This window comes from Pristiophorus japonicus, chromosome 24, assembly GCF_044704955.1.
Source record: "Pristiophorus japonicus isolate sPriJap1 chromosome 24, sPriJap1.hap1, whole genome shotgun sequence".
NCBI classification, from domain to species: domain Eukaryota; kingdom Metazoa; phylum Chordata; class Chondrichthyes; family Pristiophoridae; genus Pristiophorus; species Pristiophorus japonicus.
In genome coordinates, this window is record NC_092000.1 from 12,641,592 (window position 1) to 12,781,068 (window position 139,477).

Sequence of the window (139,477 nt, forward strand, 5' to 3'; positions counted from 1 at the left end):
GGCACAGACCACATAGCTTACTGTCAGCTGCCCTCTGTTATCATACAAGTTTTTGGTGAACGCCATAAACATTGTTTCAGTGTTTTCAAGATTTCCCAACACAGAGGAGGTCACATAGCAATTTTTAAGAAGCTACAAACACGTCTCCCATGAGTAATTTAAAAAAAAAACGGGATTAAAATTACCGTGGGCCACTGTCACTTTCAGGTGAGATTACTAAACTTACTTTGTATTAAAGGGGAATTCAATCCTATTGGGGAAAATAAATAGTTTAACTCACAGACACAATACCCAAGTGTTCTGAAACCATGCTGCTACGCTGTGGGAAAATCCACTTTGCCCCTCTGCAAATTTTCTCCAGATGGGTCAGCAGCGCCGCTCCTTCTTGCAGTGTGCGGCGACTCAGGAACAGAATAAGTCGCAGCAAGGACAGCACTTTTTTTTTAAGCATCGAATTACAAAATACTAGGTCCTGCCAATAAGATCGCAGGACAATAGTTTAGGCACCCAACTAGTCTTAACCATGCATCCAGGCTGGGGGCCTATTTTAACTTCTGTTGAAAGGGACTTTCTCGGCAGGCACTGCAAGAAGGAGGAGGGATGTATAATCGGCTGTGCACGGTTGCAAAGTTACCAACTGGGTGTGCTTCTCACTCACACACACACACACACACACAGAACACTCGGCAGAGAGGTTTGTGAGTAAATTAGTAAAGACTGTTGAAAATTAATTTACAGTAATGCACTTTAGTGTTTGACAGAGCCCAGCCTATTTTGCTATTCAGTATTGCACATTTTTTTGTTGTTGTTTGATCTTAGTTAATAAAACCGTGGAAGGAACAAGAAAAAGAGAAAAAAAAGGTCAATTAATTGTGAGCTGCAATTCATAAATATTCCCCTTTAAAAGATTTGTTTTTTTATATATATATCAATTGCAACCACACGACACTTCTGAAAACGGTCTTAGCGAAAATGTTCTAAGTTTTCCAGCTTTCTATTCTGCCCATCATTACAAGAGATAATCACCTTCAAAGAAGGTAGTTATAAGTATTATTATTAATATTAGGCTGGGTTAAAAACCCCCTGCGTTTTATATGTATTATATTCATATAATAAGAGCTATGAAAAAAGTATTCAAAGTTGTTTATGAAATTGCTTCCTCGTTAATCGTTGTAAGATGTCCTGTATCAATATAACGCTAACACTGGCTCCTCAAAAAAGTCTGTTTTTTTTTCTCTGTAAGCCCAGGTATATTAATGGATATTTTTTGTTTTTTTTTTGTTCTGTTGCTGTGTGTGTTTTGGTGACGTATTGATTACTTTGCTTTACTTTTTTTTGTTGTTTTTTTTTTTTGTTGTTGTTGCGGAGGGGTGCTTTCTGTTTTTTTTTTCCTCTCTCTGTCGCTCGCTCGGGGCGGAGCGCCTTCACGACTTGTGCGTCTTGCTGGTCTTGAAGGACACCTGCAGGACCCGGTCGCCCAGGCGATAGCCGTTCAGGCTGGCGATGGCCATGGCTGCCTCGTCGTAGTTGGTCATAGTGACAAAGCCGAAGCCCTTGCACTTGTTGGTGTTGAAATCGCGGATGACCTTGACGTTGGTGACCGCCCCGAAGGGCCCGAACAGCTGCCACAGCACGCTCTCGTCCGCCTCGGGGGAGAGGTTGTACACGAAGATGCACCAGCCAGTGCCCGTGGGGCCCGAGAGGTTGACCCCGGCCAGACTCGTCATCCCTTCTATTGTGATCGGAGAGAACCTGGTGGACAGAGAGAGAGGGCTGCTTGGGTGTGAATCAGATTTTCAACCACTTCATGTTTTTAAAAAAAAACAAACATTTTCAAAGTTTTTTTTTCCAGTTATAAACCTCCCCTGGCATTGCTCATCGGAAGTCAGGATCAAGTGAATCTCCCTCCGAGTGCGGGTATCGCTATGGTGCTGCAAGATTCTGAAGCTCCATCTGGTGGTAGAAGTGTGCAGCTGCAGCAGTGACACACAAAACAACAGCGTCCATTCTAGACAACTGTTACTTGAATTTGTTGAGATCGATTTTTGGACTCTCGGGATATGGGGATCAGGCTGGAATTTATATTAAATTTATTCGTTCACGGGATGTGGGCGTCGCTGGCGAGGCCGGCATTTATTGCCCGTCCCTCATTGCCCCTTGAGAAGGTGGTGGTGAGCTGCCGCCTTGAACCGCTGCAGTCCCGTGTGGTGAAGGTGCTCCCACACAGTGCTGACTTTGTCGCAACAGTTTGGTATCACTGAGTGTCTCGCTGGGCCATTTCAGAGGGGCAGTTAAGAGTCAACCACATTGCTGTGGGTCTGGAGTCAGATCTAGGCCCAGACCGGGTAAGGGCGGCAGATTGCCTTCCCTGAAGAACATTAGTGAACCCGATGGGTTTTTCCGACAATCCGGCAGTTTCATGGTCACCATTACTGACAATAACTTTTTAATTCCAGATTTATTTAATTAACATGATGAGATTTGAACTCCTGTCTCATGGGTTACTAGTCCAAAAACATAACCACTATGCTACTGTACCTCTTAAGTGGAGTTGAGGTCGAAGATCAGCCATGGTCTTTTTGAATGGCAGAGCAGGCTCGAAGGGCCGAATGTCTGACTCTTGCTCCTAATTCCTAATATTGTCCAACCTTTGCTCGTGTCTACATCCCTTGTACTTGTTGACATTTTTCTCCCATTCATTGATTGTCGTGTCTACAGGAAGCTTTGCTAATATTGCAGATGCTCAACAGCCTCTAGTACCGGCACAGCAGGTACCAAAGCTTGTCGGGAAATGTTATACTTGACATGGCCAAAGCAGGTCTCCTGTAGGAGAAGGCACCAAACAGCATTCCTTGCTGTTGCATTTGGTGTTGAGGTCATGTTTGAGTTTGTTGATTAATTAGTGGATCACCTCTTAGATGATTGGACAAAGACATTGACTTACATCGACATTGTAGCACAGAAACAGGCCATTTGGCCCAACTGGTCTATCCTGGTGTTTAAGCTCCACACCAACCTCCTCCCACCCTAATTCAACTCACCCTATCAACATATCCTTCTATTCCATTCTCCATCATCTACTTATCTAGCTTCCCTTTAAAGGCATCTCTACTATTCGCCTGAACCATCATTTTTCAATCCTCTCTGGCGACAGGTGTGATGGACATCGACAGGCAGTGAGTTTCACATTCGCTGGGCAAAGAACTTCGTCCTGAATTCCCCATTGGATTTATTAGTGACTATTTTGTACTTCTGGCCCCAGAATTGATGTGCGGCAGCACCATGTACACAGGATTACGTCGGACATATGGCACAGAAACGGGCCATTCGGCCCAACCAGTCCATGCCGACGTTTATGCTGCACTCGGACCTCATCCGATTCAAGTGGGCAGCATCAGGCACTGCATCGATATACCATATTGGAAGGTCAACATGTGGTGCCATAGAATGTCTGGCCTTGACGACTCCCCTCTCTAAGCACTGATCTAATACCAGAGAGGGGAGCCTCAGGCCTTGTCCCTTCGAGCAGCTAGTTCAGAGTGGGAGTGGACTGGGAGCAAATCACCTGCAGAAGGACACCAGTGCAGAAAAGAAAGAAAGACTTGCATTTATATAGCACCTTTCACAACCTCTGGACATTCCAAAGCGCTTTACAGCCAATGAAATACTTTTTGAAATATAGTCACTGTTGTAATGTGGGAAACGCGGCAGCCAATCGGCGCACAGCAAGCTCCCACAAGCAGCAATGTGGTTATGACTAGATAATTAAAAAAAAAATTTGTTCTCAGGATGTGAGCGACGCATGCATTTATTGACCATCCCTAATTGCCCTCGAGAAGGTGGTGGTGAGCCGCCTTCTTATATATAACTGAATATCTCGCTGGGCCATTTCAGAAAGCAGTTAAGAATCAACCACATTGCTGTGGGTCTGGAGTCACATATAGGCCCAGACCGGGTAAGGACGGCAGATTTCCTTCCCTAAAGTGCCCAGAAGATGTTTTTTAACGATAATTCAGTAGTTTCATGGTGCTAGCCTTTGATTCCAGATTTATTTAATTAAATTGCCGTGGTGGGATTTAAACTCATGTCTCCAGATCATTAGTCCAGGATTACTAATCTAGTAACACTGTTACAGTTTAGTGATCTTGATTCAGGAATAAATATTGGCTAGGAAACCGGAAATAACCCCGCTGCTCTTCAAAATATTGCCGTGGGGTCTTTTACGTCCAACCGAGAGAGCAGAGGGGACCTGGGTTTAACGTCTCATCCGAAAGATGGCAGCTCCGACAATGCAGCACTCCCTCAGCACTGCACTGGGGTGTCAGCCTGGATTTTTGTGCTCAAGTCCCTGGAGCGAGACTATGAACCCACAACCTTTTGACTCAGAGGTGCGCGTGCTGCCCACCAAGCCACGGTTGACACTCAAACAAACGTAAGTCCCCCACAAACACTTTAAATGGGTGCAGGTGAAACCTCCCTTATCCAGAGCTCCATTATCCGGAACCACCCCTCGTCCAGAACCATTCCCGGCCACCGGGTGGCGCATGCGCAGAACTCCGAGATGAACAAATTGGACAAATTGAAGTCCTTCCTCGCTGCCGACTCCCGCAATCGCTGGCCTGACCCCGCCAGCCACAGCCCCCCCACACCCATGATCTCTCTGCCGCACTCCCAGCCCCAAGCCAGCCAGCCCCGATATCCCCTTGCTCAGTACCTGTACCATGCAATTTAACGTGACCACCCCTCATCCGGATAAAATCCTTCATCCAGAACAGGCCCAGTCCCGAGGGTTCCTGATAAGGGAGGTTCAACCTGTACTGCCGTCTGGGAGGCCAGTTGAGTGGATAAAACACACTTCCTGGAACCATTGGGAAAAGCCGATGCTTTAATGTCCAGGTACATAGTCATACAATCCCAGCCCAGCAGCCCAGGCATCACATGTTCCGCTTCCACCGTGACCAGCAGTGACATTGAATTCGATAAGGTCTGGCAATAAGTGGGCTGCCACCAGAACTGACAGTAAAATCGGCTGGGGGGTTGTCAGTAAAGCTAGCATGTCCCTTAGCGCCCGACCTATACCTGGCTCCAGTTTCACACCAGAGTGTTGACTGGGAGAGAGTTGCATCGTTTGTGCCCCGGGGGGGGGGGGGCGCGCGCAAACGATTTCTCGCCCGGGGCACGAGGCCGCTCACGTCTCCCGCGAAATTCCGCGGGTGTTAGCCGAGGCGCAAACTGGCAGCAAGCGCACCGGTTTTTGCCCCCGGGACGGAACTTCGGCAGTGTCCCGCCAGGCCACCGCGGACGATGTCCGTGCCCGCCGCCAACCGGGCTCCTCTCCGCTGGAGGGGGCGCAATTGAAAGGGAGGAGGAGCCATTTTAATTTTTTTTCCCCCCCGTGGCCGACTTACCGATGGCGGCCTGGCCTTGACGCATCGGCGGGGTCCGTGCCGCCGTGTTGCAGCTCACGGTGCCCCCCCCCCCGGCACCCCGCATCCCCGGTGGCAAAGTGCAGGCCCCTTCGCCCCCACTGCAGAGTGCGCAAGCGTGGCCCCGCCCCTTTAACGGGAAGGGGAGGATCCTGTGCTCCCGCCAGCAAAATACCCGCGCTTAGCGCCCCAGTCTTGCCCCCGCCCCTGAGAGGAAGTGGAGTGCCCGACATTGCAGTCCACTTCCTCTCGGGGGGAGCGAGAATTCCAATTTCGCCGACGGGGCAGGACCTCCGCTCCTGGCGCTAGAAATCGCTCCTCTCCTCGGTTACCGCCCCCCCCCCCAAACAGGACGCTACCAAATTTCGGCCCCCTCATGTCCTCCTAGCAAGCCGCTTGGTCACCATTCATGAAGAAGGACCTCCACCAACTTTCCAGGGAAACTCGGTATGGACAATAACTGCTGGTCTTGAGAGCAAATTAAATTAAAGGGCGCTACCATTATGCTGAAATATGTAGACTGCAGATAGAGAAATATTTGATTTGTCTCAGTGTAATCTCTTTCCTAATGATAGAGAACCACTCAGTTTAACAAACGAAGCTGCCTATCACAATTGGGTAGGGAAGGAAATCATTGTGGACAATGGGATGGATGTATAATGTATGTTGGTGCTAAAATGTGGTTAATCATTTGTGATTAATTGCCAGCAGTGGCTCAGTGGGCAGCACTCTCGCCTCTGAGTCAGAAGGTTGTGGGTTCAAGTCCCACTCCAGGCACTTGAGCACATAAATCTAGGCTGACACTCCCAGTGCAGTGCTGAGGGAGTGCAGTGCTGAGGGAGTGCCGCACTGCCGGAGGTGCCGTCTTTCAGACGAGACGTTAAACCGAGGTCTTGCCTCCCCTTTAAGGTCCCATGTCACTGTTTGGAAAGAAGAGCAAGGCGTCCTGGGGCCAATATTAATCCCTCGATCAACATCACTGAAACATTATCTGTTCATTATCACATTGCTGTTTGTGGGAGCTTGCTGTGCGCAAATCAGCTGCCGAGTTTCCTACGTTACAACAGCGACTACACTTCAAAAAGTACTTCATTGGCTGTGAAGCGCTTTGGGACGTCCTGAGGTCATGAAAGGCGCTATATAAATGCAAGGATAAGGGGTAAGCCATTTAGGACCGAGATGCGGAGGAACTTCTTCACCCAGAGAGTGGTGAACCTGTGGAATTCTCTACCACAGAAAGTTGTTGAGGCCAATTCACTAAATATATTCAAAAAGGAGTTAGATGAAGTCCTTACTACTCGGGGGATCAAGGGGTATGGCGAAAAAGCAGGAAGTGGGTACTGAAGTTGAATGTTCAGCCATGAACTCATTGAATGGCGGTGCAGGCTAGAAGGGCCGAATGGCCTACTCCTGCACCTATTTTCTATGTTTCTATGTAAGTCTTTCTATTAATTATTATTATTTATTTATATAGCACCTTTAACGTAGTAAAACATCCTATGGTGCCAATTGAACTGCTCAAGGTTTGAATAATCTTTTGGAGATTTGGTAGCAACTGCTCCCTCCAGCCACATCGGGCACATTTTCACTTGGGACACTGAGGTCTCACAGCCCATGGTTACTTTCAGCAGGTGAGGCCCAGTGGCACACCCACAAAACAGAAGGCGTTAGAAAGGTTTTCTCGGAAGTCGAGGGTTATGGGGAGAGCGGGCGGGGAAGTGGCGTTGAGGCCAAGATCAGATCAGTCGTGATCTTACTGAATGGTGGAGCAGGCTCGAGGGGCCGAATGGCCGACTCCTATTTCTTATGTTCTTATGTAAAAAGTGGTGCATAAAACTGATTAAAATAAAAAGGCGAGTCGGAATACAAAAAAAAAAGACATGCAAGAAAGCAATTCAAAATAGTGCGTCAATGTCACGGAAACTAGTTCAAGTTATTTGAACCGAAACAGCAGCTCTTTCATCAGGGAAACACATTCAAAGCCACAAGAGGTGAAAGGTTACCTCAGAGTTTGTACTTAGTCGTCAACTGCTTATTATCTGTGCGTTGCTCTTGTACACACAAACCGTAGAGCAGTGAGCTCTACCTCAGGTGTTTTATTTTATTTCCATTTTCCACACCAGCCAATGCTTACTGTGCCTCTTGCAATTTAAGGGGAAGGTTCATTTGACTACGTTTCAAATAAGTGGATGGAAAATCACGGGCTGAGCATGCGCGAATTCCCGATTTTGTACTTGCGGCACTGGCCTGGAAGCTGTGGCTCAGTGGGCAGCACTCTCGTCTCCGGGTCAGAAGGTTGAGTCCCACTCCAGGGACTTTAGCACCAAAATCTAGGCTGACACTCCCAGGGCAGTGCTGTGGGAGTGCCGCACTGTCGGAGGTGCCGTCTATCGGGATGAGACGTTAAACCGAGGCCTTGTCTGCTCTCTCAGGTGGAAGTAAAAGATCCCACGGCACTACTTGAAGAAGATTAGGGGACTTTCCCCCCCCCCCCCCCCCCCCCTGTATACTGGCCAATATTTATCCCTCAACCAACTGCTAAAGCAAATGATCTGGTCACTTATCTCCGTGCTGTTTGTGGGACCTTGCTGTGTACAAATCGGCTGCCACATTTTCAACATTACAACACTTCAAAAAAAAAAAAAGTGCTTTGTTGGATGTAAAGCTATTTGAGATGGCCTGAGGTTGTGATAGGTGCAATATAAATGCGTCTCTTTTTCCTTTTCTGGAAGGTCAAAATGGAGCTGAGTCCATGATCCGATCAGCCATGATCTTATTAGATGGCGGAGAAGGCTTGAGGGGCCGTATGGCCGACTCCTGCTCCTATTTCTTCTGTTCTTATGTTCTTAATGTCCATTAGCGGCAGATCACAAGCGGGGTTACACTGTGGGCCCACTAGAAACCACATTGGCTCTGTTAAAACTCACATCACGTGGATCCTTAGATCCAGCACAGCACAGAGACAATCACCCAGTCAGTCCCGCTCCCAGGAGGGAAGGAAAGACTCCTAACGCACCAACCGCATCCCCTCCAGTCAGGAATATCGAGCTGAAAACTCTGAGGAATAGCTATGGAGAGCTGAAGCAACGCTCTCAAAATCCGAGTGACCCCTGGATAGGTCTGATTGAATGATAAATTAGGAGCAGTCAAAATTCCAGCCTCAGGAGGCGCTATATATTCTCACTGAACGCACTGGGATCAATATGGAAATTGATCCGTTTACAATCATTAGAACTGGGAAGAGAAACTATGGAATGGCGGGCTACTGGGAATCTTCATATGTGGAATCTCCCGGATAAAGCGTAGTAATCCAGCCCTGGGATTGCAGCCTCTCTCTGAGCCCACTATCGTATTTGGCCCATGTTCAGTGACCAGCTGAGATTCCAATCACTCGGCAAAGAAACGTAGCCGTGTCTCAACTGGGCACCCAGGCCATCATGGGCCCACTGTTGGCGCAGTGCTGAGCACCTGCCTCTAGAGGTCACTGGTGCACCTATAGGTACGATGTGCACTGAATCACACCAAATACCTGGAGGGACACAGGTAAACAGGGCAGCCCATTGGTCCCGTGGCAAACCTTGTATTGCACGAACGTTTCCAATCTAATTTTTTTGGGACCTAAACTAATTTTTCATTGTGTCGAGACTACTCCACGGACACGTTGGGGATAATTTCACATCTAAATGCAAATCGTGGGCGAGATTAATTTGTTACATGTCCAAAAAGAAAATAAAGCATCCACTTGAATTGGCACAGTTAACTTTCCCTCAGATATTTATTCTAATCTGCGCCCCATGTTATGCACCATTATTTGAATCTAATCATTTAGACATTTCGATTCAGGAGGAAGGATACATTTATAGACCGTTTCATCGCGACTCACGATGTTCCAAAGCCTTCCACATCCAATGAGTTACTTTCCAAGTGCAGCATGACAACCAATTACAAACAGCAATTCGTGAAAGGACGAGGTCACCTGGTTTTGGTGGTATTAGTTGAGGGAGGAGTGTTGACCAGGATATTGGGAAACCTCCCTCTGGAAAGCCACATCAGATAAGAACATAAGAACATAAAAAATAGGAGCAGGAGTAGGCCATACGGCCCCTCGAGCCTGCTCCGCCATTCAATTAGATCATGGCTGATCTGATCATGGACTCAGCTCCACTTCCCTGCCCGCTCCCCATAACCCCTTATCCCCTTATCGGTTAAGAAACTCTATTTCTGTCTTAAATTTATTCAATGTCCCAGCTTCCACAGCTCCCTGAGGCAGTGAATTCCATAGACTTACAACCCTCCGAGGGAAGAAGTTCCTCCTCATCTCAGTTTTAAATGGGCGAACCGCTGCAGTCCGTGTGGTGAAGGTGCTCGCACAGTGCTGTCAGGGAGGGAGTTCCAGGATTTTGACCCAGCGACGATGAAGGAACAGACGATATATGCCCAAGTTAGGTGTGCAACTTGGAGGGGAATTTGGAAGTGATGGTGCTCCCATGTGGCTGCTGCCCTTGTCCTTCTGGGTGGCATAAGCTAAGTGCTTAGCACCTATCATATATTTCTGCTCTAGTTTTGGTCTCTTTTCTCCCCCCCCCCAATTTTAAGGTCCCCCCCCGCCCCCCTCCCTGTTCTGGACTGTCCCCCCACTAGAAGAAATAGTTCCTCTCTATCCACCTCAAACCATATAACAAAAAAAAAATGACCTGGTCATTATCACATTGCTGTTTGTGGGAGCTTGCTGTGCGCATATTGGCTGCTGCTTTCCAACATTACAACACTCCAAAAGTACTTCATTGGCTGTGAAACGCTTCAAGACGTCCGGAGAGAAAGCAGGAATGGGGTACTGAAGTTGCATGATCAGCCATGATCATATTGAATGGTGGTGCAGGCTCGAAGGGCCGAATGGCCTGCTCCTGCACCTATTTTCTATGTGGTCGTGAAAGGCATTACATAAATGCAAGGTGTTTCTTGGTGTACCTAGTGCAATGTCTTGCAAATTGAGGCTGACAACGCTGCCCCTTTAAGGATGAGCAAAGTGTGCAGTTGGAAATCCAACATAGCTCTAATTGGGCTGCTTTGTTTGCAGCTCGGATTCCGTGAGAAACTGCGGGGAAATTGTCAGTTCGACAAGAAAGCCACAGTGGTACCACGAACAACATTCGGAGCTGAGTCAGCATTGCACTCGGGGTTTCAAATGGTCACATCCAACCAAAGTCAATGTGCTAACAGAGGCTCATTCTGTCAGCCTCCGCAGAATGTGTACATACCTCGGGGCAACCCGTGTACATTCCCAGCAGTGGCAGAACCCTGCCAGTACTTTAGCCTCGTACCTAATTTCTGTCTCTCTCCAATAACAGCACATTTATGCTCGTAGCACAATGGGAAAAAAAAATGAGCTGCAGTTATTGAACTAAATGTTAAGCATCGACCGCTATATTGGTGTAGAAACATTGAAACATAGAAAATAGGTGCAGGAGTAGGCCATTCGGCCCTTCGAGCCTGCACCACCATTCAATATGATCATGGCTGATCATGCAACTTCAGTACCCCGTTCCTGCCTCCTCTCCATACCCCTTGATCCCTTTAGCCGTAAGGGCCACATCTAACTCCCTTTTGAATATATCTAACGAACTGGCCTCAACAACTTTCTGTGGTAGAGAATTCCACAGGTTCACAATTCTCTGAGTGAAGAAGTTTCTCCTCATCTCGCTCCTAAATGGCTTACCCCTTATCCTTATACTGTGACCCCCTGGTTCTGGACTTCCCCAACATCGGGAACATTCTTCCTGCATCTAACCTGTCTAATCCCGTCAGAATTTTATATGTTTCTATAAGATTCACTCTCATTCTTCTAAATTCCAGTGAATATAAGCCTAGTCGATCCAGGCTTCCTTCATACGTCAGTCCTGCCATCCCGGGAATCAGTCTGGTGAACCTTCGCTGCACTCCCTCAATAGCAAGAGTGTCCTTCCTCCGATTAGGTGACCAAAACTGCACACAATACTCAAGGTGTGGCCTCACCAAGGCCCTGTACAACTGCAGCAAGACCTCCCTGCTCCTGTACTCAAATCCCCTCGCTATGAAGGCCAACATGCCATTTGCCGCCTTCACCACCTGCTGTACCTCATGCCAACCTTCAATGACCGATGTACCATGAGACCCAGGTCTCGTTGCACCTCCCCTTTTCCTAATCTGTCACCATTCAGGTAATATTCGGCCCTCCTGTTTTAGGCTCTTTCCCTTTCTCACCCTCTTGCAACAGCTCCTGCCTGCTGGGCCTCCGTGCACACTGTGCTCTAACCGTGCACTACGAAGACAATGAAAGCCACTAGTTCAACCTCCACACTGCCCCTCCGCCTTTCCCGCCAAAAATGCCTAACTTCGTCTCCTTCCGGACGCAACATTGAGTTCAACAATTTCAGATCAGGGGGCACAGTCTCAGAATAAGGGGGTCGCCCATTTAAGACGGAGATGAGGAGGAATTTCTTTTCTGAGGGTTGTGAAACTTTGGAATTCTCTACCCCAGAGAGCTGTGGAGGCAGTTCAGAGAAGGTTCTCGCGGTTGATTCCGGAGATGAGGGAGTTGACTTATGAGGATACATTGAGCAAGTTGGGCCTATACACATTGGAGTTCAGAAGAATGAGACGTGATCTTAACGAAACTTATAAGATAATGAGGGGGCTCGACAAGGTGGATGCAGAGAGAATATTTCCACTCATAGGGGAAGCTAAAACATAGGGGGCATAGCCTCAGAATAAGGGGCTGCCCATTTAAACCTCTAATGAGGAGAAATTTCTTTTGAGGGTTGTAAATCTGTGGAATTCTCTGCCCCAGAGAGCTGTGGAGGCTGGGTCATTGAATATATTTAAGATAGAGATAGACAGATTTTTGAGCGAGGGTTATGGGGAGCGAGCAAGGAAGTGGAGTTGAGGTCAAGATCAGATCAGCCATGATCTCATTGAATGGTGGAGCAGGCTCGAGGAGCCGAGTGGCCTACTCCTATTTCTTATGTTCGTGCTCCCATTTTGTCAGGCGGCGGGTGCTGTTAATGGTTCTGCTGTTTAATTAATCTCTCCTGCCTTCCACCCTATCACAGACCTTCCCTTTTGTTCTTTCGTCCCCCATCACCTTTCCCTGCCTCTCAACTGGCTTAAAACCTGTTGCATCTCTAATGTTTTGCAGTTCTGATGAAAGGTCACCGGCCTGAAACGTTAACTCTCTTTTTTCTTTCTCTCTCTCTCTCTCTCTCTCTCTCTCTCTCTCTCCATGGGTACTTCCTGACCCGCTGAGTATTTCCAGCATTCTCGATTTATATCCCAACTTCCCCTCCCTTCGCTTCTGCCTCTCCGTCTTAACCCTGCTCTTGACCCCCGACCCCCGACCCCGTCCCAATGATCCAGGTGGAAAAGCTAGCTCCCGATATGAGGAATCTATTGCAAGACAGAATCTATACTTTACCCACTTCATACCACGTCGTATTAGCTACTCACACACACTGTACTGCTGGGCTGACGAATCAATAGTGTTCGAAAAAGAAATAAATAATAAATGATTTCATCTGATAAGCTGCCAAAAATTTACAATCACCTGCCAATCTTCAAGCTTCCTTTACTTCCAATTAACTTCCACTTGACCTCCAGTTGTCCCTATTTATAGCAATGATGGGGCAGTTTAGTGAATACCTATATAATCCATATTGTGTTTTAGGAGGCACCTGTATATGCTATATTATTGTGCAGTGAGTACCTGTGCAGACTAACTCTAGACTTGACTATTCCAACGCACTCCTGGCTAGCCTCCCACATTCTACCCAACGTAAACTTGAGGTCATCCAAAATTCGGCTGTCCATGTTCACCGATCTCCATTGGCTCCCGGTTTAGCAACGCCTCGATTTCAAAATTCTCATCCTTGTTTACAAATCCCTCCATGGCCCTCGCCCCTCCCTATCTCTGTAATCTCTTTCAGCCTCACAACCCCCCCCACCCCGAGATGTCTGCACTCCTCAAATTCTGCCCTCTTGAACATCCCTGATTATAATCGCTCAACCATCGGTGACCGTGCCTTCTGTTGGTGATCATGCCTTCAGCTGCCTGGGCCCTAAGCTCTGCAACTCCCTCTCTAAATCTCTCCGCCTCTCTACCCTCTCTTTCCTCCTTTTAAGACGCTCCTTAAAACCTACCTCTTTAACCAAGCTTTTGGTCACCTGCCGTAATTTCTTACGTGGCTCAGTGTCAAATTTATCTGTTTTGTCTTATAACACTGCTGTGAAGCACCCTGGGACATTTCACTACGTTAAAGGCACTATATAAATACAAGATGTTGTTGTTGTCTACATGGTAGTTTAGTGAATTCTTATATATTCTATGTGGCCGTTTAATGAATACATATTTATGATTGTTTAATGGGTACATGTATGTTATATATGGCATTTTATGAATACCTATATATTCTGTACAGTGCACTAATGAGTATTTATATATTCTTTGTTAGGTTAATGAGTATCTATATATATTCTATATGATTGTTTAGTGGCTATCTGTATTCTATGTGGTAGTTTAGTGAATATATTTTGGATGAGTCAGAAGGTTGTGGGTTCAAGTCCCACTCCAGAGACTTGAGCACATAAATCTAGGCTGACACTCGAGTACAGTGCTGAGGGAGCGCCGCACTGTCGGAGGTGCTGACTTTCGGATGAGATGTTAAACCGAAACCCCGTCTGCCCTCCCAGGACATCAGGCATAACTCCCCTTTCTTTGAAATAGTGATATGGGACCTTTTACATCCACCTGAGTGTCTCGCTGGGCCATTTCAGAGGAGTAGTTAAGAGTCAACCACATTGCTGTGGTCTGGAGTCACATATAGGCCCAGACCGGGTAAGGGCGGCAGATTATCTTCCCTGAAGGGCAGTAGTTTCATGGTCACCATTACTGACACTAGCTTTTTATTCTCGATTTATTTCATTAACTCTTGATTTTTCACAACATCAATACTGTTGCATTACTTGCCTCACTCAGTCTTTCCACCCCCTGCAACCTGCAGGCTCAAACCTTTCATGGGATACATTTTCTACCTGCGGTCGGAGTGTTGTGAATTAACCGTCTGTTATATGTCAGCCGTGGCTCAGTGGGCAGCACTTTCACCTCTGAGTCAGAAGGTTGTGGGTTCAAGTCCCACTCTGCCGTGGTTGGGTTTAGGACATAGAAACATAGAAAATAGGTGCAGGAGTAGGCCATTCGGCCCTTCTAGCCTGCACCGCCATTCAATGAGTTCATGGCTGAACATGCAACTTCAGTACCCCATTCCTGCTTTCTCACCATACCCCTTGATTCCCCTAGTAGTAAGGACTTCATCTAACTCCTTTTTGAATATATTTAGTGAATTGGCCTCAACAACTTTCTGTGGTAGAGAATTCCACAGGTTCACCACTCTCTGGGTGAAGAAATTCCTCCTCATCTCGGTCCTAAATGGCTTCCCCCTTATCCTTAGACTGTGTCCCCTGGTTCTGGACTTCCCCAACATTGGGAACATTCTTCCTGCATCTAACCTGTCTAAACCCGTCAGAATTTTAAACGTTTCTATGAGGTCCCCTCTCATTCTTCTGAACTCCAGTGAATACAAGCCCAGTTGATCCAGTCTTTCTTGATAGGTCAGTCCCGCCATCCCGGGAATCAGTCTGGTGAACCTTCGCTGCACTCCCTCAATAGCAAGAATGTCCTTCCTCAGGTTAGGAGACCAAAACTGTACACAATACTCCAGGTGTGGCCTCACCAAGGCCCTGTACAATTGTAGCAACACCTCCCTGCCCCTGTACTCAAATCCCCTCGCTATGAAGGCCAACATGCCATTTGCTTTCTTAACCGCCTGCTGTACCTGCATGCCAACCTTCAATGACTGATGTACCATGACACCCAGGTCTCTTTGCACCTCCCCTTTTCCTAATCTGTCACCATTCAGATAATAGTCTGTCTCTCTGTTTTTACCACCAAAGTGGATAACCTCACATTTATCCACATTATACTTCATCTGCCATGCATTTGCCCACTCACCTAACCTATCCAAGTCACTCTGCAGCCTCATAGCATCCTCCTCGCAGCTCACACTGCCACCCAACTTAGTGTCATCCGCAAATTTGGAGATACTACATTTAATCCCCTCGTCTAAATCATTAATGTACAGTGTAAACAGCTGGGGCCCCAGCACAGAACCTTGCGGTACCCCACTAGTCACTGCCTGCCATTCTGAAAAGTCCCCATTTACTCCTACTCTTTGCTTCCTGTCTGACAACCAGTTCTCAATCCACGTCAGCATACTACCCCCAATCCCATGTGCTTTAACTTTGCACATTAATGTCTTGTGTGGGACCTTGTCGAAAGCCTTCTGAAAGTCCAAATATACCACATCAACTGGTTCTCCCTTGTCCACTCTACTGGAAACATCCTCAAAAAATTCCAGAAGATTTGTCAAGCATGATTTCCCTTTCACAAATCCATGCTGACTTGGACCTATATTACCTCTTTCCAAATGCACTGCTATGACATCCTTAATAATTGATTCCATCATTTTACCCACTACCGATGTCAGGCTGACCGGTCTATAATTCCCTGTTTTCTCTCTTCCCTCCTTTTTTAAAAACTTGTGTCTCCAGATCATTACTCCAGGCCTCCGATTACGAGTCTAGCATAACCACCATGCTACGTACCGTGACAGGTCCACAGTGTAAACCAGGACAATGAAGAGTAGTGGCATATGGTTAAAGCTGGTGAAAGGGCACTTAAGGACAGATGCCATGCAAAGAGTGATGAACACTTGCAACAGTCTGCCAGATGGGGTAATGAAGGTAGAAACCTTAGATCCAGTGGGCAGCACATTTGCCTCCGAGTCAGAAGGTTGTGGGTTCAAGTCCCACTCCAGGAACTTGAGCACAAAAATCTAGGCTGACACACCCAGTGCAGTGCTGAGGGAACGCCGCACTGTGGGAGGTGCCGTCTTTCAGATGAGACGTTAAACCGAGGCCCCGTCTGCTCTCTCAAGTGGACGAAAAAGATCCCACGGCACTATTCCGAAGAAGAGCATCAGGGAGTTATCCCCGGTATCCTGGGGTCAATATTTATCCCTCAATCAACATCACTAAAAAACAGATTATCTGGTCATTATCACATTACTGCTTGTGGGAGCTTGCTGTGCGCAGATTGGCTGCTGCATTTCCCACATTACAACAGCGACTATATTCCAAAAGTACTTCATTGGCTGTAAAACGCTTTGAGACGTCCAGTGGTTGTGAAACATAGAAACATAGAAAATAGGTGCAGGATTAGGCCATTCGGTCCCTCGAGCCTGCACCACCATTCAATATGATCATGGCTGATCATGCAACTTCAGTACCCCATTCCTGCTTTCTCTCGATACCCCTTGATCCCTTTAGCCGTAAGGGCCACATCTAACTCCCTTTTGAATATATCTAACGAACTGGCCTCAACAACTTTCTGTGGTAGAGAATTCCACAGGTTCACAATTCTCTGAGTGAAGAAGTTTCTCCTCATCTCAGTCCTAAAATGGCTTACCCCTTATCCTTAGACTGTGACCCCTGGTTCTGGACTTCCCCAACATTGGGAACATTCTTCCTGCATCTAACCTGTGCAATCCTGTCAGAATTTTACATGTGAAAGGTACTATATAAATGAATGTATTTCTCTTTCATTGAGAGCTTCTGAGAGATGTGATAGGGTGTTCTACAAATGCAAGTGCTTTTTTTTTTTAAAAGAGAGATAGCAAGGCGAAAACTATTGCTAGATGAAGGAATATGGGTGAAACCATGACAGCTAATTGTAGTCGCTGCTGGTCAGACTTTTGGCACAGAAACAGACCATTCGGCCCAACCAGTCCATGCCGGCGTTTATGCTCCACTCGTGCCTTGATGGGCTTGTGTCTTTGAGGAACTGAAGGAAAGATTTTCATTGACACAATGAAGGGTGTAGAGAGGGTCAAGCTATGATCGGGCCATTTCAGTGAGAGAGAATCGGAGGCTCTGAGGCTTAAGGAGGTGAAATTCGCCCCGTAACGCCACCGTTAGCACCGGCGGTGCCCGGCAAATGGGCGGCAAAGGCTAACCGTCGACGGTAAGTGCCTTCAACGCCTCGTCCTAAATTCAGTCGGCTCTTTGGCAGCGGCACCAAGAGGCAATGCTGCGTCGGCTAATGCCACACGCGTGGTGATGTCATCCAGCGTACAACGCCTCTTTGGCGTCTCTGTTGCGATATGTGCTTTGGACGAAACAGGCGGCCGTACAGCTTGGAAAAAGTGGTGGTAACAGAGCGGATCTGTTAGTCATTTCTGCATGTTTCCATTAGTTTTAAGAGTGGGGGAGTGTGTGTGTGTGTGTGTGTGTGTGTGTGTGTGTGTGTGTGTGTGTGGATCGGAGAAGTTTGAGTTTAGTTTTTTTTTTCTTCCTGTTTTATCTAGCCTGGCGGCAGCCTCCCACAGGGAAATTCAGTCGGCCTCCTGAACTCCCACCCGAGAATGAGGGTGCAACGCCACATGTTAGCGCTGCTCTCTCATCTTTGGGCATGAAAACTGAATTCAGGACTTTGAGGCTGGAAAATTAAAATGCCAGACTAATTCAGTAGGAAGTGTACTTCTAAAATGAGTGTCAGCCAATGGCTCAGTGGGTAGCACCCTTGCCTTTAAGTCAGAAGGTTGTGGGTTCAGGTCCCACAGCCAAAAATCGAGGCTGGCACTCCCAGTGCAGTACTGAGGAAGTGTTGCACTGTCGGAGGTGCCGTCTTTCGGATGAGACGATAAACCGAGGCCCAGTCTGCCCTCTTAGGTGGATGCAAAAGATCTCACGGCACTATTTCGAAGAAGAGCAGGGGAATTAACCCTGGTGTCCTGCCCAATATTTATGTCCTCAATCAACATCACTGGTCATTACCACATTGCTGTTTGTGGGAGCTTGCTGTGCGCAAATTGGCTGCCGCGTTTCCGACATCACAACAGTGACTACACTCCAAAACGTACTTCATTGGCTGTAAAGCGCTTTGGGGCATCCGGTGGTCGTGAAAGGCGCTATATAAATGCAAGGCTTTTTTCTTTAAAATGAGAGATAAAGTGTATTATTGGGGCTCAGGATGGTTTGACCTTTACTCTGTATTTAACCTTAACTCTTAACCCATGCCAAACACGATTTGGGAGTACTTGATGCTGAGACCCAGTGAAGCTAATTGGAAAATGCAAATATAAAATTAATCAAATGGACATTATAAGCATGGAAAATATGCTGATAAGTTGTCGAATTTTGCTCCATTGATTTCAAACGCATGACACTATAATAATTCCATTATTTGTTGATAATTGCTAAGTCATCAGATGGAGGGTGAAAAACATGGCTAGGGACATTGACATCCCCAACTTAGATCTTTCCGCTCTCCCAAAGCTCGACTTCATGGATTGAGAAAAAAATGAAAGACTTGAATTTATATAGCGCCTTTCATGACCACAGGACATCCCAAAGCGCTGTACAGCCAATGAAATACTTTCAAACAGTAGTCACTGTTGTAATGTAGAAAACACAGCAGACAATTTGCGCACTGCAAGCTCCCACAAACAGCAATGTGACAATGACCAGATAATCTGTTTTAGTGATGTTGAATGAGGACCAGGACATCGGGGAGATGTCCACTCTTCTTCTTCGAAATAGTGCCGTGGGATCTTTTACTTTCAACCGAGAGAGCAGACTCGGCCTTCGTTCAACGTCTCATCCGACAGACGGCACCTCCGACAGTGGCAGCATCACACCAGATTTTGTGCTCAAGTCGCTGGAGTGGGACTTGGAACCCACAACCTCTGACTCAGAGGCGAGAGTGCTGCCCACTGAGCACTTGGATGGCCAAAAGAACTTGGGATAATACGGAACCTTATCTGTCAGCTGTGGCTCGGTGCATAGCACACTCGCCTCGGAGTCAGAAGGTTGTGGGTTCAAGCCCCACTCCAGGGACCTGAGCACATCAATCTAGGCTGACATTCCCAGTGCAGTGCTGAGGGAGCGCTGCACTGTCGGAGGGGCCGTCTTTCGGATGAGACGTTAAACCGAGGCCCCGTCTGCTCTCTCAGGGGTACTGAAGTTGCATGTTCAGCCATGAACTCATTGAATGGCGGTGCAGGCTAGAAGGGCCGAATGGCCTACTCCTGCACCTATTTTCTATGTTTCTATGTTTCTAAAAGATCCCGTGGCACTATTTCGAAGAGCAGGGGAGTTCGCCCGGGTGTTCTGGACAATATTTATCCCTCAATCAACATAACAAAACAAAGATTAGCTGGGTCATTATCACGTTGCTGTTTGTGGGAGCTTGCTGTGCACAAATTGGCTGCCGCGTTTCCCACATTACAACAGTGACTACGCTCCAAATGTACATCATTGGATGTAAAGCGCTTTGAGATGTGTGGTGGTCCGTAAAAGGCGCTATATAAATGCAAGTTTTTATCACATTCTCAGGATACCCAAAGTCCTGTACAACCAACAGATTAGTTAGTTAGTAAACACTGTCCTTATGTGAGGAAATGTATGTAACACACTACAGCCTGTGTGTGACACACACCAGCCTTTATATTGTGCTGTGTGTAACACATTAGAGCTCGTGCGTTATGCTATATATTCTAGGATCATACTGAAAAGTTGTAATAATCTGTTTGCATCCTCAGGGCTGCTAAAGCAGATATGACCCGGATCCTATCTTCCAAATTATGTCTGACAGTGGAATGCAATGGCATCTCAAGCAATGATATGCTGTATGTGTTCACCTGCTGGGGTAGGATCAGACCTAATAGTTCACCTTCCCACTTGAGGGGAGAGGAGGGAGTAAATTGGATGGATTAAGGGAGAAAAAGGAATTAAATAACAATATGTATCTTTATTTTCTTTAAAAATAATCTCGTTGTATACAACAGGACCCTGCCTTCCTGTCTACATTTATATATTTTATCCCTCCCCCGACACCACCCCCTCCTCTTGTCTCCTGAACATAAAACATAAGAAATAGGAGCAGGAGTAGGCCATAACGGCCCCTCGAACATGCTCCACCATTTAATAAGATCATGGCTGATCCGATCATGGACTCGGGTCCATTTCCCTGCCCGCTCTCCATAACCCCTTATTCCCTTATCGGTTAAGAAACTGTCTCTCTCTGTCTTAAATTTATTCAATGTTCCACAGCTCTCTGAGGCAGCGAATTCCACAGATTTACAACCCTCTGAGAGAAGAAATTCCTCCTCATCTCAGTTTTAAATGGGCGGCCCCTTATTCTAAGATCATGCCCCCTAGTTCTAGTCTCCCCTCTCAGTGGAAACATCCTCTCTGCATCCACCTTGTCGAGCCCCCTCATAATCTTATACATTTCGATAAGATCACCTCTCATTCTTCTGAATTCCAATGAGTAGAGGCCCAACCCGCTCAACCTTTCCTCATAAGTCAACCCCCTCATCTCCGGAATCAACCGAGTGAACCTTCTCTGAACTGCCTCCAAAGGAAATATATCTTTTCGTAAATATGGAAACCCAAACTACACGCAGTATTCCAGGTGTGGCCTCACCAATACCCTGTATAGCTGGAGCAAGACTTCCCTGCTTTTATACTCCATCCCCATTGCAATAAAGGCCAAGATTCCATTGGCCTTGGAGGACCATTGGCGCACATGGAACCTGTACCCCAGGAGATGGTCAGTGCCTTCAGTGTTTGCAGTTCCCTTTTTACAAGCCCCCACAGGTACAGCCAAGTGATCAGGAAGATTCCATTGGCCTTCCTGATCACTTGCTGTACCTGTGGGGGCTTGTAAAAAGGGAACTGCAAACACTGAAGGCACTGACCATCTCCTGGGGTACAGGTTCCATGGGCGCCAATGGTCCTCCGTGGGCCTGGACAGTCAGTTTCGGCGGGCTCTTCGACTGCAGGGGCATCGGAGCCCTGCCTACCTTGCAGCCAGAGCCACTGGGTAGACTGCCGGATGCCAAACTCAGTGACACTGAGGCTGGGCAGGTTGGGTTAAAATCGGGCCTGTTCATGACCAAACCCTTTCACAATTTTGGTGCACTTTTATTGCATCTCCCCCCTGCCTGAATCTCTCTTTGCTCCAGAGTAAACGGCTCTAGTTGTTCAAGTCTCTCCTTGTAATTATGCATCCCTACAACCCTGATCAATCTACATTTCGCCCTTTTCATTGCCCCAGTATTTTCACAATAGGGTTCCCCCCAAACTGCGTACATTGTTCCATCCGTGACCTAACCACCGGTGGATTTACCATTGGCTCCAAGCTTCTGTATTTAATATCGAGTCATTAAAAATAGAAAAATCCTTCATATGACAAGTGCAGCTCCAACAACACCCAAGAAGCTCGACACCATCCAGGACAAAGCAGCCCGCTTGATTAGCACCCCATCCCCCACCTTCAACATTCACTCCCTCCACCACCGGCGCCCCCTGGCTGCAGTGTGTACCATCTACAAGATGCACTGCAGCAACTCGCCAAGGCTTCTTCGGCAGCACCTCCCAAACCCGCGACCTCTGCCGGATGAGATGTTAAATTGAGACCCTTGCTCTCTCAGGTGGATATAAAAGATCCCACGGCACTATTTCGAAGACGAGCAGGGAAGTTATCCCTGGTGTCCTGGGTCCAATATTTATCAACATAGCAAAAACAGATTATCTGGTCATTATCACATTGCTGTTTGTGGGAGTTGCTGTGTGTAAATTGGCTGCTGTGTTTCTCACATTACAACAGTGACTGCACTTCAAAAAGTACTTCATTGGCAGTAAAGTGCTTTGAGATGTCCAGTGGTCGTGAAAGGCGCTATACAAATTCAAGTCTTTCTTTCTTCCTCCTACCACTTAGAAGGACAAGGGTAGCAAGCATATGGGAACACCAACACTTCCACGTTCCCCTCCAAGTTACACATATCATCCTGACATGGAAATATATCGGCCGTTCCTTCATCGTCGTTGGGTCAAAATCCTGGAACTCCCTCCCTAACACACTGTGGGAGCACCTTCACCACATGGGACTGCAGCGGTTCAAGAAACATAGAAATATAGAAAATAGGTGCAGGAGTAGGCCATTCGGCCCTTCGAGCCTGCACCACCATTCAATAAGATCATGGCTGATCATTCACCTCAGTACCCCTTTCCTGCTTTCTCTCCATACTCCTTGATCCCTTTAGCTGTAAGGGCCATATCTAACTCCCTCTTGAATATATCCAATGAACTGGCATCAACAACTTTCTGCGGTAGGGAATTCCACGGGTTAACAACTCTCTGGGTGAAGAAGTTTCTCCTCATCTCAGTCCTAAATGGCTTACCCCTTATCCTTAGACTGTGACCCCTGGTTCTGGACTTCCCCAACATCGGGAACATTCTTCCTGCATCTAATCTGTCCAATCCTGTCAGAATTTTATATGTTTCTATGAGATCCCCTCTCATTCTTCTAAACTCCAGTGAATACAGGCCCAGTCGATCCAGTCTCTCCTCATATGGCAGATGTGCGTCCAAGTCTCGCACTTTGTTCCAGCTGCAATTTACTACGTTAAACAAGAAAGAAAGCCAACTCGATTGGGTGGCAGCTTTGCAGAACACCTCCGTTCAGCCCGAGCTTCCGGTCGCCTGTCACTTTAATTCCCCACTCTGATATCACCACCCTCGGCCTCTTGCACTGTTCCAATGAAGCTCAACGTAAGTTCGAGGAACAGCTTTCGTTTAGGCACTTTACAGCCTTCTGGACTCGACATCGAGTTCAACAATTTCAGACCTTAACCTCTGCCCCTATTTTTTTTCTTTTTCTTCTGTTTTTTTCCCTCTTTCCCACACCAGCTGGTGATGACTCTGCAAACTCCATTCACACTCTATCTAGACTCAGCTTTTGTTTCTTAACTTGTCCCATTACCATCTCCTTTTGCCTCGCACCATCATCCCTTTTGTCTCTCTAATCTCTCCTGCCTTCCACCCTATTACAGACCTTCCTTTTTGTTCTTTACTCCCCTCCCCCATTTCCCTGCCCCTACACTCGCTTAAAAACCTGTTACATCTCGAACTTTTTCCAGTTCTGACGAAGGGTCATCGACCTGAAATGTTAACTCTCTTTCTCTCCCCACAGATGCTGCCTGACCTACTAAGTGTTTCCAGAATTTTCTGTTTTTATTTCAGATTCCAGCATCCGCTGTATTTTGCTTTTGTGTTGACAAAGAAAGCCAGTCGTTTCACTTCTGACCCGTATTCAAATTTTAACGTAGTTGCAATTACCCTCTGACTGACCTCGTGCAGCTGCAATGTCCCTAACCTTTGTCCAGTGCCGTAACCTCAGTTGCCTTGCATTGTTGCGCTCAGTAGGAGCTTCTAAGGAGCTCTTCCTTCATAGTAGCCCTCCCCCACGCAAATGCACCACTCAAAGCAAAACCGAAGGGGCATTTGCTTCGCGGCTTGTTTAGCTCAGATAGCGGGAGAGTGAAAACTGTGATCAAATCTGTTGAAAAAAAAATGGCTTCCGCACCCGGAAAACAGAAATCCGAGTTCGCTGAGTCATACTATGGGCTGGATTTTTGGCTCTTTGCTGCCTCTGTTTTCGCCCCAGAGGGGCGGCAATGATGGCGGTGAGCTTTTCCGGGCGGGCGGCCAGCCTCCAGTGCCCCGCCGGGACATTCGGTGCCGGTTTCGAGGGGGTGCGCCCGGAAGAGGTGAGCCGGTGTGCAACGCCTCTGGTGGTGACACCGGATTGAATTTTGGCCCCCGCCCGACCCGTAACGGTCCGTAGAGCGCCCCCTGGTGGGACGGCGGTCCGAGCTGTAGTGTACTTAAATAATATCGACTTCGGGTAAGTGTGGATTGCTTTTTATTTTTGTTTCTTTTGTGATTTATGTTGCGCCGTGAGGTATTTATTGGGAATATTTTTGGTGTTTTTTCAGTTTTTCTTCCCCCTCCCCAGCCCTTTCTCAGAGCGCTCCGAGGCCGGCTGTTTCGCTCGGGATCTTCCCATGCTCAGCCGGCCTAGCGCCCTGAGAGAGGTGTGCAACGCCCCCCTTAGCGCCCCATCCCACGCCCAGGGTCCAGCTGCCCAATTTTGCTGACCGAGGCGCAAACTATTCCCGGGCGCAAACTTTACCGCCCCATCACCATTACTGCCCCAAAATCAGCAAAGCCGAAAATCCAGGTCTATGTAGAGTCTGCTGCTGAGATACCTCCCTGTGATGGCAACTAAACAAACGCTGAAGGAACGTTTGGAGTTGCCGTCTTTTGGATGAGACGTTAAACCGAGGCCACGTCTGCCCTCTTAGGTGGACATAAAAGATCCCATGGCACTATTTCGAAGAAGAGCAGGGGGAGTTATCCCCGGTGTCCTGGGACCAATATTTATCCCTCAATCAACATCACTAAAACAGGTTATCTGGTCATTATCACGTTGCTGTTTGTGGGAGCTTGCTGTGCGCAAATTGGCTACAGCGTTTCCCACATTACAACAGTGACGACAACTCCAAAAGTACTTCATTGGCTGAAAAGCGCTTTGAGATGTCCGGTGTTCGTGAAAAGGCGCTATATAAATACAAATCTTTCTTTCTTTATAAGATGGTGATGGAGAGAGACTTCAGAAACCTGCTCTGCAGAGTGACCTAGTGGCCAGAGCCTGCAATTACGTTGTGACAGTTGACATAGCAAAATTGAATGGGAAATGTTGAGAGTAAAAAAGCGTGACTAAAACCTGTGACCACGGTTAGTAAGGCTTGTGCACAGGAAGTGCAGGCCTACGGCAGATTATTAATGATATATCGATATAGATATAGGAATACTGGTTGGTGCTTCTGTGGTAGAGCCAATGCCCGGAAATGAAGAGCTGGACTCCTGTGAAGGTGCAGAAAACCATGCCTTCTGAATTGGTTGCCAGTGCATCTTCAGGAGGCACAGGTCGGGACATCAACTCTTGTTGGCACTAAGGGTTATGGAACCAAGGCGGGTCAGATGGAGTTAAGAAGCAGATCAGCCGTGTTCTAACCAAATGGTGGAACAGGCTCGAGGGGCTGAATGGCCTGCTCCTGTTCCTATGTTCCTAGCATTTTTCCAAAAGCAAATAATTCATCCTCCCACCCTTCCCGGACAAAGTCATCACCACTCACAATTTGTTCGATTGCTGTGCTTGAAGGAAAATATTCAGTTACCATAATAGGAAGAGCTAGGTGTTCAGGATAAACCTGAACTAATTTATTAAAATGAAGTCTTAACCCGGGGCTGAAACTTTAACCTGTGTCCGCACTGTCACAATACAATTTGCCGACCGAGAAATTGGTCTCGGGCCTTGGCCCATAATGCGAGGTGTCAGGTCGACCGCCTGTTTTACGCATCGCCTGACAGACTGCGGTGAGACTGAATGTCAGGCGCTGCGTACAACGGGCGGCTGATCCGATTAGCGCCCGTTCCGTGCCTCCGCCCGAGACCGAATTTCCAGCCGTATTACAGTTTTTTTTTAAACAGTATGCAGCAGCAACAACAGCGACGGCAACTAAAAGTAGACGTGCATTAAGGGAACACTGCGGTATATGAAAACTTGCGAACGAGTAAATTAGCGGAATACACCCGTGCGCATGCCGAGGGTGAATGAGAGCTGGGGCCGTCAAGTAGCGGTCGGCAGTACAAACGAGGCAGTGAGAGCCTCGGGGGTGAAAGGAATATAGAAGGGCATACTTCTGAGACACCAGACATCGAAAACAGAAATAACAAACATGTTCCCGTGCTAGGAAAGAGAGAGTTAGTTCGAAAATAACATACAAGACATTTGGCTAGAATTGAACAGTAATCCAGTAATTCTTGTTGATCGCAACACAACGAAATGCTACATTGTCTCGGGTAAACAGTTGTTATGAGTACATTTATTATGAAATCAGTAATGCGGATCTTCAGGGAATCTGGCACGAATTTCTTTGGAGTGGAGAAGGTCGAGGGGAGATTGAATAGAGGTCCAAATTATCAGGAGTAAATGAAGGAGAAACCATTAGCTTTGGCAGGCAGCTTGGTAACCAGGGGACGCAGATTTGAGATAATCGGCAAAAGAACCGGAGGGGCTGACGAGGAGAATATTTTTATACGCTGCAAGTGGCTATGATCTGAAATGTGCTAGCCTGAAGCAGCAACTTTCTAAAGGGAATTGGATAAATATCTGAAAGAAAAATCTATAAGGCTACAAGGGAAAGAGCAGGAGGGAGTGGGACTAATTGGATCGTTCTTTCAAAGAGCAGGCACTGGCATGATGGGCCGAATGGCCTCCTTCTACGCCGTATTGATTTGTGAGTGTTTTGTGGTGGAGGAGCGGCGAGAGATCATGGTGGAGGTGCGGTGAATGTTTGCGGCGGAGGAGCGGCGAGAGATCATGGCGGAGGTGCGATGAATGTTTGTGGCGGAGGAGCGGCGAGAGATCATGGCGGAGGTGCGATGAATGTTTGTGGCGGAGGAGCGGTGAATGAGGGTACCGGGCCCAGAAGAGCCGAGGGCCCAGGGGCAGCACGGGCCCAGCCCACACTGTGCGATATGTGCGCGCACTGGGTCTGTGCAGCAGAGCAGGTCTCCAGTTGTCCTGGTTAACCCTTGCCACTGGACCAAGACCCAGCTCTGTCGAGCCCGTGTGGTGGCTGGTGTGCAACGGTCACCACACGTTAAAAAAATCCACGCACAGGCATCGTCCACCCCCTCAATTGGAGTTCAGGACCTGGAACATCGGGTCCTTCATTGAAACATCTGTGAACTCTTGTGGAAGCAAGTCATCCTCGTTCGAGGGACCGCATGTGATGATGATGATTTTTGAGGGTAAATACCGCTAGACTTCCCATCAGCGAGCGAGTCAGTAATGAATAGACACAGGAATTTCACGAGAAGAATGGAGGCAGCAATTTAGAAGACATTTTCTTCTTTTGCATAGCGAGTTATTAGAAGGGGAACTGCTTTGTCACAAGTGGCTATTGAGGGCGGGAACGTAACATTGTTTAAAAAAAAAAATGTGAACTGGATATGAAAATGAAGGCGAAAAGGTAGACTATAAACGGACGTGGGGAGGTGGAGTTGTGAGTAGATAGCTCCAATTAAGGAGCTAGCCCCGATAGGGGCATAGTGGGCCAAATGGCCTCTTTCTGTGCTTTAATCGCCCTAATTTTTGTGTATTTTGATTCACTGGCCACGGAAACTGGAAATTGATCACAGACCGCTGACAACGATGGGCAATTAAAATGTTCAGGGAGTTGAATTGCGAGTGATGGGCTTTGGGAGTTCAGAGCCCCATGGAATGCACTGGGCCTTTTAAAGGGACAGAGCCTACAACACGGTTGGGAAGACCTGTGCGCCATTTTGCTTGCAGCCGCTCCACTCACTATCGATGCGTTAAATGTTTTTTTCGCGATTCAGCGCTTGGGGAAACAGAAAAGCTTCTTCAAATTAAAGGATGGACCCAAAGAGGAAGAATCTGTCTATTTTAAAGAAGGACCCTGCTTCCTTCGCGCGAGTGTCACGTCTGCGCTCCCCCCACCCCCCCCCCCCCTCGCTCGTTGGAAAGAGCAGGTTAAGATCGGGACACGGCATGAAGGCAGCGGGATCAGAGTAGGGCAAGTGAGTGGCCTGATTTTAACTTCCACCCCTAGCCCCGGCCTGGTCTCCACCAGTCAAAGGGGGAGGTAAAAATCGGACCGACTGATTCACATGTCACACCGCCTGATGGGTTAAAATTTCAGCTTGGAGCAATTTTATGCATCGACAATTTAGAAACAAAAACTGGCACGATAATGCCGATCAAAAATGTGTCACGATGTGCTATTGTTTGATTTCCACCCCTTTTTTTGTGATCCTTTTCCTTTCTGAAGGACAGCACCCCAATGCCGCGCAGTGTTACAGAGGGCGTGCGGGGAGGGCAGTTAGTTCTCAACGCAAGAGTCGCTCAATTTGATTGTCCTCGCAGATGGCCCAAGCGTTCATCTCCTCCACCATTTAAACTGCCTCCAAGTAGCCCCACTTGCTCATTCGCTCCTCCACCAACCCTTCATTCTCCAAAAGCGCTCCCATATTTCCCCCCTCCCCACCGCCTCAGAAATCCGTGAATCCTGTCAAACAGCACGGCCAAAGAAATAGCTTTTCCAGCTAGAGTTCCGGGCGGCGCTTCACGAGAATCTCTCGTCGTTCCTTGAAGAGGAAGAACGGGTTCTCGGGCCACCCAGAGAGAGGCTCTCGCAGCACGGTGCCCGGTATAAACAGGGCGTTGGTGAGCACAGCGCCACTCCGCCATTGGAAGTCGGCCATTTTACCTCAACGGTCACCGTTTTCCTTGATCTGGTGATTGCTGTGGCAGTTTTTTGCGGAGGTTTGGGGAGAAACAGAAAGACCTGCGCCGAACTGATTTGACAAGGAGAAAAATTTCCAACAAAATTGGGCTCGAGCAGCTTGCAAGCAAAGTGCGAAGAGGCAGGAAGCGATGGTCTAAAAAGGGTCATCGACTCTGAAGATAGTTTCGAATTGAAGGGCGGATTTGATGGTGAACTGCAATGAACAGCAACAGAGATGGCACAAAAGTATAGCACAAAGCAAATCTATTCCTGGAGTAGTTAGGATTGGGAACGGACTGCCTAATGGGGTCAGTAGCCTTTAGAGGCAGTTCAGAGAAGGTTCACTCGGTTGATTCCTGAGATGAAAGGGTTGTCTTATGAAGAAAGGTTGGGCCTGTACTCACTGAAGTTTAGAAGAATGAGGTGTGATCTTATTGTAACGTATAAGATTCTGACGGGGCTGGGCAGGGTAGATGCAGAGAGGATGTTTCCCCTCGTGGGGGAATCTAGAACTAGGGGGCACAGTCTCAGTACAAGGGGTCGCCCATTTAAAATGGAGATGAGGAGGAATTTCTTCTCTCAGAGGGTCGTGAATCTTTGGAATTCTCTACCCCAGAGAGCTGTGGAGGCTGGGTCATTGAATGTATTGAAGGTGGAGATAGATAGATTTTTGAACGATAAGGGAAATAAAGGGTTATGGGGAACGGAGCAGGGAAGTGGAGTTGATGTCAAGATCAGATCAGCCATGATCTTATTGAATGGCGGAGCAGGCTCAAGGGGCCAAATGGCCGACTCCCGCTCTTATTTCTTAATGTTCAAAAGGGATTTGGATAAATACTCGAAGGGGAAAAGATTGCAGGGATATGGGGAAAGAGCGGGGGAGGGAATGGGACTAACTGGATTGTTCTTTGAAAGAGTGGCGCTGACTCAATTGGCCTAATGGCCTCCTGTGCTGTACTCTTCTATGATTCTATGATCAGTTTAGCATATGACAATTAAATTAACTGATAAGAATGATAGAGATGATATTGTGAGGGATATTGACTCCAATGAACAAAATGTTGAATCATTGTGGGTGGAGATTAGAGATAGTAAGGGGAAAAAGTCACTGGTCGGCGTAGTTTATAGGCCCCCAAATAATAACTTCATGGTGGGGCGGGCAATAATCAAGGGAATAATGGAGGCATGTGAAAAAGGAACGGCAGTAGTTATGGGGGATTTTAACCTACATATCGATTGGTCAAATCAAATCGCAGGGGGTAGCCTTGAGGAGGAATTCATAGAATGCATACGGGATTGTTTCTTAGAACAGTATGTTACAGAGCCTATAAGGGAGCAAGCCATTTTGGATCTGGTCCTGTGTAACAAGACAAGAAAAATAAACGATCTCCTCGTAAAAGATCCTCTCGGAATGAGTGATCACAATATTTGTAATACAGATTGAGGATGAGGAAGTTGTGTCAGAAACGAGCGTACTATGCTTAAACAAAGGGGACTACAGTGGGATGAGGGCAGAGTTGGCTAAAGTAGACTGGAAACAAGGACTAAACGGTGGCACAATTGAGGAACAGTGGAGGACTTTTAAGGAGCTCTTTCATAATGCGCAACAAAAATATATTCCAGTGAAAACGAAGGGCGGCAAGAGAAGAGATAACCAGCCGTGGATAACCAAGGAAATAAAGGAAAGTATCAAATCAAAGACCAATGCATATAAGGTGGTCAAGGTTAGTGGGAAACTAGAGGATTGGAAAGATTTTAAGCAACAGCAAAGAATGACTAAAAAAGCAATAAAGAAAGGGAAGATAGATTACGAAGGTCAACTTGCGCAAAACATAAAAACAGATAGTAAAAGCTTTTACAGATATATAAAACGGAAAAGAGTGACTAAAGTAAATGTTGGTCCCTTAGAAGATGAAAAGGGGGATTTAATAATGGGAAATGTGGAAATGGCTGAGACCTTAAACAATTATTTTGCTTCCGTCTTCACAGTGGAAGACGCAAAAACCATGCCAAAAATTGCTGGTCATAGGAATGTGGGAAGGGAGGACCTTGAGACTATCACTAGGGAGGTAGTGCTGGACAGGCTAATGGGACTGAAGGTAGACAAGTCCCCTGGTCCTGATGAAATGCATCCCAGGGTATTAAAAGAGATGGCGGAAGTTATAGCAGATGCATTTGTTATAATCTACCAAAATTCTCTGGACTCTGGGGAGGTACCAGCGGATTGGAGAGCAGCTAATGTAACGCCTCTGTTTAAAAAAGGGGGCAGGCAAAAGGCAGGTAACTATAGGCCGGTTAGTTTAACATCTGTAGTGGGGAAAATGCTTGAAACTATCATTAAGGAAGAAATAGCGGGACATCTGAATAGAAATAGTGCAATCAAGCAGACGCAGCATGGATTCATGAAAGGGAAATCATGTTTAACTAACTTACTGGAATTCTTTGAGGATATAACGAGCACCGATGGATGTGGTGTATTTAGATTTCCAAAAGGCATTCGATAAGGTGCCACACAAAAGGTTACTGCAGAAGATAAAGGTACGCGGAGTCAGAGGAAATGTATTAGCATGGATAGAGAATTGGCTGGCGAACAGAAAGCAGAGAGTCGGGATAAATGGGTCCTTTTCCGGTTGGAAATCAGTGGTTAGTGGTGTGCCACAGGGATCAGTGCTGGGACCACAACTGTTTACAATATACATAGATGACCTAGAGGAGGGGACAGAGTGTAGTGCAACAAAATTTGCAGATGACACTAAGATTAGTGGGAAAGAGGGTTGTGTAGAGGACACAGAGAGGCTATAAGGAGATTTGGATAAATTAAGCGAATGGGCTAAGGTTTGGCAGATGGAATACAATGTCGGAAAGTGTGAGGTCATCCACCTTGGGAAAAAAAACAGTAAAAGGAAATATTATTTGAATGGGGAGAAATTACAACATGCTGTTGTGCAGAGGGACCTGGGGGTCCTTGTGCATGAATCCCAAAAGGTTAGTTTGCAGGTGCAGCAGGTAATCAGGAAGGCAAATGGAATGTTGGCCTTCATTGCGAGAGGGATGGAGTACAAAAGCAGGGAGGTCTTGCTGCAACTGTATAAGGTATTGGTAAGGCCGCACCTAGAGTACTGCGTGCAGTTTTGGTCACCTTACTTAAGGAAGGATATACTAGCTTTGGAAGGGGTACAGAGACGATTCACTAGGCTGATTCGAGAAATGAGGGGTTTACCTTATGATGATAGATTGAGTAGACTGGGTCTTTACTCCTTGGAGTTCAGAAGGATGAGGGGTGATCTTATAGAAACATTTAAAATCATGAAAGGGATAGGCAAGATAGAGGCAGAGAGGTTGTTTCCACTGGTCGGGGAGACTAGAACTAGGGGGCACAGCCTCAAAATACGGAGGAGCCAATTTAAAACCGAGTTGAGAAGGAATTTCTTCTCCCAGAGGGTTGTGAATCTGTGGAATTCTCTGCCCAAGGAAGCAGTTGAGGCTAGCTCATTGAATGTTTTCAAGTCAAAGAGAGATAGATTTTTAATCAATAAGGGAATTAAGGGTTACGGGGAGAGGGCGGGTAAGTGGAGCTGAGTCCACGACCAGATCAGCCATGATCTTATTGAATGGCGGAGCGGGCTCGAGGGGCTAGATGGCCTACTCCTGTTCCTAATTCTTATGTTCTTATGAATAGCTAAAAAAAAGATGTCTGTTGCCTAACATTCAATTCTTCTTGGGCAGTCCCTCGAATCGAGGATGACTTGCTTCCACGCCAAAAAGGGATGAGTTCACAGGTGTTTCAATGAAGGACCTAATATTCCGGATCCTGAACCACATGTCGAAGGGTGGAAGATGCCTGTGCGTGGATTTTTTTTAGCATGTGGTGGCCGTTGCACACCAGCCACCACACAGGCTTGACAGAGCTAGGTCTTGGTCCAGTGGCAAGGATTACCCAAGATGACTGGAGACTTGCTCTGCAGCACGGACCTGGTGCGCACGTATCGCAGTGTGGACTGGCCCGTGCTGCCCCTGGGCCCTTGCCTCTTCTGGGCCCCGAACTCACGCCTCTCAACGCCAGCTACTATACCGAAGGTCAGTGGTGTAACCATTGACGGTTTAGCTCATTTAACTGGATTACTGGGGAGCATGTTGAATTCTAGCCCTTTGTCAGCATGGAGGCTTTGGAATATTAATTACCTCTTCACGCCGTAGGCCATGTTAAGTAAATTGTCCAGCCTGTGAAGGAAAGAGAGACGGAAGGAAGGGTGGATGTTAGTACCTATGAAACAGTAGCGTATTTATTTCAAGAGAGAGACAGACAGAGAGAGACAGAGAGACCAATAGCAGATACATGGCATCAGGTACCAACACATGTCAAAGCAGACCCTTTTCCTATTATGCCTGTGCCTGGGACAGAAACATGAGATTAACATGACTGCTGAATTAAGGAGGTGTGGAATGTCCGAAGGTGATTATGTGGGTTTGACACGATCACTAGATTGTAGCATTTGTTGGAAAAAGATTCATCAACAATAACCTGCTATATGATCTCTTGCCAATTGCATGTCAAAGTGTCTATTTGTATCTATTTTGTCACAAATCAAGTTTAATAAAACCCAATTGTTTGGTTTTGGATCAACTTGGGTTCAGTTTGCAGGAGTTGCAATATTAGAGTGTCACAGAAGCACGCATTTACATTCAATTGCATTGCAAGTCAAGAATTCAGTGTCTAACCCCCGATTTAAAGTATAGTGGTCTCCGGATAAAATATATGTCCAGTGCAGGTGTAAGATTCATATATATATGTTCCTTTAAATCCTGTGGAAAAACAGGATTGCAGTCTACCAGGCTTCTGACCTTTTATTCAGCATTATGTTTTTTCATCCCCGGGATGTGGGCGTCGCTGGCAAGGCCGGCATTTATTGCCCGTCCCTTGTGGTCCTTGAGACACGGCTTGATAGGGTAGATGCAGAGAGGATGTTTCCCCCGGGCTGGGGAGTCTAGAGTCTCAGACTAAGGGATCGGCCATTTAGGACTGAGATGAGGAGAAATGTCTTCACTCAGAGGGTGGTGAATCTTTGGAATTCTCTGCCCCAGAGGGCTGTGGAGGCTCAGTCGTTGAGTATATTCAAGGCAGAGATTGATGGATTTTTGAATATTAAGGGAATCGAGTGATTATGGGGACAGTGCAGGCAAGTGGAGTTGAGGCAGAAGATCAGCCATGATCTCATTGAATGGCGGAGGGGCCAAATGGCCGACTCCCGCTCCTAATTCTTATGTAAGGTGGTGGTGAGCCGCCGCCTTGAACAATTGAGTGACTTGAGAGGCTTCTTCAGAGGGTAGTTAAGATGTAGGATTGGAGTCACATATGGGCCAGACCGGGTAAGGACAGCAGGTTTCCTTCCCTGAAGGGCATCCGCGAACCAGTTGGGTTTTTAACGACAATTTGATATTTTCAGAGTCTCTGTAACTGATCCCTTCTTATTTCCAGATTGTTTTTAAATTGAATTCAAAATTCTCCAACTGCCATGGTGGGATTTGAACTCAATACACGGACGCCAATCTGTCACATCATTTCCCATTGGCTTCTGGCTACTCCCAATGCATCATGCCAGTTTAATCGCTTGATATCTCACCACTCTGTACGCTGACATTTTTCAGCTATCTTGCGTACACTAACAATACATGTTATGACTCACTCATGGCTGACGCACTGATTACACGGACCGACAGATTTCTGTAGCCATTTCTGTGCAAAAATAAAAATCCAATTTCCTCCTTGTCTCTCCTCAAGTCACCCACTCATCGCTGAAGGGTTGTGACATTCACAGAGCTGTTTGTCCGCCAGGGTAATGAAAGCGTGGAGGAGGTCACAGCTCATCCAATTCCTGCCCTAATCCAACACCACACTTGTACACTTTCCAACTAAAGTCCCTAGATAGTGCAGGAACATGGATGATTTAAAAAAAATATTCATTCTCCGGGAGGTTATGCTTGAACTGTACAAAACACTAGTAAGGCCACAGCTAGAGTAATGCGTGCAGTTCTGGTCACCACATTACAGGAAAGATGTGATTGCACTGGAGAGGGTACAGAGGAGACTTATGAGGATGTTGCCTGGACTGGAGAATTTTGGCTATGAGGATAGATTGGATAGGCTGGGTTTGTTTTCTTTGGAACAGAGGAGGCTGAGGGGAGACCTTATTGAGTTGTATAAAATTATGAGGGGCCCAGGTAGAGTGGATAGGAAGGACCTGTTTCCCTTAGCGGAGGGGTCAACAACCAGGGGGCATCGATTTAAAGTAATTGGGGGGAGGTTTAGAGGGAATTTGAGGGGAAATTTCTAGGGTGAACTCACTGCCTGAAAGGGTGGTAGAGGCAGAAACCCTCATCACATTTAAAGGGTACTTGAAGTGCCGTGACCTGCCCATCCCGAATTGCCCCTTGAACAACTGGGTGTCTCGCTTGGCCAATTCAGAGGGCAGTTAAGAGTCAACCATATCGCTGTGGCTTTGGAGTCACGTATCGGCCAGACCGGGTAAAGACGGCAGATTTCCTTCCCTAAAGGGGCATTAGTGAACCAGATGGGTTTTTTTATGATAATCTGGTAGTTTCATGGTCACACTAGCTTTTTCTTCCAAATTAATTTAAATTCCCCCTGCTGCCGTGGTGGGATTTGAACTTGTGTCTCCAGATCATTAATCTGGGCCTCTGGATTTTTTGTCCAGTAACATAATCACTAAATTACCATTCCCATATGTTCATTCGTGTCCAAGGTAATCTCAGTGACTTCAATAAAAGTGCAAGTGACTGGTAGAGATATCAAAAGCATGAATGTTAGTTCAATGGGTGCCATTGATGATGTAGCATTGGGTGGTAGTGATCCTAAACTCTTACCATTTCATAACCCACATTAGCACAACATTCATGATGTTGGATTTCTTATATTATTAGTCCTCTTGACTTCTATAGGAAAGGGACTATGTCATTAAATGTTCTTGGAGCTGAAGACTTGCATCAACAAATTCTTGTTCAAAATATCCAGATTGGGATCAAACATGGTTATAAAGTACTTTTTAATCCCCTCGGGCTTTTTTAAAAAAAAAAGTAATTTACACCAAGATATTTCAGTCAAGTTGTTGTTAAAATGCAAAGTCAGCCCTTCCAAGCTGTGAAGGCATGGATCTAAGCCTGCGTAGCCTCCAGTTAAACTGAGACAATTCAGCAGTCATGGGTCGCCATGTTGTACCTCAGCCACCCTGTTGGCCAGGTTCACCTGGCACAAATGCATCATGGGAATTCGGTTCGCCACACCAACTTGACCGAAAGGTGGAACTGGAGTCCCACAATGCACTGGGCCATCCCGGACACACCCGGCAACGACGGAGGAGGGCCCCCCCCATTGGTGGACGATGCGGCTAAGCTCACCTGAATCGCTGTGCCTGGTGGTGAAGGGGACCAGGATATCGGCGGCTAGTGGACTGATATAGCTGAGACAGCAGGGCCTGGCCAGTCTTTTGACTGGGGTTGTTAGCGAACTTCACTGTGATGGGCTCCGTCGCTCCGAGGGGTTTCTGCCCGTTCAACCCCTTAATCGCTTCCTCTGCCTCTATCCTCTTGTCAAATCGGATGAAGCCAACCCCTCGGGAGACACCTATTCGGGAAAAGGCAAAACGAGATAAGCTGCCTGCAGTTCTCCTGCCTCAAGGCGCGTGACTGTAATTTATTTATATAAAGCACAGTGTGAACACGTCTGCTGGTTTGTCTTCATCCCAATTTACTCGCCTCTTGACTCTCAGTGGGCAGCACTCTTGCCTCTGAGTCAGAAGGTTGTGGGTTCAAGTCCCACTCCAGGGATTTGAGCACAGAAATCTAGGCTGACACTCCCAGTGCAGTGCTGAGGGAGCCCTGCACTTGCCGGAGGTGCCGTCTGTCAGATGAGACGTTAAACCGAGGCCCTGTCTGCTCTCTCAGGTGGACGTAAAAGATCCCATGGCACTATTTCAAAGAAGAGCAGGGGGAGCTATCCCCGGTGTCCTTGCATTGGAAGCAGTTCAGGGAAGGTTCACTGGGTTGATTCCTGAGATGAAGGGGTTGTCTTATGAAGAAAGGTTGAGCAGGTTGGGCCTGTACTCATTGTTTACAAGAATGAGAGGTGATCTTATTGAAACGTATAAGATTCTGAGGTGGATTGACAGGGTAGATGCAAAGAGGATGTTTCCCCTCGTGGGGGAAATCTAGAACTAGGGGGCATAGTTTTAGAATAAGGGGTCGCCCATTTAAAACGGAAATGAGGAAGAATTTCTTCTCACAGAGGGTGAGGAACCTGTGGAATTCTCTGCCCCAGAGAGCTGTGGAGGCTGGGTCATTGAATATATTTAAGGTGCAGATAGACAGATTTTTGAATGATCAGGGACCGAAGGGTTATGGGGAGCGGGCGGGGAAGTGGAGTTGAGGCCAAGAGCAGATCAGCCGTGATACAGGTGCGATGTCCAAAATTCGGAATGTTTCGGAATCCGGACACTGTGGCTGATTCGTGGCGGGGTCGTCCGGAAACCGGAAAATATTCCGAAATCTGGACTCGACCACCTGACCTCCCCCCGCCTCGGCCCGACCTCCGGCGGCCCGACCTCCGGCGGCCCGACCTCCGGCGGCCCGACCTCCGGCGGCCTGACCTCCCCCGACCCGTGGGGTGCTTTCTGTGGGTCTCACTATGGTAGAATGATCCATCATTGAGAGTCAACATCTGGCACTGTCCTTCTCAGGGACATCTCATGTCTGACAATCATTGAGAAATTACCCTCCCCCAAACCATACTGCTCTATTGACGGAGTGAAACTGGCTGATACTCCAGGGCAGGAAGTGGAATAACAATTTTGGATAAAACAGTCAATCGTTTCAATATTATTGGTTGCTGAGCATCTTCAGTTAGGTCGGGCTAGTCAACCTTGAAAGGAGGTGGCATTGTTGGCAAGGCCAGCATTTATTGCCCATCCCCAATTGCCCTCGAGAAGGTGGTGGTGAGCCGCCTTCTTGAACCGCTGCAGTCCGTGTGGTGAAGGCGCTCCCACAGTGCTGTTAGGGAGGGAGTTCCAGGATTTGACCCAGCGACGATGAAAGAATGGCCGATACATTTCCAATTCGGGATGTTGTGTGGCTGGGAGGGGAACGTGGAGGTGGTGGTTTTCCCATGCACCTGTTGCCCTTGTCCTTCTAGGCGGTAGAGGTCGCGGGTTTGGGAGGTGCTGCTGAAGAAGCCTTGGCGAGTTGCTGCAGTGCATCTTGTAGATGGTACACACTGCAGCCAGGGGGCGCCGGTGGTGGAGGGAGTGAATGTTGAAGGTGGTGGATGGGGTGCGGATCAAGCAGGTTGCTTTGTCCTGGATGGTGTCGAGCTTCTTGAGTGTTGTTGGAGCTGCACTCATCTAGGCAAGTGGGGAGTGTTCCATCACAATCCTGACTTGTGCCTTGTGTAGATGGTGGAAAGGTTTTGGGGAGTCAGGAGGTGAGACACTCGCTGCAAAATACCCAGCCTCTGACCTGCATACCTGCAAAAGTCATGGAATAATTTAACAATGGGGCAGAACTATATGAGCAAGGATGGAGAAATGGCCTCTTCAACTCCACCTATTTTGTGATCCTCTGACTGTTGATAATAAGGTAGTTACCACGATGTTGTTCGTCTCGATGTAACTAGTTGCACTTGAGGAAGGAACAGCTCTTTAAACTGCACTATAAACAATTGGGAATGGTGGAATAAACATAATTCATATCTGATTGAATAGCAATATTAGCCGTAGATTTGGGATAGGGCTCCGTATTGAGGATAGACCAGCTTGATCTTTGGGTTCATCCATCTATCGAAACATACGAACAATGATGGACATGTAAAGACCACTTGGTCCAGCGAGCCTGTCCCACACAATGGCGATACGTTGTGTATCACAACATGTACGTTCCACCCCACCCTGTGACCATGTGATCTCCTGGGAGAGGCAAAAAAAAAAGATTAAAAAACCCAGGCCAATTTGGGAGAAAAAAATTCTGGGAAATTCCTCTCCGATCCATCTCGGCGATCGAAACTAGTCCAGGAGATCAGTCTGGCCATTAAATTCCCTGCAGTACCTACCTTCTGTAAGAGTTAATCTCCGCCGCAGGCAGAAAAAAATGCAGCTTTTGCTTGAAGGAGTTCAGTAAGTCTGCATCCACCACATGAGAGGGCAGTGTGTTCCAGAGGTCTACTATTCTCTCGAAAAAGGACCACCTCCTGACATTTAACCTAGATCAAGCCTTATACAACTTAAATTAGTGCCCCTTGGTCCTACCTAACCTATTTAATTCAAATAAACAGTCAGCTGGAACACTATCTATTCCCTTCATTATCTTATAAACCTCAACCATATCACCCCTAAGTCTACGCTGCTCTAAGGTCAAGAGTCTCATGAGAGAGCTATCACGCTGGCTGTCCTCAGTTATGGTCCACTCGCCCTCGGGCCTAGCCCACACTGTGCGATATGTGCGCGCACTAGGCCCGTGCGGCAGAGCTGGTCTCCAGTCGTCCTGGTTAACCCTTGCCACTGGACCAAGGCCTAGCTCGGTCAAGCCCGTGTGGTGGCTGTTGTGCAATGGGCCACCGCACGTTAACCAGGCATCTTCCACCCTTCAACCATGCAGTTCGGGACCTGGAATACCAGGTCCGTTATTGAAACACCTGTGAACCCATCGAGCTCATCCCCTTTTGGCGCGGAAGCAAGTCATCAAAGAAGCAGAAGGAGACTGACCCACGACAGGCAGCGGTAAGGACCTTGTGCCTTACCTGTAACTTGGTCAACAAGGATACGTGAGGTGATGATTCTGCCGTACTGTGAGAACAGTTGCTCCATCTCTTTCTGGCTCATGGTTTTGGGGAGCCCGCTCACGTACAGGTTCGCATCGCGGATGGAGGCGGAGCTGGGCCGAGCATAGGAAACCTGGAAATCAGAGATGGGTAGAAATAGCCGTACTCAAAATGTAGCTGATACAAATATTTTCAGTGAGGGAAGGGGAAGGATGGAACTTTTTGCACCCCCCTCCCCCCCCCCCCCATCCCCCGGTCTTTTATTGATTTCTGGGAGCGGGGGTGGGGGGGAGAATGGTGCCTTTGTTCTCTAAGTTACTGTGCCAGAATGTGAGTGTGCGCACATGGGTTATCACACAGTGCATACCCTGCTCCAATTATCCCTGTCTCTAACCCCACTTCCCCTGAAGAAGGGTCCCGCTCCCGGAGTCTGAAAGCTCACAGATGATCAACTCGCCTGACTTGTCCTTGTGTTTGAATATATTTAAGGTGGAGATAGGCAGATTTTTCAATGATAAGGGAGTCAAGGATTATGGGGAGCGGGCGGGGAAGTGGAGCTGAGCCCAGGATCAGATCAGCCACGATCTTATTGAATGGAAGAGCAGGCCCGAGGAGTCAAATCGCTGACTCCTGCCCCTATTTCTTATGTTTGAAGTTTTCGGGGATAAAAATTCGTTCTAGCCTGGTTTGAGACAGCTAACTTTAGTGCCGGGCGATATCTACCACCTCCAACTGGGATATTCCCTTTTAGCGCCCTAAGAGGGGGCAGTGGAGCACTATGGGAAGCATCCCACAATCCTCTTGGGGCGCTAAATGCCCAATCCAGGGGCGGTAGCGCGGGGGGTGCCAAGATAGCGTCATCCCAGCGCCTGAAGAGGAGGTGTGAAATTTGCCAAAAATTGGAATGTAGGCTCCCAACAGCCTTCCACAGGTCGGAGAGGGAAGTAAATGGCAGTGCGGCTGCTAAAGAAAGGATATACTAGCCCTAGAGGGAGTGCAGCAAAGGTTCACCAGACTGATTCCTGGGATGGGGGGATTGTCGTATGGGACAGATTGAGTCGACTAGGCCTGTATTCATCGGAGTTTAGAAGAATGAGAGGGGATCTCATTGAAACGTATAAAATTCTGACAGGATTGGACAGGCTGGATGTGGGGGAAGATGTTTCCCCAGGCTGGGAAGTCTAGAACAAGGGCTCACGGTCTCAGGATACGAGGTAGGAAAATTAGGACCGAGATGAGGAGAAATGTTTTCACTCATAGAGGATGGCGAACCTGTAGAATTCTCTACCACAGAAGGCTGTAGAGGCCAAGTCACTGAATATATTTAAGAGGGAGATAGATCGATTTCTAGACACAAAAGGCATCAAGGGGCATGGGGAGATGGCGGGAAGATGGTGTTGAGATAGAGGATCAGCCATGGTCATATTGAATGGCAGTGCAGGCTCAAAGGGCTGAATGGCCGACTCCTCCTCCTATTTTCTATGTTTCTACATTAAACCACCAGTGAGGTTCGCGGCAGGCTGTCACAGCCTGGCACTCGGGCGGTAGGTCCTTAGCGGCCTGTTAGTGCCCCTTTCGGGCGCCAATGGGTGGCGTGAAGCCAACAAATTTTTTGCCTTGGCTGTTTTAAAATTGAGATTTCATTAACCTGCTCTCCTCAACTTTGGCAGGGCCACCCACCATTTTGGGGACACGGATAGGTGAGGACCACCAGCTGAAGTGTGACAGTAGACGGAGGGACCACTCACGACCGATATCGGGAAGATCTTCCGCGAAAAATGATCAGCACTTGGACTCCTGCGCAGGTTAGTGGGAGACAACAGCGTTGTGTTACTTAAGGAACTGTTGAACGCTGCGTTGAGGTGGTGATCTGGTGTATGAGGATACGTTGAGTAGGTTGGGCCTCTACTCATTGGAATTAAGAAGAATGAGAGGTGATCTTATCGAAATGTATAAGATTATGAGGGGGCTTGACAAGGTGGATGCAGAGAGGATGTTTACACTGATGGGGGGAGACTAGAACTAGAGGGCATGATCTTAGAATAAGGGGCCGCCCATTTAAAACTGAGATGAGGAGAAATTTCTTCTCTGAGGGTTGTAAGTCTGTGGAATTCTCTGCCCCAGAGAGCTGTGGAGGCTGGGTCTTTGAATATATTTAAGGCAGAGATAGACAGATTTTTGAGCGATTAAAAGAGTAAAGGATTATAGGGAGCGGGCGGGGAAGTGGAGCTGAGTCCATGATCAGATCAGCCGTGATCTTATTGAATAGCGGAGCAGGCTCGAGGGGCCAAATGGCCGATTCCTGCTCCTATTTCTTATATTCTTAACATAGGAGCAGGAGTTGGCCATTCAGCCCCTCAAGCCTGTTCCTCCGTTCGATTAGATCACAGCTGATCTGTCTTATTTCTTACGTTCTTATGAGAAATGTCTTCACTCAGACGGTTGTGACCAACATTCCCGCTAACCTGTGCGGTCTGGAGGTCCCGCTCAAGGCTCTCACCGGCTTTTATATGGGAGAAACCGCGTATGCGTGAACATTTGAATGGGCCATGCAGCCAGTTAAAGGGACAGCGCACCAAAGAAAAAGAGAGAACATTGATTGTGAATCTTTGTAATTCTCTACCCCAGAGGGCTGTGAATGCTCAGCCGTTGAGTATATTCAAGACTGAGATCGCTAGATTTTTGGACTCTAAGGGAATCAAGGGCTACGAGGATCGGGCAGGAAAGTGGAGTTGAGGTCGAAGATCAGCCATGATTCTTATTGAATGGCGGAGCAGGCTCGAGAGGCCGTATAACTGACTCCTGCTCCCAATTCTCATGCTCTTACCTCAACTCTATTGGAAAGCTACATTAATAATTTTGGTTTTTAAATCGAACCAATTAAATATACAACCAACTGAAAACTGCTGAGGGTAAGTATTCCAACAACCCTTTCGATTTATAAAAAAAAAAACCTCGGCTAAATCAAAATGAAAGCCTAACACTCCAATATTACATAGTGGGGGGAAAAAAAAATAGGTTCGAATCTCTTTTTCAGCTGATGCTACTGATCCTGTTAAAACAAGCCATTAATTGCCTGTTACACTGAACAGATTGTGTCGTGGAGCTTTGCTGCAGTGACCTACCCATAATCCATCGCACATTCACTACCCAAGCCGCCTGCCTCCCAGGAGAATTCCCAAGCTAATTTCGCCATGGTTACACTGCAGTCTTTCCATCTGTCAGGCAAACTGGCTTTTAAAGAGATGCTCGTCTAATCCAATGCTCGCAAGTCAAGAAAAAGGCCCACATTATCAGCTAAGGCAGTCATTACCGCTGTACCCCCCCACCCCCCATGGGATGAGGTACAAAATGTTTCATAAATTAACCTTAAGGGAACTGTGTCTCCATGGCAACCTCCAACACATGAACATCTTTTTTTTGTCAAAGACTTGGCTTCCAAGTCTTTAAAAAATCAAATGAGGATGAAGCAGAATAATGTTGAAAACAATTTTTTTTTTTTCGGTGCGGGGGGAGGGGGGTGGGAGGGACGAGCTCATTAAAGGTGAAAGGTCACCTCACGAGCGACTTGTGCCATTTTGCTGAGTTTATGTTCTGCATCTACTGTAAGTTAAATCGGCTGTGCGTGTGAGCCTCACTCCCGTTCATCTGTGATTGCCTCGCGGGGCAGAGAGAGAGAAGAATCGGGAAGCTCTTTGGACCATCCGTGGTTTTATTCGCTTTGCTCCATGGCTCTTCTTGGGCAGCCCATTGTCAGCACGATAGCACAGTGTGGCTCCGATTTGCAAATGAACGAGGATTAAGATAAGTGATGAGCGCATAAGAAATAGCAGCAAGAGTTGGCCACATGGTCCCTCGAGCCTGCTCCGCCATTCAATGAGATCATGGCCGATCTTCTCCCTCAACTACACCTTCACACCCCATATCCCTTGGTTCCCTTATCTATCGCACTCTGTCTTGAATATACTCAGCGACGTGACATCTGTTATGTATGTAACTATGTAATACTTGCCACCAGAGGGCGCGACTGTTGGAGTCCCAATGGTCACCTGTACACAGGTGCAGGGCCAGTAAAAAAGGTTGGCTGCCATGTTGGTTAGACTCTGGTATTGTAATAAAGAAGACTAAGGTCGCACTAAGTTTAGCTCACAGTACTCAGCCTCGTGGAGTTCTTCTATACACAACAACATCCACATGATGTTCCATATTTCTTTATCTCTCAGCCCCGTTGCCTCATTCTGTTCATCTGGTATAATGCCGCACTTGACTTACAACAACAACTTGTATTTATATAGCGCCTTTAACGTAGTGAGACGTCCCAAGGCACCTCACAGGAGCATTATAAGATTAAAGAAATTGAAACCGAGCTGCACAAGTAATATTAGCGCAGGTGACCAAAAGCATGGTCAAAGAGGGAGATGTTAAGGAGCGTCTTGAAGGAGGAAAGAGAGGGAGAGAGGCGGAGATGATCAGCCATGATCTTATTGAATGGTGGTTCAGGCTCGAAGGGCCGAATGGCCTACTCCTGCACCTATTTTTCTATGTTTCTATGAGAGGTTTAGGCAGGGTGTTCCAGAGCTTGGGGCCCAGGCAACAGAAGGCACGGCCACCGATGGTTGAGCGATTATAATCAGCGATGGTCAAGAGGGCAGAATTAGAGGAGCGCAGACATCTCGGGGGGAGGGGGGGGGGGGCGTTTGTGGGGCTGGAGGAGATTACAGAGATAGGGAGGGGTGAGGCCATGGAGGGATTTGAAAACAAGGATGAGAATTTTGAAATTGAGAAGTGGCTTAACCAGAAGCCAATGTAGGTCAGCGAGCACAGGGGGTGATGGGTGAGCGGGACTTGGTGCGAGTTAGGACATGGGCAGCCAAGTTTTGAAAATCTTAAATGATCATCTCCAACACCCAGCCCTGTCTTCTGTTCCAAAAACAGCAAAATAAAATATCTCTTAGACTCTACTTTTCTGGCGCTCCTGACTCCTGTTAGCCAAACTTTCTCTCAAATCTCTCGCACCATTGTCATCTTTCCTGGCCTTGCTAATACAAGGGACATCATTCCCTCCAGATGTACTTGTCTGATTAGGATCAAACCCGGAATATACCGTCTCACGCACTTTTCTTCCTCTTAATCCTCGCAGCGAAGACTTATCACATGACCTCCCATGCCGTTTATTCTTTCTCAGGATCCCAACGAAAACAGAACCCCTCTCTCAGTTTTCCCTCCGTCTCACAGTCTGTAAAGGTGTCAACCGTGGCTCAGTGGATAGCACCCTCGTCTCTGGGGCACAAGGTTCAAGACCCACCCCAGGGACTTGAGCACACAAATCCAGGCTGACACTCCCAGTGCAGTACTGAGGGAGCGCCGCACTGTCGGAGGTGCCGTCTTTCAGATGAGATGTTAAACTAAGATGCCTGCTCTGTCAGGTGAATGCAAAAGATCACAAGAGCAGGGGACCCTGGCCAATATTTATCCCTCAAACAACACCTAAAAACAGATTATCGGTTCATTTATCTCATTGCTGCTGGTGGGAGCTTGCTGTGCATAAATTGGCCGTTGCGTTTTCTACATTATAATGGTGACTATTACAGTAGACACCTCAAAATGCTGGAGAATTAGCACCAGCGCTACCTCCGCAAGATCCTGCAAATCCACTGGGAAGATAGACGCACTGATGTCAGTGTTCTCGCTCAGGCCAACATCCCCAGCGTCGAAGCACTGACCACACTCGACCAGCTCCGTTGGGCGGGCCACATTGTCTGCATGCCCGACACGAGGCTCCCAAAGCGAGCGCTCTACTCTGAACTCCTACACGGCAAGCGAGTCCAAGGTGGGCAGAGGAAACGCTTCAAGGACACCCTCAAAGCCTCCTTGATAAAATGCAACATCCCCACCGACACCTGGGAGTCCCTGGCCAAAGAATAAGTGGAGGAAGAGCATCCGGGAGGGCGCTGAACACCTTGACTCTCGTCCCTGAGAGCATGCGGAAATCAAGCGCAAACAGCGGAAGGAGCGTGCGGCAAACCAGTCCCACCCTCCCTTTCCTTCAACCACTGTCTGCCCCACCTGTGACAGAGACTGTAATTGCCGCATTGGACTGTTCAGTCACCTGAGAACTCACTTTTAGAGTTCGAGGGACTGCCTATGGTGATGATAACGGTGACTGCACTTGGGGAAAAAAGTTCTTCATTTGCTGCAAAGCACTTTGGGACGTCTGGCAGTTGAGAAGGGCGCTATAGAAATGCAAGTGTTTGGGTAGGAAATTGCCCCTTTCAAGGCCCGTTACTGCCTCCGAGAGGTGGTAATGGAGCGGAATGCCCTTTTCGCCCCGGGGGTTGGTGGCGGGGCCGACCATCCGCAATTGCCCCCGGGCCGGGGTCGGCGGGAACAGGTTTCCACCGCGCCCCGTGTTTCCGCCCCCGCCCGGTGCGCCGATCCCTTACCGCCCAGTGGGGGATATTACCCCGCAGGGAGCTCAGCCGCCGCCAGACGATGCCCCTCCCCCCTTCCCCCCTCCCCCCCCCCCCCCCCGAAAGCCTCGCTTGGCGGGAAGCTGCCAGTGGCTGGGCGGGCGTGGTTACCCTTAAAGGGTCGGGCGCATCGGGCGCCCTTAAAGGGGCGGGCACACCGTCGTTTTGTTTTAATTGGCGGCCACCAGAACCCTCCCTGGTGGCCTGGTGGGCTCCACATCGGCCTCGTGGCGCCCCTCCCCTTTAAGAGACACCAGCGCTGACATCATCACCAGGTGGGCACCGCCACTACACTGCCTTCAGCAGCGCCCTAAAGCGCTGGGAGATGAATTTTCCCTCTGACTCCCGCCGGGCGCCGATGATGCGAATAATTATCCGCCCCAGATGGGGGCAGAGGCCAATTTCCATGCCTTTCTTTTTTAAATCAGCGCAAGCTGTTCTCCTCCCCCTCCCCCTCCCCTCTCCCCTCCACCCTCACAGCAAAGGTGCATTGTGTTTTGGTACAATATCTCCCAGGCCAAGGAGCCACAGTGCACAGTAAGGTCGGCTACCCATTTACGTGTGATTGTAATTAAGTGGCAGCCAGGAGTCCGGAACAGATTTGACGAGGGTCCCATCTGCTGCTCGGAGAAGCTAATTGCAAGGCCGACACCATGTGGGGGATGACGCCTTCACTGGGGAGTAAAGAAATGGGATTTGACACGCCTGGGGCGACTGAAACACATACCAGCCATTTAGAGACATTCATTATTGGGGGAATCTGTGGCTTGCTTTCTCACATGTGGGCAAGAACATATGTGAAATGGAGGACACTTAACAGCTCTCGGAGAACAATAGCTCTGCGCTGAAAAGCCCTTCTGTTCCAAATTGGCCGGGATCGTGCCAGGTTTTGGCTAATTCGTCAAATCAGGCCTGCCTCTTCGGGAATTAACCCCATCTGAACTGTGGCAGACCACTCAACGTGGCTAAAAGGAGAACGCTTATTTAACATGAAAGGAAGAAATAAATTCCATTCATAGAATCACAGAATGGTTACAGCACGGGAGGAGGCCATTCGGCCCGTCGAGCCCGTGCCGGCTCTCTGTAAGAGCACCTCAGCCAGTCCCACACCCCCCGCCCTTTCCCCGTAGCCCTGCAAGTTTTCTTCCTTCAGCTACTTATCCAACTTCCTTTCAAAAGCCGCGATTGAGTCTGCCTCCACCACCCTCTCAGGCAGCGTATTCCAGATCCTAACCACTCACTGCGTGAAAAAGTTTTCCCTCATGTCACCAGGTTTTGCCAATCGCCATAAATCTGTGTCCTCTGGTTCTCGACCCTTCCCCCAATGGGAACAGTTTCTCTCTCTCTCTCTACTCTGTCCAGGCCCCTCATGATTTTGAACACCTCGATCAAATCTCCTCTCAACCTTCTCTGCTCCAAGGAGAACAACCCCAGCTTCTCCAGTCTATCCACGTATCTGAAGTCCCTCATCCCTGGAACCATTCTCGTAAATCTTTTCTGCACCCTCTCTAAGGCCTTCATATCCTCCCTAAAGTATTTATAGACCACCTTTCATGACCTAAGTATGTCTCAAAGTACTTTTTGAAGTGCAGTCACTGTTGTAGTGTAGGAAAGGCAGCAGCCAATTTGCGCACAGCAAGCTCTCACAAACAGCAATGAGATAATGACCAGATAATTCGTTTTTTTAGTGATGTTGGTTAAGGGATAGCTATCTTTCTATCCAGCTCCCTGACCAGTCTGCTCCATATATTCACGACCGTTAGCAGGTGGTGAAGAAGGCAAATGGCATGTTGGCCTTCATAGCGAGAGGATTTGAGTATAGGAGCAGGGAGGTCTTACTACAGTTGTACAGGGCCTTGGTGAGACCACACCTTGAGTATTGTGTACAGTTTTGGTCTCCTAATCTGAGGAAGGACATTCTTGCTATTGAGGGAGTGCAACGAAGGTTCACCAGACTGATTCCCGGGATGGCAGGACTGACATATGAAGAAAGACTGGATCGACTGGGCCTTTATTCACTGGAATTTAGAAGAATGAGAGGGCATCTCATAGAAACATATAAAATTCTGACGGGACTGGACAGGTTAGATGCAGGAAGAATGTTCCCGATGTTGGGGAAGTCCAGAACCAGGGGTCACAGTCTAAGGATAAGAGGTAAGCCATTTAGGACCGAGATGAGGAGAAACTTCTTCACCCAGAGAGTGGTGAACCTGTGGAATTCTCTGCCACAGAAAGTTGTTGGGGCCAGTTTGTTAGATATATTCAAAAGGGAGTTAGATGTGGCCCTTATGGCTAAAGGGATCAAGGGGTATGGGGTACTGAAGTTGCGTGATCAGCCATGATCATATTGAATGGCGGTGCAGGCTCGAAGGGCCGAATGGCCTACTCCTGCACCTATTTCTATATTTCTATATTTCTATGTAAATCTAAAACTTCTCTTCCTCTTCCCTCTTCTCAGCCCGGCTTATACTGGGTTCCATGCTCCCCAGTGTTTCTCGAAGTGTCCATTCTTTGTGTGAGACCAGCGAGTGAGTGAACCTTTCTTAAACCTCCGCTCATCCATAACTTGTGCTGCCCGTATCCTAACTCGCACCTTCCCATTCACCCATCGCCCCTGTGCTCGCTGACCTATATTAACTCCTGATCCAGCAACACCTCGAATTTAAAATTCTCATTCTGGTGTTTAAAGCCCTCCATGGCCTCCAGCCCCACAACCCCCCCACCCCCCCCCCGAGATCTCTGTGTTCCTCCAATTTTAGCTTCTTACGTATCCCCGATTTTCCTTTACCCCTCCATTAGTGGCCGTGCCTTCAGCTGCCTGGGGCCCTGAGCTCTGGAACCCCCTCCCTAAACCTTCCTGCTTCCCTCGCCTCCTTTAAGATGCTCCTACCTCATTGACCAAGCTTTTGGTCACCTGCCCTAATATCTGCATGTGGCTCGGTGTCTGATAACATTACATAAGAACATAAGAAATAAGAGCAGGAGTCGGCCATTTGGCCTCTCGAGCCTGTTCTGCCATTCAATAAGACCATGGCTGATCTGATCATGGACTCAGCTCCACTTCCCTGCCCGCTCCCCATAACCCTTTACTCCCTTATCGCTCAAAAATCTGTCCATCTCCATCTTAAATATATTCAATGACCCAGCCTCCACAGCTCTCTGGGCAGAGAATTCCACAGATTTACAACCCTCTGAGAGAGGAAATTTCTCCTCATCTCAGTTTTAAATGGGCGGCCCTTTATTCTAAGACTATGGCCCCTAGTTTTAGTTTCCTCTATGAGTGGAAATATCCTCTCTGCATTTACCCTGTCGAGCCCCCTCATTATCTTATAAGTTTCGATAAGATCACCTCTCAATCTTCTGAATTCCAATGAGTAGAGGCCCAACCTACTCAACCTTTCCTCATAAGTCAACTCCCTCATCTCCGGAATCAACCGAGTGAACCTTCTCTGAACTGCCTCCAATGCAAGTATATCCCTCCGTAAATACCCGTGAAGCGCCTTGGGACATTTTACTAGGTTGAAGGCGCTGTATAAATACAAGCTGTTGTTGTTCTTGGTAGTTCACTTGACCACGGGATGATCGTACGAAAATCACAGGTGGGTTGAATTACAGACATTTGCTTTCCATCAGAGGTCATCGGACAGCGATGAGGAGCATCACCTCTGGCTGATTTTCTCTGCTCCCCCCCCCCACCACCCTGGCTCTTATCTAACCTGCACTGAGTGCTATTGTGACTCTAACCCAACACAGCCCAGCGATCGTACTTGGAATACTCCTTGTGAGAATGGTGCACTCCCACACTGAGCAGAACCTTCACCCCCTGCGCCATCGCATTAAAAATGTCTAAGCCGGCCACATTAACCCTTCGAAAACTGCACACTTTGACCTGCCACCTGCCCAATGTTCATTTGGGACAATCCAATCCTTTGAGCAGACTTTCTGGAAAATTCTGGAGTTTTCGTGTCTTGTACTGTGGCGTATTGAATGAATAAGGCCTCTAGTCGCTCACTGTCGCGATATTTTCTAGTCCCGTTTCCCAACAATCATCCCTCCTTGGGTCCGCTTTTCCATCTCCTCTCGCAGGAACATAAGAACTGGAGGAGGCCTTCAGCCCCCCTCGGGCCTGTTCCGCCATTTTATGAGATCTCGGCAGCTCTGTATCTTAACTCCATTGACCTGTGTTGGTTCTGTAACCCTTAATTACCCTTGCCTAAATATCTATCAATCTCAAGTTTTGAAATTTCAATTGTCCCTCCCCAGCCTCAACAGTGTTTTGAAGGAGGGAATTCCAGATTCCTTCTACCCTTTGTGTGAATAAGAATCACGCCTGACCGCCCTGGCTCTAATTTTAAGGTTATGTCCCCTTGATCTGGACTCCCCCACCCACCAGAGGAAATAGTTTCTGTCTATCTACCCAAACAAATCCTTCAATCATCTGAAACAGCTCCGTTGACCCAGTTCTGACGCAGGGTCATCAACCTGAAACATTAACTCTGCTTCCTCGCCACAGATGCTGCCTGGCCCGTTGAGATTTCCAGCATTTTCTGTTTTTTAATTCTGTTGTTCCAGAATCGGGTCGGTGTCTGCCACTATCACGCTCCCATGACCTCTGGGAAATACGCTCGTTATGCCTCTCGTGTTAGGCTTAGCTCAGTGGGCAGCACACTCGCCTCTGAGTCAGAAGGTCGTGGGTTCAAGCCCCACACCAGAGCCTCGAACACAAAAAAATCGAAGCTGACACTCCCAGTGCAGTGCGGAGGGAGCGCCGCACTGTCGGAGGTGCTCCCTTATGGATGAGATGTGAAACCGAGGCCCCCGTCCCTCCTCATCAGGAGGATGTAAAAGTTCACACAACCCCACTTGAACAAGAGCAGGGGAGTTATCTCCGGTGTATTGGAACGGCCATTTATCTCATTGTTGTTTGTGGGACCTTGCTGTGCACGAATTTGGCTGCTGTGTTTCTTATATACTTCATTAGCTGAGAAATGCTTTGGCATGTCCTGAGGATGTGATAGGCAGCTTATAAATGCATGTTCATTCTAAACCTCTCATCCTTCAAAAGCCCTCTCAAAAACCTACCTCCGCAAAAACGCCTGCAAACCTCTTGGTTTCCCATTCATCCCTGTGAAACACCTTGGGACAATTGTGTGTGGAAAAAGGCGCTATGTAAATGCAGCACCTGTTGTAATTGCAACGATCAGCATTATATCCTGCAGTGATTTGCGGGTTAATCTGTGATGATAGAGTGGCTGGAATGTGGGACTTGATACCACAAGGAGCAGTTGAACAGCATCGATGCATAGTCAGAGTAGGAATTGCAGGATAGCTCAGACGAATACGTGGCTTGAGGAATGGTGCAAGGGATTCAAATTCCTGGGACATTGGAACCGGTTCTGGGGGAGGTGGGACCAGTACAAACCGGACGGTCTGCACCTGGGAACCGATGTCCTAGGCAGAGTGTTTGCTAGTGCTGTTGGGGAGGGTTTAAACTAATATGGCAGGGGGATGGGAATCTATGCAGGGAGACAGAGGGAAGTAAAACGGGGGCAAAAGCAAAAGGTACGAAGGAGAAAAACAAGAGTGGAGGGCAGAGAAATCAAGGGCAAAAATCAAAAAGGGCCACATTACAACATAATTCTAAAAGGACAAAGAGTGTTAAAAAACCAAGCCTGAAGGCTCTGAGTCTCAATGCGAGGAGCATTCGTAATAAGGTGGATGAATTGACTGCGCAGATAGCTGTTAACGGATATGATGTAATTGGGATTATGGAGACGTGGCTCCAGGGTAACCAAGGCTGGGAACTCAACATCCAGGGGTATTCAATATTCAGGAAGGACAGACAGGAAGGAAAAGGAGGTGGGGTAGCGTTACTGGTTAAAGAAGAAATTAATGCAATAGTAAGGAAGGACATTAGCTTGGATAATGTGGAATCTATATGGGTTGAGTTGCAAAACACCAAAGGGTAGAAAACGTTAGTGGAAGTTGTGTACAGACCACCAAACAGTAGTAGGGAGGTTGGGGGTGGCATCAAACAGGAAATTAGGGACGCATGCAATAAGGGTACAGCAGTTATCATGGGTGACTTTAATCTACATATTGATTGGGCTAACAAAACTGGTAGCAATACTGTGGAGGAGCATTTCCTGGAGTGTATAAGGGATGGTTTTCTAGACCAATATGCCGAGGAACCAACTAGAGAGCAGGCCATCCTAGACTGGGTCTTGTGTAATGAGAGAGGATTAATTAGCAATCTGGTCATGCGGGGCCCCTTGGGGAAGAGTGACCATAATATGATATAATTCTTCATTAAGATGGAGAGTGACACAGTTAATTCAGAGACTAGGGTCCTGAACTTAAAGAAAGGAAACTTCGATGGTATGAGACGTGAATTGGCTAGAATAGACTGGAGAATGATACTTAAAGGGTTGACGGTAGATATGCAATGGCAGACATTTAAATATCACATGGATGAACTACAACAATTGTACATCCCTGTGTGGCATAAGAATAAAAAAGGGAAGGTGGCTCAACCGTGGCTAACAAGGGCAATTAGGGAAAGTGTTAAACCTAAGGAAGAGGCATATAAATTGGCCAGAAAAAGCAGAAAACCTGAGGACTGGGAGAAGTTTAAAATTCAGCAGAGGAGGACTAAGGAGGGGGAAAATAGAGTATGAAAATAAGCTTGCAGGGAACATAAAAACTGACTGCAAAAGCTTCTATAGATATGTGAAGAGAAAAACATTAGTGATAACAAATGTAGTCAGAATCAGATGAATTCATAATGGGGAACAAGGAAATGGCAGACCAATTGAACAAATTCTTTGGTTCTGCCTTCACTAAGGAAGACACGAATAACCTCCCGAGGGTCTAGCGAGAAGGGGGAACTGAGGGAAATCCTTATTAGTCAGGAAATGGTGTGAGGGAAATTGAAGGGACTGAAGGCCGATAAATCCCCAGGACCTGATAGTCTGCATCCCAGAGTACTTAAGGAAGTGACCCTAGAAATAGTAGATGCATTGGTGGTCATTTTCCAACATTCCATGGACTCTGGTTCAGTTCCTATGGATTGGAGGGTAGCTAATGTAACCCCACTTTTTAAAAAAGGAGGGAGAGAGAAAACAGGGAATTATAGACCGGTTAGCCTGACATCAGTGGTGGGGAAAATGCTGGAATCAATTATTAAAGATGTAATAGCAGCACATTTGGAAAGCAGTGACAGGATCGGTTTAAGTCAGCATGGATTTATGAAAGGGAAATCATGCTTGACAAATCTTCTAGAGTTTTTTGAGGATGTAACTAGTAGAGTGGATAAGGGAGAACCAGTGGATGTGGTGTATTTGGACTTTCAAAAGACTTTTGACAAGGTCCCACGCAAGAGATTAGTGTGCAAAATTAAGGCACATGGTATTGGAGGTAATGTATTGATGTGGATAGAGAACTGGTTGGCAGATAAAGAGTGGGAATAAACGGGTCCTTTTCAGAATGGCAGGCAGTGCCTAGTGGGGATGCCGCAGGGTTCAGTGCTGGGACCCCAGCTATTTACAATATACATTAATGATTTAGACGAAGGAATTGAATGTAATATCTCCAAGTTTGCAGATGACACTAAGCTGGGTGGCAGTACGAGCTGCGAGGAGGATGCTTAGGGGCTGCAGGGGGACTTGGACAGGTTATGTGAATGGGCAAAGGCATGGCAGACGCAGTATAATGTGAGGTTATTCACTTTGGTGGCAAAATCAGGAAGGCAGATTATTATCTGAATGGTGACAGATTAGCAAAAGGGGAGTTGCAACGAGACCTGGGTGTCATGGTACATCAGTCATTGAAGGTAGACATGCAGGTACAGCAGGCAGTAAAGAAAGCAAATAGTATGCTGCCCTTCATAGCGAGGGGATTTGAGTATAGGAGCAGGGAGGTCTTACTGCAGTTGTACAGGGCCTTGGTGAGACCACACCTTGAGTATTGTGTGTAGTTTTGGTCTCCTAATCTGAGGAAGGACATTCTTGCTATTGAGGGAGTGCAGCGAAGGTTCACCAGACTGATTCCCGGGGTGGCAGGACCGACATATGAGGAAAGACTGGATCGGCTAGGCTTATATTCACTGGAATTTAGAAGAATGAGAGGGGATCTCATAGAAATTTATAAAATTCTGACGGGACTGGACAGGTTAGATGCAGGAAAAATGTTCCTGATGTTGAGGAAGTCCAGAACCAGGGGTCACAGTCTAAAGATAAGGGGTAAGCCATCTAGGACCGAGATGAGGAGAAACTTCTTCACTGTGGAATTCTCTGCCACAGAAAGTTGTCGAGGCCAGTTCGTTGGACATATTTAAAAGTGAGTTAGATGTGACCCTTACGGCTAAAGGGATCAAGGGGTATGGAGAGAAGGCAGGGGTGAGGTACTGAGGTTGCATGATCAGCCATGATCATATTGAATGGCGGTGCAGGCTCGAAGGGCCGAATGGCCTACACCTGCACCTATTTTCTATGTTTCTATGTCTATGTTTGTAAAAGGAAGCTGAATGGTGGAGAAAGGAAGAGAAGGATATGCTGATAGGCTGAGATTAAATTTTAGCTGTGAGGAAAGATTGGATAGGCTGGGATTGTTTTCTTTAGAACAGAGGAGGCTGAGGGGAGACCTGATTGAGGTGTATAAAATTATGAGGGGCCTGGATAGAATGGATAGGAAGGGCCTGTTTCCCTTAGCAGAGGGGTCAACAACCAGGAAGGCATAGATTTATAGTAATTGGTAGGTTTAGAGGGGATTTGAGGAGAAAAGTTTTCACCGAGAGGGTGGTGGGGGTCTGGAACTCACTGCCTGAAAGAGTGGTTGAGGCAGAAACCCTTACAGCGTTTGACAAAAACTCGAAGTGCCCTAACCCCGCAGGGCTACGGACCAAGAGCTGGAAAGCGGGATTAGGCTGTATAGCTCTTGGTCGGCCGGCACGGACGCGATGGGCCGAATGGCCTCCTTCTGTGCCCTAAACCTCTAATTTCTATTTCTAATTTCTAAGAGGGGATTGGGGGGGGGGGGGGGGGGGCGGGTGGAGAGGCCGGTGAGGAGCATAAACTCCGGCACGGACCAACTGGGCCGAATGGCCCGTTTCTGTGCCGTAAGCAGTGCCGAGGCAGGTACGTCTGGACGTGCTCCCAGTCTGTCCTCCACAGTACAACGCCTGTCAAATTCTTCACCGCACATCTGCAGTCGTAGGAATAAGTCGTGCCAATTCGGGAGCTCCTGCCCCTCCCCACTCCGGAGGGAGGGTTGTATGGAACGATATTGAGCTACAGAAAAAAAAAAAAATAATTGCACAGGAAGAGCAGGAGCTCACGCAGTTGGTACAGAGTTGCTGTGACAGCTCACTGAAGATCTGTGGCGACGCTTTAAACCTTCTCCCAAAATAGCACATGACCAGAATCTTCCATCTCCTTCTGACTGCATTATAAATAGAAGCTTGTGTGACTTATTCGCGGGATTCGTTGTCATCATTTTCTATGTAATCCCGTGGAGAATTTATGCTTCACGTCTCCCGAAGTGAGGGCTGCTGACTGCTGCTTGGGTTGCCATGCCGTGGAGGTGGATAACCACCCACCCCCCCCCCCATCTTATCCCCGGTGTCCACGCTTCAAGTGTGGCCCACTCCCACCGCAGTCAGCGATCAGGCCGGCTATTCGACACGTGGCCGTCACTTGTCATATCTGTACAGGGCCTGATTTTAACACTTCCCGCCCCCCCCCCCCCCCCCCCGCCACACCCGCCCGGCTTGGTGAAAATCAGGCCAGCTGGGCCAGGGAGTGGTGGAGGCCAAACCCGAGCAGGTTAATTATTCGCCCCTTTTCCCCCCGCTCCAATATGGCCGACTGCAATTTTAATTTTTCAGGTAGCATAGACAGCCAGGCTACAGATTAAGGGTGGAGAGGGCGTGGGGGAGGGGCAGGGTGGACAGCGGGGAGGTTCCTCTTTCGATGTGAAGGTCAGGTTGCGATGGTGTCATCAGCGTCACATCTGCCATTTTAACCTGCGGCCGGGGATGAGGGAGAAGAAGAGGGGTGAAGCGGGGATCGGGGGGGGGGGGGCGGTGGGGTAGGTGAGGTGGGGTTGGGTGGGAGAGACAGGAGAAAATGCGGGTTTGGGGTGAAGTGGAGTTGAGGAAGGAGTGAAGCGGGAGTGAGGAGGGAGGCGGGGTTGGGGTGAAGCGGAGTGGGGGTGGGGGTGGGAGAGACAGGAGAAGAAGCGGGTGTTGGGGTGAAGCTGAGTTGAGGAGGGGGTGCGGTGTGGGGGGGTTGGGGTTGGGGGTTGGGCTAGGCAGAAGAAGACGCGGGGTTTGGGGTGAAGCTGAGTTGAGGAGGGGGTGGGAGGGGGGATGGGAAGCGGTCCCATGCAGGCAAATCCACCAAGGAGTAGGAACAGGAGCCGAGATGAGATGATTCCTAGCAAAGTTACTTTTGAAATGATTTTTTAAATCTCCATGTAGGCAGGAGAAGGATTAGTTCTAATGGAAAAATCATGGTAAGATATGTCGAATTACATAGACTGTACAGCACAGAAACAGACCATTTGGCCCAACTGGTCCGTGCCGGTATTTCTGCTCCACACGAACCTCCTCCCACCCTACTTCATAAGAACATAAGAAATAGGAGCAGGAATCAGCCATTCGGCCCCTCGAGCCTGCTCCGCCATTTAATAAGATCACGGTTGAACTGATCTTGGCCTCAACTCCACTTCCCTGCCCACTCCCCATAACCCTTGACTCCCTTATCATTCAAAAATCTGTCTTATCTCCGCCTGAAATATATTCAATGACCCTGCCTCCACAGCTCTCTGGGGCAGAGAATTCCACAGATTCATGACCAGAGAAGAAATTCCTCATCTCCGTCTTAAATGGGTGACCCCTTATTCTGAAACTATGCCCCCTAGTTCTAGATTCCCCCACAAGGGGGAAACATCCTCTCTGCATCTACCTTGTCCAGCCCCATCAGAATCTCACCCTAATTCCATAACCTTCTATTCCTCTCTCCCTCATGTGTTTATCTAGATTCCCCTTAAGTGCATGAAACTGGGCTTGTATCCACTGGAGTTTAGAAGAATGAGAGGGGATCTCTTAGAAACATACAAAATTCTGACGGGATAGGACAGGTTAGATGCAGGAAGAATCTTTTCGTTGCTGGGGAGTTCCAGAACCAGTGGTCACAGTCTAAGAATAAGGAGTAAGCCATTTAGGACCGAGATGAGGAGAAACTTCTTCACTCAGAGAGTGGTTAACCTGTGGAATTCTCTACCGCAGAAAGTTGTTGAGGCCAGTTCATTAGATATGGCCCTTACGGCTAAAGGGATCAAGGGGTATGGAGAGAAAGCAGGAATGGGGTACTGAGGTGAATGATCAGCCATGATCTTATTGAATGGTGGTGCAGGCTTAAAGGGCCGGATGGCCTACTCCTGCACCTAATTTCTATGTTTCTATGAAATACAGCGTGTAAGTACATCATAACCAGCACAGTGCCTACCTTGATAGTTTTAGTCTGCAGTTTGAGTCCGTTTAAGGTGTTAATGGCTTTGTCCGCATCATTTGGATCCACATAGTTTACGAAACCGTATCCTAAGCTCTGGCCTACAAGGAGATAGGGAAGAAGAAAATAGAGTTCAGGTTTCAGCAGGAAAAATAAGACTCATCGAAGGAGGTACATCATGTGTGACAACATCATAATCCCTCTTTATAAAGAGTGGGGTTCGCGATTCCATTACACAATGCGGATGAAATCTGATGCCATTAGTATTGCTTGGTTTCCTTACCTAAGGAAGGATATACTTGCCTTAGAGGGAGTGCAATGAAGGTTCACTAGACTGATTCCTGGGATGAATGGATTGTTCTATGTGGAGGGATTGAGTAGACTTGGCCTATATTCCCTAGAGTTTAGAAGAATGAGAGGTGATCGCATTGAAACATATAAAATTATTACAGGGCTTGACTGGGTAGATGCAGGGAGGATGTTTCCCCGGGCTGGGGAGTCTAGAACCAGGGGTCACAGTCTCAGAATAAGGGGTCGGCCATATTGAACTGAGATGAGGAGAAATTTCTTCAAAGAGTTGTGTCTCTTTGGAATTCTCTACCCCAGAGGGCTGTGGATACCCAGGTGTTGAGTATATTCAAGACAGAGAGCGATAGATTTTGGATACTAAGGGAATCAAGGGATATGGGGCTAGTGCAGAAAGGTAGAAGATCAACCATGATCTTACTGAATGTCGGAGCTGGCTCGAAAGGCTGAATGGCCGACTCATGCTCCGATCCCTTGCGTCCTTAGACCCATACACGCAAATCGCCATTTTCAAGGCTCAGAAAATCTCTTATGCAAATTAGTGGTACCCGGGTTCAGAGTTCATCATGAACTAGGGTTGCCATGCCAACCCTCCAAAGTTGCCACGGAGTCTGCAAGCGACACCCGGGAAAAAAAATCATAGGGGCAATTAATATAATTGTGCTTAAAAAAGTCTTTGAACACTTTTGTTTACTAGTTCTAAAAATTAATTGGACATGGAAATGAGGGCTGTTTGATCGACAAGTCAAGAAAGAGTCTATTCACTTTCCGATTGGCCGTGGGAAGGTTGGGGCACCGTGACGATGGACATGTCGGGCGACTAATGGGGAGACTGTGGGGGCGGGGCAGTTAGAGGTGGTAGGTCACGTGGTGGAAGCTCCAGGTGTCATGTATGTAACTATCACACAACTGTAACCTTCATGTAACTGTATCCTTCATGTAACCACTGCACACTGTGCATATATCCTAGAAATGCACACCTTGACCACAGGGAGTGAACTTGTGGGAGACACTCCTCACCTGGGCATTTCAGGTATATAAAGGGAGGTCCCACGCAGGGTCATCACTTCTTGGTCCTGGGAATAAAGGTTCAGGTCATGGAGTGACTGTGTCTGCAGTACATGCCTCATGTGACTTTGTAGCAAGGTGCAGGGACACCACACCGGGAACGTGTCAAACCAGAGTTGCCGATCCCGGTCGTGGACTGCCGTCGGGATCATTGCCCATTCCCGTAAAGCGCACAGCATTGATCGTCAAAGTCGGGGTGAGAAAGCACAGTCGGGAATGTTTCAATCACAAGGGGTACGGTAGCATAGTGGTTATGTTACTGGACGAGTAATCCAGAGGTCTAATTATGTGGCGACGTGCATTCAAATCCCACCGTGGCAACTGGGGAATTTAAATTCAGTTAATTCAATAAATCCGGAAGGAAAAGTAATGGTGACCATAAAACGACCGGATTGTCGGGAAAAACCCAACTGGTTCACGAATGTTCTTTAAGGGAAGGAAATCTGCAGCCCTTACCCGGTCTGGGCCTATATGTGACTCCAGACCCACAGCAATGTGGTTGACTCTTAACTGCCCTCTGAAATGGCCCAGCGAGACACTCAGTTGTACCAAACCGCTACGACAAAAAGTCAGCACTGTGGGAGCACCTTCAGCACACGGGACTGCAGCGGTTCAAGAAGGCGGCTCACCACCACCTTCTCAAGGGGCAATTAGGGATGGGCAATAAATGCCGGCCTTGCCAATGAATGATTAAATAAAAAACAATCATCATGTGCCTTTAAGTGAGCTGAGGGAAAAAATAGTCATCAAAATCTCTTCTGAAGATCTATGATGCATTTCAAAAACAATCTGGGTTGTCATGCTTCAGAAACAAAGGTTTGCAAAATAATCAGGGTGCTGTCCCTTACAGTTGTGTTTAAAAAATAATGATTATTGTGGGGGTTTTGTAAGAGCTGTTTTGGCTCAGTTTTTTTTACAGGGGGCACTGTTGCTATGGGCGACATCCCATAAATCGCACTGCAGTGTACAGATACAATCAACGGCACAAATGACTTGCGGCCCATCAAATCCTCCCGGAAAACCGGTGCTTTCGCTGCCTCTGGGAGTGTGTACGTGAGGCTTCAAACTCAGACAGCTTGTCGGGCTGTAAGTTTGGTTTAATTTACTGTGTCGCACTGCGTCAAATCATATAGCTTAGCAATGGGCAAGAGAAGGACATCACAGGAACACTGACGTGGGCTGCGAGTTATTTGATTTGTTGTTTTGTACACTTCACACGAAAGAAAGACTTGCATTTATGGAGCTTCTTTCACGACCGCTGGACGTCCCGAAGCACTTTACAGCCAATGAAGTACTTTTTGGAGCGTAGTCACTGCTGTAATGTGGGAAACGCGGCAGCCAATTTGCGCCCAGCAAGCTCCCACAAACAGCAATGTGATAATGACCAGATAATCTGTTTTTTGTTATGTTGACTGGGGGATAAATATTGGCCATTGGAGGGAGCAGCCTGCGGTGGCCCAGCCCAGAAATCGGCGCAGTCCCGGCCTGTAAGACCATCGGCAGGCCGGGGCCACTGGAGGGAGCAGCGTACGGCGACATACCACTGCAGGGAGCAGCGCGTGCTGCTGCAGGAGGGCGACGGCTGCGAAGCCAGGTCGCTGATGGCAGTGCGGGCAGGCACAGCAGGAGGGGCGAAGGAGCGGCGAGAGTCCGTAGAGGGAAGTGACCGGGGCCCAGGAGAGGCGATGGCCCAGAGGCAGCACGGGCCCAGCCCACACTGCGATATGTGCGCACACTGGGCCCGTGCAGCAGAGCTGGTCTCCAGTCGTCCTGGTTAACCCTTGCCACTGGACCAAGACCTAACTCTGTCAAGTCCGTGTGGTGGCTGGTGTGCAATGGCCACCCCACGTTAAAAAAATCCACGCACATCTTCCACTCTTTGCGATGTAGTTCAGGATCTGGAATATTAGGTCCTTCATTGAAACATCTGTGAACTCATCCCTTTTTGGCGTGGAAGCAAGTCATCCTCGCTTCGAGGGGCCGCCTATGATGATGATGCTGAAATATTGGCCAGGACACCGGGGATAACTCCCCTGCTCTTCTTCGAAATAGTGCCACAGGATCTTTTACGCCCACCTGAGAGGGCAGGCGGGGCCTCGGTTTAACGTCTCACCCCTTTTCCGCCGTGGAAGTTGCCACTGATAGCTTCGCAAGGCGGGAGGCTGCCAGGGACTGGGCGGCGCGGACGCCATTTTGTTTTCATTGTCGGCCGATTCCGCAGTCGGCCGCCGACAGGCAGCCCGGCACCCCCCCTCTTGGCCGAACCCTTCTGCTGGCCCGGTGGGTGCCGTGGAGGCCTCACTCAGCCTCGCCATGAAGGGGAGGGACGTGGCTACGTGCCTGCGCCGTGCCGACGTGTTCAGTGCGGTGCCAAAACCGCTCGCCATCCGCCCTGCGCCCGACTCTCGTCCAACCCTCTCCCGCCTCTCCCCCACGCCATCACCCGTTCATTTCTTACAACAAATAGACCGAATTTCGATCCATTCTCCAAAAAAGGGGTCGGCCATTTAGGACTGAGACGAGGAGAAATTTCTTCACTCTGAGGGTGGTGAATCTTTGGAATTCTCTGCCCCAGAGGGCTGTGGAGGCTCGGTCATTGAGTATATTCAAGATGGAGATCGATAGATTTTTGAATATTAAGGGGACCAAGGGATATGGAGATAGTGCGGGAAAGTGGAGTTGAGATAGAAGATCAGCCATGATCTTATTGAACGGCGGAGCAGGCCTGAGGGGCCGTATGACCTGCTCCTGCTCCTATTTCTTATGTTACTTATGTCATCGGCCCGAAACGTGAACCCTGTTTCTCTCTCCATAGATGCTGCCTGACCCGCTGAGTATTTCCAGCATTTTCTCTTTATATTTCAGATTTCCAGCATCGGCAGTATTTTGCTTCTGTACTAGTTTTACACATGTGGCCTTGCCCACCTGTGGCATTGCTTCTGAAGGCTTGTGAGCCTGAACTAAATCCTTCTGCTTCTCCACATCATCCAACCTTCCTCCATTGAATGTATAATTGGACTGAAAATATCATTATTTCTGCAACCGAATGTACAACCTCACACTTGCCGACAGTGAATTCCTTATCATGTTGACACAGCAAGATCCCACAAAAGGCAACAAGCGGAATAACTAGCTACCCATGTCCTATCTCGCACCAAGACCCACTCACCCATCACTCCCTGTGCACGCTGACCTACATTGGCTCCCGGTTAAGCAATGCCTCGATTTCAAAATTCTCATCCTTGTTTTCAAATCCCTCCATTGCCTCGCCCCTTCCTATCTCTGAAATCTCCTCCAGTCCCACAATCCCCCCCCCCTCCCGACCCCCCCCGAGATGTTTGCGCTCCTCAAATTCTGCCCTCTTGAGCATCCCTGATTATAATCGCTCAACCATTGGCGGCCAGGCCTTCTGTTGCCTGGGCCCCAAGCTCCGGAGCTCCCTCCCTAAACCTCTCCGCCTCTCTACCTCTCTTTCCTCCTTCAAGACACTCCTTAAAACCTACCTCTTTGACCAAGCTTTTGGTCACCCTAATTCCCCCTTATGCGGCTCGGTGTCAAATTTTTTGTCTTATAACACTCCTGTGAAGCCCCTAGGGATGTTTTACTATGATAAAGGCGCTATATAAATACAAGTTGTTTTTGTTGTTGTTTGAGGGGAGTTTGGAGGTGATGGTGTTCCCATGCATCATCTGCCCTTGTCCTTGTAGGTGGTGACGGTCATGGATTTGGGAGTTGCTGCCGAAGGTCAAGGGAGGAATGTTGGCCAGGACATTGGGAAAACTCCCTGCTCTTCTTGAAATAGTGTGTTGGGATCTTCAATGCCCACTGGGTTCGAGTGGAGCAGGCCGGCGAGGCTCAGTTTAACGTCGTAGCCAAGGTCTCATCATCATCATAGGCAGTCCCTCGGAATCGAGGAAGACTTGTTTCCACTCTTAAAATGAGTCCTTCGGTGGCTGAACAGTCAAATACGAGAACTACAGTCCCTGTCACAGGTGGGGCAGATAGTCGTTGAGGCTAAGGGAGGGTGGGACAGACTTGTCGCATGCTCTTTCTGCTGCCTGCGCTTGATTTCTGCATGCTCTCGGCGACAAGACTCGAAGTGCTCAGCACCCTCCCGGATGCACTTCCTCCACTTAGGGCAGTCTTTGGCCAGGGTCTCCCAGGTGTCAGTGCACTTTATCAGGGAGGCTTTGAGGGTGTCCTTGTAACGTTTCCTCTGCCCATCTTTGGCTCATTTGCCGTGAAGGAGTTCCGAGTAGAGCGCTTGCTTTGGGAGTCTCGTGTCTGGCCAAGATCTAGGATTGCAATTAATGCAGCACTCCCACCAAGGCGGCACTGGAGTGTCAGACTGGATTATGGAAGTCTAGTCTGCCACTCCAGAAGCTCGTGTGGCTTGAACCCATGAGCTTCTGATGCCACCAAGTGAACCAAGGTGTCGCCAATCAAGATTGTGGTTCGGCTAATACTACAGTTGGCAGGGAGTTCACCTGGCCAAGTGTTGCCCCGCCCACCTTACAGGGTGACTATCCCTTCAATAGTCTTCATTTCAAACTGTACAGGGGATTGGTGAGGCCACACTTGGAGTACTGCGTACAGTTTTGGTCTCTGTATTTAAGGAAGGATATACTTGCATTGAAGGCTGTTCAGAGAAGGGCCACTAGGTTGATTCTGGAGATGCGGGGTTGATTTATGAAGATAGGTTGAGTAGGTTGGGCCTCTACTCATTGGAGTTCAGAAGAATGAGAGGTGATCTTATCAAAACTTATAAGCTAATGAGGAGGCTCGACAAGGTGGATGCAGAGAGAATATTTCCACTTGTAGGGGAAACTAAAACTAAGGGACATAGTCTTAGAATAAGGGGCCGCCCAGTTAAAACTGAGATGAGGAGGAATTTCTTCTCTGAGGGTTGTAAATCTGTAGATTTCTCTACTCCTGAGAGCTGTGGAGGCTGGGTCATTGAATATATTTAAGGCGGAGATAGACAGATTTTTGAACGATAAGGGAATAAGGGGTTATGGGGAGCGGGCAGGGAAGTGGAGCTGAGTCCATGATCAGATCAGCCATGATCTTATTGAATGGCTCGAGGGGCCAAATGGCCTACTCCTGCTCCTATTTCTTATGTTCATTCCTAATTCATACAAATAGCACTATTATTGAGTTTTAACAGTCAGACCACAAAAAAATTTACCAATTTTCTTAAAGGGAAGCAAAGCTTGCAACTAATCTGTTTATTTGAACTTGGCAAAAATATACACCTGAAATATTGTTTGCAGATTGCATTAAACGGTAAAATAGATTGTGGGATGTAATCTAGCAGCATTTATATCATTTATACATAGAACAGATAACTGGGAGTGATTGAGGCATCAAGATTGTTGGTATAATCTGCAATCTAATCACTCGCAGTTATCCATAATTGTCAATTCTGGATGTTATAATTCTCCAATACTCAATTATTCTCTTGTTAAAGTCACTCTCCGATTACCATTATTCTTTCGTTAAAGGAAGAAAGAAAGAAAGACTTGCATTTATATAGCGTCTTTCACGACCAGCAGACATCTCAAAGCGCTTTGCAGCCAATGAAGTACTTTTGGAGTGTAGTCACTGTTGTAATGTGGGAAACGCAGCAGCCAATTTGCGCACAGCAAGCTCCCACAGACAGCAATGTGGTAATGGCCCAGATAATCTGCTTTTGTTATGTTGATTGAGGGATAAATAATTGACCAGGAGACCAAGGATGACTCCCCCTGCTCTTCTTCAAAATAGGGATCTTTTGCATCCACCTGAGAGAGCAGACGGGGCCTCAGTTTAACGTCTCATTCGAAAGATGGATGAGTTAAAGCAACTCCCAGATCACCGTTATTGTCTTACAGCAACTCCCAGACCTCCATTATTTTCTGTGCAAATTGCTGCAAGACTTGTGTGATGTTCAAACGTGATATATTGCCGTGCTTGACATAATATCCCATAACACAGTCAGAGATATTCCAGTGCTACCAATTCCCCCTGTTGCTTTGTACACAGCTGGTAAATAGCTCACAGGCGAGACATTGCATTTAATGCATAAATTAATTCCTTTTTAATTTGTTCTATTTATTGAACACAGCGGGGATGCAGTTTCTACCGAGGTTTCAATGAGTTTTGCTAACAGTGTGGTCGCAGTCCCACCAAAGTAACAAAAAAAAATAAGGAGCCTTAACAGTTAATAACAGGGATCCAAAAGCAAAATACCGCGGCTGCTGGAATCTGAAACAAAAACAGCAAGTGCTGGAAATACTTAGCGGGTCAGGCAACATCTTTGGAGAGAGAAACAGAGTTAATGTTCCGGGTTGGCAACCCTTCGTCAGAACTGGCAAAAGTTTGCGAGGTAACAGGTTCTTAAAAGTAAGTGCAGGGTCAGGGAAAGGGGGAGGAAGGAGGAAAGAACAAGGGATGATGGGCCAAATTGAGATGGTAATTGTTATGCCTTGAATAAAGAATCTGACTAGATACTGTAAGCTCAAAGTAATAGTGTGACCGTAGTCCTTTATTACAGGTCTCCCAGAGCGCCTCTCCAGCCTGTGAGGCCTCCTTATGTACAGGTGCTCCCAAGGGATTGTGGGATCCCTTGGGACTCCAGGGGATGAGCCCTCTGGTGGTTAAACAAGGTATTTACAGGTTTGCATATACAACGGTAATGGCACAAGTTAGGAAACAAAAGATGAGTCTAGATAGGGGGTGAATGGCGGAATAATTATCAGCTGCTATGCGCCATTACCATCTCAATTTACATAAACATAAGAACATAATTTTGCCCATCATCACTTTTGTCTCTCTAATCTCTCCTGCCTTCCAACTTATCACAGACCTTCCCTTTTGTTCTTTCCATCCTTCCCCTTTGCACTTCCTTAAGAATCAGTTACATCGCGAACTTTTGCCAGTTCTGACGAAGGGTCGTCGACCAGAAACGTTAACTCTGTTTCTCGCACCTCAGATGCTTCCCGACCCGCTGAGAATTTCTAGCAATTTTCTGTTTTTATTATACAGGTAGTTAATAAAAAGGGATCTGGTGCAGTACTCTGCCTACATAATAACAGTGACTGCACCTCAGAGTAAATGTGTGCGGAATGCTCCGAGACAACTCTGAGAGACTTGAGAAAGCGTTCAGTGAACGCAAATAGCTACAATGCATCTTTGGTTTGTCAGCCTCCTCCCCCCAAATAAGGGGATGATAAACGGCTTCAAATAAATATTCCCCAACACGGAGCCCTTTTATCTGCAGCCACTGTCACTGTGACACAGTGAAGTGATTTAGAGAGTGCGGTAAACATTTGTAACTGATGTGGCAGGACTGTGACAGCAAAGTGCATTTTCTCTTGAAGTTGTCTGGGTGGGAAAGTTAAAAACAGACAGAGAATTGATATTATAAGTCAGAATGATGGTGAGCGATTGCAGAGACTTGGCAGGAGAGAGAAGAGCAAGGATTAACAGGAGCAGAAAGACTGATTGATTGTTTCCCATTGATTATTGGTGGAGTTAGCTTGTTTTTGAGGAAGGTGCACTAAGGTAGATTCGACTGGAGGGCAAGGCACTATCCAGTTCATCAACCTGGTGAACTGACCAGAGGACGAGTTTTACCCAACACCGCAAGCAAAACTGTCATGTCTTCCGACAACCGAATAACAACAAAACCTTGCATTTATACCGGTTGAACCTCCGTAATCCAGAACTCCCTTATCTGGAACCACCCCTCGTCCAGAACCATTCCCGGCCACCGGGTGGCGCATGCGCAGAACTCCGACATGAACAAATTGAAGTCCTTCCTCGCTGCCGACTCCCGCAATCGCTGGCCTGACCCCGCGATCCACCAACTCCCTGCCCCCACTATCAGTCTGCTGCACTCCCAGCCCCAAGCCAGCCAGCCCCGATATCCCCTTTTCTCAGTACCTGTACCATCCAATTTAACGTGACCACCCCTCGTTCGGAAAAATCCCTTATCCAGAACAGGCTAGGTCCCGGGGGTTCTGGATAAGGAAGGTTCTACCTGTACTATAACATAGAGCTCCCCATAGTGGACCACTGCTCCACCTAGTGGACTACTGTGGTAATGCAACTACTGATGCAAATCCAATAAAAAGATCATGTGGCATAGTCACATGACAAATCCCTGTAGAGCCGTCTTGTGTGTTTGTGATGTCATAAAGAATATATCACATATAGGGCACCTTTAATGGAGTAAAATATCCTAAGGCGCTTCATAGAACTTTTATTCAATAGCATTTAATGGCGGGCCACATGAGGAGCTATTAGGACAAGGGACCAAAAACTGGGTCAAAGAGGCAGGTTTTAAAGAGCGAATTAAAGGAGGAGAGAGAGGCGGTGAGGTTTAGGGAGGGAATTCCAGAGTATGGAGCCAAGGCAGCCGAAGACTCGGGCTCTCCAATGGAGGAGCGAAGGAATTCCGGGATGCACAAGAGGCCAGAACTGAAGAATACATTTTTTCACATCCTCCACGTTCAGCCTCAGGATTTCTCTCCACACTCACTTAGATTTAGAGATTTTGGGAGTAGAAATTAACCTTGGGCGGTAGTGCGAAGACGGGTGCTATCGAATTGGGTGTCCATTCACCTGCTGGACCGATATTCAGCTCCATTTACTTCAGTAGCACTGACTATCAAGCGGGCACATAAGGGGAAGGCCGATTCGGTATTGCCCGTTTAGCTCAAAATCAAATTCAACTCCTTTTGTGTTTTCAGTACAACTACAGTCCCGGCAGATCTCCCACTGTGATTTTCATCAGGCTATGGCTTTATAATGACAGGGATGATCCTGCAATGGGACAGTGTATTATTCTGCTGCTCAGGGAGCACTGTGCCTGATCCACCCTGTCCCTTTCGGGCCTCACACATCGTAGTATTTCTGTAAGTAAGCATGTCTCGGGATCAATTCGAGGTTATTCGGATGTCAAGGATGGAGGTTTTGCAATTCTGGCTGCTGCCTGGAAGTTTACAACTGCAGGTCAGAAGCAAACCAGCAAGAAATGATATGTTTTTTTCTTTCTCTCTCTTTTCGTATACTTGTGGCGTCTGAGGTTTGACAGACATGCACCAGAAGCAAGACCTTTACATTTAAGGGATAGATAACTGCAAAACTCAACGGAAGGAGATTGCTGTGGCCTACAGGCAAGGGGCCTCCTCAGCTTTGTGGAACAGGAAGCCTTCAGTTCATCTACATGAACTGGTTCCTTAAACGTTGATATCAACACTGCCTCAATATTGGAATATTCATAGAATCATAGAAATTTACAGCACGGAAGGAGGCCATTTTGGCCCATTGTGTCTGTGCCGGCTGACAAAGAGCTACCCAGCCTAATCCCATTTTCCAGCTCTCGGTCCGTAGCCCTGTAGGTTATGACACTTCAAGTGCACATCCAAGTACTTTTTAAATGTGGTGAGGGTTTCTGCCTCTACCACCCTTTCAGGCAGTGAGTTCCAGACCCCCACCACCCTCTGGGTGAAAAAATGTTCCCTCAAATTCCCTCTAAACCTCCTACCAATCATTTTAAATCTATGTCCCCTGGTTGTTGACCCCTGTGCTAAGGGAAATAAGTCCTTCCTATCCACTCTATCTAGGCCCTTCATAATTTTATACACCTCAATAAGGTCTCCCCTTAGCCTCCTCTGTTCCAAAGAAAACAAACCCCAGCCCATCCAATCTTTCCTCACAGCTAAATTCTCCAGTCAAGGCAACATCCTCGTAAATCTCCTCTGCACACTTTCCAGTGCAATCACACCTTTCCTGTAATGTGGTGACCAGAACTGCATGCAGTACTCCAGCTGTGGCATAAAGCTTAATGCTTAAAGCTAATGCCCATGCAAGCCATTTGCAATCCAAAACTCGTCCCATAGCTCCGTGCTCTGCCCATAGCATTGTTTCTTCCTCTGCTTCAAATGTTTATCCACCTTTCCTTTAAAAAATGCAACTGTTTCATAGAACCATAGAAAATAGGTGCAGGAGCAGGCCATTCAGCCCTTCGAGCCTGCGCCACCATTCAATATGATCATGGCTGATCATGCAACTTCAGTACCCCATTCCTCCCTTCTCTCCAAACCCCTTGATCCCTTTAGCCGTAAGGGCCACATCTAACTCCCTTTTGAATATATCTAACGAACTGGCCTCAACAACGTTCTGTGGTCACCGCGGCACTGTCTCTCCTCGCGTCTGGCTTCCCTCGGGCCTCCGCGGCCGAGACCCGTCCCACCATGCACCCATTGCCGCACCAAACAGGCCACGGAGGCCCCGCACGCTTCATGAGACAAAGTATTCCGTGCTCCATCAGCCCTCTGGAGAAAGGACATTTCTCCTGGCCTCCCTCTTAAATTGATGACACCTTGTTGCTGACTCCCCAACCAGATGGAAATGGTCTTTCCCTAGCCACTCTATCAAGACCTTTCATCATTTTAAACCCTCTTGTAACCATCCCTGCTCCAGTGGAAATAGTCCAAATTCTTAAGCATCTTCTCACATCTAATTTTTCCAGCCCTGATAGGTCATCAACCTGAAGTGACTCTGCATTTCTCTCCACAGATGCTGCCTGACCCGTTTCCAGCATTTTCTGCTCTTATTTCCTCACATCTATGGTTTCCCCACGGCATGATTGTCCTTTCTATAATGAGTTTCTGAAAACTGCACATGGCACTCTATAAACCCTGTTTATACAGCCAGAATATCGCAGTTGGCCTTTTTTAGGGTGACGCATTATATTAGAGCAGAGAAGGTTAAGGGGAGATTTAATAGAGGTGTTCAAAATGATCAGGAGTCATCATAGAAACATAGAAAATAGGTGCAGGAGTAGGCCATTCGGCCCTTCGAGCCTGCACCACCATTCAATAAGATCATGGCTGATCATTCCTTCAATACCCCTTTCCTGCTTTCTCTCCATACCTCTTGATCCCGTTAGCCGTAAGGGCCATATCTAATTCCCTCTTGAATACATCCAATGAACTGGCATCAACAACTCTCTGTGGCAGGGAATTCCACAGGTTAACAACTCTCTGAGTGAAGAAGTTTCTCCTCATCTCAGTCCTAAATGGCCTAGCCCTTATCCTAAGACTATGTTCCCTGGTAGTCCCTCTGAATCGAGGAAGATTGCTTCCACTCCCAAAGTGAGTTCTTTGATGGCTGAACAGTCCAATACGAGAGCCATAGACCCTGTTACAGGTGGCACAAACATTCGTCGAGGAAAGGGGTGGGTGGGTGGGGCTGGTTTGCCGCGCGCTCCTTCCGCTGCCTGCACTTGACCTCTTCACGCTCTTTGCATTGAGACTCGAAGAGATCACCGCCCTCCCGGATGGACTTTCTCCATCTCGGGCGGTCTTCGGCCAGGGACTCCCAGGTGTCAGTGGTGATGTTGCACTTTACCAGCGAGGCTTTGAAGGTGTCCTTATAATGTTTTCACTGCCCACCTTTGGATCGTTTACCATGAAGGAGCTCCGCATAAAGCATTTGCTTAGGGAGTCTCGTATCTGGTATGCGAACTATGTGGCCTGCCCAGCGAAGCTGATCGAATGTGGTCAGTGCTTCAATACTGGGAATGTTAGCCCTCCAATCATCATGATTCACGGCATGGCCCTCGACAATGTGGACCATTTCCCATAACTCGGGAGCCTCTTATCAACAAAGGCAGACATGGATGCGGAGAATCAACATCGCCTCCAGTGTGCCAGTGCAGCTTTCAGCCGCCTGAGGAAAAGAGTGTTTGAAGACCAGGCCCTCAAATCTACCACCAAGGTCATGGTCTGCAGGGCTGTAGTAATACCCGCCCTCCTGTATGGATCTGAGGCATGGATGATGTATCGAAGGCAACTCAAGTCGCTGGAGATGGATCACCAACGATGTCTCGCAAGATCCTACAAATCCCCTGGGAGGACAGGCGCACCAACATCAAATCAGGAGTAGATAGGGAGCAACTGTTTCCACTGGAAGGAGGATCAGGAATCAGAGGACACAGATTTAAGATCATTGGTAAAAAAGCCAGGAGATTTTTTTCTTACGCAGCGAGTTGTTAGGATCATGACTGCACTGCCTGAAGGGGCGGTAGACACAGATTCAGTAGCAACTTTCAAAAGGGAACTGGGTAAATGCTTGAAGGGGAAAAAGGGGGGAGGGGTGGAGGTGTGGGGGGGTGGTGGGATGAATTGGATAGCCCTTTCAAAGAGCCGGCACAGGCTCGATGGGCCGAATGGCTGTATCATTCTATGACGAGGAAAACCAGAAAGGGATGATTGTTGCAGATGTCTGCACTGTTGTGGCAGGAACATGCGCTGGCAGTTGGCATGGTGGACCTTCAACTGAGATTGCTAGCACTGTGTCTACCCTGGCTCAGTGGGTACCACCCTCCCCTCTGAGTCAGAAGGTCGTGGGCTCAAGACCCACTTCCAGGACTTGAGTACAAAAATCTAGGCTGACACCCCCAGTGCAGTGCTGAGGGAGTGCTGCACTGTCGGAGGTGCCGTCTTTCAGATGAGACATTAAACCGAGGCCCCGTCTGCCCTCTCAGGTGGATGTAAAAGATCCCATTGCACTATTTTGGAGAAGAGCAGGGGGAGTCATCCCCGGTGTCCTGGCCGATATTTATCCCTCAACCAACATAACAAAAACAGATTATCTAGCCATTATCGCATTGCTGTTTGTGGGAGCTTGCTGTGCGCAAATTGGCTGCTGCGTTTCCCACATTACAACAGTGACCTCACTCCGAAAGTAATTCATCGGGTGTAAAGCACTTTGGGACGTCCGGTGGTCGTGAATAGCGCTATAGAAATACAAGTCTTTTTATATTTAGTAACAGTCACTGATCTTTGACCAGCCAGTTCAATTTCTGAGCAGAAACTTCTGAGAGACAAAGAGAACAAAAGCCCGGTTTTGAGTTTGGGCCCACTTTGCTCCTGTGTTTCGTGTTAGGGATTGAAGGCTATCATCAGTGAAACATACCTCAGAACTGAAATCATGATTCAACCCCTCTGTCTGGTTTTGGACTTGGCAAAGGATGGTAACCCCATTTAATACCTGCGAGTACACTTGAGGCCCACAGGTATTGGGATTGAATGATAGCGAGAAAAGCATTGCATCGGTCAAACAACCAGTTCATTCCATCCCTAATCTACAGTGAATGAAGTAATGGCTATAAGACTGATCCAGATATGAACACTGATAACATAAGCAGGCAGTGATCGTATACAGAGTGACCATCACGACTAAATAGGTTTGGGTACTCCAGGCTGGCCTCCCACATTCTACCGTACGTAAACATGAGGTGATCCAAAACCCGGCAGCCCGTGTCCTAACTTGCACCAAGTCCCGCTCACCCATCACCCCCAGTGCTCGCTGACCTACACTGGCTCCCGGTTAAGCAACGCCTCAATTTCAAAATTCTCATCCTTGTTTTCAAATCCCTCCATTGCCCTCGCCCCCTCCCTATCTCTGTAATCTCCTCCAGCCCCACAACCGACCCGAGATATCTGTGCTCCTCTAATTCTGGCCTCTTGCGCATCTCCGATTATATAATTGGTGGTCATGCTTTCAGCGGCCAAGGCCCCAAGCTCTGGAACTCCCTCCCTAAACCTCTCCGCCTCGCTGTCTCTCTTTCCTCCTTTAAGACGCTCCTTAAAACCTAACTCTTTGACCAAGCTTTTGGTCACCTGCCCTAATTTCTCCTTATGTGGCTTGGTGCAAATGTTGTTTTATAACAATCCTTTGAAATGCCTTGGAACAGTTTACTCATTGTTGTTGGGTAATGACACATGACCTTGTGTACAATAAACCAAATGGGAATCTGCCCATTATTTGTCACATATCTTGCATGGGTATATAGTAATGTACAATAAGAAACTATTAACTGTGCCTTCGACCATATGTTATGAGAATTAAAAAAACAGAATATGCCCCCCTCTCCACCTCTGAGTGAAGTAATTGCATCACTTTCTTTCATAGTGTCAGCTGCGGCTCAGTGAGCAGCACACTCACCTCTGAGTCAGAAGGTTGTGGGTTCAAGTCCCACTCCAGGGACTTGAACATATAAATCTAGCCTCTGAGGGAGCGCTGCACTGTCGGAGGTGCCATCTTTTGGATGAGACGTTAAACCGAGGCCCTGTCTGCTCTCTCAGGTGGACGCAAAAGATCCCTTGGCATTATTTCAAAAAAGAGCAGGGGAGTTATCCCCGGTGCCCTGGCCAATAGTTATCCCTCAATGAACATAACAAAAAAAACAGTTTATCTGGTCATTATCACATTGCTGTTGTGGGAGCTTGCTGTGCGCAAATTGGCTGCCGCATTTCCCACATTATAACAGTGACTACACTCCAAAAGTACTTAGGGGATTGCAAAGTGCTTTGAGACGTCTGGGGATCGTGAAAGGCGCTATAGAAATGTAAGTCTTTTTTTCTTTTCATTGCTAGCCTCAAAGTCTTCTTTGTTGAATTGTCTTTTATTCAGAATTGATTGAATAATATTTTGTATGCAAACTTATGAAAAATGCAGCAGAACTTCCTGTTTGCCCTGGGAAGTGATGCAACAGAACTTCCTGTCTGTTACAGGAGGTGACATGGAACTTGTTGGAAGTAGCAAGGATAATGATGTCATTCTTCTCTTCAACAACCTATGTAAGCTATGTGGTTACAGAATTAATATATGTATATTTGAAACCCTTCAGTTTATCTACAGTTAGAATACAAACAGGGTTTGAATCTCCTTTCAGTTGATAAGGTTACAAACACATTAACTTGGTTTAGAAAACAATAAGCACTTTGCAGTTCAGTTTGACATTGCTGTAAATCTCCAAATGAAATTAAGATAGTTGTTTGTGAGAAACTCCAAACATTTTGATGAACTTAGTAACCTGTTGGAGTTTTGGGGATCTGGACAGAGCAGATCGAGAGAAACTGTTCCCATTGAGGGGTGACCGAACAGAGGTCTTTAAAATGATGAAAGGATTTGATAGAGTGGATACAGAGAGAATGTTTCCACTTGTGGGGAAGAGCATAACTAGAGGCCATCAATATAAGATAGTCACCAAGAAATCCAATAGGGAATTCAGAATAAACTACTTTACCCAGAGAGGGATGAGAATGTGGAACTCGCGACCACAGGGAGTGGTTGAGGCGAATAGTATCGATGTATTTAAGGGGAGGCTGGACAAACATATGAGGGAGAAGGGAATAGAGGGTTACGCTGATAGATTTAGATGAGGAAAGATGGGAGGAGGCTCGAGTGGAGCATAAACGCCAGCATGGACTGGTTGGGCCGAACGGCCTCTTTCTGTGCCCTATAATCCTATGTAATTGACGGAAGGGCACAGATTTAAGGCGATTGGCAAAAGAACCAAAGGCGACACGAGGAAAAACTCGGAGCGAGTGTTAGGATCTGGAATGCACTGCCTGAGAGGGTGGTGGAGGCAGACACAATCGCGGTTTTCAAAAGGGAATTGGATAAGAACCCGAAGGAAAATGCTTTTCAGGGCTACGGGGAAAAGGCGGGTGAGTGGGACTAGCTGAAGCGCTCTTGCAGAGAGCCGGCACGGGCTCAATGGGCCTTCTGCCCACTGGGAATAGCCTCTCATTATTTACTCTCTATCAAAAACCCTCCATGATTTTGAACACTTCAATTACATCTTCCCTTACTTTCTCTGCTCTTGAGAACAAGCCCAGCCTTTCTAGCTTCTCCACATAACTCAAGTTCCTCGTGCCTAGTAAATCTCCTCTGCACCCTCGCCAAACCATTGACATTTTTCCGAAACTGTGACATCCAGAATTGGGCACAGTACTCCAGTTGAGGCCCACTATTATGCCATGGAAACTTTAAAAAATGTTACTATGCTTTCGGATGGCAAATGTTGCTTGCCGGTGATATAGTATTTGCTTCAGCTAGGAGGATGTTGGACTATTCGACACTGGACTACCCCACAACAATCCTCGGTGCCCCCTTTGCATATTTAGGAAACACTTCTGCAGCCCAAGCCTAATCCCACTCGTCATTTTTTTTGTCCATCTCCAGCCTCCTCCTAAATGGAGTGCTCCATTGTAACCTGGTGCTCCATCTGTGAGGAGGTGGAGTTTGAATGGTAGCCGTGACGAGAAGCCCATTGGGATGGGAAGTCCATATATTTATCATGAGCTCGCGTCTCAGCGAGCAGGGGAAGCTCGGGTAGGGAGACCAAGAACAAGGTGGTGCGCTCTCTGGGACATTTTAAATGAGAAAATCACTCCCCCGGTGCAATCATTGAGCGATGCCGTTCTTTGTTTTACCTGTGATCTTATCACGGACGAGTTTGCACGATTCAATTTCCCCGATGCTGCCGAAAAGGCTCTTGAACTCCTCCTGCGTCATGTTCTGTGGTAGATAGTTGACGATGAGGTTAGTCTTGCTGTCGTCGGAGGGTCCGGCCATCATTGGTATGGAGCAATTTGTGCTGTTGAGGGATGGGCCGTTTGATGTGTTGTTGCTTGTAGGACCATTTGCCACCTGAGTTTCCATAGTGCTGATTATCTGCTAAAGTAGAAAGACAAAGGACGTGAATTTGAGCAAATTATAACCCCCTCCAAAAGTGATCTTTTTCAGAAATGATTTGGGTGTTACTGAGTGAGAATGAGATTGGAAATCCAAGCGGGCCCCCATTAAAAAAATGTTTTCACCCAAATCATTTCTCATCTTTTGATGGGTCGTGCCACGATAACGTGTAAAACCAAAGCTCCACGGTAGGAGAAGTGGCCAGCCTGTTTCTTAATGTTGAAAGTCTATGTGGTTGGAGAAATATCGGAGAGTGCGCTTCTCAAAATGATCAGCAACATCTACTGAGATCTTGCTGATGCACTGGAACATATATTGTTGACATCAATTGATCTGCTTCAGACTAAGGGGATCCCAAGAGTCAATGGTACGGCCAGAGAGTGAGTCAACAATGCCAGGGACTGGAAGGCCACAACCCAATCCTCCAATCAGCTTGCTTGTTGATCTGAACTATGTCAATGGGGGCGGGCGGGGGGGCGGGGGTGGCTGAGGATACTGGTTGGAGACCACAATGGGTAAAGAACATAACATAAGAACATAGAAATAGGAGCAGGAGTAGCCATTTGGCCCCTCGAGCCTGCTCCACCATTCAATAAGATCACGGCTGATCTGAACATGGACTCAGCTCCACTTCCCCGCCCGCTCCCCATAACCCTTTACTCCCTTATCGCTCAAAAATCTGTCTATCCACGCCTTAAATATATATTCAATGACCCAGCCTCCACAGCTCTCTGGGGCAGAGAATTCCACAGATTTACAACCCTCTGATAGAGGAAATTCTTCCTCATCTCCATTTTAAATGGGCGGCCCCTTATTCTAAGATTATGCCCCCTAGTTTTAGTTTCCCTGATGAGTGGAAATATCCTCTCTGCATCCACCTCGTCGAGCCCCCTCATTATCTTATAAGTTTCAATAAGATCACCTCTCATTCTTCTGAACTCCAATATGTATAGGCTCAACCTATCCTCACAAGTCAACCCCCTCATCTCCAGAATCAACCTAATGAACCTTCTCTGAGGTACTTGTATTTTATAGCTCTTTCCCCTGTTGGGACACTCGCCTCCGAGTCGGAAGATTGTGGGTCCAAAGTCCCACTCCAGGGACTTGAGCACGAGTAATCTAGGCTGACACTCCCAGTGCAGTGCTGAGGGAGTGCTGCACAGTCGGAGGTGCCGTCTTTCGGATGAGACGTTAAACTGAGGTCCCATCTGCTCTCTCAGGTGGTTGTAAAAGATCCCACAGCACTATTTCGAAGAAGAGCAGGGGGAGTTCTCTCTGGTGTCCTGTGGCCAATATTTATCCCTCAATCAACATTAACAAAAATAGATTAACTGGGTCATTATCACATTGCTGTTTTTGGGAGCTTGCTGTGCGCAAATTGGCTGCCACGTTTCCTACAATTCGTCAGTGATACCCTCCAAAAGCACTTCATTGGCTGTAAAGCGCTTTGAGACGTCCGATGGTCGTGAAAGGCGCTATATAAATGCAAGTCTTTTTTTTCCTCTACCAAAGAGCTGGCACAGGCATGATGGGCCGGATGGCCGCCTTCTGTGCTGTGTCATTCTGTGGCCCCGGGGATGATTATTCCCTGCGAGGGAAATGTTTGGAGTGCACTTGGTAGCGAACGATGATGACATGTTCTTTTGGTTCCCGTTTCATGTGGCCAGCTACCAGATGTCTAAATTACTGATCTCGCCATTCATCTAACAGTCATCAAACCTGATGGCCCAGTGAGTTTATGCAGTGAGCAGCCCGACTATACGTACCAAGAAAGTGCCAGGCTCCATCCCCGGTCTGTGCTTTACTTGATCTCAGCCAAGGTGGTGGAAGGGAAGGTACAATTTCCCCCAGCGCCCCTGGAATAGGGATTGGAAAATCAGCCAGGGTTCCTGCTCCTCATTGCTATTCAATGACCCTGCTTAGAAGTGTGTGTGTGTGTGTGTGTGTGTGTGTGTGTGTGTGTGTGTGTGTGTGGATGTCGGGGCGTGAGCAGAATCAGCCCTGGCTGGGAGCCCCCCCCTTTTACATGCCAACACTGATGGGCAAGAGTCACCCATTTAATAGCGACCACTTGGGCAAAAATAGCCACGGGGCATCTGTGGAACTGCACCCCCTACTGTACGGGAGGCCACACTGCTTCCCGTAGAGTAGAGCACCTTTGGGTGAAGCTTGGATGCAGTCATCTTCTCGGACGTGGAAGGTGTACGATGCGAGGAGGAAAAAGGGGAAGACAAATAATTCGAAGAAAAAATAAACGCAAACCCCGCCAATCGCTAACTACTCAACAGTTCAGATGAGGGAGTGCAACGAAGGTTCACCAGACTGATTCCTGGGATGGGGGGGATTGTCCTATGAGGAGAGATTGAGTAGGCCAGGCCTATATTCTCCAGAGTTTAGAAGAATGAGAGGTGATCTCATTGAAACATACACAATTCTTACAGGGTTTGGCAGGGAGGATGTTTCCTCTGGCTGGGGAGTCTAGAACCAGGGGTCACAGTCTCAGAATAAGGGGTCGACCATTTAGGACTGAGGTGAGGAGAAACTTCTTCACTCAGAGAGTGGTGAAGCTTTGGAATTCTCTACCCTAGATGACTGTGGAGGCTCAGTCGTTGAGTGTATTCAAGACAGGGATCGATAGATTTTTGGATATTAAGGGAACCGAGGGATATGGCGATAGTGCAGGAAAGCGGAGTTGAGGTAGAAGATCAGCCATGATCTTATTGAATGGTGGAGCAGGCTTGAGTGGCCAAATGGCCTGGTCCTGCTCCTAATTCTTATGTCATACAGCCCCATGCCTAGTGCTCAGTGTCCAGAGTAATGCGTGAGAAGTGGCCACTTGACTGAGGGTACTGGAGAGAGACTAACCCTCTTTGGAACCATATCCCAGCACCCCTGTGCCTTCGGGAGAGGACGGGTAGCAGGATGATCGATAGCGGAACTAGAAAATAGCGTGATGCGCAATGGATTTCTAGCATCATTGCTCACGGTCTGCGGTAGATGGGGACAGAGGACAAGTAGTTAGCGGGGAGGCCATGTGTGGAGTAGGCCCATGACGGGAAAGGGAGCAACAGGTGGTATTTGGCGGCACCAGGCATGTTAGTCAGCCCAATAGGGAGAGGCAGTCGGGTTTATAGCCTACAATTAGGTGGGGGCGGTGGGGGGGAACATCAGTTTATAAACAATTTTATTTACTCCAGGGTGTCGCTTATTAATTTATAGAGTAGGAAAATGTATGTGTATGATAATCTACATAGTCATTCTTAATAGGGTGTGGGAGACTCTGGAAACAATTGTAACACACAACCATTTCTTTTGGGTGCAAGCCGATTGGTTCAGTCAGAAAAGACTGACGAGAAATGTCCGTGTAAACACCAATCACAAACAATAGCAATGCTGGACCAATCGGCTATGACCCCAGACTCAACCAATCGAAAACTCCCGCCTGAGCGAATTTGGGAAAGCAGACATTAACAAAAAAAAAATGCTTGATTTTGAACATAAAATTTCCCAGTAATTCCTTGCAAATTACTTCTTGATAAATCAGCAGAGAATAATTCATCTGTGGGTGAGAAGGTATTTGTGCAGCAAGGATGGGGACAACCATCGCCAGAAGCAAAGAAGCTAACGACTTCAATCTGAATCATCCTCCCACACACAAATCAGAATAGCATAAGTAGTAACGAAAAGACACAATACCAGAGAGTGTTTTCAAGGCAGTAATCTAATCACGGGGTTCAGATGACGGTTATGAAGCTTTCCAGCTTCGCAAACAACCTTGCTTTGTTTTCTCGTGTCTCGGCAATGTTTCCGGAGAAGCCAGCATGGGGGGGAAGGTATAACCGGGGGCGCCCATGAGCCATTTTACCTCATTACGACGCCGTCTTTAGATGTCAACCAGTGGCTCAGTGGGCAGCACCCTCGCCTCGGAGTCAGAAGGTTGTGGGTTCAAGTCCCCACTCCAGAGACTCGAGCATAAAATTTAAGCTGACACTCCAGTGCAGTGCTGAGGGAACGCTGCACTGCCAGAGGGTGACGCCTTTTGGATGAGGCATTAAACCGTGGCCCTGTCTGCTCTCTCAGGTAGACGTAAAGGATCCCATGGCACTACTCAAAGGAGAGTCGCCCCGGTGTCCTGGCCAATATTTGTCCCTCAACCAACATCGCTTAAAAAAAAAACAGATTATCTGGTCGTTGGCACATTGCCGTTTGTGGGAGCTTGCTGTGTGCAAATTGACTGCCGCGTTTCCCACATTACAACAGTGACCACACTTCAAAAACACTTCATTGGCTTTGGGACATCATAACATAAGAATTGGAAGCAGGAGGAGGCCATTCGGCCCCTCGAGCCTGCTCCGTCATTCAATGAGATCACGGCTGATCTTTCCCCTCAGCTCCACTTTTCCGTCCGATCCCCATATCCTTTGATTCCCTTAATATCCAAAAGTCTACATCCTGATGTTGTGGAAGATGCAATATAAATGCAAATTAGGCAGATTGTTCCACCGTGTCATGGTATTTGACGAATAAAAATATAAATTGCCAATCACTACATCAATTGAGACGGCCCTTCATAATCGCTGGAGTGTAAGCTTCTCGCTGTGGGGCAAATTGGTTTCTGAATATCTTTTCTCAGGTCGCAGTTATTGGCCAACCCTAGTTGTCCTGAGAAGATGGCAAGGAACCTTATGCTTACACTGCTGTAACCTTTGTTCCAATGGTATTGCCACCATGATGTTGGGCAGGGTTTTGACCCAGTGACAATGGAGGCAATATATGTCTAGCTCAGCGTGGTGTGTGATTTGGAGGAGCAGTTGAGGATGGTGGTGTTCCCATGACATTGCTGCTCTTGTCCTTCTCGGCAGTAGAGGCTGCTGGGCTGTGGGCTGACCTATCCTCGCCATCACCGAGCCGTCACTTGTTGAGTTACCTCATCTTCTCCCCTACTCTTCCTGCCTTGCTGGAACTGAGTGCAGGGATAGCAAATTAGCATTGCAGTGCTGTAGCCCTGTCTCATTCCCAATAGGCATTTCTCCTCTTTCTTCATAGACAGTCCCCCGGAGCCGAGGATGACTTACTTCAAAATGAGTTCTAAGGTGACTAATGAGACCAATGTGGGCCAGGTCCAGAACTTCATTTTAAAGGGTGGAAGATGCGTGTGTGTGAATTCCTTTAATGTGGGGTGGCCGTTGCATACCAGCTACCACACGGGGCTTGGCAGAGCTAGGTCTTGGTCCAGTGGCAAGGAGATCCAAGACGACTGGAGACCAAGCTCCGCTGCATGGGCCTAGCGCACACGCATGCACACGCATGCACACGCACACACACACACACACACACACACACACACATTCCTACTGACCCCCTCCCTCCTTCCCTCCACAACCTACTCAAAATAACACAAAATACTCTCAAGGCACAATGATGTAGAATTTAGTCTCTAATCTGGGGTGGATTAGTGAATTTCAAGAATGCCCAATTATCCTTCTGTAACAAATTATCTCGGTTTGAAAGAGCCATAATGGAAATGGGAGGTCCTTCACAATTCGTACGTGCTCAGTTTGGTGGAGGAGAGGATAATCTTTGAACTATTCACCCTTGAGGTGCACACAGTGTGTGACATGGATTAACTTCAAGCGTTTTGTATGCAAGCTAATTTTATGTACAGCACATTCCAATAGATGGCGAGGAGAAAATCGTGAATGAATTCATTAAAAAAAAATGGCGGCACAGTTAAAAGGGGGGACACCAAGTTTTACCCAGGCCAATTTATTCGGATGTCAGGAGACGGTCAACATGTCAACAAATTCTTACAGGGCTTGACATGGTAAATACAGGGAGGATGTTTCCCCTGGCTGGGGAGTTTAGAACCAGGGGTCACAGTCTCAGAATAAAGGGGATGAGGAGAAAGTTCTTCACTCAGAGGGTGGTGAATCTTTGGAATTCTCTGCCCCAAAGGGCTGTGGAGGCTGAGTCGTTGAGTATACTCAAGGCTGTGATAGATTTTTGGACTCTAGGGGAGTGAAGGGCTATGGAGATCAGGTAGGAAAGTGTGGAGTTCGAAGATCAGCCATGATCTTATTAAATAGCGGAGTGGCCTCGAAGATTATCTAGAACCAGGGATTGGCCATTTAGGACTGAGAGGAGGCGAAACTTCTTCACTCCGAGGGTGGTGAGTCTTTGGAATTCTCTGCCCCAGAGGGCTGTGGAGGCTCAGTCGATGAGTATATATTCAAGGCAGAGAGCAATAGATTTTTGGATATTAAGGGAATCAAGGGATATGGGGATAGTGCAGGAAAGTGGAGTTGAGGTCAAAGATCAGCCATGATCTCATTGAATGGTGGAGCAGGCTCGAGGGGCCGAATGGCCAACTCCCGCTCCTAATTCTTATGTTCTTAAATTCGGAACGGTTCTGGTCAAGTTGGACAGTTTGGTTTTAGTCAACCATTTTTGGCCCACCTTCAGCTCCAGGGGAATGATTTAGGAATATATTTTCTTCACCCAAAGGGTGGTAGAAGTGTGGAACTCTCTCCCACAAAAAAGCAGTTGTTTCTCGCTCGGTTAATAATTATAAATCTAAACGAGAAATAGAATCTTGCCAGCCAAGGGTATTAAGGGATAAGGAACCAAGGCGGATGGATGGAGTTAGGTCACAGATCAGCCGTGATCTCATTGAATGGTAGAACAGGCTCGAATGGCCGACTCATGTTCCTGTATACCGAAGAAGAATTTTTTTCTCCCCTACCAATAAATTAGAAATAATTATGAGCAAGTCCAGGAGAGGAAAGTCTGTCAGAACGGATTACGGATCTGATGTACGATATGAACATCTTTTGAGGCAGGTTTTTTTTTTTAAACAAAGAATGAGAAATCTAGGTCAAAAGCCGAGGCCAGTGGTCAAGGGCACCACCAGGGTTGAAAGAATAGGAAAGGCGACCCGGTAAATAAAGAGTGGTGCACTAGTTCCTTCACTGACAGAACTGAATGATCGACAATGTGCTCCGAAAACATGAGACCAGACCAGATCAGGCCACTGTCCTCTCTCAACTACCCAATATCATCATCATCATCATAGGCGGTCCCTCGAAACGAGGATGACTTGCGTCCACGCCAAAAAAGGACGGGTTCACAGGTGTTTCGAATGAAGGACCCGATCTACATATTAAAGAGTGAAGATGCCTGTGCGTGGATTTTTTTAACGTGGGGTGACCGTTGCACACCAGCCACCACACGGGCTTGACAGAGCTAGGTTTTGGTCCAGTGGCAAGGGTTAACCAGGACGACTGGAGACCAGCTCTGCTGCACGGACCTAGTGCGCGCACACATCGCAGTGTGGGCTGGGCCCGTGCTGCCCCTGGACTCTCGGCTCTTCTGGGCCCCCGAACTCACGGTTCTCCCTGGCCCCCGATCACATCCCTCCACATCAGTGCGTTGGAACACTCTCACTCGGGTGTGTGTGTGTCACGGTGCTTTTCCAGTCACACTGATGTTTGAAATCTTTTCCCACAGACACAACAAACATCAGGTCCTGATGAATCGAGTGATTCTAGACAAATCGAGTTTGACCGTTGCCTGACAAGTGAGGAGAAGAATTCAAAACTTATATAGCGCCTTTCACATCCTCAGGACGTTCCAAAGGGCTTTACAGCCAATGAAGTACTTTTTGAAGTGTAGTCACTGTTGTAATGTGGGAAACGCGGCAGTCAATTTGAGCACAGCAAGCTCCCACAAACAGCAATGTGACAACGACCAGATCATCTGTTTTTGTGATGTTGATTGAGGAATAAATATTGGCCCAGGACACGGGGGCTAACTCCCCTGCTCTTCTTCGAAATAGTGGCCGTGGGATCTTTTACATCCACCTGAGAGAGCAGACGGGGCCTCGGTTTAACGTCTCATCCCAAAGACGAAAAGAGTCCTGGAGAGTATTGTAATTCCTCTTGCTCACTCCGTCTTTGATTCCTCCTAATGTCTATAGGCCTTTAAATCCCATTGTTGATGGCCCCTAACCACCACTTATTGAGTTACGCCATCTCCTTGTCCTGCTCTCTGGCTCCTGGGTGGTGCCCTGCATTATTGCTCCTTGATCTCGGTTCCTTGACTTAAGAAAGATATTGGGCGTTTTCAGGCTATCATAAAGCACTAGCGCAAATCCACACCAGGTCTAACCAGGACCTGTTCCCTCACCCCACCTCCCCCCCCCCCCCCCCCACCTCCAAGAGACCTGCTTGAAGAGCAAAAGTCCAGACTGAGCCAAGGTTGTAGAAGATGGGAAAGAACATGAGGTAATTCAGTTGCATCATCATCGGCGGTCCCTCGTATCGAGGATGGACCCGCTGCCACGCTGAAAAGGGATGAGTTCATAGGTTTCAATGAAGGACCTAATATTCCAGGTCCCGAGCTACATCTTGAAGAGTGGATGATGCCTGTGCGTGGATTTTTTTAACGTGGGGTGGCCGTTGCACACCAGCCACCACACGGGCTTGACAGAGCTAGGTCTTGGTCCAGTGACGAGGATTAACCAGGACGACTGGAGACCTGCTCTGCTGCACGGACAGCAGGAGCGGCGAGGTTGGGGCGAAGAAGCGGCGAGAGTTCGTAGAGCGATGTGATCGGGGCCCAGGAGAGGCGAGAGTTCAGGGCCCGGAAGAGGTGAGGGCCCAGAGTTAGCACGGCCCAGCCCACACTGTAATATGTCAGTTGTTTAAGGTGCTGGGGATATGCAGTAGGAGGCAGTGTTGCATCTTGATGTGAAGATAGTGAGGAGATAGGGCAGTAACAGAACGTGTACAGTGACGGATTTGGATCAAGAGATGATACTTCTGAGCACTAACTGTAGTGGTACTGGTTTTAAAAAAAAAAAATGTTTTTTCTTTATTCATTTCTGGGATGTGGGCGTCGCTGGTAAGGCCGGCATTTATTGCCCATCCCTAATTGCCCCTCGAGAAGGTGGTGGTGAGCCGCCGCCTTGAACCGCTGCAGTCCCGTGTGGTGAAGGTGCTCCCACAGTGCTGTTCGGGAGGGAATTCCAGGATTTTGACCCAGCGACGATGAAGGAACGGCCGATATATTTCCAAGTCAGGATGGTGTGTGACTCGAAGGGGAACGTGGAGGTGGTGGTGTTCCCGTGCGCCTGCTGCCCTTGTCCTTCTAGGGGGTAGAGGTCGCGGGTTTGGGAGGTGCTGCCGAAGAAGCCTTGGCGAGTTGCTGCAGTGCATCTTGTGGATGGTGCACACTGCAGCCAGGGGGCGCCGGTGGTGGAGGGAGTGAATGTTGAAGGTGGTGGGTAGCGTGCCGATCAAGCGGGCTGCTTTGTCCTGGATGGTGTCGAGCTTCTTGAGTGTTGTTGGAGCTGCAACTCATCCAGGCAAGTGGAGAGTATTCTATCACACTCCTGACTTGTGCCTTGTAGATGGTGGAAAGGGAGTCAGAAGGAGAGACACTCACCACAGAATACCCAGCCTCCGACCTGCTCTTGTTGCCACAGTATTTATGTTTTAGAGAGTTGTTTTTGGCTTATTTGGAATTAGTGTGTGCTGGCATGGATGGGGGATGGGCGATGCTGAGGGCTCTGATAGTGTATTTAAATCTTAGCAGGGGGAAGGGAGAAAAACCAACGATAATTTTCTCCAAATCATGCCATGGTGACGGAGCTGGTCCATAGGGGGCTGGAACCAACATCTGATCATGCAACTTGGTCAATGCATGTCATTGTTTCAACCATACACGGAGATAACATTCTGTGGCGAATTCTCAACTGAGACGAAGATAAATTGCACCACAAATGGAAACTCATTTGCATAATCACTGTGATGTTAGCTTGTTTCCCTTTGCTCTCTCACCCCCGGACTGAAAAATGGTTCTGCCCGCTTCTGTACTAGTCTCTGCTTTGAACAACAACGCATCCATCCTTTACTGTGCCCGCCACACAAAATAAATATAATTTGAAAATCCCCAAGCTGTTGATAGAAATAAACAATTTGTCTGTTTTAAAAAAAAAAAATTGCAAACAGCAGTGTTAAAACAGTAGACTGATTTTGAAATTCCAGTCGTGGTATTGTTCTACATTTTGTCACTCGCCCAGTCAGCCTTGCTTGTGGAATTATATTTATGCTAACTGTAATGGTGCCAAGTCACATAAGAACATAAGAAATAGGAGCAGGAGTCGGCCATTCGGCCCCTCGAGCCTGCTCCACCATTCAATAAAATCATGGCTGATCTGATCCTGGCCTCAACTCCACTTCCCTGCCCACTCCCCATAACCCTTCACTCCCTTATCGTTCAAAACTCTGTCTGTCTCCACCTTAAATTTATTCAATGACCCAGCCTCCACAGCTCTCTGGGGCAGAGAATTCCACATAAGAGAAATTAGGGCAGGTGACCAAAAGCTTGGTCAAAGAGGTAGATCTTGAGGGGCGTCTTGAAGGAGGACAGAGAGGCGGAGAGGTTTAGGGAGGGAGTTCCAGAGCTTGGGTTTAAAGCTATTCCCATCGAGTATGATTCTCTTTGTAATGTATGTAAACATTGTAACTGTGCAAGACTTGCCACACAATCGATGACAGCTCTCTTCATTACACAGGAAAATAAAAACCCAGACACCAGCAACAGAGCTCGCATCATTTTACCTCGGGGAGGTAACATCGACATCCCAGATGTCATTGTGTGAACATATCTCTGCAGCCTGGGGCCTAATTTCCTCAGCTGCGCTGCTCCTGTGATGGGAAGGGTCAGTGTGCTCGAGAGTGAAGGACCGTACCATGATCACCATTTTGTCATAAATGTGCCGACTGTCTTGCCGAATACGCTGAGGTAATTTAGCCCAGCTGTTTTTATTGAGAATGGCGCAATTGTCAGCCTCTGGTGCATATATATTTGTGTTAAACCCATCCCCTCCCCCCTCCCCCCTCACCAGTTACCATTCATCGTCGACTTAATTTTAGTCAGTGCTAGATACTGGGATTCTGACTGTTGCCTCGCTGAGCATGGAAGGAAAGAAAGACTTGCATTTATATAGCGCCTTTCACGACCACCGGATGTCTCAAAGCGCTTTACAGCCAATGAAGTACTTTTTGGAATGTAGTCACTGATGTAATGTAGGAAACGCGGCAGCCAATTTGCGCCCAGCAAGCTCCCACAAACTGCAATGTGATATTGACCAGATAATCTGTATTTTGTGATGTTGATTGAGGGATAAATATTGGCCCCAGGACACCTGCTCTTCTTCGAAATAGTGCTGCGTGATCTTTTACGTCCACCTGAGAGAGGAGCTGACAGGGTCTGGTGTTTAAGTTTCATCCAAAAAGACGGCACCTCCGACAGTGCAACGCTCCCTCAGCACTGCACTGGGAGTGTCAGCCTAGATTTTTGTGCTCAAGTCCCTGGAGTGGGACTTGAACCCACAACCTTCTGACTCAGAGGCGAGGGTGCTGCCCACTGAGCCGCGGATGACCAGGAGGACTTGTAAGAGAATATTTTTCCAGATTAGCGCAGGATGGAGGGGTGGACTTCAAAACCTTTATGAGGATGAAAATTCGGGTAAGTGTTGGGTTTAGACAAGTTGGCTGGAGCTCGGGAGCTGCAGCAGCCTGTTTGTCACAAACCCGCCACTTATTCTCTTGGGTGCAAAATACATCAAATCTTGAGGAAAGTTAGATAATGTAATGCGGGTGAGTTGTGAATGACAGATGTGCATGTCATTCGACACATCAGAACATAAGAACATAAGAAATAGGAGCAGGAATAGGCCATTTGGCCTCCTCGAGCCTGCTCCGCCATTTAATACGATCATGGCTGATGGACTCAGCTCCACTTCCCCGCCCGCTCCCCTTATCATTCAAAGATCTGTCTATCTCCACCTTAAATATATTCAATGACCCAGCCTTCACAGCTCTTTGGGGAAGAGAATTCCAAAGATTCACGACCCTCTGAGAGAAGAAATTCCTTCTCATTTCCGTTTTAAATGGGCGACCCCTTATTCTGAGACTATGCCCCCCTAGTTCTAGATTCCCCCACGAGAGGAAACATCTACCCTGTCAAGCCCTCTCAGAATTCTTTACGTTTCAGTAAGATCACCTCTCATTCTTCTAAACTCCAATGCGTATAGGGCCAACCTGCTCAACCTTTCTTCATATGACAACCCTTTCATCTCAGGACTCAACCTCGTGAACCTTTGCTGAACTGCCTCCAATGCAAGTGTATCCCTCCTTCAATAAGGAGTCCAAAACTCTCCACAGTACTCCAGGTGTGGCCTCACCAATACCCTGTACAGTAGTAGCAGGACTTCTCTCCTTTTATACTCCATCCCCCTTGCAATAAAAACCAACATTCCATTTGCCTTCCTGATTACATGCTGTACCTGCATGCAAACCTTTTGTGTTTCAAAACACTGTCAGGCAGTGTGTTAACGGGCCAGTGTGTTGTGGATTATGAGTTTAATGCATAGAATCTCGCAACAGGATATCTACATGCTCTTGGCCGGCCCATTGACTAGTAATTGACACGTTTGCTAATTGTGGTACTTGTGAATAGTTAGTACGTTCACAGCAAGGCTCCATTACCTGGGTGATCTGTAGTAATACCCGGCCTCCTGTATGGCTCAGAGACATGGACCATGTACAGTAGATATCTCAAGTTGTTGGAGAGCAATCACCAAAGATGTCGCCGCAAGATCCTACAAATCCCCTGGGAGGACAGGCGCACCAACATTCAGCGTCCTCACTCAGGCCAACATCCCCAGCATCGAAGCACTGACCACACTTGATCAGCTCCGCTGGGCGGGCCACATTGTTCACATAGAAATATAGAAAATAGGTGCAGGAGTAGGCCATTCGGCCCTTCTAGCCTGCACCGCCATTCAATGAGTTCATGGCTGAACATGCAACTTCAGTACCCCATTCCTGCTTTCTCGCCATACCCCTTGATCCCCCTAGTAGTAAGGACCTCATCTAACTCCTTTTTGAATATATTTAGTGAATTGGCCTCAACAACTTTCTGTGGTAGAGAATTCCACAGGTTCACCACTCTCTGGGTGAAGAAGTTTCTCCTCATCTCGGTCCTAAATGGCTTACCCCTTATCCTTAGACTGTGACCCCTGGTTCTGGACTTCCCCAACATTGGGAACATTCTTCCTGAATCTAACCTGTCTGAACCCATCAGAATTTTAAACGTTTCTATGAGATCCCCTCTCATTCTTCTGAACTCCAGTGAATACAAGCCCAGTTGATCCAGTCTTTCTTGATATGTCAGTCCCGCCATCCCGGGAATCAGTCTGGTGAACCTTCGCTGCACTCCCTCAATAGCAAGAATGTCCTTCCTCAAGTTAGGAGACCAAAACTACACGATACTCCAGGTGTGGCCTCACCAAGACCCTGTACAACTGTAGCAACACCTCCCTGCCCCTGTACTCTAATCCCCTAGCTATGAAGGCCAACATGCCATTTGCTTTCTTAACCACCTGCTGTACCTGCATGCCAACCTTCAAAGACTGATGTACCATGACACCCAGGTCTCGTTGCACCTCCCCTTTTCCTAATCTGACAGACACGAGACTCCCAAAGCAAGTGCTCTACTCTGAGCTCCTTCATGGTAAACGAGCCAAAGGGGGGCAGAGGAAACGTTACAGGGACACCCTCAAAGCCTCCCTGATAAAGTGCAACATCCCCACTGACACCTGGGAGTCCCTGGCCAAAGACCAGTCCGCCCTAAGTGGAGGAAGTGCATCCGGGAGGGCGCTGAGCACCTCGAGTCTCGTCGGCGAGAGCATGCAGAAACCAAGCGCAGGCAGCGGAAGGAGCGTGCGGCAAACCAGTCCCACCCTCCCTTTCCCTCAACGACTATCTGTCCCACCTGTGACAGGGACTGTAATTCCCGTATTGGACTGTTCAGTCACCAAAGAACTCACTTCAGGAGTGGAAGCAAGTCTTCCTCGATTCCGAGGGACTGCCTATGATGATTACCTGGGCAAATGGGAAATTCCCCAGGACATCTTTATTGCATATGTAAGAAGCGGGGTCAGGTGAAGAGTGGAATGTAGAAAGGTCATATTTTTGATGTGGAGAATCCAGGGAGCCTGCTCTCTAAAACGCTAGTGATAATTTCAGCTAATAGTAGGTAAACCCACTAATGATGCCCATTTCCTTTTCACTCTTCCTGGATGAGTGCAGCTCCAACAACGTTCAAGAAGTTCGACACCATCCCGGACAAAGCAGCCCGCTTGATCCGCACCCCATCCACCACCTTCAACATTCACTCCCTCCACCACCGGCGCACCGTGGCTGCAGTGTGTACCATCTACAAGATGCACTGCAGCAACTCGCCAAGGCTTCTTCGGCAGCACCTCCCGAACCCGCGACCTCTACCACCTAGAAGGACAAGGGCAGCAGGCGCGTGGGAACACCGCCACCTCCACGTTCCCCTCCGAGTCACACGCCATCCTGACTTGGAAATATATTGGCCGTTCCTTCATCGTCGCTGGGTCAGAATCCTGGAACTCCCTCCCTAACAGCACAGTGGGAGCACCTTCACCACACGGACTGCAGCGGTTCAAGAAGGCGGCTCACCACCACCTTCTCAAGGGCGATTAGGGATGAGCAATAAATGCTGTCCTTGCCCGTGGATGTAATAAATAAATCATTTTTTTTAAATGGAGGGGACTGGGCCCAGTATTAATGTTTGGAGTACAGTTGCTGTCTGAATGGATTGGGTTGACTTGTTCACTGATTTATGTATCTTTTTTTTGCCATGTGGAGAGGAGACCCGCCTGTGATGGTTACCTCGGAGCTTATAGTTGGGCACTCCAATAAAGTGGGAACCAACCCAGTACTGACTGTTCCAATGAGTGGTACATTGAGACACTCAAAGCATCTCTGTTGGATGTCAGAACAATAAAGCTTTACTCAAATGGTCGCAGGGATGAGGGACTTCAGTTATATGGAAAGACCAGAGAACCCAGCATTGTTCTCCTCGGAGCAGAAAAGGTTAAGTGGAGATTTAGAAGAGTGAGAGGTGATCTTATTGAAACATATAAGATACTGAGGAGGCTTGACAGGATAGATGCAGGGAGGATGTTTCCCCTCGAGGGGGGAATCTAGAACTAGGGGGCACTTTTTCAGAATAAGGGATCGCCTTTTTAAGATGATGAGGAGGAATTTCTTCTCTGAGGGTGGTGAATCTATGGAATTCTCAACCCCAGAGAGTTGTGGAGGCTGGGTCATTGAATATATTCAAGGTGGAGACAGATGTTTGAACGATAAGGGAGTCGAGGGTTATGGGGAGTGGGCAGGGAAGTGGAGTTAAGGCCAAGATCAGATCAGCCAAGATATTGAATGGCGGAGCAGGCCTGAGGGGCCAAATGGCCTACTCCTGCTCCTCTTTCTTATGTTCTTAAGTTCTTAATTAATAGAGGTGTTCTGATATGTCCTTATTATACAGTATAAATGCACACGAGGCCCATACTTGAGAGAAGGTCACTCTGTGACCAGTTACCTTTATTACCAAGACCTCAAGTGATGAAGGTGGGTGGAGCCTCCCCTTTTATACCCAAGAGTCCAGGTTAGGACTGTCTCCCACACGTTCGCCCCTTGTGGTCAATGTTCTCAAGGTGTACAACTTAGGTCAGCTTATACATGGGTTACAATGATAGTTGAATACATGACATGTTCAAAATTATGAAAGGTATTGCTGGAGTAGATCGGGAACGACCGTTTCCATAGGCGGGAGGATCGGCAACCAGAGGACACAGATTTAAGATAATTGGCAAAAGAACCAGGGGGAAAAGAGACTTTTATTTAACGCAGTGAGTTATGATGTGGCCTTACAGCTAAAGGGATCAAAGGGGTATGGAGAGAAAGCAGGAATGGGGTACTGAAGTTGCATGATCAGCCATGATCATATTGAATGGTGGTGCAGGCTCGAAGGGCCGAATGGCCGACTCCTGCACCTATTTTCTATGATGATCTGGACTTCACAGCCTGATTAGGCAGTGGAGGCAGACTTAAAGCGAACTTTCAACAGAGAATTGGATAAATACTTTAAAAAAGGAAAAAAAATATTACAGGGCTTATGGGGTAAGAACAGGGGGAGTGCCACTAATTGGATTGCTCTACCAAAGAGCTGGCACAGGCACGATGGGCCAAAATGGCCTCTGTCTGTGCTGTTTCTGTGATGCTAATGGTGCTTTGGAGAGGGAGGACAGAAGAACTAGTATAAAAGGGTTGGCTAAGAGGGTACTTAGTATAGAAAACTATTAAATGATAGAGAAGAATTGAACACAGACTGTTACTTCAAGGTAATTCGGGCCAGTAGAACAAGAGAATGTACATTTACATCAAATTAGCAGAAAGCAAAATGAAAACACAAATGAGAAAAAGAAACAGTCAAATGATGATTGGAGCTGAAGGCTTTTTTATTGTCTGAGCCGTTTTGTTATATTCAAAGTATTAATCATCTCAAGGCTCTTGATGGCTTCTACAATCTGAGCTCAGAAACGTACAGGGTCTACCTCTGCTCTAATAATTGTGCGTTCGTTCTGAAATCCAGCCGCAGAAAGCCAGGACCTCACCAACCTTACAGCTGGTTGTACTCTGTTTTCACCAGGAACATTGTTCCTGGTCTGCAGCCTTGTCAAGCGCCCCCCCCCCCCCCACCCCCCTCAGCACCGTTCCTGTACTGGGATCGCCGTTATATGAATATATGAACAATGATGGACAGGTCGAAACCCTCTGGTCCATCCAGCCTATCCCACACACTGTGTCTCAACTGTGTATGAAATACGTGAGGTTATCCACTTTGGTATGAAAAATAAAAAAAGCAAATTATTATTTAAATGGGGAGGGATTACAGAATGCTGCGGAGGGACTGGGGGTCCTTGTACATGAAACACAAAACGTTAGTATGCAGGTACAGCAAGTAATCAGGAAGACAAATAGAATGTTGACCTTTATTGTAAAGGGGATGGAGTATAAAAGCAGAGGAGTCCTGCTACAACTCTACAGGGTATTGGTGAGACCACACCTGGAGTACTGCGTGCAGTTTTGGTCACCTTATTTAAGGAGAGATATACTTGCATTGGAGGCAGTTCAGAGAAGGTTCACGGGGTTAATTCCTGAGATTAAAGGGGTTGACTAATGAGGAAAGGTTGGGCCTATACACATTGGAGTTCAGAAGAATGAGAGGTGATCTTATTGAAACGTGTAAGATTCTGAGGGGGCGCAACATGGTAGAGGATGTTTCCCCTCGTGGGGGAATCTAGAACTAGGGGGCAAAGTTTCAGAATAAGGGGTTGCCCATTTAAAATGGAAATGAGGAGGAATTTCTGCTCAGAGGATCGTGAATCTGTGGAATTCTTTGTCCCAGAGAGCTGTGGAGGCTGGGTCATTGAATATATTTAAGGCAGAGATAGACTGAGTTTTGAGCAATAAGGGAGTAAAGGGTTATGGGGAGTGGGCAGGGAATGCAAACACGTATTTGGGGACCTTGGCGAACTGGGAAGACTAGAACAAGGGGGTCACAGTCTCAGGATATGGGGTAGGAAATTTAGGACAGAGATGAGGAGAAATTTTTTCACCCAGAGGGTGGTGAACCTGTGGAATTCTCTACCACAGAAGGCTGTGGAGGCCAAGTCACTGAATATGTTTAAGAGGGAGATAGAATGGCGGAGCAGGCCGGGGAGCGGAACGAGCAACGTGATGGCATACCACTCCAGGGAGCAGCACGGGCTGGAGCAGGAGAGCGATGGCAGTGAAAAGTGACGCCATCAAGGTCCAGGTCGGTGATTGGAGCGCGGGCAGGTACAGCAGGAGCGGCGAGGTCGGGGCGAAGGAGCGGCGAGAGATTGTAGAGGGACGTGATCGGGGCCCAGGAGTGGCGAGAGTTCGGGGCCCAGAAGAGACGAGGGCCCTGGGGCAGCACGGGCCCAGCCCACACTGCGATATGTGTGCGCGCACTAGGCCCGTGCAGCAGAGCTGGTCTCCAGTCGTCCTGGTTAATCCTTGCTACTAGACCAAGACCGAGCTCTGACAAGCCCATGTGGTGGCTGGTGTGCAACAGTCACCACACGTTAAAAAAATCCACGCACAGGCATCTTCCACCCTTCAGGATTTAGTTCGGATCTGGAATTTTAGGTCCATCATTGAAACACGTGAATTTTTTGACGTGGAAGCAAATCATCCTCGACTCGAGGGACTGCCTATGATAATAAGATCGATTTCTAGAAACAAAAGGCATCAACGGGTACGGGGAAAAAGCGGGAATATGGTGTTCAGATAGAGGATCAGCCATGATCTTATTGAATGGTGGTACAGGCTCAAAGGGCCGAATGGCCTACTACTGCTCCTATTTTCTATCTTTCTATGTCACACGGCGATGGAGGAGGGTGGTCGGTACATTAGTGCACAGGCTGGGAGCGGCTAGCCGTTGGGCCGATAAGGTCAACATTATTTGGCGTTGAACATCGGTTCGGGTGACTCCGGGAATGTCGAGAGCCCGAGCTACATAGAGGGTCTTGCGGGGTTGTGTCGTTGCTCTTTGAGGGAGGCCTGTTGTGAAGCCCAATACTGATCCAAACTCCCTGCCTTCATCGTTGCTTTGACACTTCACGGCCAAGATTTAGATCACCCAAAGAGTGAAAACTAAAAGTGCCTCAGACTGATCCATCCACGTGTTCAAGTGAAACCAAACTTTATTGACACTACTGAAGGGCACCCTCAAACCATTTTACCCCATTGACCTATGTGCCTGCTACCCAATCACACTAGTTTATTCCCATCCTGAAGGTCCTTTCTCATGGGCTATGGCTTTTATGGGTATTGGTCACCACCTGCTACATCACCCAAGTGGCCATTGTTCCTATGTCATCAACAATAGCTTGTATTTATATAGCGCCTTTAACGTAGTAAAACGTCCCAAGGCGCTTCACCGGAGCGATGATCAAACCAGATTTGACACTGAGCCGCATAAGGAGGTATTAGGCCAGATGACCAATAGCTTGGCCGTAGAGGTAGGTTTTAAAAAGCGTCTTAAAGAGAGGAGGAGAGGTTTAGGGAGGGAGTTCCTGAGCTGAAGACACGTAGGCGCTGGTGGAGCGATTGAAATCAGGGATGCTCAAGAGGCCTGAATTGGAGGAGCAGAGAGTTCTGGGCTGCAGGACGTTAGAGATAGGGAGGTGGGGTGGAGGGCGGGGAGGTGCGATGCACAGCCACGGAGGGATTAGAAAACAAGGATGAGGAAGTTTTAAAATGGCTGTGCAGAGGCGGTGAGTGACCATTTCACCATTGCGAGGCATTTTAGCTGAGTCTAAAGCTGTCCCCTCCTGAGGTGTGTACACACGAGCGTAGGCATGAACGCATACGCACGGACGTGCACACAGATGCGCACACACATTCGCACATACACACACACGCGCACGTGCACGTATGCACATGCGCACGTACGCATATACATGCGCAATTACACACATGCGCACATACACACATGCACACGCGCGCACGCATGTGCACACATGCACACGCACACATGCACACGTACGCGCGCGCGCATGCGCACATACACACGCACACAGATGCACAAACGCATACATCTACATGCACTTTCTAGCAGAAGCCCTTTGGGTAGCAATCACCAGGAGGAACCCTAGCTCCTTCTCCCTCCTCCTAATGCGCAGACAACCTCGGGCCAGACCCCGAGGTTTGACTGTTGCCCTGGTTGCGTTCCTTGTTATTTTATCGCGGGGATGAGCTAAGTAGTTTGAAAATAGCAGGTTCTGATTTGCTTTGATTTGTGTTTTGCCTGTTAAGTTGTATTGGATCTGGAAGCTTTGATTTGACAGGCAACCTATTGTTCAGCTCTCAAACTTAGACGGGACTGTCTGTATAAATTAGCATTTAAAAAAAAAATAAAGATAAAACTACAGTCACTCACCAGGGTGACGAGGAGCAGTGTCGGGGAAGGGTTACATTTCCACATTGTTTCCAATGCCAGCATCAAACGCACTGTGACTCGGGTCAAATGGAGATTTGAGCTCCCTTACACTGCTCCAGTAATGAGCTCGACCCCACCTTCAGAGCGGTGCTCTCCCCGCCCACCAGTATGACTCCCATCCCTCCGCGTTCTTTATCCTTGGGGCCTTTTCATAACGGAGATTGGCCAATTAGTGACAACGGTTGTTTTCGCTAGACTGCAAGGTGACAATTTCAGGTCTGCTGCTGTCGTGGTTTGTTCTGTACACATCGCGTTTATAGCACTGAAGTAGAACTTCACAGCTCCATCATGGGGCCCTTTTCCCCGAATAGAAACAAATTTGCATTTAATTGTGTTTTTTTTTGCAACGCTTCAAGATTTCTCGTCTGGGATTTTTCGGTACAACCGAGGCCCTTTTCTGCAGCTTACCTCAGTGTCGGAGGAACATGATGGTTACAGTTCTATAAATATGCTAGAAATTGTTAATTAGATTCATGTCTTTCCTTCACAACAGCGAGATACTTGGACCTTTGCAACAAATAACACAACAGCTGGTGCAAAATGAATAACGCAATAAAAAGTCTTCCCTTTGGACTATATGGCCACAGATTGCTGGTCATCTCGACTTATTTGCCACATGCTTGGTCGGGCACGTTACTTGGTGAGCTGCTCGACAATGGGACACTCTAACTTTCGGGTTGGTCTGGGCAGGTGGAAGAGAAACAATCCCATATTAATTCTGTTCATAATTAGAGCAAGCGGCTCCTTATTCAGATCCATAGGTGCGATATATCGTTTATGACATCACTAACAAACACACTCGACAAGATGGCTCTTAACTGTCATCATGTGACTATTTTTCCACATGACCCTTTAATTGTATTTACATCAGTAGTTGCATTACCACAGTAGTCCACTAAGCGGAGCAGTAGTCCACTAGGGGGAGCTCTATTACAACAGAGACATTAATTGCCTTTAAGAGTGTAAAGTTGAAGTACAAGTTGTAGAAAGTTATGCCACAAGCAGCAAGTATAGAAATGTCCAGGCTTTCTCAGGCTCCACCAGATCATGTGGCCCATTCGCCATAGTAAAGCAGAGTCAAAATGGCGTCTGAGGGTCAAAGGTTAAAGGAATATTAACAATGTCATCAACAGAGTCTGGTGTTTCGCTCCATTTATTATCTTTGACCTGTTTTTCCAAACCTTAACCTGATTTGTTTTGAACCGGTTGTTGTATTTAGAGTGAGGACTTCAGTTTGGATTGTGTTAATAGTCGTTCTTGACCCTTGCCTTCCCATCCTTAATCAACAACAACAATAATTGTATTTATATAGCGCCTCTAACATAGTGAAACATCCCAAGGCGCTTGACAGGAGAATTATGCGTTAAAAATTTGACACCGAGCTGCATAAATAGAAATTAGCGCAGGTGACCTAAAGCTTGGTAGGTTTTAAGGAGCGTCTTGAAGGAGGAAAGAGAGGTAGAGAGGTGGGGAGGTTTAGGGAGGGAGTCCCAGAGCTTGGGGCCCAGGCAACAGAAGGCACGGCCACCGATGGTGGAGCGATTATAATCAGGGATGCTCAGGAGGGCAGAATTAGAGGAGCGCAGACATCTCGGGGATGGAGGAGATTACAGAGATAGGGAGGAGCGAGGGCCATGGAGGGATTTGAAAACAAAGATGAGAATTTTGAAATCGAGGCGTTGCTTAACCGGAGGTCAAGGGTGATGGGTGAGTGGGACTTGGTGCAAGTTAGGACACAGGCAGCCGAGTTTTAGATCACCTCTAGTTTACGTAGGGTAGATCATGGGAGGCCAGCCAGGAGTGCGTTGGAATGGACAAGTCTAGAGGTCACCGAGACATGAATGAGGGCTTCAGCAGCGAATGAACTGAGGCTGGGGCGGAGACGCCCTTGTCTCACAGAATCTTACTGCATAGAAAGAGGTCATTCTGCCCGTCATGTCCGTGCTGGCTAGTCCCAGTTTTTTACCCCCGTAACCCTGCAAATTAATCCTCTTCAAGTACATGTCCAATTGCCTTTTGAAAGTTCCTACGGACTCTGATTCCACTGCTCTTTCAGGCAGTGCGTTCCAGATCTCAACAACCCGACTTCATAGAAATAGAATCATAGAAATTTACAGCACGGAAGGAGACCATTCGGCCCATCGTGTCTGCGCCGGCCGACAAAGAGCTATCCAGCCTAATCCCACTTTCCAGCTCTCGGTCCGAGCCCTGCAGGTTACGGCACTTCAGGTGCACATCCAGGTACTTTTAAAATGTGGTGAGGGTTTCTGCCTCTACCACCCTTTCAGGCAGTGAGTCCCAGACCCCCACCACCCTCTGGGTGAAGAAATTTCCCCCTCAAATCCCCTCTAAACCTTGCGCCAATTACTTTAAATCTATGCCCCCTGGTTGTTGATCCCTCTGCAAAGGGAAACAGGTCCTTCCTATTCACTCTAACCAGGCTCCTCATAATTTTATACACCACAATCAGGTCTTTCCTCAGCCTCCTCTGTTCCAAAGAAAACATCTCCAATCTTTCCTCACAGCCAAAATTCTCCAGTCCAAGCAACCTTCTAGTAAATCTCCTCTGCACCCTTTCCAGTGCAATCACATCTTTCCTGTAATGTGCTGACCAGAACTGCGCGCAGTACTCCAGCTGCGGCCTAACCAGTGTTTTATACAGTTCAAGCGAAGTAACGACTTGGAGTAACATTGACGGCAATTTCGAAATAGCCCACAACCAGACCTTATCAGCCTTCTAGCTGAAGTAGGCCGAGGGTGTGGATGAGGACCTATAGCTTGCAATAAATAAGTCAACATTTCTAACTTTGTAATCAAAAAGGGACAATTCCGTTGGCCTTTTTGCTGTCTCTCTAAGAAAAATATATATGTACTTATGGGGGACCACAATGAAGCAATTAAAAATAAATAATTAAATAGCTTGAGGGCCACCCTGAGAATTCATCAAGCAACTGTGAGCAATTTGGATTTGCCATTTTCAGATTTAAAAAGAAAACTTGACTGGTAATATATTCAAATTTCAAAGAATTATTATTTTTTTTAGCTGATTTGAATTGTGTGGCTTTCCCAACGGAGATGAGAACTGCTGTTCCAAACTGTGACTACTGCATCCTCTCATACAGAACGTGTCAAGCCATATTCCCAATGGTGGCACTCAAAGAATTTTCCATGACGCAAGAAGGCATTGTAAAAATAAAAAGTCACGAATAACTACAAGAAAAGAAAAAGGTTACAACCTAGGATGCAGGGTTTACTAATGTACTATTTCTCAGCTAGAAAACTGCATTGTGCCAGCTGGGGCTCAGTGGGCAGCACACTCGCCTCTGAGTCAGAAGGTTGTGGGTTCAAGTCCCACTCCAGGAACTGGAGCATAAAAAATCTAGGCTGACACTCCCAGTGCAGTACTGAGGGAGCGCCGCACTGTCGGAGGTGCAGCCTTTTGGGTGAGACGTTAAACCGAGGCCCTGTCTGCTCTCTCAGGTGGACGTAAAAGATCCCGCGGCACTATTTTGAAGAAGAGCAGGGGAGTTATCCACGGTGCCCTGGCCCATATTGATCCCTCAATCAACATCACAAAGACAGATTATCTGATCATTATCACGTTGCTGTTTGTGGGAGCTTGCTGTGCACAAATTAGCTGCCGCGTTTCCCACATTACAACAGCGACTGCACTCCAAAAGTACGCCATTGGCTGTAAAGCGCTTTGAGATGTCTGGTGGTCGTGAAAGGCGCTATATAAATGCAAGTCTGTCTTTTTCATTCATTCAGTAATGCTGAGTGGCCTTGCCCTCTGCTCACATTTATATTCTGTTTCAAAATGACTGTCTTTGATTCAAAATGGAGGCCTTCATTATCTGCAGCCATTTACTCAACTTTCCATGCCGCTCATATAGCCTTTTGTAACCAAGCAGGTTTCTGCTTAAAAAAAAAATTCATTCTTGGGATGTGGGTGTCGTTGGCCAGGCCGGCATTTATTGCCCATGCCTTGACCAGGTGGCAGGTGGGCCACCTTCCTGAAACGCTGCATTGTAGCACTTTGGTACAACTGCTCACTCGGTCACTTCAGAGGGGCAGAGAAGAGTCAACACGTTGATGAGGGACTGGAGAGACATATAGACAAGACTGGTGCAAGGTCGGCAGGGTGCCTTCCTTCAAGGGCATTGGTGAACCAATTGGGTTTTTAATGACAATCAGAAAGCATCACCATCACTGATAAAAAAAATGTTTTAAATTCCAAGCTTTTTAAAAAATCTGCCGTGATTCTCAAATTGTGGTTCTTTGAATTATTAGTCCTCGGTGACATAAACACTACACTACCTGATGCACTCAGTCTTTTGAGATTCCCAACCACATTGTAAAAGAAAGACTTGCATTTATACAGTGCCTTTCATTACCTCGGGACGTCCCAAAGCACTTTACAGCCAATGATGTACTTTGGAAGTGTTGTAATGTGGGAAACACGGCAGCCAATTTGCACGCAGCAAGCTCCCACAAACAGCAATGTGATAATGACCAGATCGCCTGTTTTTGTTATGTTGATTGAGGGATAACTGTTTTCCAGGTCATCAGGGATAATTCTTTGAGATAGCACTGTGTGACAATTTACATCCACCCGAGAGAGCAGACGGGGCCTTGGTTTAACGTCTCATCCGAAAGACGGCACCTCCGACAGTGCAGCACTCCCTCAGCACTGCACGAAGAGTGTCAGCCTAGATTTATGTGTTCAAGTTCCTGGAGTGGGACTTGAACCCACAACCTTCTGACTCCGAGGCGAGGATGCTGCCCACTGAGCCACAGCTGACCCTAGTACAGACCATTAATGCGATCCAATTAGTCCCACACCTCTACTCTTTCCCCATAGCGCTGCAAATTTTTCCACTTCAAGTAGGTATCTAATTCCCTTTTGCATGTTAAAGGGAATCTGCTTCCAACCCACTTTCAGACAGAGCGTTCCAGATCGCTCAACTCGACATGTAACAAAAAAAAATTCTCCTCATCTCCCCTCTGCCCATTTTGGCATTTGCCTTAAATCTGTGTCCTTTGGTTAACGACGTTCCTGCCCGTGGAAGCAGTTTGTCTTACAGAATGTGTCGAGCCATATTCCCAACGGTATTCCTCAAAGACTTTTTCATGATGCAAACTGTAATTGGGAAAATTTACTTTATGAAAGCCCGTCATAATTTTGAACACTTCCATTAAGGGCGTTTGAAAGGGCACTTATTTTTTGCAGTGGACTGTGTTGGTATGCAATTTTTGCAAAGCATCGCCTGGTAGATTGTATTGAGTTAATGAATGCTACATCAGCCTGTTCTCTTTGCTGTGACATATTTAGTTCATTTGTAGAGCCTCCCTCATCGCATTGCTAGATCTGCTCTCCATTGAGTCAGTGCCAGCTGTGGCTCAGTGGGCAGCACCCTCGCCTCTTGAGTCAGAAGGTTGTGGGTTCAAGTCCCACTTCAGCACATGAATCCAGGCTGACACTCCCAGTGCAGTGCTGAGGGAGCGCTGCACTGTTGGAGGTGCCGTCTTTCGGATGAGACGTTCAACCGAGGCCCTGTCTGCTCTCTTGGGTGGACGTAAAAGATCCCGCGGCACTATTTCAAAGCAGAGCAGAAGAGTTCTCCCTGCTGTCCTGGGGCAATATTTATCCCTCAATCAACATAACAAAAAACCTCAGATTATCTGGTCACCATCACATTGCTGTTTGTGGGAGCTTGCTGTGCGCAAATTGGCTGCTGTGTTTCCCACATTACAACAGTGACTGCACTCCAAAAGTACTCTCATTGGCTGTAAAGTGCTTTGAGATGCCTGGTGGTTGTGAAAGGCACTATATAAATGCAAGTCTTTCTGTCCTTCTCGGCAGTTTCACATTCTTTGCTTGTGCCTGTTTCGGTAAAAACCGATGTTTGCAGTGTTAACTCCTGTTGCTGCGTCAAGAAAGAAGAACTCGCAGTCGCGTTAACATTTGGCTGTGCAGACATCTAAAGGTACAAAGTAAGCGTTTGCCTCGGGCATTCTCACCCATGTCCTGAAGCTGGATTCTCCGGACTGAGCTCATTCCCAGTCCCACAACCCCTTCACACCACGTGCAGCCATGATCGCACTGCTTCAGACAAAGCGGCTTCATTTGCCCTCTGGATCTCACTGAGGCAAGAGAATCGGCAATGTTTCTGCCCGAAGCGTTGCGCTTTCTCTCAGTGTGTGATGGATTTACTTGGCGATGTGATCGGGTAAATGTGGCAAGAAAGATTCTCGGAGAAGACATACACCAGCAGGGCACTTGCACTACCTTGCTGCTCTTTATAACTGAAAGAAAGAAAGACTTGCATTTCTATAGCGCCTTTCACGTCCACCGGACGCCTCAAAACGTTTTGCAGCCAATGAAGTACTTTTGGAGTGTAGTCACTGTTGTAATGAGGGATACGCGGCAGCCAATTTGCGCACAGCAAGCTCCCGCAAACAGCAATGTGATAATGATCATTTCGTCGGTTTTTTGCTATGTTGATTGAGGGATAAATATTGGCCCCAGGGGATAACTCTCCCTGCTCTTCTTCGAAATAGTGCCATGGGACCTTTTACGTCCACCTGTGAGAGCAGACGGGGCCTCGGTTTAACGTCTCATCCGACAGACGGCACCTCCGACAGTGCGGCGCTCCCTCAGCACTGCACTGGGAATGTCAGCCTGGATTTATGTGCTGAAGTTCCTGGAGTGGGTCTTGAACCCACAACCTTCTGACTCAGAGGTGAGAGTGCTACCCACTGAGCCACAGGACAGGCATGACTTGGGTGACTCCAACATCTATGTAATAGTTGGTGTCAGACTGGGCTTGGTCTTGCAAACTTTGCACCGTGGCTGCAGTGTGCACCATTTACAAGACGCACTGCGGCAACTCGCCAAGGCTTCTTCGGCAGCACCTCCCAAACCCGCGACCTCTACCCCCTAGAAGTACACGGGAGGCAGACACATGGGAACACCACCACCTCCACTCTCCCCTCTAAATCACACACCATCCTGACTTGGAAATATATCGACCGTTCCCTCATCGTCGCTGGGTCAGAATCCTGGAACTCCCTCCCTAACAGCACTGTGTGGGAGCACCTTCACCACACGGGACTGCAGCGGTTCAAGAAGGCGGCTCACCACCACCTTCTCAAGTGGCAACTAGGGATGGGCAATAAATGCTGGGCCTTGCCAGCGACGCCCACATCCTGGGAATGCTTTGTTTTTGTAAATTGCCCTTCCTCATCTTACTGACCAGCTAAAAACTGACATGTTCTCCCCAATCGAAGCCAAATAGAATCGCGTGATGTGCAGCTCTTGGAGGGGGGGGGGGGGAATTTGAACCTGCGACCATGTGGTTGCGGGGGATGGGGCAGAGGAGGAAGAGCAGATCTTTCACCATCTGTTTGGCCGGGTGCCAACAGGTGGTCGCAGGGATGAAGGAGTTGTCTTATGAGGAAAGGTTGAGCAGGTTGGGCCTGTAGAAGAATGAGAGGTGATCTTATTGAAACCTATAAGATTCTGAGGGGGCTCGACAAGGTGGATGCAGAGAGGATGTTTCCCCCCGTGGGGGAATCTAGAACTAGGGGGCATAGTTTCAGAATAAAGAGTCGCCCATTTAAGACGGAAACGAGGAGGAATTTCGTCTCAGAGGGTCGTGAATCTTTGAAATTCTCTGCCCCAGAGAGCTGTGGAGGCTGGTTCATTGAATGTATTTCAGGTGGAGATGGACAGATTCTTGAATTACAGGGGAGTCAAGGATTATGGGGAGCGGGCAGGGGAGTGGAGTTAAGGCCAAGATCAGATCAGTCGTGATCTTATTGCATGTCGGAGCAGGCTCGAGGGGCCGAATGGCCGACTCCTGCTCTTATTTCTTATGTTCTTATGCAATATACTCCTGGATCAGAGTATGTGAATAGCAGTGGGATTGGCAATGCAGCCTTTCTCAAGCCTTCTATGAACCAACATGGTCGACCCTTATCTCCCCCTGAAGTGGCCTAGCAAGCCAGTCTGTTGTGTCAAACCTCGACAAAATAAGAAACTGCAGCGGTTCAAGAAGGCGGCTCACCACCACCTTCGCAGGGCAATTAGGGATGGGCAATAAATGCCGGCCTTGCCAGCGACGCCCACATCCGGAGAAATAATCTTACGAAAGAAAGGATCTGTGTGTGGGGAAAAAAAATAATGCTTAAAGCTGGAACTTGCATTTCAGTTCCGGTGAATTTATCTCTACCTCTCTTTCCTCATTTAAGACGCTCCTTAAAACCTACCTCTTTAACTAAGCTTTGGGTCATTTGCCGTAATTTCTTCTTATGTGGCTCAGTGTCAAATTTATTTGTTTTGTCTTATAATACTCCTGCGAAGCGCCTTGGGACGTTTTACTACGTTAAAGGCGCTATATAAATACAATTTGTTGAATTTGCATGACAAGGTTTGCCTGAGTGCGAAGAGGTGTTTGTCTTTGCACTGATGCTAGACTTGCGTGGTTTTAAACTGTTTGAACTAACTCCAAAGTAAAGCTGACTGAGATTCCCTCCTCCTGTTTTTGGCGGTATTGGTTGAGAGTCGAAGCATTAGCGAAGACGTACAATGACGTGGAATTTGAAACACAGGAACAGGCCAATGGGCCTGTGACTGTGTTTATGCTCCAAAGGGAGGGTCCCCCTGGTTATCTTCAAACAGCGACACATGTTTTTTTTTTACACACGCTCAATTGAAAAGGTACCTCTGACAATGCACCATTCCCTCCGTACTACACTGCGGTCTCCAAGCGCTCTACTCGGAACTCCTTCATGGCAAGCGAGCCCCAGGTGGGCAGAGGAAACGTTTCAACGACACCCTCAAAGCCTCCCTGATAAAGTGCAACATCCCCACTGACACCTGGGAGCCCCTGGCCAAAGACCAGTCTACCTTAAGTGGAGGAAGCGCATCCGGGAGGGCGCTGAGCACCTCGAGTCTCGTCGCCGAAAGCATGCAGAAATCAAACGCAGGCAGCGGAAAGAGTGTGCGGCAAACCAGTCCCACCCACCCCTTCCCTCAACGACTATCTGTCCCGCCTGTGACAGGGACTGTGGCTCTCGTATTGGACTGTTCAGCCACCTAAGAACTCATGTTAAGAGTGGAAGCAAGTCATCCTTGATTCCGAGGGACTGCCTATGATGATGATGATGATGACCCCTTAAAGAGGAAGCAAAGACACGGGGAATACCTTTCTGTTTAAACCACTCCCTATTTTATAATGGGAAGAAAAAGTGAATGTTTTCCACCAATGGGAGCCCCTTACGGATTTCATCTGTCATCTCCTGCTGGGTTATTCTGAGACACTACTGTCAGTGATGTCCCTCGGAGTGGATCTGTTGGAAGCCGAGGGGATGCGTGTGTTCATACTCTGTTTGTCACAGGACACTAGTCAGGCATTAGGACCCTGCGGGAGCTATTCAAAGTTGCTGTAAACATGCTGGTTCATGCTGGTTTTGGGGCACCTTTTTGGGAGTCGCGAAAAAGGACACGGTTAAGTTACTTTACTCTTGGTCCACAGGGACTCTGGCTCTCGTATTGGACTGTTCAGCCACCTAAGGACTCATATTTTATGAGCGGAAGCAAGTCTTCCTCGATTCCGAGGGACTGTCTATGATAATTCTGTGCTCAAATGCTTGACTGGAGCTTGAGCATATAAGCTATTTAATGGAGTACAGAGTGTTACCAACTGAGCCAAGGCAGACGCAGATAATAAAAGTACATAAGAACATTAAGAAATAGGAGCAGGAGTCGGCCATTTAGCCCCTCGAGCCTGCTCCGCCATTCAATAAGATCATGGCTGAACTTTCATGAGAACTTAAGAATTAGGAGCCTCAACTCCACTTTCCTGCAGTATCCACTAACTGAACCTTCAAATAAATTCTGTTTTCTTCAATTAATTTTTCTTTTAAGGTTTCCAACCCTCCAGATTTATCTGCAGGCCATGCTGCAAGCAAGCCTGGAGAATAATTATTAGCGGCAAAAAAACAGTTATAATTTTCTTTGAGCGCTTCTGTTTATTAATTGTACAATTATTGGAGATGAGGGAGAAAGATTGTTTGACGAGTTAGGCCATAAAACACTAGTTAGGCCGCAGCTGGAGTACTGCGTGCAGTTCTAGTCACCACATGTGATTGCACCAGAGAGGGTACAGAGGAGATTTGCGAGGATGTTGCCAGAACTGGAGAATTTTAGCTATGAGGAACGATTGGATAGGCTGGGGTTGTTTTCTTTGCAACAGAGGAGGGAGATCTTATTGAGGTGTATAAAATGATGAGGGGCCTAGATAGAGTGGATAGGAAGGACCTATTTCCCTGAGGAGAGGGGTCAACAACTAAGGGTTTAAAGTAATTGGTAGGAGGTTTAGAGGGGATTGGAGGGGAAATTTCTTCACCCAGAGGGTGGTGGGGGTTTGGAACTCACTGCCTGAAAGGGTGGTAGAGGCAGAAACCCTCACCACGTTTACAAAGTACTTGGATGTGCACTTGAAGTGCCGTAACCTGCAGGGCTACGGACTGAGAGCTGGAAAGTGGGATTAGGCTGGGTAGGTCTTTGTCGGCCGGCGCGGACACGATGGGCCATTTCTTCTGTGCTGTAAATTTCTGTGATTCTATGACTGGATGCTTGCCAACTGTCAGTCAGGTAATGAAGTGTTTGTTGACATTCCCATTGGCAGCGGGGAGGCCGTGAGGATGGCTATGTCAGGTGACCAATGGCGGGAGTGAAGCGGTTGGCGGCGAGAGGATCATGTGACGATACTTCCAGGAAATATGGCCAACCACAGATGGCCGCCCTGGTTCCTCTTGTATCTTCGCCACTCGTACAGTTAGGCTGCTATCCTTTCTTCCTCCCAACACTACTCCTTTACCCTCCCTCCAGCCTTGTCCCCTTATAGCAGAGACTCTCACTGAGGCATGTTCCACTCAAAGGGCCCGTTCTTCAGCCCACACAATCTGAGCGTGCTGGCCTTATCATTCAAAAAAAATATTCGTTCCTGGGATGTGGGCGTCGCTGGCAAGGCCGGCATTTATTGCCCATCCCTAATTGCCCCTCGAGAAGGTGGTGGTGAGCCGCCGCCTTGAACCGCTGCAGTCCCGTGTGGTGAAGGTGCTCCCACAGTGCTGTTAGGGAGGGAGTTCCAGGATTTTTGACCCAGCGACGATGAAGGAACGGCCGATATATTTCCAAGTCAGGATGGAGTGTGACTCGGAGGGGAACGTGGAGGTGGTGGTGTTCCCGTGCGCCTGCTAACCCTTGACCTTCTAGGGGGTAGAGGTCGCGGGTTTGGGGAGGTGCTGCCGAAGAAGCCTTGACCTTTAACCTCACCCACCGGTCACACTCCCAGCGAGATAGTGAGTGGGTTTCGGAATCCAAAGCTGACTTTAGTGCCCCCTGGTTTTTTGTTCTTAAATCGCTATTGATCAATAAAACAGTACAGTATAAAAACAAATGGTTTGTAAATTGTAATTATTTTCTCCAAAACACTGATTAAAATAAACTGGTATTGTAGCTGGAAATAGAAAATCTGAAGTCATTATCAACATAATTGGCTGATTTATGATCTATTAGAGCCCGAGAACACTCCAGGACTTCAGCTCCTGTGGAGGGAGGGCTGCATTGTTTAGAGGTACCCTCCTTTCGATGAGATGTTGGACTGAACTCCTGTCCGTTAGCTCAGGTTGTTCAGATAGAGGTTTACAATAACATTTGTGTAGTGCCCTTAACATAATAAACCATCCCACGGCGCTTCACAGGAGCGCTAGCAAGCAATATTTGAAAACCAAGCCCCATAAGGAGTTAATGGGACAGGGGTGGGAGAGAGACTGGGGGGATGGGGATAGAGAGAGAGAGAGACTGGGGGGATGGGGGTAGAGAGAGAGAGAGACTGGAGGCATGGGGATAGAGAGAGAGAGAGACTGGGGGGATGGGGGTAGAGAGAGAGAGAGAGACTGGGGGGATGGGGTAGAGAGAGAGAGAGACTGGGGGGATGGGGATAGAGAGAGAGAGAGACTGGGGGGATGGGGGTAGAGAGAGAGAGAGACTGGGGGGATGGGGTAGAGAGAGAGAGAGACTGGGGGGATGGGGTAGAGAGAGAGAGAGAGACTGGGGGGATGGGGGTAGAGAGAGAGAGAGAGAGAGACTGGGGGGATGGGGTAGAGAGAGAGAGAGAGACTGGGGGGATGGGGTAGAGAGAGAGAGACTGGAGGGATGGGGGTAGAGAGAGAGAGAGAGACTGGGGGGGATGGGGGTAGAGAGAGAGAGACTGGGGGATGGGGGTAGAGAGAGAGAGAGAGAGAGACTGGGGGGATGGGGGTAGAGAGAGAGAGAGACTGGGGGGATGGGGGTAGAGAGAGAGAGAGACTGGGGGGACGGGGGTAGAGAGAGAGAGAGAGACTGGGGGGATGGGGTAGAGAGAGAGAGAGAGACTGGGGAGATGGGGTAGAGAGAGAGAGAGAGACTGGAGGGATGGGGGTAGAGAGAGAGAGAGAGACTGGGGGGATGGGGGTAGAGAGAGAGAGACTGGGGGATGGGGGTAGAGAGAGAGAGAGAGAGAGACTGGGGGGATGGGGGTAGAGAGAGAGAGAGACTGGGGGGATGGGGTAGAGAGAGAGAGAGACTGGGGGGACGGGGGTAGAGAAAGAGAGAGAGACTGGGGGGACGGGGGTAGAGAGAGAGACTGGGGGATGGGGGTAGAGAGAGAAAGAGACTGGGGGAGACGGGGTAGAGAGAGAGAGAGACTGTGGGGAGAGGGAGAGGGAGAGAGAGAGACTGTGGGGAGAGAGAGATTGGGGGGATGGGGGAGAGAGAGAGAGATTGGGGGGATGGGGGAGAGAGAGAGACTGTGGGGAGAGGGAGAGAGAGAGACTGTGGGGAGAGGGAGAGAGGGAGATAGACTGTGGGGAGAGGGAGAGAGAGAGAGAGAGAGAGAGACTGTGGGGAGAGGGAGAGAGAGACTGTGGGGAGAGGGAGAGGGAGAGAGAGAGAGAGAGAGACTGTGGGGAGAGAGAGAGAGAGACTGTGGGGAGAGGGAGAGACTGTGGGGAGGGAGAGAGAGAGACTGTAGGGGGAGAGAGAGAGAGAGAGAGAGAGAGATTGGGGAAAGAGAGAGAGACTGTGGGGAGAGGGAGAGAGAGACTGTGGGGAGAGGGAGAGGGAGCGAGAGAGACTGGGGGGAGAGGGAGCGAGAGAGACTGGGGGAGAGGGAGAGAGAGAGAGACTGGGGGGAAAGGGAGAGACTGTGGGGATGGGGGGAGAAGGACGGGGGAGAGGGAGGGAGAGAGAGAGACTGGGGGGAGAGAGAGAGAGAGAGACTGGGGGGAGGGGGAGAGAGAGAGAGAGACTGGGGGGAGAGGGAGAGAGAGACTGGGGGGAGAGGGAGAGAGAGACTGGGGGGAGAGGGAGAGAGAGAGACTGTGGGGAGAGGGAGAGAGAGAGTGACTGGGGGGAGAGGGAGAGACTGGGGGGAGAGGGAGAGACTATGGGGAGAGGGAGAGAGGGAGACTGTGGGGAGAGGGAGAGAGAGAGTGACTGGGGGGAGAGGGAGAGACTGTGGGGGGGAGAGGGAGAGACTGTGGGGAGAGGGAGAGACTGTGGGGAGAGGGAGAGAGAGAGACTGGGGGAGAGAGAGACCATGGGGAGAGGGAGGGAGAGAGAGAGAGAGAGACTGTAGGGAGAGGGAGAGAGAGAGAGAGAGAGACCGTGTGGGGAGGGAGAGGGAGAGAGAGAGAGAGACTGTGGGGAGAGGGAAAGAGAGAGAGAGAGAGAGAGACTGTGGGGAGAGGGAGAGAGAGACTGTGGGGAGAGGGAGAGGGAGAGAGAGAGAGAGACTGTGGGGAGAGAGAGAGAGAGACTGTGGGGAGAGGGAGAGCGAGAGACTGTGGGGAGGGAGAGAGAGAGACTGTAGGGGGAGAGAGAGAGAGAGAGAGAGAGAGATTGGGGAAAGAGAGAGAGACTGTGGGGAGAGGGAGAGAGAGACTGTGGGGAGAGGGAGAGGGAGCGAGAGAGACTGGGGGGAGAGGGAGCGAGAGAGACTGGGGGGAGAGGGAGAGAGAGAGAGACTGGGGGGAAAGGGAGAGACTGTGGGGATGGGGGGAGAAGGACGGGGGAGAGGGAGGGAGAGAGAGAGACTGGGGGGAGAGAGAGAGAGAGAGACTGGGGGGAGGGGGAGAGAGAGAGAGAGACTGGGGGGAGAGGGAGAGAGAGACTGGGGGGAGAGGGAGAGAGAGACTGGGGGGAGAGGGAGAGAGAGAGACTGTGGGGAGAGGGAGAGAGAGAGTGACTGGGGGGAGAGGGAGAGACTGGGGGGAGAGGGAGAGACTATGGGGAGAGGGAGAGAGGGAGACTGTGGGGAGAGGGAGAGAGAGAGTGACTGGGGGGAGAGGGAGAGACTGTGGGGGGGAGAGGGAGAGACTGTGGGGAGAGGGAGAGACTGTGGGGAGAGGGAGAGACTGTGGGGAGAGGGAGAGAGAGAGAGAGACTGTGGGGAGAGGGAGCGAGAGAGACTGGGGAGAGGGAGCGAGAGAGACTGTGGGGAGAGGGAGCGAGAGAGACTGTGGGGAGAGGGAGCGAGAGGGACGGGGGGAGAGGGAGGGAGAGAGAGACTGTGGGGAGAGGGAGGGAGAGAGAGAGAGAGATATGGGGGAGAGAGAGAGAGACTGTGGAGAGAGGGAGGGAGAGAGAGAGAGACGGGGAGGGGGGAGAGAGAGGGACGGTGGGAGAGAGAGAGAGACTGGGGGGAGAGAGAGAGAGAGACTGTGGGGAGAGGGAGAGAGAGAGAGACTGGGGAGAGGGAGAGAGAGACTGTGGGGAGAGGGAGGGAGAGAGAGAGAGACGGGGAGGGGGGAGAGAGAGGGACGGTGGGAGAGAGAGAGAGACTGGGGGGAGAGAGAGAGAGAGAGACTGTGGGGAGAGAGAGAGAGAGAGAGAGACTGGGGAGAGGGAGAGAGAGAGAGACTGTGGGGAGAGGGAGAGAGAGAGAGACTGTGGGGAGAGGGAGAGAGAGAGAGACTGTGGGGAGAGAGAGAGAGAGAAACTGTGGGGAGAGGGAGAGAGAGAGAGAGAGACTGTGGGGAGAGGGAGAGAGAGATAGACTTTGGGGAGAGGGAGAGAGAGAGAGACTGTGCGGAGAGGGAGGGAGAGAGAGAGAGAGAGTGTGGGGAGAGGGAGAGAGAGAGAGAGACTGTGGGGAGAGGGAGAGAGAGAGAGAGAGACTGTGGGGAGAGGGAGGGAGAGAGAGAGAGAGAGACGGGGAGAGAGAGAGAGAGAGACTGCGGGAGAGGGAGGGAGAGAGACGGGGCGGGGGGAGAGAGAAGGATGGTGGGAGAGGGAGAGAGAGAGACTGGAGGGAGAGGATTGAGAGAGAGACTGGGGGGAGAGGGAGAGAGATGGAGGGGCTAGACAGATAGAGAGACTGGGGGAACAGGAAGAGAGACTGGGGGAACAGGAAGAGAGAGAGAGACTGGAGGGAGAGGTGTAATGTATTTGCTTCATAGGTTCTTTGCTTAAGAATTCATAGCAACACATTGCCATTAAGAACTAGTTGGTTTATTAGCAAAAGTTTAACAATCACACGACACATTACCAGTTCATCCACCAGGCTCACAGCCTCATCGTGAATCCCCCGAACCCAACTGGCCGGGGTTTTATTGAGTCTTGTGAACATCACGTGACTGGCTAAGCCACTCACAATGCAGCAGTTCCACAAACCTGTGAGCATCCTCACAGGGCGCATGCATTACACTAGGTTCTCGGGTGGGTCTGAAAAGGGGTCGGAGAGGTTTAGGGGAGGGCGTGCCCGAGCTGAGGGACTGAAAGCACGGCCGCCAACGGCACCAGGCAAAGGCAAGCCTGGTGTTCCGCTGGCGTCCGGGCCACCAGTCCCCCGCTCAACCAACGCCACCCAAACTCAGGTTTGCTGATCATTCGTCTTGTCTTGTTAGCTGCCTGTGGGATCTTTCTGTGCACAAAAATAACCCCCCCCCAGTCTGTCAACATAACAACGTCGCATGTGAGGCGTTGCTGAGAGAGAGAAATAAAGACTTGCATTTATATAGCGCCTTTGATGACCACCGGAGAGAGATGATGAGGCACTGTACCAACGCACATGGGACATGAGAATGGTGGTGGATAAATGTGATTAAGACTCTCTGCTCTTGTAGACACCAACAGGGACTGGTTAGGCCACAGCTCCTTTCCACATTGTAACTTCTATGTATTTCTATAAATTCTCTCTGATTCTGCTAACTATTATTTACTGCTGCTGTCAAGTCGCTGGGGATATACCACCAACGATGTCTCCGCAAGATCCTGCAAATCCCCTGGGAGGACAGACGCACCAACATCAGCGTCCTCGCCCAGGTTAACATCCCCAGCATTGAAGCACTGACCACACTCGATCAGCTCCGCTGGGCAGGCCACATGGTTCGCACGCCCGACACGAGACTCCCGAAGCACACGCTCTACGAGGAGCTCCTTCACGGCAAACGAGCCAAAAGGCAGGCAGCGGAAACGTTACAAGGACACCCTCAAAGCCTCCCTGATAAAGTGCGACATCACCACTGGCACCTGGGAGTCCCTCGCCGAAGACGGCCCTAGGTGGGGAAAGTGCATCCGGGGGGGCGCTGAGCCCTTCGAATCTCAACGCCGCGAGCGTGAAGAGGTCAGGCGCAGGCAGCGGAAGGAGCGTGCGGCAAACCAGCCCCACCCACCCCTTCCCTCGACGACTGTCTGTCCCACCTGTGACAGGGTCTGTGGCTCTCGTATTGGACTGTTCAGCCACCAGAGAACTCACTTCAGGAGTGGAAGCAAGTCTTCCTCGATTCCGAGGGACTGCCGATGATGATGATGATGATGATGATGATGACGGTGCTGCTGTCAAAGCTTCCTTTGGCCAGCTATCCAGAATGCGATTGCCATCGCTAACCTGTGACTAACCAAATGGAAGGGTGGCTTGACAATGTTTGACGTCGCTGACAGCCCGGGGGTCGGTATTTTTAGCTCAGCTTTACAGCGAGCTGCAGTGCGCCGACTGGATCATTCGTGGGGATTGGGCGCCAGGACGTGACGAGAACACCGACACCCACAAGGGGTCGTGCACACCTCTGCTTTACAGAGGAGCTGGAATAATAGCATATAAGGACATGCCGCAGGCAATTCTGAACTTGCCCACTCGCAACAGGCGCTGGCTCCAGGGGAAATGATGCGCTTAACACACGAAGGAGAAAGGAATCGAAGGATATTGTGGTGGGGTGGGGGGCGGCTGGTGTGGAGCATAAAACACCGGCCCAGACCAGTTGGCCGAATTTGACCAGTTTGCTGAGCTGCAAAATTCTACACACATCAGTTCAGAGGATGGACTTTTTGCACGGGTCAGTGTGATGAACCGCAATAAAGCAGGTCATTTTTTTAACATTTCACCACCTACAACCCAACAGGCGAACACTTGGCGTGCAAGGAAGTGGAGGAGTGGGTGGAAGAGAAACAAAGAAAGATTTGGATTTATATAGCGCCTTTCACAACCGCCAATGAAGTACTTTTGGAGCGTAGTTGTTTCACTGTGGGAAGGAGGATACAGGTAACCCTGAGGGGGAGCAATTCCCCAGCCCCCCCCCCCCCCCCCCGCACCATTTTGGGGCGGTACCCTGTTCGGGGCGGGGCTTCCCGCCCCGGCCGTGGAATTGCCCTTCCCTCCCCTCTGATCTCGCGCGCTCCACTTCCTCTTTGGGCGGGTGCAGCGGCGCTAACCGGGCGCGATCGGCAGCGTAACCCGGACGCTCCGCGTAGCGCTGACGCGTTTCAATGCCCCTTCCCTTAGCTTAAAGCGGTGGGGAGGGGGGGGTGGCATTGCGCATTCTGTACGGCCTCTACTGTGCGACCAGGCCAGCAGCTCGGCACCCAAAAACGGAGTGCCAGGCAAGGGGGGGGGGGGGGGGAGGGGTGAATGTCGTCGGGTACCGACCCGCGAAGTCGGCCAGAAAGGTAAGATGGTGGCGCGGGGGGGGGGGGGGGCACTCCAGAGCCCCCCCCCCCCCCGCCCCCAACATCACCCCTTGAACTTCCGGCTCCTGCGAGCGGATGTGGGCCTGGTTCGCCACCCGACAGACCGGCGCTGACATCCGCTTGCAGGGGCACGGGGCAACATCCGCCGCGGGATGGAAAGGGGTCGCCACGTACGGCGATGATGTCATCGCCGGTTGCGCAGTGGCCTGGGGCGCTACACGTGGCGGCGCTTCCGCTAACTTCCCGGGCAATTCCCCGGGGGGGGGGGGGGGGCGAGGGAGGCTGTAGCGCCCCCTAGAGGAAACGCGTTTTGCGCCGCTTTAGCGCCCCACGCAGGCGCTGACGGGCATTGCAGAAAGGGCCAATTTCGACCCCCTTAATGTCATGACTTTGAACTCCCCAGAAGAAAGACTATCGCTATCTGCGAGATCACTCGTGCCTCGCTGAGGCTCGATAACGTTTGTACAGAAGAAGCTGTCAAAGTTCTGGTTGATTTTAATAGGCTCAATGTCAATATTCAATGCACCAGGCGTCCCTCGCTAACAAATAACCAATAAATGCCCTTAAGCCTTAATCCTATAGTGTTGGACGGCTAAAGCATATGCTACGGGATCTGCTCTGTTACCATAACTCGGTGGGACAATAGCCGCGATTATACATGAGGCTATCGCAGTTCAATCATCCCACATGACAGCCACCTGTCCCCTTTTGAGATCCCTGCTCCCGAAGTCCGGCATCTACGAGCCAGTTTCCTAGGCAACTTTTCACTGGCTTTTTATTCTTTCTCTTCCCCCCCCCCCCCCCCCACAAACCCTCCCCCAGCCCTCCCCCCTCCGCCTCCTCCTCCTCTCGACGATCGCTTCTATTTCGTTCAGATGTCCTGCCTTAATCCTATCTGTTCTACATGCATCAGAATAGGCATGTGAAGCCCCAAGCTCCGTGGAAATAGAGAGAGAGAGAGAGAGTACCGGGGAAAGAGGAAGGAAAGTGGGAGGAGGGGGGGGGAAGGCCTGCCAGATTCTGACAGAAGTTAGACCTCGAGTCATCTGCTGCGAAATTTCACCAGGGAGTTTTCAGCCTTCCCGACAGAAGGGGAGAAATTTCAAAAACAGAGAGGCCACGGAACAACCTTTGCCTTCATGTTTATTCATCAGTAGTCAGGGCCGTTACTGATGCACCCAATGTAAATAATATTTTAAATAAGCTACGCTTTGTTTTGTTAAGGGGAACGTTTTCTTGTAGAGAGGGATTTTTTTTTTTAAAGGGGTCTTTTCTTGTCCCGTCTAATTGCCCCGTTCCTAAAATAAAACCCCATTGTAAATGCTCATTTTAAGAGATGCACTTTAACTCCTTCGCCTCCCCTTCCTACTCCGGGCTGACACACAGGGCCTGCTGCCCAAACGTGGCTTTGAAAAGGGAGTTGGATAAGTACTCGAAGGGAACAGAGGGTTACGCTGATGGAGTTCGATGAGGAAAGATGTGAGGAGGCTCGAGTGGAGCATAAACGGCGGCATGAGCGGTTTGAAAAAGGAAAGACTTGGATTTATATAGCGCCTTTCACGACCACCTGACGTCTCGGAGCCAATGAAGTACTTTTACAGCCAGTGAAGCATTTTCGGAGTGTAGTCACTGTAGTCACGGAGGAAACGCGGCAGCCAATTTGGGCACAGCAAGCTCCCACAAGCAGCAGTGTGACAATGTCCAGATAATCTGGGTTTTTTTTAAATTTTGTTGCTTGAGGGATAAATATTGGCCCCAGGACACCGGGGAGAACGCCCCTGCTCTTCTTCGAAATAGTGCCGTGGGATCTTTGAGAGGGCAGATAGAGCCTCGGTTCATTGTCTCATCCGAAAGACAGGTTGGCCGTATATCCTATGCCAGGAAAAAAAATTTGCAGGGCTACGGGGAAAGGGCGGGGGGGAGCGGGACTAGCTGAAGTGCTCTTGCAGAGAGCCGGCACGGGCTCGATAGGCCGATTGGCCTCCTTCAGTGCTGTAACCATTCTATTCTATGACGTGACTAAGCTGGAATTCCAAGGCGGTTTTCCTTCCTTTAGCGCTACAAAGATTTTTTTTTTTCCCTGATTGCTTCGCCAGCTTCCAGTAGACTTTGCCCGGCGGAGGTGCGAATGGGTGTGACTGCATGGGATCACGCGGGTGATTAATGCTCCTTCGGGGCGGGGGGGAGGGGCGTGGGCCGCCTGGGTGGGAGTGGGTTTGGCAGCTGAGCGCTGACCTGAGATGAGAAGCTTGACCAACAACAAAAAAAAAATCTGCTCCTGATCCTAGTCCCTTTCTCCTTTCAGGATGGGAAGAGAGATGGTGAGGGGAGCCGTTACCCAGGCAACCCCTCCCAACAGCTGGTGCTCACTGAGAAACTGGGAGTTGGAGGTTGCCAACGATTGGGTTTTAAGAACTTAAGGAGTAGGAGCAGGAGTCGGCCATTTGGCCCCTCGAGCCTGCTCCGCCATTCTATAAGATCATGGCTGATCTGATCATGGACTCAGCTCCCTGCCTGTTCCCCATAATCCTCGACTCCCTTTTCGACCGAACAGTCTGGTTTTTGATTGGGGTGTCTAGATACTTCTAAAATGGGAACCAAAATATCTCGACTCACACCCCACCTACTCCCAAAATGAAAGTAAACTATTTTTTTCTTCATTCACGGGATGTGGGCGTCGCTGGCAAGGCCGGCATTTATTGCCCGTCCCTAATTGCCCTCGAGAAGGTGGTGGTGAGCCGCCATCTTGGATACAACTGAGTGGCTCGCTGGGCCACTTCAGAGTTAACCACATTGCTGTGGGTCTGGAGTCACATATAGGCCCAGACCGGGTAAGGACGGCAGATTTCCTTCCCTAAAGGACACTAGTGAACCAGATGGGTTTCATGGTCACCATTACTGATACTAGCTTTTTACTCCAGGTATAGTTCATTGAACTTAAGTTCCCCAGGTGCCGTGGTGGGATTTGAACTTGCGTTTCTGGATCATTAGCCCAGTGCTCTGGATTACTGGTCCAGTAACAACCAGTAGGCTACCGTACCCCTGCAGTTAGTAAAGTATTTAATGAAGCTTTGATCTCACTGCTCCATCATCTCCGCCCCTCTCCCCCCACCGACCATGGACCTATCTCCCTATCCTGCTCCCTTGCTTGGGTTTGAACCTACTGGGAGCAGATCAACGACCTCTCACTCTCGGTGGCTTTTCGTGCATGACTCGTCGAGAGGAGGCACAGGAGAAATTGGGAAGTGAGGACGTGCCCCTTGCAATTTATACACTGGAAGAACTTGCATTTATATAGAAACATAGAAAATAGGTGCAGGAGTAGGCCATTTGGCCCTTCGAGCCTGCACCGCCATTCAACAAGATCATGGCTGATCACCCACCCCAGCACCTCCCCCCCACGCCCCCTCCACACCCCCCGACCCCCCCCCCCCCCAGCCGCAAGGACCACATCCAACTCCCTCCCGAACACATCCAATGAACTGGCATCAACAACTCTCGGCGGCAGGGAACCCCACAGGCCAACAACACCCCGAGTGAAGAAGTCTCTCCCAATCCCAGCCCCAAAACAGCCCACCCCCCCCATCCCAAGAGCGTGCCCCTCCCCCCTACCCCCGGCCTCCGGACCCACCCAACACCGGGAACACTCCCCCCGCACCCAATCCGCCCCGTCCCGTCAGAATCCTTCCCAAATGCCGAACACCCCCGGATGTCGAGCCCCCAACCCCGGCCATATAGCACTGTTCACATCTTCAGGACATCCCAACATGCTTTTAGGGCCAGTGCATTACTTCTGATGTGTAGTCACTGTTGCTTTATAGGCAGAGCAGGTCTCCAGTCGTCCTGGTTAACCCTTGCCACTGGATAAAAGCCGAGCTCTGTCGAGCCCGTGTGGTGGCTGATGGGCAACGGCCACCACACGTTAAAGGAATCCACGCACTGGCATCTTCCACCCCTTCAATTGGAGTTCAGGGCCTGGAACATCGGGTCCTCCATTGAAACATCTGTGAACTCATCCCCTTTGGTGTGGAAGCAAGTCATTTCATTCGAGGGACCGCCTATGATGATGATGACAGGCGGCAATTGGAACACAGTAAGATCCCACAAAAAGACACATGGGACTAATGAAGAGCTGCTCAGTGGTAATGGGGGAGGGGGAGGGGTAGGGGGTAGGATGTTGGCTGAGGCATCAGGAGAACGCCCCTGATCCTCTTCAAAGAGTGGCCACGTGATCTTGTACATCCCACCTGAGCAGCCAGACGGCCGGGCCTTGGCTTAACGTCTCATCCGCAAGACGGCCCCTCCGACAGTGCGGCGCTCCCTCGGTTCCTGCATTGACGTGTCGGGCCGAGCTCACCTACCCAAGCCTCTGAGTGCCTGCGTTAAATCGAGGTTGGCCTATATTAAAACGGATTGGCAAGATGGTGATCTTCGGCCGAATTACAGCGAGATTATTTCCTGCCCTGCCCTCTTCACTGTAGGTAATCCTTGGCCAGGAGCCTGTAGCAGTCCCGATTGGAAGCTTAAGTCAGATATCCTGCCTCTTAAATAAATAAGCCTCTTTATTGGCTCAGTACTCGTGTAACAGCTCGTAGTTAGCATGGTTATGAGGAGCACTGACATGCCAGTGGCCATTTCCTGGTATTTTTGCCCCCGACCAAATTGCTTTAAAGGGACCCTTATTGTCGGGCGATTTTTGGCGTGCAAGCCAGCAGCAAGTGCTGGTACTGAGGTGCCCAGATTGGGGCAGTGTTAGCAACGAGGGCATACATCTCCATGACCAGGATATTTTTGAACACTTCCAGAGCCGAGGGATCGCGCCTTCGGAAGGTGCTGAAGAACATATTTTTGGCGAGGATGATGCAATCTCGGGTGGCTGCAGTGCCTTCTGCAATCCAACCACGGCGGTCTGTTGTCTCTGAGCTGAAATATCCGCCCCCCCCACCCCCCACCCCACCTTTCATCACTAAAACAGACGAACTGGGTCATCGTCACATTGCTGTTTGTGGGAGCTTGCTGTGAGCAAGTTGGCTGCCGCGTTTCCCACATTACAACAGTGACTACACTTCATTGGCAGTAAAACACCTTGGGGGCGTCTGGTGGACATGAAAGGCGCTATATAAATGCAAGTCTCCTTTCCTCATTTTTTTCCCTTTCTTTCGCTCTCTTTCCTTCCTTCTTTTCACGCCTTTCACTCCATTGCTCCATTTTTTGTCCTGTTACTTAATCACGTTGGACGATCTTTTTTTAAATCCCTCTGGCCAGAGCACTCATTGCTCTCTCAGCCAACCTATGTAGCCTCACAGGATCCTACCGCAGAGAAGGAGGCCATTCAGCCCATCGTTTCTGTGCCGGCTCTTTGAAAGAGCGACCCAATTAGTCCCACTCTCCCTGCTCTTTCCCCACAGCCCTGCTAATATTTCCCCTTCAAGTATTTATCCAATTCCTTTTTGAAAGTTACAATTGAATCTGCTCCCACCGCCCTTTCAGGCAGCGCGTTCCAAATCTGTCTCCTGCTAGGAATTGTGGGTAAGCAATTCATCCTGGTCTCTGTTGACTCATTTGCATAAATGTAATTGCATGTCATTTCAATAGAATTCTTTAACAGGAAGCAGACACTCGTGGTTACCTAGGTTACATGAATTAACTCTACTCTGAAGTCCTCATCCATGCCTTTGTTACCTCTAGACTTGACTATTCCAACATACTCCTGGCTGGCCTCCCACATTCTACCCTACGTAAACTTGAGGTCATCCACAACTCTGCAGCCCCGTGTCCTAACTCGCACCAAGTCCCGCTCACCCATCACCCCAAGCGCTCGCTGACCTACATTGGCTGCAAGTTAAGCAATGCCTCGATTTCAAAGTTCTCAAATCCTTGTTTACAAATCCCTCCATGGCCTTGCCCCTCCCTATCTCTGTAATCTCCTCCAGCCCCACAACCTCCCGCCCCCCCCAGAGATGTCTGCGCTTCTCTAATTGTGCCCTCCTGAGCATCCCTGATTATAATCGCTCCACCATCGGTGGCCGTGCCTTCTGTTGCTTGGGTTTCAGCTCTGGAACTCCCTCCCCAAACCTCTCCACCTCTCTACCTCTCTTTCCTCCTTCAAGACGTTCCTTAAAACCTACCTCTTTGACCAAGCTGTTGGTCACCTCCGCTAATTTCTACTTAGGTGGCTCGGTGTCAATTTTTAAAATCTCATAATAGTCCTGTGGAGCGCCTTGGGACGTTTCACTAGGATTAAAGGTGCTATATAAACACAAGTTGTTGTTGTACAGCTCTGACCAAGTACAAATTTGCAATAGTTAAATGGACACGACAAAAAGCCACTCAACCCTCCAAGACTGTTCCGACCACAACCTCAGAAGCAATCTTCCTCTGTCACCACGGACTTTAGCCAATTTATTTAACCTACCGAGGGTAAATTCTGGAAGCGTTTTCCTCTCGATCTTCAAAGTCAGTCAAGCGCAGCTCTAGAATTCTATCTATTCTCACACCGCCATTATTCAACACTGCTTGGCTGCACCTCACAGTTGTCGATCTCACGGTGCGATGGGCTCAGAAACTAGCATCTTCAACGGCTGCCCGATCATCTCCGTCTACACTCATCGCTGAGTAAGGAACAAAATGGTAACCCACGGTCGCATTGCGGATAAAAAAAAGTGCAAGACCCAAGGCCGTCCATAAGGATGCCTCACTGAGTGCTGAATCTCTTTGACGTTTTACAAGGCAGGAGTCTGCATCCTGTTTGCAATGTAACAGAGGCTCTTTGTCGGCCGGCGTGGACACGATGGGCCGAAATAACCTCCCCCTGCGCTGTAAATTTCTATGTTTCTGGGGAGAATCAAAAGGATATAGAGGCACTGGAGAGGGCGCAGAGAAGATTTACAAGGATGATACCAGAAATGCGAGGGTTTAGGCATCAGGAAAGGATGAAGAGGCTGGGTTTCTTTTCTCTTCAAAAGAGAAGGCTGAGGGGTGACCTAATAGAGGTCTTGGAAATGATGAAAGGTTTTGATGGAGCGGATACAGAGAGAGTGTTTCCACTTGTGGGGAAGAGCATAACGAGAGGCCATCAATATAAGATAGTCACCAAGAAATCCAATAGAGGAATTCAGAAGAAACCTCTTTCCCCAGAGAGGGGTGAGAATGTGGAACTCGCTGCCACAGGGAGTGGTTGAAGCGAATAGTATCGATGCATTTAAGGGGAGGCTGGACAAGCGTATGAGGGAGAAGGGAATAGAGGGTTATGCTGATAGATTTAGATGAGGAAAGACGGGAGGAGGCTCGAGTGGGGCATAAACGCCGGCATGGACTGGTTGGGCCGAATGGCCTGTTTCTGTGCCGTATATCCCATGTAATCCTAGTTGAGACGAATAGCACAGATGCATTTAAAGGGAAGCTAGATAAACACCTGAGGGAGAAAGGAATAGAAGGATATGATGATGGGGTGAGATGAAGAGGGGTAGGAGGAGGCTTGAGTGGAGCATAAACAGCGGCCGATTGGCCTGTTTCTGTGCCTTACATCCGATGTAAAACGCAAAAACAGTTCTTCGTGTCAGACACCAAAGGGATGCTTCTCAACCCTTTGCCCCATTTCAGAATATAAGGTGCCTCGATGGCTTGGATGGTAGGTGCACTGCCCTATATGGTGCTGCGCCGTGGAAAAGCGCATGCCCGGTCTGTGCGGAGTGGACTGACCTCGGCGGGCGGGGAGGGGAAGCTACACATGGTCTCGGAGCTCCTGGGCTCGGCGAGAAGGAGTAACCAAACCAGTCTCGCCACCCCTGACTGCCGCCCAGCGAACTGTGCTAACACCAGCACCCGCGGACAGCCGTTAACGAATGCGTGAACAAACTTGCGTTTATATAGCACCGCTCCCGTCCTCGGGGGAACCTCCCCAAGAGATTCACAGCCAGTGAATTTGCTTTGCGAGTTGCTGTTGGCTTCTGAGGAGGCGTGGCAGCTAATTTGCGCACAGCAAGCTCCCACGCACCGCAATGGGATAAATGAAAGAACAGAAAGACTTGCATTTATATAGCACCTTTCATGACCGCTGGATGTCCCAAAGCGCTTTGCAGCCCATGAAATACTTTTGGAGTGTAGTCACTGTTGTAATGTGGGAAACGCGGCTGCCAGTTATAGTGCACAGCAAGCTCCCACACACAGCAATGTGATAATAACCAGATAATCTGTCTTGGTTATGTTGATTATGGGATAAACATTGGCCCAGAACACCGGGGATAACTCCCCCTGCTCTTCTTCGAAATAGTGTCCTGGGATCTTTTGTATCCAACTGAGAGGACAGACGGGGCCTTGATTTAACGTCTCATCTGAAAGATGGCACCAAAAATAATGCAGCGCTCCCTCAGCACTGCACTAGGAGTGTCGGCCTAGATTTATGTGCTCAAATGTCCCTGGAGTGGGACTTGAACCCACAACCTTCTGACTCAGAGGCAAGTGTGCTGGTACATGGTCTATGAAGAGATAATCACAGAATGATAAAGCACAGGAGGCCTTCACAAGGCCCATCATGCTATCCAATTAGTCCTTCTCTTTCCCCATAGCCTGGCACATTTTTCCCCTTTAAGCACATATCCCATTCCCTTTTGAAAGTGATTATTGAATCTGCTCCCACAGCCCTGTCAGGCAGTGTGTTTTAAGAATGTTGGTTGGGAGACAAATGTTGCCTGGGGCACCGGGGAGAACTCTCCCTGCGCTTTTTAAGATGGTGCCTTTGGTTCTTTTACATCCACCTGAGCAAGAAGGTGGCGTCTCCGTTTATCATCTCATCCAAAGATGTTACCTCCGACAGTGCTGCGCTCCCTCAGTCCTGCCCCTCTGACAGTGCAGCACTCCCTCAGTATGCCCTACCAACAGTGCAGCACTCCCTCACTACTGCCCCTCCGACAGTGCAGCGCTCCCTCAGTACTGTCCCTCCGACAGTGTGGCGCTCCCTCACTGCTGTCCCTCCGACAGTGCAGCGCTCCCTCAGTACTGCCCCTCCGACAGTGCAGCGCTCCCTCACTACTGTCCCTCCGACAGTGTGGCGCTCCCTCACTACTGTCCCTCCGACAGTGCAACGCTCCCTCAGTACTGCCCCTCTGACAGTGCAGCGCTCCCTCAGTACTGCCCCTCCGACAGTGCGGCGCTCCCTCAGTACTGCCCCTCCGACAGTGCAGCGCTCCCTCAGTACTGCCCCTCCGACAGTGTAGCGCTCCCTCAGTACTGCCCCTCTGACAGTGCGGCGCTCCCTCAGTACTGCCCCTCCGACAGTGCATCGCTCCCTCAGTACTGCCCCCCGACAGTGCAGCGCTCTCTCAGCACTGCACTGGAGTGTCAGCCTAAATGATGCGCTCGAATACTGGAGTGGGAGCTTCTGGCTCTGGAAAAAGAGATCTGCCAATTGAGCCAAAGCTGATGCCCAAGGATACGGTCAAGCCGTGATGTCCTCCTCCTGCCCTAGTATCCTGCTGGCACTCTCCAGCCTCACGTGTGAAGAAGGGTCATAAGAACATAAGAAATAGGAGCAGGAGTCGGCCATTCGGCTCCTCGAGCCTGCTCCAACATTCAATAAGATCATGGCTGATCTGACTTTGACCTCAACTCCACTTCCCTGCCTGCTCCCCATAACCCTCGACTCCCTTATCACTCAAAAATCTGTCTATCTCCACCTTAAATATATGACCCAGCCTTCACAGCTCTCTGGGGCAGAGAATTCCAAAGATTCACGACCCTCTGAGAGAAGAAATTTCTCCTTGTCTCTGTTTTAAGTGGGCGACCCCTTATTCTGGAACTATGCCCCCTAGTTCTAGATTCCCCCACTGGGTCAATTGGGCCAAGTATGGAAGGCAGCCAACACCTGGGGAATCTACGCCAGGACAAGTCTCAGACCAAAGCCCTGGCTTCCAGTCCTAATGCTCCATGTGGACATAAGATCCTATGCCACTCGTGGAAGAGTTCTCCTGTAGCCTTGGTCAACATTCCGCCTTTAACCAACACCCAAAACTGTCGATTGTTTATAAGAACATAAGAAATAGGAGCAGGAGTAGGCCATTCGGCCCCTCGAGCCTGCTCCGCCATTCAATAAGATCACGGCTGATCTTCAACCTCAACTCCACTTTCCCGCCCGATCCCCATAATCCCCTGATTCCCCCAGAGACCAAAAATCGATCGATCTCTGTCTTGAATATACTCAACAACTCCGCATCCACAGCCCTTTGGGTTCCAAAGATCCAACACCCTCTGAGTGAAGAAATTTCTCCTCATCTCTGTCCTAAACGGCCGACCCCTTATCCTGAGACTGTGCCCCCCTGGTTTTAGACTCCCCAGCCCTAGGAAACAACCCCTCAGCCATCTACCCTGTCGATCCCCCTCAGAACCTTACACGTTTCAATGAGATCCACCTCTCATTCATTTAAACTCTAGAGAGTATAGGACCAATCTAGTCGATTCTATTGCTGTGTGTTCAAAATGGCTGCCACACCAGCCCACATAGCAAAAACCGCAGTGACTCAAGGTAATGCTGTTTCTGCGAGACCTGACCAGTTGCTGCATGAACGCAAGTCTTCCTTTTGGAGAGAGCTGAAGGGGGAAAATACATTCGGGGAGGTGGGTGGGGGGAGCGGAAATCCGGGGTAAAGTACTCTGCAATTTTCAGAAACCGCCCTGAAACAACTCGCTGTATCAAGCGATCAGATTATGCAGCGGGGCTGTCGACTATGTATTCTATTCCGGAGCCGCGACGGGAAAAACAGAAAACAATGTAACATTCAAAATAACACCTTGTATTCATTTAATCGAATTCCCCAAAGAGCCAGTGATTGAACCTTGTCAGATTCGGAGTTGACAGCAGAATCAGCGGCAGAATGTTAATTTTGCTGAAATTGCTGTGTCCAATATCCCAGATTGTTGAGCGACAAAACCAATCCCATTTCCTCCCTCCACCTGAGACGCACGATTCTCTTCCCGGTGATTCTGGTCTACAGTCATAAAATAGTCAGTATCCCAAGCAATTACTCACACACACACACACACACACACACACATTTCTTTAACTTTGCTCTGTTGCAACTATTCTGCATGGTTGAACAAATATATCGGAGACAATTAATTCACCTCCGGATTACATTGTGCGTGTTTGAGAGTGACACATTGTGGGTTTAACCTGGGGTAGCTGTGGGGGCTGAGTACATTTACTGTGCTATTAAACTGTACCGACTACTTGATGCCAGGGTTATTTGCAGTCAGAATGGTGGTGGCAGATGGCGTTGAACACGTTCTGCCTTCATTTATTATCCCCATTACAATTTACCCCTTAAGTCGTCAGCTGTGGCTCAGTGGGCAGCACACTCGCCTCAGGTTCAGAAGGTTGTGGGTTCAAGCCCCACTCCAGGGACTTGAGCACATAAATCTAGGCTGACACTCCCAGTGCAGTGTTGAGGGAGCGCTGCACTGTCGGAGGTGCTGTCTTTCGGATGAGGTGTTAAACCGAGGCCCCGTTTGCCCCCTCAGGATGTAAAAGATCCCAGGGTACTATTTTGAAGAAGAGCAGGGGCAGTTATCCCTGGGGCCAATATTTATCCCTCAATCAACATCACTAGAGAACAGATTTTCTGGTCTTTATCACATTGCTGGTTGTGGGAGCTTGCTGTGCGCAAATTGACTGCCGCGTTTCCCACATTACAACAGTGACTACACTCCAAAAAGTATTTCATTGGCTGTAAAGCGCTTTGGGACGTCCTGAGGTCGTGAAAGGCGCTATCTAAATGCAAGTCTTTCTTTAAGGCACTGGCCCACAGCCCCCCCATGTGCCTCCTGTGGCCCACAGCCCCCCATGTGCCTCCTGTATCCCACCCAAGTGGCCGTTCTGCACTTGGGAACCCAATCGGCGTTGGCTGGCTCTTTGACTGTGGGGGCATCATCTCCCCAGCGTAGTGAATGCTGACTACAACTCGGCGCAGACTGGGCGTTGGACTTTCGAGCTTCCTGATCTAAGTTGAGAAGCGTTGGACAAGGGGATGGGTGCGATGGCGAATAGGGGTGGAGGGGACATTGCCCCCAGAGATTAAAAAAGACTCCCGAGAGAAGAGGTGGTAAAATCAGAAGCAGTGTTCGGGTTTCTAAAGCCTGGGTGGGTTGAAAGAGGGAAGGAAAGATTGAGGAGGTAATAAGTTGGACAGTTTTGAGTGAACTAAACTATTTTATGACTTTTAACACATTAAACCCATTCCAATTTCATTCGCATGTTCTTAAATTCAACCCCTGAACTTGTAGTACACCGGGAAGGGACAACCAGATTTTTATACTCTTCTCTTTTCCCTCCCTTCATCCCACAGTGAACCATCCTGACACATCCAGTTCGTGCGTGAGCACTCCTGATTAACAAGTATGGCTCTCGACCTGTTCAGAATTCCCTGGTCTTTTCCCGTTGAGGTGGAGCTTGATGCCAACTCCTGGGGTTCTGCTCAGGGCTGCCCACAAGCAGCTTGCATGCCAACCTGCCGCGAGTCGCGAGATACTTATCTTGCTGGGAACAGCCGTTCCCAACTATCTACATCAGCCTGACGCAAATCTCCTGCTTTCTCATGACCTCGCAACATCCCGGGGACGAATAAAAAATATTCATTCTCTGGATGTGGGCGTCGCTGGCAAGGCCGGCATTTATTGCCTGTCCCAAGTTGCCCTTGAGAAGGTGGTGAACCATGGACTCAAACAGCATGGAAGGAGGCCATTCGGCCCATCGTGTCTGCCAGCTCTTTGAAAGAGCGATCCAATTAGTTCCACTCCCCCTGCTCTTTCCCCATAGCCCCTGCAAATGTTTCCATATCAAGCATTTATTCAATTTCCTTTTGAAAGTTACGGCTGAATCTGCTTCCTCCGTCCTTTCAGGCAGCGCGTTCCAGATCACAACAACTTGCTGCGTAAAAAATAAAGTTCCATCATGTTGCCTCTGTTCTTTTTCGCCTTAAATCTGTGTCCTCTGGTTACTAACCTTCCTGCCTGTAGATACAGTTTCTCTCTTATCGACTTTGTCCAGACCCCTTTTGAACACCTCTATCAAATCTCCCCTTTAACCTTCTCTGCTTGAAGGAGATCAACCTCAGCTTCTCCAGTCTCTCCACATAACTCAAGTCCCTCATCGCTGGTACAAGACCAGTAGATCTCCTCTGCACCCTCGCCAAGGTCTTGACATCCTTCAGCGAAGGTTCACCAGACTGATTCCCGGGACGGCAGGACTGACATATGAAGAAAGACTGGATCGACTAGGCTTATATTCACTGGAATTTAGAAACATATAAAATTCTGACCGGGTTGGACAGGTTAGATGCAGGAAGAATGTTCCCGATGTTGGGGAAGTCCAGAACCAGGGGTCGCAGTCTCAGGATAAGGGGTAAGCCATTTAGGACCGAGATGAGGAGAAACTTCTTCACTCAGAGAATTGTGAACCTGTGGAATTCTCTACCGCAGAAAGTTGTTGAGGCCAGTTCGTTAGATATATTCAAAAGGGAGTTAGATGTGGCCCTTACGGCTAAAGGGATCAAAGGGGTATGGAGAGAAAGCAGGAATGGGGAACTGAAGTTGCATGATCAGCCATGATCATATTGAATGGTGGTGCAGGCTCGAAGGGCCGAATGGCCTGCTCCTGCACCTATTTTCTATGTTTCCTGAAACCATTGCAATTCATGCTATGGGTTGTCGAGGTGACTGTTCAGTCGCCTGAGAACGCACTTTTGGAGTGGAAGCAAGTCTTGCTCGATTTCGAGGGACTGCCTATGATGATATTGCGATCTGCACACACTAGATGGGAGGTTTGCCCACAACTGCATCAGGCGTAAGTGCATGTGTGCTGTTGACACCAGATTGAGAAAAAATATACAAATTTTCCTAAAATAAGTGTTGGGGATGGGAGTTCTCGCCTTGGAATTGTCCAGCACAAGCCCAATGTTTCAAACTCTCGATTGGCTAGTGCGGCAACAAGCCTATGTCACATCTGCAGTCATGTGACTTGCACATGAGCTTTAGGTTGTCATTGTGTTCATTGAGTGCGTTGGCGCAACTTAAAAATAACCCTGATCCAACCAGAGGGAAAACATAATCATCAAATGCTGAATCAGACGCATTAAGCAGGATTCTGATGACGGTGGAAGTGTTGTTTGGGTATAATCGCAGGAGATGAGGAAAGATGCTAATACACATTTGTATATTACCAGTATGGTGATCAAACAGCCATAAATCACAAAAAAAAATCACTCCAATATAGGTCAGTCCAAACATAACTCCTACTTCGTCCATATTCATTTGTGAATATTTTTTTTAATGCATTTCAGTTGGCAGTATTTTTAGTCTTGAAGGGATTTTACTTGGCAATTTTATTTGCCTTCATTTTCTAAATGAATTATCTGTAGTTGGAGGAGTTCCTTAATTGTTTGAACACAGCGCAGGTGAGAATTGTTGTGTGAAGGGACCCTGACATTGTGGAAACAAAATCATGTGACACCGGCAATTAGCCAAGGATGACACATTTTGCAGCCACTGTCCCTGGAATGTGTTCCTAGTTGTGTTCAATTCTCCTCCACTTCAACACCTCCCCCTGCCCCCACGCCCCCCCCAACCCCACACCATTGGGGAGCACGCCCCAATCACATCTCTTGGGGCATTAGCCCTTTACAGCTCATCGCACATGACGACACACTGGAGATTGTACCGCGCTGAGACTATGCCCTTTGACTTAAGCTTACTGCTCTCTGTCAGTGCCAGCCAGTGGCTCAGTGGGCAGCACCCTCGTCTCTGAGTCAGAAGGTCATGTGTTCAAGTCCCACTCCAGGGACTTGAGCACATAAATCTAGGCTGACGCTCCCAGTGCAGTGCTGAGGGAGTGCCGCACTGTCGGTTGTGCCGTCTTTCAGATGAGATCTTAAACCGAGGCCCCGTCTGCCCTCTCAGGTGGACGTAAAAGATCCCAGGGCACTATTTCGAAGAAGAGCAGGGGGAGTTATCCCCGGTGTCCTGGGCCAATATTTATCCCTCAATCAACATTACAAAAACAGATTATCTGGTCATTATTACATTGCTGTGTGTGGGAGCTTGCTGTGCGCAGGTTGGCTGCCGCATTTCCCACATTACAACAGTGACTATACTCCAAAAAGTACTTCATTGGCTATAAAACACTTTGAGACGTCCAGTGGTCGTGAAAGGCGCTATATAAACGCAAGTCTTTCTTTCTTACAACAGGAAGCATCATCAAATATGCAATACCCATCCAACCGATCCCTACAGAATCTGCAGCACTGCTCCTTATTTTTACTTCGGATGGAAGAAACCCAAGGCAGAGGTAGGCCCAGCAGACCATTTTTGATTTCCCCCTTAGCAACCCAGGAGATGGACTAAGGCCTATTGCACAGGTCATCGACACGGTCAACTGGTGTAGGGCAGAAGACGAGCTGTGTTGGGTGAGACCAAGCCTGGATTTGGAGTTCATAGGGGGCACGGAGGAGGAGAACATAACACAAGAATTCGGAGCGGGAGTAGGCCGTACGCCCCCCCCCACCCCCTACCCTCGAGCCTGCTCCGCCATTCAATAAGATAATGGCTGATCATCGACCTCAACTCCACTTTCCTGCACTGTTCCCATATCCCACTGTTCCCATACACTGTTCATTTTTGAACTGTAAACGACACCACGACGCGAGTGATTTTTGAGCGATGGGTTATGGGGAGCGGGCGGGGAAGTGGAGCTGAGCCCAAGATCAGATCAGCCATGATCTTATTAAATGGCGGAGCTGGCTCGAGGGGCCAAATGGCTCCTGCTCCTATTTCCTATGTTCTTATCCCTCGATTCCCTTACTAGGGAGGTGAAACAGCCTCTCTAATTGGGGTCTGTCGAGGAGGCAGGAACAGAGGAATTCTCATCTTTAAAGGAGCTTCCAACCTCTGGAAAACACAGGATGGTGAGGTGTGGTGGTACACCAGGCTCCTTCTGCAGGGGCTTGGCTCCGTTTAGCTTTCCAACACCCTGACGTTTTTCTGCAGCTGCCTTTTGTAAGCCTCCACTAAGTCTGGAAGTGGTTTGGCGGATTCCTCAGACTGCCGTCCGGCCTGTCTGTCTCACTGCCTGCCTCAGCATCGCATCCTGGGTGATCTGCATGCGCAGAAATTGAAAGCGCAATCAGCATGTGAAAGTGGAGACAAATCACCCTGGCATTTTGCTCAGCGGCCAAGCAACACAATTTGTTCAGTACCTTCCCGAGCACTTAATCAATCCACAGCATTTGCCGAAATGGTGCCTGCGCTGTGCGGCACCATTTTAGACTCCAGGCACACAAGGGCAGCCATTTTGGAACTGGGCTGGAGCGTTAAAAGGAAACCCTTGCACCCTCTTTGATTCAACAGCTTTCTTGCCGTGTAGAGGCACAGGCTGCTTGTAAAATCTTGTGAGTGCTATTGATCCGTGTCTGCTCCATCCATTCCTATTGTTTGTTTGTTGAAAATATTGTAATCCCTACCGTGGAAAAGGAGAATTTAAATCCCTGCGCACTAAGTCGTACATTCCAGGGAATGAAAGCCGCTGAATCGGCTGTGAACGTGTTAATTTTTGACGTTAGTGGATGCTGGACTAGTCGGGCGTTAACTGTGTCTGTGCGGCGAGCGGTGTGATTGGCGTGAGGCAGCGCAGTTTAACGATGAGATCCTTCGCCGTTAACGGGACGCAGCCAGCGGCGTGTCGCCTTGAACGCGCTGGTGCATTGGTCCGTGCCGATCGGAAAAAATTGCGGGACATGAAACCAACTCGGAGAGTTCGATGTTGGCAAACGCGCAGCGCAACCCTGTGCCGAGGATGGAGGTTCCGGCGCTGGGATGTGGGGGGGGGGGGCGGAGGGGGGGGGGGGTGGCTTTGTTGATGTGGCGCTGGCGTGATACTGGAAATGAGACGCAGCGACGTACGGGCTGCGGTGCGCGCAGCTGGTTGTGGGTTGTGACGGAGGGGCGGGGGGGCCGAGAGAGAGAGAGAGAGAGAAATTCCTGTTGCGTCTATCTTGGCCTTTCTGACTTGCAGACGCTGCAGTAAGACATGCGCATTTTTAAAGGGGCATTGCCCTTTTACAACTGGGGAGTGAGAGCGGAGCGGGGAAAGCAGTGTGTCCTCCGCAAGAGTGGTCTGGTCTGTGCAAGCGACGCAATGATGCATTTCAACGCCATCTTCCCCGAGGCCCGTCTAATTAAGGGGAGGCGGACCTGTAAGGTTGTTCCGATAGTCGAATGCAATCTGCGTAGTGCTCCGTTATGTTCCCCCCCCCCCCCCATTTCTCCCTGCCCGTAATCGCACGCCATCGTTGAGTCGCCGAGCGCCCTTTGCGAGCTCCCTCAATGCTGCCTCACTGCCAGCTTTAGGAGATGGGGGTGGGGGCTGCGGCTTGGTGGGGGGGGGGGGCTGAGTGGGGGTGGAGGTTGGGGGCTGGTGGTGGTGTCGGGGTATTGTGGGGGAGGATGTGTTGTGGGGGGGGCTGGTGGTTGTGGGGGCTGGTGGTTGTGGCGAGGGGCTGGTGGTTGGGGGGGCTGGTGGTTGGGGGGGGGCTGGTGGTTGTGGCGAGGGGCTGGTGGTTGGGGGGGGGCTGGTGGTTGGGGGGGGGCTGGTGGTTGGGGGGGGCTGGTGGTTGGGGGGGCTGGTGGTTGGGGGGCTGGTGGTTGGGGGGGGCTGGTGGTTGGGGGGGCTGGTGGTTGGGGGGGGCTGGTGGTTGGGGGGCTGGTGGTTGGGGGGGGCTGGTGGTTGGGGGGGGCTGGTGGTTGGGGGGTGCTGGTGGTTGGGGGGGGGCTGGTTGTGGCGAGGGGCTGGTGGTTGGGGGGCTGGTAGTTGGGGGGGGCTGGTGGTTGGGGGGGGCTGGTGGTTGGGGGGTGCTGGTGGTTGGGGGGGGCTGGTGGTTGGGGGGCTGGTGGTTGGGGGGGTGGTGGTTGGGGGGGGGCTGGTGGTTGGGGGGGGCTGGTGGTTGGGGGCCTGGTGGTTGGGGGGGGCTGGTGGTTGGGGGGCTGGTAGTTGGGGGGGGCTGGTGGTTGGGGGGGTGGTGGTTGGGGGGGTGGTGGTTGGGGGGGGCTGGTGGTTGGGGGGGCTGGTGGTTGGGGGGCTGGTGGTTGGGGGGGCTGGTGGTTGGGGGGCTGGTGGTTGGGGGGGCTGGTGGTTGGGGGGCTGGTGGTTGGGGGGCTGGTGGTTGGGGGGGTGGTGGTTGGGGGGGTGGTGGTTGGGGGGGTGGTGGTTGGGGGGGCTGGTGGTTGGGGGGGTGGTGGTTGGGGGGGTGGTGGTTGGGGGGCTGGTGGTTGGGGGGGTGGTGGTTGGGGGGGCTGGTGGTTGGGGGGGTGGTGGTTGGGGGGCTGGTGGTTGGGGGGCTGGTGGTTGGGGGGGGCTGGTGGTTGGGGGGTGCTGGTGGTTGGGGGGGGCTGGTGGTTGGGGGGCTGGTGGTTGGGGGGGGCTGGTGGTTGGGGGGGTGGTGGTTGGGGGGGGGCTGGTGGTTGGGGGGGGCTGGTGGTTGGGGGCCTGGTGGTTGGGGGGGGCTGGTGGTTGGGGGGCTGGTAGTTGGGGGGGGCTGGTGGTTGGGGGGGTGGTGGTTGGGGGGGTGGTGGTTGGGGGGGGCTGGTGGTTGGGGGGGCTGGTGGTTGGGGGGCTGGTGGTTGGGGGGGCTGGTGGTTGGGGGGCTGGTGGTTGGGGGGCTGGTGGTTGGGGGGGCTGGTGGTTGGGGGGCTGGTGGTTGGGGGGCTGGTGGTTGGGGGGGTGGTGGTTGGGGGGGTGGTGGTTGGGGGGGTGGTGGTTGGGGGGGCTGGTGGTTGGGGGGGTGGTGGTTGGGGGGGTGGTGGTTGGGGGGCTGGTGGTTGGGGGGGTGGTGGTTGGGGGGGCTGGTGGTTGGGGGGGTGGTGGTTGGGGGGCTGGTGGTTGGGGGGGTGGTGGTTGGGGGGGGGCTGGTGGTTGGGGGGGTGGTGGTTGGGGGGCTGGTGGTTGGGGGGGTGGTGGTTGGGGGGGGCTGGTGGTTGGGGGGGTGGTGGTTGGGGGGGTGGTGGTTGGGGGGGGCTGGTGGTTGGGGGGGTGGTGGTTGGGGGGTGCTGGTGGTTGAGGGGGCTGGTGGTTGGGGGGGTGGTGGTTGGGGGGGGCTGGTGGTTGGGGGGGTGGTGGTTGGGGGGGGCTGGTGGTTGGGGGGGGCTGGTGGTTGGGGGGGCTGGTGGTTGGGGGGGGCTGGTGGTTGGGGGGGGCGGTGGTTGGGGGGGCTGGTGGTTGGGGGGCTGGTGGTTGGGGGGGCTGGTGGTTGGGGGGGGCGGTGGTTGGGGGGGCTGGTGGTTGGGGGGGCTGGTGGTTGGGGGGGTGGTGGTTGGGGGGGGCTGGTGGTTGGGGGGGTGGTGGTTGGGGGGGGGCTGGTGGTTGGGGGGGGCTGGTGGTTGGGGGGGCTGGTGGTTGGGGGGGGCTGGTGGTTGGGGGGGGCGGTGGTTGGGGGGGCTGGTGGTTGGGGGGGGCGGTGGTTGGGGGGGGCTGGTGGTTGGGGGGGGCTGGTGGTTGGGGGGGCTGGTGGTTGGGGGGGCTGGTGGTTGGGGGGGGCGGTGGTTGGGGGGGCTGGTGGTTGGGGGGCTGGTGGTTGGGGGGCTGGTGGTTGGGGGGCTGGTGGTTGGGGGGGGCGGTGGTTGGGGGGCTGGTGGTTGGGGGGCTGGTGGTTGGGGGGCTGGTGGTTGGGGGGGGCTGGTAGTTGGGGGGGCGGTGGTTGGGGGGGCTGGTGGTTGGGGTGGGGGAAGGTGTACATGTAAATAACTGACAAACTGAGCCAGGAGAAATGTAACTTGACTTAACTGTGCTTTTATACAACCCAAAATGGAGTCCCCCCAAACCGGCATGAACCAGCATGAGTACAACAACGATGAACAGCTCCCGCAGGGTCCTAATGACCGTCCGGCGAGCTGTAACAAATAAATAGAGTATGAACACAACCGGGGGCGTGGGGGGGACGGGGGAGCAACGAGAGCAAAAACCCAGCGTTGCTTTCACTTTGTACAAGACCCGATTCCCCCACCCAGCACGCTCTCTCCCGTATCCCAGGGGAGCGTTTGTGCGTGGACCGTGTAGCTGTCCCACCAGCAGAGGCCTTAAGACCAGGCCGTGAAGCGGGAGACAAAAAAACAATCGGTCTCGTCCTCCGATTACCCGACCAGGAAATCCCCTCTCCCACCCTGCCCCCTCCCCCTCCCACCACCCCCTCACAGTTCTCTGGTCAGAGTAAACATACAGTAATCCAAATGCATAAACTGTAAACCTGTGTACAAAGCACAGAATGGCAGGAAATGGTGCCTGAGATTCGACTGGAAACCTTAACTGGATGTCGAGAGGGATTTTTTTTGTTGTTGAAGAAGCAAGTTCGGTTTTATTTTGAAGACCGTGCTCAGCAAACCCTTTTTAGAATGCTGCTGTCCAATTGCATTGATTCCTGGAGCAGGGGAGGGAAAGGTTAGTGGGTGCCCCTCTCATTTTAAGTAGGTACTTCATTGTAGGGGGGGGCGGCAGAGGGGAGAGAGATTTAAAAAAAAAACACACACACACACATCCTTTTTAACACGAGCAAATGCTGCAATCGCTAAAACAAAACAGGCGCAACCTTGTGTTTGAGACTCAGAAAAGGGCCATTGATTGCCGAGCTTTATTTATTTTATCTCCGCTGTGTGTGTGTGTGTGTGAATGTGTGTGGGGGGGGGGGGATGATAAAGAGAAATAAAGCGTACACAATGAGTCAGAGCTTCTGCGGTTTAACAATCGGGGGCTTTGACTTTGTCTTGTGCCCAGATTGGAGCTGTTGCCTAATACCAGACACCGCTGGTTGCTATTATCACTCATCTCCCTTGCGCGGGGGGCCTGCTAAAACAATCCCCGTTAGTCACAGCCAGCTAATAAAAGGCCGACTTTCCAAGCGGAAGCTCCGAACACTCTTAAAGCATCGCCCCGCGCCTGAAAGTGCGAGGCGATAAGCCGTGGCTAAATAACCCGCAGTACCCGCTCTGATCTGGCAAAACAGGGCATTCGTTTAATTGACAAGGCCTCCATTTTGTAATGTGTTGGGTTTTATGTCTGACAGAGATGTGGACTTTCATTTATCCCCCCCCCCACCTACCCCCCACTCCTCCCCCACCCTCGATTAAATTAGCGACGGAAAGTATTTGTGCCGTATTTCCTGGGCCTGTCGTGCCTGGATGCTTTGCAAATGAAGATCTCAGAATTTCAGACACCATTTTGGGCTTCGAGCCGACGCCCCCCCCCCCCCCACCCCCCCCAAAAAAAAAGCAAGTCGACGGTATCGCCAGTGCCAGAGTGTGCAGAAATCAAGCGCAGGCAGCGAAAAGAGCTTGCGGCAAACCTGTCCCACCTTCCCTTACCCTCACCGACTGTCTGTCCCACCTGTGACAGGGGCTGTGGTTCTCTTGTATTGGACTGTTCAGCCGCCGAAGGACTCATTTTAAGAGTGGAAGCAAGCCTCCCTCGATTCCGAGGGACTGCCCGATGATGGTGATACTGGCCGCCGGCTCGCAGGGTGCTTGTGCTCGGGCCTTGATTAATGCGCGGCGTTAGTCCGCTTTCGCAGGGACAGTTGGATAAAGGGGACAGCCTGCTTGCCATGTGGGCCGCTCCCATTAACAGGCTCGGGGGGCCAGCTCCTTTATCCAAGGGAGGCCTGTGTGGCCAATGTTTTTTCTTGTTGACGGTTGAGGGGGTGGTGGGGATCCCTTTGCCATGTCACAATGGGCAGGTGCTCCCCTCAAGGTTCCACCCTTGATCTAAAATGAATAATCGTAACCTGTACTCAAAAGGCCACAGAGGAAAGGCAAGAATAAGGAGACCATGTTTGCTAAACCAAATCCGGGAGAGGCGGGGGGGGGGGAAACGCAACAGTGTGTGGGAGCGCAGCAAAGTAACCGGGATGGAAATTGTCGGTTGGCACAGCCACATTTTTTATTTAAGTCAGCCGATATTTTAACAGGTGCATTGACCTGAAGTTGTGGTTGTGTTTGACGGTGTGACACGCGTGTATGACTCTGGCTCCGGTCTAGTTTGGGGGGGTGGGGGGGATGAACCAGGGACATTCTTTGCCCGTGGACACACGGTACCTCATCTGGGGACTGTCGTCCCCCCCCCCGCGCCCCCCCCCCCGGAAAACGGTCATCCCCAGGGCAAGAAGAGACTTCAAAGCAAAGTCCGATCGCGAATGGTTGGGCGGGTTTGAGATTTCCCTCTCGACTGCGCTGTCTGATCTGCTGAGCGCCGCCTGCATTTTCTGGCTTTCTCTCTCAGCCGATTGGAAGCATCTTGGCTGGCAAAGAGGAGCTTTCAAGGGTACAGTAGGCTGTGCGAATGATCGCAGTCTATTGTGACTGCTGTGGCAGATTAATAATTACAGATTATATTACAGTGCCTCCCTGCTTTACAATTTGCAGCGAAATGATTATTAACCTGCACTCCAGTGCCTTGCAAGGAATTGTCTCTCTTTTATTTTTTATCTTTGCTGCCGATGCCCGGTTGATCCGAGGAGCAAAGTTGAGGTGGCACACAGCTATCGACACCACAAGAGCACTGATATGGACGGTGCCTTCGGGCGTTTTGCTCAGGGCCGCTTTGAAGGATGTTGGAGAGGCTGCTTTGCGGACTAGCGGACGGGCAGGCTCGGTCTCGTACTGTCTCGCTTTTGGCAACGCGCACTGGCGAGGTCGAGAGACCCTGGGGGTGGGGGATGGGGTTGGGGGCGGGGGGGGGGGGGGGGAGTGTGGGGGGGGCGCACATTGGGTCGCACCAGGGAGCCATCGTCACGGCGACCGGATTTTATTTGTTGCTGTTGGAAAAAGGTGGGAGACCCACCTTGGGTGGTGGTGGGGGTTTCTGGAACTCACGGCCTGAAGGGTGGCAGAGGTTAAAACCCTCGTCACATTTAAACAGTACTTTTATGCACCTGAGGTGCCCGTGACCTACAGGGCTACGGACCCAGATCTGGAAAGTGGGATTAGGCTGGGTGGTAGCTCTTGGTCGGCTGACGTGGACACGATGGGCCGAATGGCCTCCTTCCGCGCTGTAAATTTCTATGATACAAGTTTGGCAGACGGCACCCTTCCATTTTAATACGTGAAGAAAATATGCTCTTTCCTTCCATTGTTCCCATTAGCCACAACTGCACAGCATGTCTGGGGCGGGGGGGGCCGGTAATTGGGGGAATGGACTGAGGCAAACATCCCCTTTAAATGGAGGTCCTCACTAACAGCGTGTCCTTCAGCAACTCACGTATGGTACACATTACTTATTTGCGTCCACAAATGTGTCAATCTTGAGCGGTTTCATTTGCATAAAGATTGAGCACAAATAAATTCAAATAGGGAATTAATTTTGATTTTTTTTTGATAGAAGTACATATTTGCTCCCAGCTGTCACTGCCCATTTCCTGCATCTTTGTCTCCTCATCCAGCCCAGCTCGCTAATGGCTTGTTATTTACTCCATTTAATAAGCCTTTAGAGGAGGTAATTGTCATAAGTAAGTGTTGGGCGTACTGCCACGAGAAACCCTTTCTGAATAAATACCTGCGGTAAAACAGGTGCGCTGATTGCTGCATGTATTACCATCGATTAAAAGCTCCCTTTCTCGTTCTATCCCTCTCTCTTTCTTTATCTCTCTCGCTCTCTCTCCCTTTTTCTCTCTCTCTCTCTCCCTCCCTCTCTCTCTCTCGCCCTCTCTCCCTCTCTTTCTTTCTATCTCTCTCTCTTTATATCTCTCTCCTTCTCTTTCTCTCCCTCTCTTTCTCTTCCTCTTTCAATCTCGCTATCTATCTCTCTCTCTCTTTATCTCTCCCTCTCTCTTTATCTCTATCTCTATCTCTCTCTCTCGTGCTCTCTCTCTATCTCTCTCCCTCTCTCTTTCTCTTTCAATCTCTCTCTCTCTCTATCTCTCTTTATCGCTCTCTCTCCCTCTCTTTCTCTCCCTCTCTCTTACTCTCCCTCTCTTTCTCTTTCTCTTTCTCTCTCTTTCTCTTTCTCTCCCTCTCCCTCTCTCTCTATCTCTTCTATCTCTCCTATCTCTTTCTCTTTTCAAAGCTGCCAGCATCTGAGTTCCCTCCCCACCCCCCCCCCCTCCCCACCCCGCCCCCCCACCCCCCCCACCTCCCCAAAGCTAAGCAGAACTGTGCGTGGAGGCAGAGCGAGAATGGCTTTGCCTTGTCGATTTTGCAAGTGTTTGGGGCTCGGGGCGTGATAAAGGAGCAGGCTTGCTTCCTGCGAATACACTCGGATTGTGCCACAAAAACCCAGCCCCTTGCGCCGGTCCTCGGCATCTCGGGTACCAGAGTTGACACCGCCAAAAAAAAAAGAGGAGCCAGCAAATATTCGGCGGCTGGAGGCGGGGCTTCGGGAAATGACCCCGTCGTTCCAACTACTCGCCGACTCTCGTTGCCTCTGCTGGGAGGAACAAAAGGATGTTTTTGCATGTGGTGGTGGGGCAGGGAGGGAGGAAGAGACTGAGGGTACGATCACCGAGCGTCTTGCGCACGGCTTCCGAAAGACAAAAGCTTAATTAAATTTGCGATGAAAGCAGCTTTATTTGTCTCTGATTTTATCACCCCCCCCCCCCCCCACCCCACAGCCCAATGACCTCCTCTCCTTTAATTCTTTTTTAAACAGCGACCATTTAAAAAAAAAAAAATCCCTGAGCTTCTAAACCGTTAAAAGGTTTCTTTAGACTGAGTTATTGTAAGAAAAAAATTTAAAAATGGGGGGAAAAAAAGCTGGTTCCACTTTGGCTTTCTGCAAATTGAACAGACCCTCTTGAAAGCGAGAGTGCATCAGTCGGTCATTATCCCAGTGACACTCATTAACAGCTTGGCAGCAGTCAGCTGAATTAATTCCCAGCTAATCTGATGTTGAGAAATGAACCCCCCCCCCCCCACCCTTTCCCCCTCCCCCTCCCCACACATCTCCGCGTTTTCGAAATAATGCTCGGCACAAATAGCGGCGGGTGTCGGAGAACTGGGGGGGTTGGTGTGCCAGAAAAAGGAACCAGCAAGAGGAAAATCCTGCCCAAAAATCGTTGTCTGGGATAAATAAATGAATGCCAGAGGAAAGGTTTAGCGATTCGTGCACTCTCGATGTCGCTCCCCTTTGTACGTTCGGTGACATCGCAGCATTGGTCGCCGAAGGCTACCCCCAAGGCCAGATGTGACCCCGGTGGTTGCCGTGGCAAATTTAAAGGGGCGCAGCCCTTCATTGTCAAGCCGCTGACCGACCTCTCTGCAGCAGTTACTTAAAAGGCCGGCGCGCACCTCGACTTGACTGTTCCAATGCACGCACTCTTGGCCTCCCACCTCCGACCACACGTAAACCTGAGGTCATCCAAAACTCGACCGCCCCGTGTCCTAACTCGCACCAAGTCCCGCTCACCCATCACCCCCCCTGTGCTCGCTGACCTCCATTGGCTTCCCGGTCAAGCAACGCCTCGATTTCAAAATGCTCATCCTTGTTTTCAAATCCCTCTATGGGCCTTGCCCCTCTCCCTATCTCTGCAATCTTCTCCAGCCCCACAACCCCCCCGAGATGTCTGCGCTCCTCTAATTCTGCCCTCCTGAGCACCCCTGATTATAATCGCTCCACCATCGGTGGCCGTGCCTTCTGCTGTCTGGGCCCCAAGCTCTGGAACTCCCTGCCTAAACCTCTCCGCCTCTCGACCTCTCTTTCCTCCTTCAAGACGCTCCTTAAAACCTGCCTCTTTGACCAAGCTTTTGGTCACCTGCGCTAATTTCTTCTTGTGTGGCTTGGTGTCAAATTTTTGTCTTGTGAAGCGCCTAGGGGTCTTTTACTACGCGACAGGCGCTATACAAGCACAAGTTGTTGTTGCACTAATTTTACAATTCCCCCCCCACGCCCAGCCACCTTTGTCTCGGAGCAGGAGGTAATCGCTCCCACGGCCTACTGCTGCTCTCAGTGTGGGTCAAAGGGGAGCACGCCTTCGCTTGCCGTATTTTTTTTGCGGGAGGGTCGAAAGAAAGTGTCTTGGG

The 139,477-nt window shown here is 49.2% G+C and overlaps 1 protein-coding gene and 1 long non-coding RNA gene across 7 annotated transcripts; one reads left to right on the plus strand and one right to left on the minus strand.

Annotated features, from left to right (window-relative positions):
* Positions 1-1,424: 1,424 nt before the first annotated feature.
* On the minus strand, positions 1,425-75,444 carry elavl3 (ELAV like neuron-specific RNA binding protein 3). Of its 6 annotated transcripts, XM_070867038.1 has the most exons (8): positions 75,192-75,444; positions 57,538-57,641; positions 39,540-39,693; positions 36,152-36,377; positions 32,921-32,959; positions 20,009-20,014; positions 5,708-5,722; positions 1,425-1,773 (listed from the first exon to the last, which is right to left on the minus strand). In XM_070867038.1, the coding sequence occupies exons 1-8, from the start codon at positions 75,418-75,420 to the stop codon at positions 1,425-1,427; spliced, it is 1,122 nt and encodes a 373-aa protein (XP_070723139.1). In that variant the 5' UTR covers positions 75,421-75,444. The 6 variants fall into 6 exon arrangements, with proteins under 6 accessions (XP_070723139.1, XP_070723141.1, XP_070723143.1 ...); XM_070867040.1 differs by lacking the exons at positions 5,708-5,722; positions 20,009-20,014 and adding an exon at positions 28,110-28,112 and having other exon boundaries at positions 1,425-1,752; XM_070867042.1 differs by lacking the exons at positions 5,708-5,722; positions 20,009-20,014 and having other exon boundaries at positions 1,425-1,752.
* A 9,286-nt stretch (positions 75,445-84,730) lies between these two features.
* Positions 84,731-90,068, plus strand: LOC139237816 (uncharacterized). The gene is made up of 3 exons (XR_011588522.1): positions 84,731-84,817; positions 86,030-86,259; positions 89,613-90,068. It is a non-coding gene; the product is annotated as an uncharacterized lncRNA (long non-coding RNA).
* Positions 90,069-139,477: the final 49,409 nt, after the last annotated feature.

What these genes read in the sequence shown, in the direction of transcription:
- elavl3 (XM_070867038.1), bottom strand. Translation starts at nt 75,420, where the DNA reads ATGGAAACTCAGGTGGCAAATGGTCCTACAAGCAACAACACATCAAAC. An exon ending in TGCAGACTAAAACTATCAAG is followed by an intron (nt 39,694 to 57,537) that starts GTAGGCACTGTG and finishes TCTGATTTCCAG; the next exon opens with GTTTCCTATGCTCGGCCCAG. An exon ending in CCTTGTTGACCAAGTTACAG is followed by an intron (nt 36,378 to 39,539) that starts GTAAGGCACAAG and finishes TTTCCCGAATAG; the next exon opens with GTGTCTCCCGAGGGGTTGGC.